A 106,716-nucleotide genomic window follows, 5' to 3' on the forward strand; every position below is an offset into this window, starting at 1 on the left:
ATTTCATTCAGCCTCCAGAGACTCTCTCCTTGCTCTGAAGGGGCTCAGAATGACTGACTGAGTCACTGATGAGGTCATAAATGCACTAGAGGTGTTCATATGCTGAGTTTACCATTTGAAGACCAACATTACGACACTTGCAGAGCTACATAGGTGGATGTTTTCCAAGCAGCAGACAAACAGAGAAAAATTGCCATTCACAAGAAATGCATTTATATCTGCTATCAAGCAATGGAATAGCTCTGGGAGGATCGAGTACATCCAAAACTACCCTCCCCCACCGGGGACAGATGGGTCTTGAGGCTGGTCTACCCGGGGGGGGCGGGGAGGAATCGATCGCAACTTCAGCTACGAGAATAGCGTAGCTGAAGTTGACGTAAATTAGATCGACTTACTTCCCGTCCTCACGGCGCAGGATTGATGGCCGCGGCTCCCCCGTTGACTCCGCTTCCGCCTCTTGCGCTGGTGGAGTTCCAGAGTTGACAGGGAACGCGTTCGGGGATTGATTTATCACGTCTAGACAAGACACGATAAATCGATCCCCGATAGATTGAGTGATACCCACCAATCCAGCGGGTAGTGAAGACGTACCCTTGGAGGATAGACTGATCACACCAATTATGCAGAAAATACCATGTGCTCCCAAATCAATCTTTCCGCTATTCAAAATATCATGTCCAAAGACCAGATGCACACCGTTTTGAAAATGTCTGGCTAGCCATCTGCCTTATACAGCGATGTGTGAGTGTGACAGATGAGGATCAATGTGACAACGTGTCTAGCAGTGGAGCCCTAGATGGAGATGACACACTGATGATGACTTTGATGAATAAATGTTTTCAGTCCTACATGTCAAAACTAAACTCCCTGGAATTACCAAAGGTCAATGTGTTTTTATGTAAACAATGCACTTCTGTATTCAAGAATAATTTAAAAAGGTGATATTTCATTATTTCCTCAAATACATATCCACATAATTTTTTGGGGTTGTCAGGCTTCGTACCACTGTGTTCATGGGAGAAAGGGCTTTTGAATAATACCTAGCTTGACCAATTTCTGACAAGTTATATCATCAGAATTTCACTAACAGGAGACCTGGAGATGGGATGACGGGGTGCCAATGAGACCCACCCTGCCACACTGCAGAGGGGGACACCATTGAAATTACGATTCTGTAGATTTTTACAAATCAAACAATGCCTCCCTTGCCTATCATTAACTTGCCTTTTCCCCAAAAATGAGATGTTATTACATTATGCTCCCAGACTGAAGTTACTGACATGAACCCTGACTGAGTTAAAGATAGATTTTGTGTGTGTCTATTTAAAATATATACAACAACAATTTTAAAAAACACTTTTGATAAATGAGTATAGTACACTAATAGCAATCTACAAAGGGATCAATATATTCATAGACTTCTTGTAAGCAATTCTATTTTCATAGATTCGGTAGTAAACCTGCACCATATTCTTCTGGACACACTTTACTATTATCCCAATAGCTGTTGCAACACTATATCCTCTTCTTTTCAAATGTTTCACTATTTAATTTTCCAGAGGATCCAAAAACAGCAGTGAAAAATGAAAAATTCCAGTCAACTGGACCAAAGAGCCGCTGAGTTGATCTGTAAATCCAGTATGGATTAAGTATTAATGTAAGTGTACTTAACCCCATGAAAAAGACGATAAAATGTGGAAGTCCCAGATTTTCTACTACATCATTCCAATTGGAAATACACACCCACCACATGTGATAAATAAGGACCATGCGGCAGTGTTGCATATGGATCAGTACCCATTGGTTTGCCTTCCATAAAAGGGTATTAGCATAGCCAGTCTGAAGAGAAAACAACAAAGAAAGAGAAATGAGATTGCACCTTCGAGATAAAGCAGTCAGCATTTTCTAGAAATAAGATCTATATTACATAGAAATTAGATATATATTAACTTGTCTGTTGTGTAAACTGCCATACAAACATTCTCTCAATCATATTCCTCGAGTGCTAAGAGATTGCACATTTATATAGAATTTTTGTCCAGCAGAATTCTAAACCACTTTGCAAACTATATGCATACAGCTTCACTTAGATGCAGCCACCTGTTGGATGGAGGAAGACAATCAAAACAAAGCACCTCTCACAAAAGTGGAGAGGGGGTAACAAGATCCGGGAAGTTTTGGCCAACACCACCCATGGCAAACCATGACTCTCTGACTGCTCTAGGATCTATATGCACAGACAGGACCTCCATGCTTAAGGGCTCATTAAAACCACTGCAGTGATCCTGCCAGGGCTTGTGGCTGTAATTCTAAAGAGTCCAGATATTTTATAATTTTATCTTAAACTACTAAACTTATTGCTGGGAACTGATTGCGGTTTCAGAAGCAGGGCTGATTTCTTTTCTCCCTACGAGCATGGCAGATCTCTTCAAGGCTGTTCTCCGTCTGTGCATCCACAGAATATACATACACACTCATATGTGAGCACACATGTGCACGCCTTTAGTCTTCAGGAGAAATGTAATGGTTTATATTAAGACTGGCTCATCAGCTCCAACATTCTCATGTTACTATTTTCACTCTGTTAAAAAAAAAAATCTTTAAAAAATAGAGTTTAGTCACTTAATCTTTAGTCCTGTGCACTAGATCCCAACTAGTGAGTCTGTAAAGTAATTTTTAAAATCTTCCCTTTTCGTTTCTTTGCCACAAAATGGGTAATTAATATATATATATATATATATATATATATATATATATATATATATATATATATATATATATATAATTGAACAAGTATTTTAGGGTGTTATAATTAAGGATTCCCAGGACTTCAAGTTTGGAAGAAAAATTCTTTCCTAATCCCAGAACTAATCTCCCAATTTGAAGGCCAATATTTCTTTGCAGATTTTTTTCTTTTTTTTTTTTTTTGAGGGGGAGGCAATGGGAGTTTTATAATGGAAACTTCTATCACCAAAAATTAATACAGCAAGTTCTTACCCTTAGAAGAAGCCAGTACATGCAGATTGAAGGAGTGCTCATCTCAAGCAGCAATCCCATCAAGGGTAGATAGTGTCCAGACTTTATGTTAATTATCAGACCAAGAAGCCCACCAAAGGCAAATAAATGATGAACTACCAAGAACACATCACATGTCCTGAAAACAATATTAGACACATGAACAACTACATTTTCAAACAAGATGAAGCCAGAGGCTATTAAGCAATGAAACCAACTCCACTTTTGTTGTGAATACACTTTGTCAGCTTGAAAAACTGGATCTATGAGCAAGGCCCACAACCCAGCTACACAACTCTGAATCCCAAGCAGGCCACGAGTGATAGCTATATTCGAGAAGACTTTGTCCTTTCCTGACAAAGTGCGATAACTGGCACTGATCCATGAGGCCAGCCAGTGAGCTAGAAGAAATACACCCAGGTAGATGAAAAATCCAGCTGTTACTAACTTCAAACGAACTTCCCACAGAACATAGTCCCAGTCAAATATGATACTCAAGGTTTCACCAGCATATGCAAGATTCATTTCTTCTTCTAGAATTCAAAATATTTGGAGAGAGTCTGAAGCGTATCACCCACACGTTGGTCTATATTAAGGCTACTGAGACTTTGCTGTTACGCGGAGCAGAAACCCACCTGCAATTAAAAAAAAAAAAAAAAGATAGAAGAGACTTGAAGAGAATGGCTATGTGCGTGTATTTTATACACACACACACACACACACACACACACCCCATTTATGAAAGCTCACTAGTTTCACTACAGTTTAGAGTTTGTTTCTCTTTCCACTGATATTTCCAAACAATTTAGAACTGACATAAAAAACCTACTCAAGGCTGATAATTAGCCTTCAAGATCTCTACTGGGTATATAAATGAGAAGATGAGAGAGGGAAACTCCTTATTTACTTGCTGGCAGAACGATTAGTGTCAATGGATGTTACAGTCACAAAACCTTTACTTTTTGTTCCCAAGTTATATAAAAATACAATACTTTTTCCTGGTCTTTTTCCTTACTGGTTTTTCTTTCCTTCCTGTTACTTCTACATACGTAGAATATATGCTATTCTTTATCTTCAAGTCTTCCTTTGCCTTTATAAAGCATTCCTCAAGTCCATCTGACTGAAGTGTTTTGCTAATGCTACTGACAACACATCTTTAAAACAATCTTTCACCAACTTATATGCCAATAGCATTCCTCCCACCTTTCCTCACAGAACACTTGAAAATTGTTAGAAGTAAAAATCATTGGTCATAAAACAAAGTTAACATTCCAGGTGTGAATAGAAACAACTCCTGTGGACATAAACGAAGGGGGCCAGTGCTAAAGGGAGAAAAAATACAACCACAACTGAGGCTTACAATTCTTTAGCAGCGTATTTAAGCATCACTGAACCTTCATTTTTCACCTGTAGAGCCCTCTAGATATGTCTACACAGTGAGTCTCGAGCCCCAATCTACACACTCGGTCTTGTGCCATTGTGCTACAGACTCAGTCTCGTGCTACAACACTAAAAACAGCTGTGTAGATGTTCAGGCTCGAGCTTGTATTCTGAAATCCAGGGAGGAGGTGAATTTGAGAGCCTGAGCCACGACGTCTACAGTGCTGTTTAGTACCATAGCGTGAGCCTGAGTATGTAGACTTGGACTCTGAGACTCGCTGCCATTGGTTTTAAAACACAGTAGACGTACCCTACGAATTTTTAGGAATCAAATGTACAAACCCAGTTTACAGGGTATAGATCAAAACTGCAACAAACCAGCCACTATGAGCCTGATTCTCATTTACGCTAAGGCCACTTTACACTGCCTGGAAGTATAAAGGAGCCCTGAATTGTTGGAACAGAATAACATGGCTGTGGTGTTATTGATGTGAACTGTGACCGTATAGATCATTGTTGCAACCAGGGTCCTATGGTTGCACCAGGTGCTGTACAGAGGAGGCAAAGTGGGGTGTCAATGGGAAGGTTGTAGTTTGCTGGTTATGATTACGCTCTCTGTATGTGTGTATCATTTTTGTATTCGAAGTTATGAATATTGGCTATGTACTTGTTTGAGTCTAAATAGCCTTAGTAAAGCATTTGGTCAGCTTCTTGAGAAAGAACTATTTTCAGTAAGTGCCCAATCAAGAAACACTTAACTGACAATGGACTTTGGGAGATGCCATTCCACATCTGAGCTTTCCTGCGAACGTTCAAACTAACATGTAAACAATGGTGTCAGCCTGCAAAAAGCTGAATCATTAACTAGGTGACTGCAAACTCCTTCTTGTTGAGAGGATTTTACACAGGAGAACAAAGGGGTTTCCACCCACAAGAGAAAGACAATATAAGGTCCTGGAAACCCCTCCATTTTGTCTTCAGCTGGCTCAAGAGATAGCCTCTCCACCCCAAGAGATGCCTGAAAGAAACTGGAATAAAGTAACTATGGGGGTGTGAGTGATTGCTGGACCCAGACTAGGAAGGAGTCTTGTCTGTGAAAGAAGCTTATTGGAACATCTCTGAGAGTGAGATTTACCTGCATTTAGTTTCCTACTGTATTAGGCTTAGCCTTGCATGTTTTTGTTTTATTTTGCTTGGTAATTTAATTTGTTCTGTCTGTTATTAGTTGGAACCACTTAAATCCTACTTTTTATATTTAATAAAATCACTTTTTGCTTATTAATTAACCCAGAGCAAGTAAGTAATTCCTGGGGAAGCAAAGAGCTGTGCATATCTCTCTATCAGTGTTATAGAGCATGAACAATTTAGGCGTTTACCCTGTATAAGCTTTATACAGAGTAAAACGGATTTATTTAGGGTTTGGATCCCATTGGGAACTGGGTATCTGGGTGCTAGAGACAGGAGCACTTCTTAAGCTGTTTTCAGTTAAGCTTGCAGCTTTTGGGGGACATGGTTCAGACCTGGGTCTGTGTTTGCAGCAGGCTAGCATGTCTGCCTCAACAAGACAGGGTACTGAAGTCCCAAACTGCCAGGGAAAATGGGCTCAAAGGTAGTCTGAGCACATCAGGTAGCAGTCCCAGGGAGGTCTCTGTGACCCAACCCACCATAGTGGCCTCAATGCAAATTGCGCCCTATATCTATAGTACGTATGTACACACTATTATTTTGTCTAGGAAAAAAAGAAAATCAATAATGTTATAAATATTCTTCTTTATTATATGTTTACATAAATGGACCTTTGATACACGCAAGCATGTACTATTGGCCTATTATAATTAGAACTTTAAAATCTTTTTCTATATGAAGTCATATTATGAAGAATAAATAAACTTTTCAGAGTTAAAAAAAGACAGCCCTCCTTTGAGTTCTCTCTTCTGTGAGGTGTTTTAATTATGCATGCAGCATCACAGATGTTCGTGTTTGTAGGTCTTGCATACACAAAGAAAAACAGAAGTAGGGAAACAGGTTAACAATGGACAAAGCATGAATTCCCAAGGGGTCGTGTAAGTAATATGTAGCTAGTATATAGAGAAATAGAAAAAGAGTAAAGCGTGATAGGCTTGCAGCTGCAGCTTTGCTTACGAGTAGTTTGTAGCACATGGATAGCTTGTGATTCATACAGGGCCTATTTCACAGAATTAGTAGTCAATCATAAAGCATGTTATACAATGTAGAATATAATGCAAGTGTTAGTCTGTTTTAGAATATGTATATAATCTGATTTATAACTATGTACTTTGGAGTTGTGATGCACCCTAACCTGCCCCACTACATCTGAGCCTGATCACCTCAGGCACAGATTTCTGAAATGCCAATAGAAAAACGTTAGTGATGAGCAGGGCTGGCTCTAGACACCAGCGCTCCAAGCATGTGCTTGGGGCAGCACTTTCCAAGGGGCGGCACTCCAGCCCCCCCCCCCCCTTTTTTTTCCCTTGAGCCACAAAAAGCCAGGAGACGGACCTGAACCAAGATGTTCCCTGTCAGCTGAGGCTTTCAGGCTGAGTTGGAACTGCCACTGCAGTTCTGGATGCAGTCACCAGATGGCGCTCATGGCAGCCTGAGTCACACAGGCTGGACTGCAGTTCAGGCTGCCCTGCTACTGGAGAGCCGGAGCATCATCCCCCGTAGCTGAGCCCGGGCTGCGGTGGCGAGAGGGGCTCAGCTCCAGGGGATGATGCTCTGGCTCTCCAGCGGCCGGGCAGCCTGAACTGCAGCCCAGCCTGGGTGTGAGGAGCCGGGGAGGGAGGGAGGGAAGTGGGGCCCAGGATGCAGGGAGGGAGGAGGGGTCCTGCTGCCGCTGCTGCTCTGAGTCACCCCAGGGCGGCACGGCGTTTCCCCGCCCGAGTGGGCTGTGCAGGGTGCTGCCGGTCTGGGCAGGGGGCTGGGCAGGGGGCACGGATCCCGGCTCACGCGCTGATAGGGCGAGTGGCTGGGCAGCCCGAACTGCCAGGGAGCTGCCGCCGCCCCCACCTGCCCCCGGACCCAGCCCGCCATGCACCTCCCCCGCCTCAGCCCCACGCTGCCTGCCCTGGGCGGGGAGAGGCAGAGCCCGGCTCCGAGCGGGGCAGCGGGGGATACTGCCCTGCCGGGGGACCCCTGCGGCTCAGGCACCTGGGGGTTAGTGTCTGTCCTCTCTGCTCTGCCTGGACGGGGCTGGGGAAGCAGCTGTCAGCGCTTGCCCCTCTCAGCCCTTGTATCCCCCATCCCGCTCGCAGCCCCTCCACTTGTACCTCCCCTATTGCTCCTTCGCTGCACCCCTTCCCCTTGTACTCTCCCTTCACCCACACCTCCCTTGTACCCTCCCCCAGCCCTCTCCTCCCACACACCTCCCCCCTCCCCTGCACCTCTTCTCCCACAACCCTCCTGATACCACCTCTCCTCCTCCGCAAGTACATCACACGCCGCCTCTCTGCCAGTGTAGAGCCCCCAAGCACCCCCACACCCGCTCCTCTGCCTGAACCCTCTTTATTAGCTCCCCATCCCTTTCTGGGTACAAGCTTTGAGGGTTAGTCCCTATGCCTTCCATGTGCATTTGGAGCACTAAAGATGGGGTTGCAGGGGCGAGATTCATAATAAATTGAAATAAAAATAGGAGAAACTGCAAGTGTATATGGGGATTGCTGTGGTGAACAAGAAGGTCATGTTGCGGGGGGAGCTCAGGGTGGGGCAGCAGGGGGTGCGGTGGGAGAGGGCACTGGTGTGGGCGGGGGAAGAGCCCAGGGCTGGGGTGGGGGGCAGCCAAATTTTTTTTTGCTTGGGGTGGCAAAAAACCTAGAACCGGCCCTGGTGATGAGTCCTGATTTGGACTGAGTTTTTAGATTCCAGAGAACTGGATAAAAAAGGGTTCTTGCAGAACTGAAGTGTTCTGGATAAGTTGAGTGGAAAAGGTCTTGGAGGGAATCCCAGCAATGTTTTGCTTGCAATTTGGAATATCAGACACCAAAAACAGAACATAATTCTATGAAATGATAGTCTAGTTCTAGTAAATGCATGAGTAAGGGCTTGTAGGATCATCTTGTGAACAAAATTGTATGGTCAACTTCTGAACAGAATTAGACCACATTCTGAAAAGGTCTTTTATTCCTGAAGCTAATTAAGGACATAGAGAAACAACCTTCTTATTGTCCACCCCAGCATCACAATTATTATTAATTGTATAGTCCCGAATTTTTAAGCTTGGAGGCATAAAGTTAATTAAAACTTCCTCCACATGGTATGGTTTAAACATTTTCTTATGTTTTTGTTTTAAAGTATCTATGAGCACAGGTCCATTTTGCTGACGCATTGGTCTAGATTGCCATGACCGCTGGACACAGCAGATCCTGACAATGTGGCCAGTGGGAGAACTGCCCAGAGAGTATCTAATTTAACACAGTTTGACTGGCAGCTCTGGTGGGAGGCAGAAGAGGAAGCCATATGAATTGTTAGCAGCATAAGTAAAAAGCTTACAAAAGAGATGCCTTCCCTTCCTGCTCCCCAATATAATAAATAATAGAAAAGGAGGATGGCAGCCTTCTAGCTAGAGAGCAAAGGAATATTGCTTATTTATATTCTCAGAGGGCCTGATTCTGCTCTCCTTTGTACCAGAGCAACTCCACTGGCCCTTCCTTCCCATTGCCTTGCATCCTGAAACAGTGAGAGAGTTAAGAATTCGAATTTGGTAGCATTTTACACTCACTCTCCACAGATATACAGTAGAATGCCAGAATTACGTTTGTAACTCTGAAATGTTCATAACTCAGAACAAAACAATGTTTTTTCTTTCAAAAGCTTACAACTGAACATTGACTTAATACAGCGTTGAAACTTTATGATGCAGAAGAAAAATGCTGCTTTTAACCACCTTAATTTAAATGAAAGCAGCAAAGAAACAGTTTCCTTATCTTGTCAAAAAATTTTTTTTTTAAATCTTCCCTTTTGTTCAGTAGTTCACATTTAACACAGGACTGTAGTGTATTTGGGGTTTTTTGGCTCTGCTGCTGCTGGATTACCTTCTTCCAGTTCCAAATGAGATGTGTGGTTGAAGGGTCAGTTCCTGACTCTGGTGACATTCTACTGTATATAACTAGGCAACATACAAGGAAGTGGAGAATCAGGCCATTAACGTCAGCATAGTTACAACGGTGTGAAGAGAAAGCCCCAGAAACTTTCCACTCTCAACTCTCCACAAAAAAAGACAAAGAAAAACACCATCCCCGCCACCACCACCAACATAGTTACATACAGCCCTCTAAATATGGTGGTTCACAGGCTGCGTGAAGTTCCCCTTACAATAGCCTCTCCTGGAAGTAGAAGTAGGATGTTTTCTCAGCATTTAAAGAAAACCAGCAGTTATTTAACGCTGTCTAATCCCCATTTCCTCCTCCTCCTCACAAGAAGGAACAGTAATGTTACTTACTGCCTGGTCTGCTTCAGTTACTCTGCAGTTTCTCCCCACAGCTTGTGCGCTTTCCTGTCTTGTGTTCAACAGCTGCACTCAGCCGAGAAGTCCGGGCTGCTTCTTCCACCCTTTGATGCAGAAGTAGCTGCCCCTGGAATGGAAATGCAACAGCTTGGAACCCTAGCTCGGCACAGCAGCAAGAAGAGACACTTGCACACGGAATAATGTTACTTATCACTTTTCCTGCCCCACCCTTTGTTTCCGCCTGACGTAAACCATCCCTCCCTCCCCGGAGGGGGGAATGGAGCGCCCCAAATAACCCTTACTTGCCAGCCAGACTCTGGGGTTGTTCACAGTTCTCCTTAGAACTTAATTTGCAGTGCGGGGAGGGGGGGGTCAGACCACACTCTGCCCTGGTGCTGCAGCCAAGTTTCGCGTTGCACCGATGGAAAGGGCGATCGCCCCCCAGTACGGAGTCCTGACAAAACACTGCATGGTGGTGTGTGTTGTCATTGGCAGCTGCTAGGATGCAAAACATGTCCGGTGCAAAGCCAGCCTGAGCCCAGCTAGAACCACTGAGCTGTGTAGAAACGTGGGAGCTGGAACCGAGGGTCAGACTCCACCAATACCCCGCTGTGGGCAGGACGTGTGTGTGTGTGTCCTGCACAGAAATAGTGTGTCACACACGTGTTGTCTCTATCGTGCCTGGATTGTGCTATATGAAGGGGCCCCAGGTCTTGTTATTTCATCACAGCTGCTAGGTTTTGCGCAGCTTGGTGTGGGGCAGTTCTCAGCTGTCACAGTCATGGATTTCCTTCTCTGGGTGCTCCCCTGCTGGGGCTGGGGTGCAGCAGGATGGGCCCTGCAAGAAGTAGGGCTGGGGAATTGAGTCGGGGGTGGGTGAGGGTTGGTGAGCCCAAAGGTAGGGTGACTGGGGAGAGTCAGGGGGAGCACCTGGAGTAAGATGCATGGGGGCAGGGCCGGCTCCAGGCACCAGCCGAGCAAGCTCATGCTTGGGGCGGCAGATTCCGAAGGGTGGCATTTCATCTAATCTTTTTTTTTTTTTTTTTTTTTTTGCGCTTTACTGCTTTGGCCGCCCCTGCAGGTTCTCTCTTTTTGGTTTGCTGCTCCCGCCGCCCTGTAGGGGGCGGAGGAGGGGAGCGCCCTGTAGCAAGCCCGGCAGGGCAGCCCGTGTCCTTCCCTGCCTGCCGAACGGAGCGGCGCAGCGGGAGGGGCCGTGTGGCAAGTGCCCCTCAAAAGGAAGCCCTGGCTGCCCTCCTTCTCTCTCTCTCTCCCCCCGCTAGCTGGGGTACACACTCCGGGAGTGCCCCTGCACCCATGCTCCTGCCGCCCCGCAGGCATTTTTGTTTTTGTTTTTTTGTTTTTTCTTTCCTTCGCTGCTCTGGCTGGCTGGCCAGTTTGTTCCCCTACCTCCTCGCCGCTCCGGCCGGCCGGTTTGTTCTCTTCCCCCCCCTTTCGCCGTTCCAGCCAGGGGCAGGTTTGTTTTCCTCCTCCCCTTCCCCCCTTGCTGCTCCAGCTGGCCGGGTGTTTTTTGCTTGGGGCGGCAAAAAAGCCAGAGCTGGCCCTGCTTGGGGGTTGTTTGGAGGGGGAGGGTGGAATAGAATAGGTTAACTGTGACGGTCGGGTGGGAGAAGTGGGTGAAAGAGCCTGGACCAGCTAGGCAGGGGTGGGTGAGAACCTCGGCATTATGGGGGGGGGGGGGGGGGGTTACAGCAACCTCCTACAGTTTGCATCGCTTCCAATTAGCTTCCCCCATTCTAGCTCTGTCCCCATTCTGCTCCTTTCCCTGTCTGCCCCTCCACCTTCCGCCCAGTCCCCAGCTTTGCTGCTCACTGAGTCTCCTCTCGCTGTAGGCTGGAGCTGCTTCCTACTGACACTGACTGGGAACCAGCGTGGGGAGCGGGGCAAGCCCCGGTTAGGCGCGTTTCAGTTTCAGTTTGCATTTCTCATACCCTAGAAAAACACGACCGTGTTTGTGTTCTTTCTTTTTAAAAATCTTAAGGTTTCCTATAAATATTAGGTTTTATTTATTTCTACTAAGGGAACCTAAATTTAGGGATTAAATTACCTGATATTGTCCCTTTAATTATTAGGAAATTAACTTTAGAAGCCAACATGTGTGACACGGAGATGGTCTGAATCAGTCGGTTACAAGAGCATATTTTCTGGGGACAGCTAGAGATTGAAATTCACCTGGTGCAGGGTTCAAATAAAACTCTAGCCACCAGTGATTAGTACTCAGGCTTTAAACAAGTAAAGTGAATTTCAGCCCTGCTGAACAAGCTTAAACCAGCTTTTCTATCTAGCATTTAGAATAAGGTCCATCTATTAACCAGGGGGAATGTAGATTATTCTGTACATAAGCAGTTTTTGTTTTACAAAAGATTGCTAGAGTTTTTAGTAGGTTGCTAAATTCTGCTGCCACTATTTTTTTATTCCTAGTGTTGTATTAAAACAATATTCATATATTCACGTTGAGAATAGGCCCACCTTGTCCTTTGGGATTAAAATAGCATGAATAAAACCCTTAACCTTTTAGGTGTAAGGGGACTTCCTCCACGGTTCCCACCTGCAGGAGGCCTTGTACCTCCTGAGCAAGCAGATGCTCGTGAGAAGGGTCCCTAAAGAGGGACAGGGAGGGAGTTTGAGAGGGAGGGATAGAAATAAACTGGAGGGTATATCCCCCTACTACCATGATGAGGGCCCACTGGTCTGATATTATAGAGGCCCAGGCAGGGAGGAAGGGGAACAAATGGTTGGAAAACAACAGGGGTGCTGGATACAGGCTGGAAGGTTGCCCTTGGGTGAACTCTCAAATTGCCTGCTTGCTACCCAGTTGACTGCAGATAGAGCTTGAGTGAGCCGCGGTGGCTGGCTGATGGCCTTGGAGGCCCTTGAAGCCCTTGCCCTTCTCGTGAAAGGTCTTCAGTTGGGATTGGCTCCCAAACCTGTGTGACTGTTGCTGCTTGAACTGCTTTCTTGCAGGCACCAGTGTGTAAAGGCCCAGCGAGCGCAATGTGGTCCTAGAGTCTTTCATGACATGTAATTTATTATCTGTCTGTTCCGAGAACAGAGACAGGCTATCAAACAGGAGGTCCTGGATGGATTGCTGAACCTCCACCAACAGGCCTGATGACTGTAGCCAGGATGCACGCCTCCTGGAAATGCCCGAAGCCATGGTTTGGGCCACACAGTCCACCACATCTGAGGCCACTTGGAAAGCTGCCCTGGCCACCACCCCACCCTCATCATGGATTGCCAGGAACTCCTTCCTGGGGTCTTCTGGCAGCTAGTCCCTGAATTTGGCCATGAACTGCCAAATGACAGCTGCAGTGGGATAGGAGCCAGCAAACAGAGCTGTAAACAGGGAGTTTGAGTGAGAGTTCTGTTGGATGAGAAGGATTTAGGTGGGAAGGCTATGACAGATACAGAGGCAGCAATGGTAGTGACCCAAGCAGTGAAAGACACAATGAAGATGACTGGATGTGGAAGCTGCAGTATGTACATGATCCTGGAGGGAGTACCTGAAAAGAGTTTCGTCTGCATGAAGTGCTGCCGGATAGAGCTGATGGAAGAAAAGATCCGAGGATTGGAGATCCAGGTGGAAACTCTGGTTGAGTTTAGAAGGGGGTTTGAGTAGATGATGGCGCAAAGACATGAGGAGGCTGAAGGGAAAAGCTCAGACTTGCAGATGGAAGCAGGATCAAAGAACTCTGAGCAGAGACTGCTGGGTGAGGAAAGTGAACAGTGGAAGCATGTGACTAAGAGAACCGGGCAGCGGAAAAGACAGGCTAGTGAAGGAGAAATAGAGCTCAGGAACAGGTTTGCGGAGTTGGAAAATGAAGAAGGGGCACAGCAGGTGGTCACTGAAGGTGAGAGGAAGAAGAGAAGAGCAGCTAGTCCTATAGGAAGAGGGGAAGAGTCAATGGAGATAACACTAAATATGAGCCCCAGAAGGATACAGGATGGGTTGCAGAGGATTGCAAGAGGAATAGGAATCAAGAGGACTTGCAGCCAGAGGGAACAGGGGATAGACTGGAGAACCGCACCATCACCAGGAAAAAGCAGGTCTACATGATTGGGGACTCCATACTGAGAAGAATAGACAGGCCCGTAACCAGAGCTGATCCAGAGAACAGAAAGGTGTCCTGTCTGCTGGGTGCTAAGATATGGGGTGTGGACCTGAGACTGAAGAGGATCCTAACGGGAGCCGGAAAGAATCCACTGATTGTCCTTCATGTGGGAATAAATGATGTGACTAGATTCTCGCTGGAATCAAGGGAGACTATGCCAGGCTGGGGAAGACGCTTAAGGAAATCGAGGCTCAGGTGATCTTCAGTGGGATTCTGCCTGTTCCTAGAGAAGGGCAACAAAGGTGTGACAAGATTATGATGATCAACAGATGGCTCAGGCAGTGGTGCTATAAGGAGGGCTTTGGGATGTATGGCCACTGGGAGGCATTCATGGACAGAGGACTGTTCTCTCAGGATGGACTTCACCTGAGTAGGGAGGGAAATAGACTTTTAGGATGGAGGCTGGCACAACTGATTAAGGGCTGGTCCACACTAACCCCCCAGTTCGAACTAAGATGCGCAACTTCAGCTACGTGAATAACGTAGCTGAAGTCAAAGTATCTTATTTCGAACTTAAAGGTACTTACCGCGGGTCCAGACGTGGCAGGCAGGCTCCCCCGTCGACTCCGCATACTCCTCTCGCAGAGCAGGAGTACCAGCGTCGACGGTGAGCACTTCCGGGATCGATCCCAGAAGATCGATTGCTTACTGCCGAACCAGCGGGTAAGTATAGACGTACCCTAAGAGAGCTTTAAACTAGGAATTTGGAGGAGATGGTTGGGAGATGTCCAGGTAATCTCCACGCCGGATTTTAACATTGAGAGAGAAGAAAACGAAGTAAGAAAGGATACAGCCATGGGTAGGAGAATGGACATAAGGAAGAAGGGTAGTGTAGATATCAGTCTATTAGGTGATACTGTGCCTAACTGGGTAAAGAATGTGAGCGAAGCCAAACAACAAAAATTAAGTTGTTTGTACACCAATGTGAGGAGCCTAGGTAACACAATGGAGGAACTAGAGTTACTGGTGCAGGAAGTGAAACCAGATATTATAGGGTTAACAGAAACATGGTGGAATAGTAGTCTGACTTGAGTACAGGTATTGAAGGGTATGTGCTGTTTAGGAAAGACAGAAATAAAGGCAAAGGTGGTAGAGTAGCATTGTATATCAATGATGAGATAGACTGTAAAGAAATAAGAAGTGATGGAATGGATAAGACCGAGTCTGTCTGGGCAAAAATGACATTGGGGAAGAAAGCTACTAGAGCCTCCCCTGAATAGTGTTTGGGGTGTGCTACAAACCACCGGGAACTGATCTGGATATGGATAGACCTCTTTAATGTTTTTAATGAAGTAAATACTAATGGGAATTGTGTGATTATGGGAGACTTTAACTTCCCAGATATAGACTGGAGGACAAGTGCCAGTAATAATAATAATAGGGCTCAGATTTTCCTGGATGCAATAGCTGATGGATTCCTTCACCAAGTAGTTGCTGAACCAACAAGAGGGGATGCCATTTTAGATTTGGTTTTGGTGAGTAGTGAGGAACCTGGTCTACACTATGAATTTAGTTCGAATTTAGCAGTGTTAAATCAAATTAACCCTGCACCCGTCCACACAACGAAGCTATTTACTTCGACATAAAGGGCTCTTAAAATCGATTTCTGTACTCTTCCCCGATGAGGGGAGTAGCGCCGAAATCGACATTGCCATTTCGAATTAGGGTTAGTGTGGCCATAATTCGACGGTATTGGCCTCTGGGAGCTATCCCACAGTGCACCATTGTGACCTCTCTGGACAGCAATCTAAACTCGGATGCACTGGCCAGGTAGACAGGAAAAGCCACGCAAACTTTTGAATTTCATTTCCTGTTTGCCCAGTGTGGAGCGCTGATCAGTACAGGTGACCATGCAGAGCTCATCAGCACAGCCAGAATCAAAAAAGAGCTCAAGCATGGACCATACGGGAGATACTGAATCTGATCTCTGTATGGGGAGATTAATCTGTTCTATCAGAACTCCGTTCCAAAAGACGAACTGCCAAAACATTTGAAAAAAATCTCCAAGGCCATGATGGACAGAGGCCACAACAGGGACTCAACACAGTGCTGTGTGAAACTTAAGGAGCTGAGACAAGCTTACCAGAAAGCCAAAGAATCAAATGGATGCTCACGGAGGGAAGGGTGACTGATGACTGTAGCTATCCCACAGTTCCCGCACTCTCCAAAAACCATTTGAATTCTGGGTTGAGCTCCCAATGCCTGAAGGATCAAAAACATTGTGGCGGGTGGTTCAGGGTATATGTCGTCAGCCTCCCTCTCCCTCCTCCCCCCGCTCTGTGAAAGCAAAGAGGAAAAAATCATTTCTCGCCTTTTTTCACTGTCACCATAGGTCTACTGGATGCTGCTGGCAGACGCGGTGCTGCAGCGCTACACAGCAGCATCCTCTTGCCTTGCCGACGGCAGATGGTGCAGTATGACTGGTAACCATCATCGTCATCCCGGGGGTGCTCCTGGATGGCCTCAGTGAGGTCAGTCGGGGGCGTCTGGGCAGACATGGGTGCTCCTGGCTGGCCTTGGTGAGGTCAGTCGGGGGCGCCTGGACAAAAATGGGAATGACTCCAGGCCATTATCTTCTTTAAGTTTTGTGTAATGGAGATTCAGTCCTGCCTGGAATATCATGGCAGCTGGAGGCTTCTGCCTCAGGCTGCTCTCCCAGTCAGCAGCAGCACGCTGTCGCACCTACCCCAGCTTACCCCTTGCTCTCAGGGCTCACAATCACTTAGACCTCTACATTTTGCTGCAAATAAAAAAATAAAGCTGCCGTTTAGAACTGTCCCCCAACATACATATCCTGGGACATTTTGTATTTTACCAGTGTCAACCAAAGCCCCGCACACAAATGGAGATTCAGTCCTGCCTGTGCTTCTATCCTAGTGCTTATCACAGATTCCCATTTTCAGCTATAGGCTGAGCAAGTGCAGAATGGTGGTTCACTCGACTTCACTGTAAGCCAACCGCCCTCCCCTCCCCCCTTTGCTCTCCGCTTGCAGAGGCAATAAAGTCAATGTTGTTTCAAATTCATGCATTCTTTATTACTTCATCACACAAAAGGGGGGATAACTGCCAAGGTAGCCCGTGAGGGGTGGGGCAGGAGGGAAGCAATGGGTGAAGTTGTTGTAGGGCACCCCCTAGAATGGCATGCAGCTCATCATTACTGCGGGATGGCTGGGGCTCTGACCCAGAGCGGACGTGTGCATCTCTGGTTCTTTAGTAGGCTTTCCTGATATTCTAGGCAGGACTGACTCTCCATTAGACAAAACTTAAAGAAGAGAATGACCTGGGGAGTCATTCCCATTTTTGTCCAGGCGCCCCCGACCAACCTCACCGCAGCCAGCCAGGAGCACACATGACAGCAGCAGACGGTACAGTATGGTTGGTAACCGTCTTTGCTAACTTGCAAAGGCAAGGGGATGCCGCTGTGTAGCGCTGCAGTACCGCGTCTGTCAACAGCATCCAGTAGACATATGGTGACAGTGAAAAAAGGCTGAATGGGCTCCATGGTTGCCGTGCTATGGCGTCTGCCCGGGCAATCCAGGGAAAAGGGCGCGAAATGATTGTCTGCCGTTGCTTTCACGGAGGGAGGATTGACTGATGGCATTTACCCATAACCACCCGTGACAAATTTTTGGCCCCATCAGGCATTGGGATCTCAACCAATAATTCCAATGGGTGGGGGAGACTGTGGGAACTATGGGATAGCTATCCACAGTGCAATGCTCCGGAAGTCGTCACTAGCCTCGGTACATGGACGCACACCGCCGAATTAATGTGCTTAGTGTGGCCGCATGCACTCGACTTTATACAATCGGTTGCCAAAAATCTAATTCTGTAAATTCGGAGTAATCCCGTAGTGTAGACATACCCGAAGAAATGGTTGTAGGGGGACAACCTTGATTCGAGCGATCATGGGCTAATTCAGGTCAAACTAAATGGAAGGATAAACTAAAATAGATCGGTGACAAGGATTTTTGATTTCAAAAGGGCTAACTTTAAAAAATTAAGGAAATTAGTTAGGGGCGTGGATTGGACTGAAGAACTTGTGAATCTAAAGGCAGAGGAAGCCTGGAATTATTTCAAGTCAAAGTTGCAGAAACTATCAGAAGCCTGCATCCCAAGAAAGGGGAAAGAATTCAGAGGCAGGAATTGTAGACCAAGCTGGATGATCAAGCATCTCAGAGAGGTGATTAAGAAAAAGCAGAAAGCCTACAAGGAGTGGAAGATGGGAGTGATGAGCAAGGAAAATTTACCTTATTGAGGTCAGAACATGTAGGGATAAAGTGAGAAAGGCCAAAAGCCATGTAGCGCTGTACCTTGCAAAGGGAATTGAAACCAATAGTAAAAGGTTCTATAGCCATATAAAAAAGAAGAAAACAAAGAAAGAAGAAGTGGGACCGCTAAACACTGAGGATGGAGTGGAGGTTAAGGATAATCTAGGCATGACCTAATATCTAAACAAATACTTTTCCTCAGACTTTAATGAGGCTAATGAGAAGTTTAGGGATAATGGTAGGATGACACATAGGAATGAGGATATGGAGGTAGATATTACCATATCTGAGGTAGAAGCCAAACTCGAACAGCTTAATGGGACTAAATTGGGGGGGGGGGGGCGGGGGCAGATAATCTTCATCCAAGAATAGTAAAGGAACTGGCACATGAAATTGCAAGGTCATTAGCAAGAATTTTTAATGAATCTGTAAACTCATGGGTTGTACCGTGTGACCAGAGAATTGCTAACATAGTTCCTGTTTTTAAGAAAGGGGGAAAAAGTGCTCTGGGTAACTACAGGCCTATTAGTTTGACATCTGTAGTATGCAAGGTCTTGGAAAAATTTTTGAAGGAGAAAGTAGTTAAGGACATTGAGGTCAATGGTAATTGGGACAAAATACAACATGGTTTTACAAAAGGTAGATCATGGCAAACCAACCTGATCGCCTTTTTTGAGGCGATAACAGATTTCACAGACCTTGGCTACACTTGCAGCTGTACAGCGCTGTGAGGTAAACCTGTCTTCGTACAGCTGAGTAGGGAAAAGCACTGCAGTCTGTCCATAATGACAGCTGCCAGCACAGTGGTGTGGCCACACTTGTAACATTTGCAGCTGTGTTGTGAGCCGTGCATTATGGGCAGCTATCCCAGCATTCATTTGGCTGCAACGTGCTTTTCAAAACGGGGGGGTGGGATAGATTGTGACAGGGAGTGTAGGGGGAGAGAGAGTGCTTTTTGGAGCATGTCAGCTCTCTATTTTGCAAGTTCCGAACTCCTGGCCCCCTGCTCATTCATTCACTCAAAGCAGGCTGCAATCTGTTTGCTTTTCTCTGTGGTACGAGCTTTGAAACAGGCACTTCCGCATTCCTGCAGCCGGTCACAACAATGGAGAGGACTGGCCACTTGACAAGGTGATTAGTACAGTGCTGCAAGCGTTTACACTCACACACGTGAGTCAGTCGTAGCCACTCCTCTGCAGCTGTTATTCCTCTCGGAGATGTGGAGTACCTGCAGCAGTGTACCCAGGGAGATACAGCGCTGTAAGTTTCCTGCCAGTGTGGACGGGGAGTGAGTTACAGCGCTGACAAAGGAAATGCAGTGGATCTAATTTACCTCGATTTCAGTAAGGCATTTAATACGGTTCCACGTGGGGAATTATTAGCTAAATTGGAAAAGATGGGGATCAATATGAACATTGAAAGATGGATAAGGAACTGGTTACAGTGGAGACTACAATGGCTCATACTGAAAGGTGAATTGTCAGGCTGGAGGGAGGTTACTAGTGGAGTTCCTCAGGGATTGGTTTTGGGACCAATCTTATTTAATCTTTTTATTACTGACCTTGGCACAAAAAGTGGGAATGTGCTAATAAAGTTTGCGGATGACACAAAGCTGGGAGATATTGCCAATACAGAGAAGTACCAGGATATCATACAGGAAGATCTGGATGATCTTGTAAACTGGAGTAATAGTAATAGGATAAAGCAACAGAGGGTCCTGTGGCACCTTTGAGACTAACAGAAGTACTGGGAGCATAAGCTTTCGTGGGTAAGAACCTCACTTCTTCAGATGCAAGTGATGCCTTCTGTTGCTTTTTACAGATTCAGACTAACACGGCTACCCCTCTGATACTTGAGTAATAAGATAAGATTTAATAGTGAAAAATGCAAGGTCATGCATTTAGGGATTAACAACAAGAATGTTTGTTATAAGCTGGGGACGCATCAGTCGAAAATAACAGAGGCAGAGAAGGACCTCAGAGTATTGGTTGATCACAGGATGACTGTGAGCTGCCAATGTGATATGGCCGTGAAAAAAGCTAATGCGGTCTTGGGATACATCAGGCAAGGTATTTCCAGTAGAGATAAGGAGGTGTTAGTACCTTTATATAAGGCACTGGTGAGACCTCATCTGTAATACTGTGTGCAGTTCTGTTCTCCCATGTTTAAGAAGGATGAATTCAAACTGAAACAGGTACAGAGAAGGGCTACTAGGATGATCCAAGGAATGGAAAACCTGTCTTATGAAAGGAGACTCAAAGAGCTTGGCTTGTTTAGCCTAACCAAAAGAAGGCTGAGGGGAGATAGGATTGCTCTCTATAAATATATCAGAGGGATAAATACCAGGGAGGGAGAGGAATTATTTAAGCTCAGTACCAATGTGGACACAAGAATAAATGGATATAAACTGGCCATCATGAAGTTTAGACTTGAAATTAGATGAAGGTTTCTAACCATCAGAGTAGTGAGGTTCTGGAACAGCCTTCTAAGGGGAGCAGTGGGGGCAAAAGACATATCTGGCTTCAAGACTAAGCTTGATAAGTTTATGGAGGGGATGGTATGATGGGATAGCCTAATTTTGGCAATTAATTGATCTTTGACTATTAGCGGTAAATATGGCCAATGGCCTGTGATGGGATGTTAGATGGGGTGGGATCTGAGTTACTACAGAGAATTCTTTCCTGGGTGTCTGGCTCGTAAGTCTTGCCCACATGCTCAGGGTTTAGCTGATCGCCATATTTGGGGTTGGGAAGGCAGAAGCCCTGAGGGTTTTTCGCCTTCCTCTGCAGCCTGGGGCACAGGTCACTTGCAGGATTCTCTTGAGGTCTTTAAACCACGATTTGAGGACTTCAATGGCTCAGACATAGGTTAGGGGTTTGATACAGGAGGGGGTGGGTGAGATCCTGTGGCCTGCATTGTGCAGGAGGTCAATCTAGATGATCATAATGGTCCCTTCTGACCTTCAAGTCTATGATTCTATGTTAAAATCATAACGGCCAAGCAGGGCCTGATGGTTGGCCACTCTCAGCTGGAGGCTAGCTGTAGAATACATTTTTCTGCCAAAGAGATCAAGTCTCTTTGCCTCCTTATTCTTAGGGTCGATCCCAGTTGGCCCTGTCCATTGTGCTCATTGGTTGCTGATACAACCACTTTGTTTGGAGCAGGGTGGGTATACAAATATTCAAACCCATTAGCTGGGATGCAGGGCCGGATTAACTTTTTGTGGGCCCGGCCCCAAACATATTTGTGGGCCCCCCCCAGGGAATGATTGTAAAAGACAGGAGATCAACACAGAAATTGTCTTTGACACAGCACATAGCTGCACAGGTTTTATTAAAAATAGAATGGTGTGAGAGGTGCAGGAGCTCCCATTTGGTGCTCAGGGTGGGGGTGGGGATGTGAGAGGGTGCAGGAGTCAGGGCAGGGGGCTGGGTGTGAGTGAGGGGGTGCAGGGGGCATGAGGGGGTGCAGGGGGGCATGGCAAACAGCTGGGTGTGTGGTGTGACAAAGTTCCTCCTCTATCTTGGTGGGTCCCACACTTATTGGCAGATTTTCTTGCCTCAGAGATTCACCATGTGAGTTGGGGAACAGTCCAGAGACCTTCCTCTCTGGAAGAACCCACAGTCCAGGTCAATTGGGAAGTTTGGGGGGAACCCAGGCCCACACACTACTCCAGGTTCCAGCCCAGGGTCCTGTGGACTGTAGCTGTCTATAGTGCCTCCTGTAACAGCTGCATGACAGCTACAACTCCCTAGGCTATTTCCCCATGGCCTCCACCAAACACTTTCCTTATTCTCACCACAGGACCTTCCTCCTGGTGTCTGATAACGCTTGTGCTCCTCAGTGCTCCTCCAGCAGCACTCCCACTCAGCTCCTTGCACCTCTTACTCCCAGCTTCTCACACTACAAACTGAAGTGAGCTTCTTTTAAAACCCAGGGGCCCTGATTAGCCTGCCTTAATTGATTCTAGCAGCTTCTCCTTAATTGGCTCCAGGTGTCCTAATTAGCCTGCCTGCCTTAACTGGTTCTAGCAGGTTCCTGATTACTCTAGTGCAGCCCCTTCTCTGGTCACTCAGGGAACAGAAAACTACTCATCCAGTGACCAGTATATTTGCCCTCTACCAGACTCCTGTACCCCACTGGTCTGGGTCTGTCACAGTGGGCTCAGGTTGTGGGGTACTCACGGCAGGGGGCTAGAGGCATAGGTGCTGACTTTTGGTTTTGACGGTGGGTGACCTCCCTAGGCCCCACCCCCACTCCGCTCCTCCCCCCCTGCTCAACGCTCGCTCCTCTCCGCCCCCTCCTTCGAGCACCTCTGCCAGTTTGGGAGGAGGCTATTTTCAGCATATTTATACACATTAGAGAAAAAAGGTGGGTGAGGTAATATATTTTATTGGACCAGCTTCTGTTGGTGAGAGAGAGAGAGACAAGCTTTTGAGCTTTCACAGAACTCTTCTTCAGGAAGAAGAACTCTGTGAAAGCTCCAAAGCTTGTCTCTCTCTCTCACCAAAAAAAGTTGCTCCAGGTATTACCTCACCCACCTAGTCGGTCTAATTTTCTGGGAACAACAGGGCTACAACAACACAGCATCCAAAAATGCAAGATTCACATGAACAGCACAGAGTGACCACCATCACACCAGGACACTATTTCAGGATTCATCTTAGCATAATGTCATCATCACACCAAGGAAGTAGCACTACCAGCACAATGAGATAAATGTAGCCACATGTGCATGCCAAAAATTCACAGTACAAGCACACTGGGATCCACACAGCAGGATAGTAGTGTCAGTTTAGCTCTCAGTTTAGTGGGGATACACTCAGGGACTGAGTCCAAAGTTTCAGCTAAACACAAGGGCACCTGCAAATAGCTGTACTAACAGCAGGATCTACACTGGCATAATAGGAGGAGTTGCATATCAGGGCACTAATTCTCAATCCCAGTGCAAGGCAATATGGGATTCAGGCACCAGGTCTTTAATACCAGAATTTGTACTCCCAGGAGAGTGGGATGGAATTATAGAAGTTACAGGGGGAAAAGCCCTCTGTAATCATCCTGGTTCAGTCCATCTCCCTGCCAATGCAGGGCTGATCCTTACTGCATGTTTTGTCCAGTCTCCTTTTAAAAGTCCCAAGCCTTGGATTTTCTAGCTGTGACACTCTATACCAGGGGTTCTCAGACTGGGGGTCAGGACCTCTCAGGGGGTCGCGAGGTTATTACTCGGGAGGTCACAAGCTGTCAACCTCCACCCCAAACCCTGCGTTGCTTCCAGCATTTATAATGGTGTTAAATATATAAGTATTTTTAATTTATAAGGGGGAGTCGCACTCAGAGGCTTGCTGTGTGAAAGGGGTCACCAGTACAAAAGTTTGAGAGCCATTGCTCTATACCTCGGAGGAGCGGCGTGCTGTGCACTGTAAGCCCCATATTCATCATTTGTATATATTTTTTATATTTCATATAAAGCATGCCATGTAAGGTATCATGGGAAAGGTTATGATTTGCTGAAACCCACTGTTCTGTCAAAATATGTATATCATTAAAGTGTATAAAGTTATGAGATTGTGCTGTATGGTGTTAATGAAATATGCTGCAAATTTAAGAGTAGCCGAGAAGGCAACTCCCCAGAAACAACAAGGCATTTGACCAAATGGCTGGGTGGATGTTAAACAACCATCACCAGCCATTGTGCAGCCAGTGAATGACAATTAGCAATTCAATGACCATCACCAGAGAATTACTCAACCCTGGGACTCAGCAATGCCCCCCTCCCCGCCCAACATGATCACTAGCCCTTCCCTTAGGAGACAATTCCATCCACACCCCAAGGCAGAGATTGCACTGCTAGGATGGTTTCCCTGATAGCCTCCCTCTCCTACCCCCCAACCCCATCCCTTCCCCACTGCCTCTTCCCTTCCACCCCTCAACCCCCTAAGAGGCAGTCACCCAGATGCCAGGGAGGGGGACCAAGTGCACTACATGGACATGGCCACTGTCTCTGAGAGGCAGGCATCTCTGCCTGGGCAGGGAGGGCAAGCAGGGGGGCACCGCACCCCACAGGAGACCAAGAGATACCCCCCTGCCCACCATGCCCATCTTGGTCCAGCTGCCCGGCAGGGGCTGGTACTCTCAGTCTCTCTGTGCTGCGAGGGTGCAGGGGATGTTTCTGGAGATGCCTCTGGCTGAGCCCCCTGCCAGATGCAGACAGCTGGGTGACAGCTGGTGCCGCCCACCATGCAGACGGCCACCCCGCCAGCAGCCAGGTGCCGGTTCTCAGCACAGCCACCTAGGAAGGGGTTTCATCCCCCCCCCCCCAGCCACCCTCACCCCAAGACCCCCTTTGAAATACACTTATCAGGTGCTGCTACTGGCTGCCTTTAGTTGGGTAAGAGGTTGAAGCGCAAGGTTGGGAGCTGCTCAGCTGCACAGCCAGAGAAAGCACCCCTGCTGCCTACAAGAAGCAGGTAGGAGAAGGATCATATCACTGCAGAATGCAATCAGGCAGCCAGTTTTATATGGTTTTCTCAGTGATGACATTGCCCAAAGGACTGTTGTCTATTAAACAAATAGTACCCTTTAGCATAAAGCATATAGAAAAGGACATCTCTGGGTTAGACATATGGCCATGGAAAGAGAACAATAGAACCTCAGAGTTACGAACACCAGAGTTACGAACTGACCAGTCAACCATGCACCTCATTTAGAACCAGAAGTATGCAAAGAGGCAGCGACAGAGACCAAAAAACCAACCAAACAAACAAATACAGTACAGTATTGTGTTAAATATAAACTATTAAAAAAATAAAGGGAAAGTTTAAAAAAAAGATTTGACAAGGTAAGAAAGCTGTATCTGTGCTTATTTCATTTCAATTAAGATGGTTAACAGCAGCATTTTTCTTCTGCATAGTAAAGTTTCAAGCTGTGTTAAGTCAATGTTCAATTGCAAACTTTTGAAAGAACAACCATAATGTTTGTTCAGAGTTACGAACTGTGACGTTGTGCAGTCTATATGGTTTTATAAAAACTTGATAATAAGTCAATATAATGTAACTGGGATAGTTTTAGAGAAAATACGATAATAAGTGAATGTAATGTAACTGGGATATGCTTCATGCAAAAGGTCTCTTGTAAGGTATCATTACAAAGCTTATAATCTACTGAGTATGATCATCTGATTTGTATAAATGTACCACTCTTGTATCTAAAACTAGAAATATAAAATGTAACTCTGAGGGCCTATTGTAATTATGTAAAGTGTGGGCCATTGATGATGGTTTGGAATCTTGATGACTCCCATTGTCTGCAGATGGCTGTATTTACCTGTGAGTCTTCCTGTATATGTGTGGGCTGGCAAGTGAGTAATGAAGTCTTGCAGTGACATGTGATCATGTCACCTGAACTGGAATCCATCTTTAACCTGGTGCTTTTCCAGTGAGGGGGGGTGGAAACCCAGAGAGACAAAGGGTTCCCGCCTTATGCAAAAGATATATAAAGGGGTGGAAGAGAACAAGGAGGGAGAGGAGCCATCATGAAGAATCCCCTAGCTATCACCTGAGCTGCAACAAGAGCTGTACCAGGGGAAAGAATTGTGCCCAGGCCTGGAAGGTGTCCAGTCTGAGAAAAAACTTACTGAAGCATCTCTGAGGGTGAGATTATCTGTATTCAGTTTGATTAAACATAGATTTGCGCATTTTATTTTATTTTGCTTGGTGACTTACTTTGTTCTGTCTGTTACTACTTTGAACCACTTAAATCCTACTGTCTTTATTTAATAAAATCACTTTTTATTTAGTAATTTACTCAGAGTATGTATTAATACCTGAGGGAGCAAACAACTGTGCATATCTCTCTATCAGTGTTATAGAGGGCAAACAATTTATGAGTTTGCCCTGCATAAGCTTTATACAGGGTAAAACGGATTTATCTGGGTTTAGACCCCATTGGGAGCTGGGCATCTGAGTGCTAAAGACAAGCACACTTCTGTGAGCTGCCTTCAGGTAAACCTGCAGCTTTGGGGCAAGTGATTCAGACCCTGGGTCTGTGTTAGTGCCAGACAGGAGTGGCTGGCTCAGCAAGACAGGGTGCTGGAGTCCTGAGCTGGCAGGGAAAACAGAAGCAGAGGTAGTCTTTTGCACATCGGGTGGCAGCTCCCAAGGAGGTTTCTGTGATCCAACCCGTCACACGAACATTTCAGAGTTACAAACAACCTCCATTCCTGAGGAGTTCATAACTCTGAGGTTCTACTGTATTGGTAGAACTAATTCCTGATGTCAGAAGTAGGAGGGGTTGTAACTGGAGTATGGTGTCTTCCAGGAATTTCAGTTGTTGTAATGGTTCCTAAGCAGCTGTTACAAGCTAGTGTATATTACAGCAGCCTCAAGGATGCTTTAATAAGTGCTAGGGATCAAAATTCACTCCCAGCTAAATACATGAGCACTCTGACCAGTCACTCATGAATTACAAACAGGGCAACACCTGCAAATTCTTAGCCCTGGTCTACACTACGAGTTTAGGTCAAATTTAGCAGTGTTAGATCGATTTAACCCTGCACCCGGCCACATGATGAAGCCAATTTTTTTCGACTTAAAGGGCTCTTAAAATCGATTTCTATACTCCTCCCCAATGAGAGGATTAGTGCTGAAATCGACATCCCCGGGTCGAATTTGGGGTAGTGTGGATGCAATTCAACGGTATTGGCCTCCGGAAGCTATCCCAGAGTGCTCCATTGTGACTGCTCTGGACAGCACTTTCAACTCAGATGCACTAGCCAGGTACACAGCAAAAGCCTCAGGAACTTTAGAATTTCATTTCCTGTTTGGCCAGCATGGCAAGCTCATCAGCACAGGTGACCATGCAGTCCCAGAATCACAAAAGAGCTCCAGCATGTACCAAATGGGAGGTACTGGATCTGATCGCTGTTTGGGGAGACGAATCCGTGCTATCAGAACTCTGTTCCAAAAGACAAAATCCCAAAATATTTGAAAAAATCTCCAAGGGCATGATGGACAGAGGCTACAACAGGGATCCACAGCAGTGCTGCATGAAAATTAAGGAGCTCAGGCAAACCTACAAAAAAACCAAAGAGGCAAATGGGATGCATTTGTGGCCAGTACAGCCCCTCCTTTTAAATGACCAACCCAATGGGTGCTTGGTATGGGAAAGGAGGGTGCTGCTGTTTGAAACCTTTTCCACATGTTATGAAGCATGTTAGCAAAGCTTTTGATACGGTCTCCCACAGTGTTCTGGCCAGCAAGTTAAAGAAGTATGGGCTGAATGAATGGACTATAAGGTGGATAGAAAGCTGGCTAGATTGTCGGGCTCAACGGGTAGTGATCAATGGTTCCATGTCTAGCTGGCAGCCGGTTTCAAGTGGAGTGCCCCAAGGGTCGGTCCTGGGGCCAGTTTTGTTCAATATCTTCATTAATGATCTGGAGGATGGCGTGGACTGCACTCTCAGCAAGTTTGCAGATGACACTAAACTGGGAGGAGTGGCAGATACACTGGAAGGTAGGGATAGGATACAGAGGGTCTTAGACAAATCAGAGGATTGGGCCAAAAGAAATCTGATGAGGTTCAACAGGGACAAGTGCAGAGTCCTGCACTTAGGACGAAAGATGGCTACTGGTACACCTCTTGCAAAAAAGCTTACGAAGAAGGAAAGCTTCCCAATGCTATAATTGGTAAAAGTGGAGGAGCTTGGTTTGTCAAACCGATCAGCAAAGCCAATGCTGACAAACTACATGAAAAGGTTGCAAAACACCAACAGTTGAAAAAGTGAAGAACTCTCTCATAGCATTCAAAATATTTGCATACATGGCTGATGAATGCACCGATGCAAATAGGCATCAAGTATTAAGTCATTGTGTACGTTATCTTAAATTGGTCCAACCTGGGAAAACCTGCTGGCTTTTTCATGAGTGATCTTTGGCTGTTGTCTTAAAATTACTGCAGCCATTATTACTGGCTTTGGAAAGTATCTACCAAGATGGGATGGATCTAAGTAGTGAGGCTGGTGGATTACTTTTGCTACTACGTTCAGAGAAGACTATTGCCATTCTCTCTCTCATAAGTCTACTGTTGAAACCACTTGGGTCATTAAACAATGCCATCCAGGCATCTGCTACAACTGTAGTAGATCTTTGTCCAGCAATAGAAGCTACATTTGGATCAATCAGAGAGCTATCCATTGTAGAAGTTCTGGAAGAAGCAAAGACTTCAGTCCAGAAGTTGACTAATGAAGGCATTTATATTGAATCCTTAAGTGAAGAAGACAAGAAGTGTTTGTTAAGACAACTGAAAAAGTACACAGACTTGATTCTTAAAAATCTACAACAGTGACTTCTAGATTCTACTCAACCTCTACGTAGCTTTTACAGATGCCTGTCCTATAAAACACCAACAGTTGAGTGGAGTGAGGCACTACCAGCAATGGGGCTGCCATGTGATCAGGACAGAATAGAGAATTTGAACACAGAGTGGAATATCATACGACGAATGAATGAAGATTTGACTTCAACTTCTTTTTTATCATCACTAGTGGCTCAACCCGATCTTTGTGTTCTGTTTCCTGGGATGAAAGAAGTAGGAATTCATCTCTTGCTACTCCCAGTCACAACAGCTACAGTTGAGTGTTCTTTTTCATCATTGAATAGAATTTTGTGTTGTGAAAGAAGTCGCCTTCTGCCTGATCATGTGAATGAACTAATGAGCATATCGATTGAAGGAATGGAAGTACCAGCACACGAGAAGCCGCCAAAGATGAATGCATTGCATTCAAGAAGTTCATTAACAGAGTTGTGCAAAATTATAACAAGAAACCAAGAAGGATGTAGATGTAGTGCTTCATAGAAGGCTTGCCCAGCCAACTTTAATTTGTGTGATGATTTTAAAACATGAGTTAAATTTAATAAAATGGTCATGAAACATTTTTCAGTTTTTACTATGGTGCCATACAGCCCACCTTCACCCTCACAGTCTCACCCCTCATCGGCCCTGACACACCCACCCCGTAAATTCGAATACCTGCCCCCCTAATTTCAATTCCTGGGGAAACCACTGGTCTCAGGAAATTATGTTTGGATCCAACAGAAGGGACAGAGGAGGTTCTGTTGACAGAGTCAGTAGGGTTGAGTACCAGTTTTGACATTGTCTTGCTGGTGCTGTAAGGATGAGATGAGCACAGTTCTTTTATGGACCAGGATGTGGGAGGTCTGGCCTGGTAGTCAGAGCAAGAGCCAGGTCTAGTGGGTGGAACAGGCATCCCAGGTGAGCAATGAAGATAACAGTTAGCACCAGAGTCAACTGCCAGTTACCAGAGCCGGTGGTCAAAGCAGAATCAGAACAAGGAATTGAATCTGAGAGTCAGAGCCGAGGTCAGATACCAAATGCCAGAGCCAAGTCAAAATGGAGACAGGTTCAGAAGTTGGAGGCCGGGATCAGAGACAGGACTGGTAACTAATGATTGGAGGCAAGGTGTAAGGCATAGGTGTGCGCACGGGGTGTGCCGGGTGGGCAGGCACACCCTAATGCCTGCAGGCCGGATCCAGCCCCTCAGGGCTTTGGATCTGGCCCGCAGGATTTGCCCCCCATGGTGCTGCAGGCCCTGCGCCACTTTCAGAAGAGGCCGGCACGGCACCATGTCCCTGGGACCCTGGAGGGGCGGGGGGCGGGGGCAGAGGGCTCCGTGTGTTGCTCCAGGCACTGCCCTCCACAGCTCCCATTGGCTGGGAACAGGGAACCGTGGCCAATGGGAGCTTCGGGGGAGGTACCTGGAGGCGTGGCAAGGGCAGCGCGCAGAGCCCTGTGGGACCTCCCCGCCCCCCAGGGACGTGGTGAGTGGCACGGCGTGGGGCCAGGGTAGGCAGGCAGGGAGCGTGCTGCTGCAGGTAAGCGGCACCGGGCCAGAGCCCAAACCCCTCCTGCCCCCCGCCCCCAAACTACCTGCCCTGAGCCCCCTACCTGCACCTCGCACCCCTCCTGCACCCCAACTCCTGCCCTGAGCCCCCTGCCTGCACCCTGCACCCCGACCTCCTGCCCTGAGCCCCCCCTGCACCCCGCCCCAACCTCCCCATCTTGAGCCCCCTGCCGCACCCCTCCTGCACCCCAACTCCCTGTCCTGAGCCCCCTGCCTGCACCCTGCACCCCTCCTGCACCCCAACTCCCTGACCTGAGACCCCTGTCTGCACCTCGCACACCAACCCCCTGCCCTGAGCCCCCCCTGCACCCCGCCCCCAACTTCCTGCCCTGATCCCCCTGCCGCACCCCTCCTGCACCACAACCCCCTGCCCTGAGCCACCTGCCTGCACCTCGCACCCTGCCTGCACTCCAACTCCCTGCCCTAAGCCCTCTGCCTGCACCTTGCACCCCAAGCCCCTGCCCTGAGCCCCCTGTCGCACCCCACACTCCTCCTGTACCCCAACCCCCTGCCCTAAGCCCTCTGCCTGCACCTGGCACCCCTCCTGCAGCCAAACCCCCTGCCCTGAGCCCCCTGCTGCACCCGGCAACCCCATGCACCCCAACTCCCTGCCCTGAGCCCCCTGCCGCACCCCTCCTGCACCCCAACCCCCTGCCCTGAGCCCCCTCCTGCGCTCCATACCCCAACCCCCTTCCCTGAGCCCCCTCATATACCCCACATCCCTCCTCTGCCCCAATCCCTTGCCCTGAGCTCCTTCCTGCACACCGCACCCCCTCCCACACCCCGTACTCCCTCCCGCACCCCAACCTTTATGATGTTTGCCTTAAAAAAAAAATTCCCTTGGTGCACACCCTAATGACATGTGCTGTGCACGCCTATGGTGTAAGGGCAGGAACTGGAGAAGAGGCAAGGCTCAAGCATGGAGCAGGAGCATTGTAGGAACAAGAGTGAAGGCAGGGCAGAGGCACTAGCCAGGAGCAGAGAAGGAATAAAGAACAGGATTGGGTGCAGGAAGCAGGCACAAGCAGAGTCTAATACAACCACAACAGGAAATCACTTTGTTACTCAAACAAACTTCCTGTGCCGCCTCCTGTCTGAAATAGTGTGGTTGGACCAATCAGTGTATCTGGCTGATCCTCCAATCAGGACTCCTGTGGGTGGTGCCTTGGCCGAGGCTTATTGTGCTATTAGCTTCTTGGCCCACCAGGTCACAGCAGACATTGGGAGGAGGCCAGGACATAGCAGCTGTCTGGGCATTCCCAGCTCTGGGTTCAAGATCTGAGACATCACAGGTCCTCTTTTATTTTGGATACGATGCTGGGAAGCAAAGGAATAAGAGGGAAGGTGTATAGAAGGGAATTCTCCCAGGACAGGAGAAAAGAATCTTTCAGGGAGCCTGGGCTGAAACCCCCTTGGGAGCAGAACTGATGCCATTTTTCTATTGGCCTCTGTTGTAAATCAATCCACTTGGGGAGTCTCCCAGAGCTGGAAGGTGGACCTGGACATGTCTGGACATAATGACCACTTGTGTTGATCGGTGAAGAATTTGCTCAGCTGATCTGTCAGTATGTTTTGATATCCCAGAAGGTTAGAAGCTTCGAGGTGAATTGAGTGGGTTATACAGAAGTCCCAGAGACAGACTGTTTCCTGGCAGAGTGGTTCGATCATGCCCTTCCTTGCCTGTTTCTATCAAACATGGTCACTGAGTTCTCTGTCAGAATCAATAGATTTTTCCCTGCTATGTGGGGAAAGAAAGCTAAGCAGGCTAGACATACCTCATGTACTCCCTGACATTTATATAAGTCTCTAGGTCGTGCGATGACCAAAGGCCTTGAGTCTGCAGGGACCCAATATGAGCCCCCAAAACTAGAGATGACGTGTCCATGAGTAGAGTGCATGTTGGTAGTGTTGGAAGAAAGGGAATTCCTGCACAAACATTTAGAGGGTCTATACGCTGATCCAGAGAAGACAGGACTAGCTCTGGCACTCGAACCACTTTGTCCAAGTGGCAATGATTCAGGGCATATACTGATGCATTTTTGCAGCTCCCTGAGGTGCAGTCTTGTGAGTTGCACTGCATAGGTACATGTTGCCATGTACTTAGCATGTGACCTAGAAACTTGAGGCACTTGCGTGATGTTGTAAGCGGGTAATCTTTCATTTGTAACACTAGGGGTATGTCTACACTATGAAATTAGGTCGATTTTATAGAAGTTGATTTTTAGAAACCAATTTTATACAGTCGATTGCGCATGTCCACACTAAGCGCATTAAGTTGGTAGAGTGCGTCCTCACTACCGTGGCTAGCATTGACTTACAGAGCAGTGCACTGTGGGTAGCTATCCCAAAGTTCCCACAGTCTCCACTGCCCATTGGAATTCTGGGTTAAACTCCCAATGCCTGATGGGGCAAAAACATTGTTGCGGATGGTTTTGGGTACACGTCATCAGTCATCCCTCCCTCCATGAAAGCAACAGCAGACAATCGTTTCACACCTTTTTTCCTGGGTTACCTGTGCAGACGCCATACCACAGCAAGCATGGAGCCCGCTCAGCTCACTGTCACCGCTGCTGTTGTGAGCATTGTAAACACCTCGCACATTATCTTGGAGTATATGCAGAACTGGGCTAAGAGACGCCAGCACGAGGAGAATTTTGATGAGGACATGTGATCCAAGTAGCCAATGCAATCATTGACGTTCTGTTATCAAGGGTAGTGACTCTGGGAAATGTGCAAGTCATACTGGATGGCTTTGCTGCAATGGGGTTCCCTAATTGTGGTGGGGCGATAGACGGAACGCATGTCCCCATCTTGGCACCAGACCACCTTGCCAACCAGTACATAATCAAAAGGGGTACTTCTCAATGGTGCTGCAGGCACTGGTGGATCACAAGAGACATTTCAGCAACATTAATGTGGGATGGCCGGGAAAGGTGAATGACGCTCACATATTTAGGAACTCTGGGCTGATCAAGCAGCTGCAAGAAGGGACTTATTATATTTACCGCTGGGGATGTTGAAATGCCAATAGTTATCCTTAGGGACCCAGCCTACCCCTTGCTCCTATGGCTCATGAAGCCATACACAGGCAGCCTGAACAGTAGTAAGGAGCAGTTCAGCTATAGGCTGAGCAAGTGCAGAATGGTGGTAGAATGTGCCTTTGGATGTTTAAAAGCTCGCTGGCGCTGTTTGCTGAGTAGGTTAGTGCAAACAACATTGTTATTACTGCTTGCTGTGTGCTCCATAATATCTGTGAGAGTAAGGGGGAGACGTTTATGACGGGGTGGGAGGTTGAGGCAAATCGCCTGGCGTCCGATTTTGAGCAGCCAGATACCAGGGCAATTAGAAGAGCACAGCAAGATGTGCTGCGCATCAGAGAGGCTTTGAAAACCAGTTTCATGACTGGCCAGGCTTCAGGGTGACAGTTGTGTGTGTTTCTCCTTGATGCAAACCTGCCCCCTTTGTTGATTTTAATTACCTGTAAGCCAACCACCCTCCCCCCTTTGAAATAAAGTAACTATTGTTTTGAAACCATGCATTCTTTCTTTATTAATTTTTTTTTTTAAAAAAGAGAGATAATGGACAAGGTAGCCCAGTTGGGGTAGGGGAAGAGGGAAGGACAAGGCCACATTTTGATTTTTAGTGTGGCTACAATAAACACTGTTTGAATGACAGCCTTCTGTTGCTTGGGTCATCCTCTGGAGTGGAGTGGCTGGGTGCCCGAAGCCTCCCTGCCCCCGTGTTCTTGGGCATCTGGGTGAGGCAGATATGGAACTTGGGGAGGAGGGCATGCAGTTTTGCAGTGGATGTAGCGGGAGTCTGTGCTCTTGTTGGCTTTCCTGCAGCTCCAACAGATGCTTCATCATGTCCGTTTGCTCCCCCATTAGCCTCAGCATCATGTCCTGCCTCTGCTCTCCAAGCTCACTTAATTCTCTCCTGGCCTCTGCCACTGAATGCCTCCATGCATTAAGCTGTGCCCTATCAGTGCGGGAGGACTGCATGAGCTTGGCAAACATGTCAACGCAAGTGTGTTTTTTTCCACTTTCTAATCTGCTATAACCTCAGGGACAGAGAGGATAGGAGGAGCATAGAAACATTTGCACCTGGGGGGAGATTAAAAAGGAGAGTAAAATTTAAGACGATACATTTCTGAGAACAAAAGAGAAACTCTTTCACAGTGAATCAAGCAATTCATAGCAGACAGCACATGAGCTTTAGGTACAAGGTCACATTTTGCCTTTTATATTGAGTGCCTGCTGGTATGGTGACACATCACACACACATGGCTGGGCAACAGAATTTGGTTTCCAGGCAGCCATGGTAAGCCAAAGGAAACGTGGGTTTGGCTTCTAACACCTTCATAACATGTGGGAATGTTTTCAAACTGCAGTGCCCTCCTTTCCCAGAGCAAGCAATGGGTTGGGTTTCACATTTAAAAGGAGGGGCTGCAGTTTTTGGGTGGATGTGCAGCAAATACCTGCCCCCACTCCTCCACGTGGCTATTCTCCGGGATGATCCCTTCTCCCCTCCCTTCGCTGCGTGGCTATTCTCCGGGATGATCCCTTCTCCCCTCCCCTCGCTGCGTGGCTGTTCTCTGGGATGATCCCTTTTAGCCAAGCACAAACAGCCCAGCATGAACGGGGTCCTTTTACTGTTCCCTTACAAAAATTCCCCTTTTTCAACCAGGTGACCATGAATGATATCACTCTGAGGCTAACAAAGAAATATATAGACCGAATGTTGCTTGAACGCGACCAAAACCCAGGACATTTGCTGCCATGTTTTGTGCTGCAATGTTTCCAGAATACTTGCTACTGGCTTGGCGTGGTAAAGTGTCCTACCATGGAGGATTAAATAAGGCAGCCCTCCCCAAAAACCTTCTGCAAAGGCTTTCAGAGTAGCTCCAGGAGAGCTTCATGGAGATGTCCCTGGAGGATTCCTGCTCCATCCCCAGACATGTGAACAGACTTTTCCAGTAGCTGTACTGGCCGCGAATGCATCCCAGTTCTTCAGGTCAAATCAAACATTAAACACTATTGCTTTTAAACCCTGTACTGTAGTTACAAATGTGCACTCACCAGAGGTGCCTTCTCTGGCTTCAGGGTCGGGGATCCCACCTTGAGAGGGTATTGGCTCCAAGGTGATGAAAAGGTCCTGGCTGCCGGGGAGAACGGATTCACTGCTTGCCTGCTGCACATTCTCCTCCTCCTCATCTGCAAAATCAAAAAAAAAGGTCAAGGACTATTAGAACTATTTGTGCAAAAACAATCTTATGTTCCAAAGAAAAATACAGCAAATCATCTGAAAAGGAAACACCACCTGGACTGATATAAAATTGTATAAGAATTGGAGGAAATGGCACGCCTTGAATCATGGCGGCCAGCCCAGGATTATCTCTTTGGAATTGTGTGGGTGGAAGGCCTAGTAAACAAAGGCAAAGAACTGATGATGCGACGGAATGGACTATAAATGGTTGACTATGATTTCTGCAAATCGGAGTCATTTATTGATCCAGAGTCCTGTGTGGATATAGGTGTGGTTTTCTCCGGCTCCCCACATCTTATGCATGGGATGAACTCATTGATGTTGAAGAGGAGGGCGGTGGAGGGTGCCTCCTATTATCCCTTCCCTTTTTTCTAGGTGGATCTTGGGAACAGGGAGCAAAGCTATGGTATCTAAAAGGTTGCTGTTGATTAAACTGTTTTCTTTTCATTGCCAGAGTGTTGATTCCCAGGCATTTGAGTGTCACCCTGCAATCTCTATGGCTATGAAGCCTGTCTTCAGTTCTCAGAGAATAGAGTGGGGCCTTAAAAATTGGACTTCTACACATGGTCCAGATGACTGCAACCATGAACACGGTCTCATAGCAAATCACTGATGGTGTGGTTCAAGACACCGAATCCACACTATCCAGACTGTCCTGGATGGCAGTCATGGCAACCAACTTACCCTCCTCCATCATTACTGATAACTCTTGCCTACAATCCTCTGGTAATCTGTCCTTGACTTTTGCAATGTTCTCTTACAGCGTGTAGTATATTGACTCAGGAACACCTGTTGGTTTGCAATCCTGTGCTACAGTTTCCTTGACAAATAAAGTTTGTGACCAAACAAATCAAATCATTTTGAGTCTTTGCCCTTAGACATGAGGCTTGTTGTCTCTGCCTTTGCTGCTCATTAGTGGCTGTTACCACCAGAGACCCCAGGGAGGGGTGAGAATAAAAATGTTTATACCCATTAGAGGGGATGAAGTATCTCCTCTCAACTTGTTTTGCTGTGGAAGCCAGGAAGGAGGGTGTCTGACAAAGAGTCTTGACTGGTTCCGTGATCCCTTCATTGATTGGCAGAACAAATCTAGCTGGAATGGCATATGCTAGGATGTCCACCAACTTGTGAGAACTCTCACATACCCCTTCTGCCTGGATGCCAAGCACCAAGGCCACTCTATTCAAGAGTTCCTGACTTTAGCAAACTCAGGAAGTTGGTTGGGGTTGTTTTGCATGCTGAGCAATTCATTTAGTCAAAACTTTAAAAACAAGCTAATGCTATTCTTTGAAAAGGTTGGGATAGTATCTCTTTAACCTTGTACTGTAACTTTTATTTCACTAGATCTCTTCCTCTTCAGTTAAGAGAAACTTGAAAATACTTATGCACATGTGTAAAGTTACTAACATGCATGTCCTCAGGATCAGGGCCGAACTCAGACACAGGACACACAGATACACAGACTAAAGGAACAATCTGAAAGTGGTACATTTTTAATCACCTGTATACAAGACAAACATTGTGAAGCTGCATGGATATTAACAATTCATAATACATTAAAAGTGGGCAGTTTTTTTACCTATTCTTTTATAAACAGTGTTAATAAGAGAAGTGTATACTGCAGTTATTCCTAGTTGCTGAACATGTAGTCATCCTTAACATATGCAATCAAACACTGTCAATATACAAAATTATATATATATATATATATATAACAAAGCTTATTTCATCACTACAAGGCCCCAGTGGAAAAGTGTTGAACAGCGAAGAAGCAGCCATTTCATCAGTAAACAAGAAAATTGAAGAGTCATAAATTATAATTTTTCAACAAAACACTGATTTATGCAAACAAGCCAAAGATGGTATATCATCCAAACATGCTTTGTTGTACAATGAGCCCAACTACATTCAATGTTTTCAAAGACAGTTTAAACTGACTTCTAAACGCTTATCAAGTGGGAGACTCCTTGAGATCAACGGTAGGGCATTCTAGAAAGAGAGGGCACAGTATACATACTCTCAATAACGGTACAAGAAGAAAAATTTACAAGACTTGGACACAGTTGGCAATCTAGAGGAGGGCTTGAGAGTATGGGCTGGAATCTATAGGACAAGGAAGTCTGTGTTGTTGGTGCTAGATCATGGTAGGTTTTGTAGATAAGAATAACAATTGATTTTACAAACCAACAAAACACAATCTCAATGTGAAGAACACAGCACATGAGTGCTGCAATCAGACAAATAGAACCACATACCTGGCTGGGGTGTTTTGGATCTGTTTGAAAGAATATGAAGCATTGACTGATAATAGGTACTACAATAAATAAGCCATTCTTGATGAGGGCAAAGATGAAGTCTGTAGTACTGAACTGGGGAAGGGAATACATACACCTGCTGAAATTTGGAGTTAGCCAAAAATTTTCCAAAAAAATCATCCCATATCTACTGTAAAAGCAGGTGCTATCAGTATAATTCCACTAATCATCTGAGGAATAAATGCCTTATGCTAGGAGGAAGCAGGCAACCAATAGCACGTTAGTTCTGCTGTCCTCAATACAGAACCCCCCCGACCCCGGCAATTAGAACCTATCATATTGGTTTTGTGAGATTAGCCTCTGCAGAACCAGATATTGAGCATGTTAAGGTTGTCCAAATAAATGGCAGGGAATGCTTGAGGCAAAGGGATACAGGGGCCCAGATCTCTCTGGTTAAACAGAGTGTGGCCCCAAAGGCCAGTATGTTACCTGGTCAAATGACAGAGATTGTGGGGGTGGGCAAAAGCAGATTCCTTGTACCACTAGTTAAAATCCATGTGCTGTGGGAATGTTTGGAAAGTGTTTTGATTGTGGAGGTAATGGAACACCTCCTAATTAACCTACTTCTTGGTAATGATTTTTTCGGTGTAGCTCAGAGTTAAAGTATTTTCCTGCAGCAGGAGGGAGTTTTATGCTGAGACCCGCAAGAAAAAGGGTAAGGTCTCAGGAACTGCTGAGAGAATGGGAGAGAGTCGCCTTGATTCTTCTGCAACAGGGGAAAGCCACATTCTCCCCGGTGGGAGGGTGATTGAGATCAGCGCCTGCACTGCAACTAGAGGCATCACCACATCAGGAAGGGATGGGAGGGAACTGTCCAGGTTGTTAGCTGCCAGCAAGTTGCAGCTGAACCAAAGACAGATCTGGCTCTAGGGAGCAAATGTGTCCCAGAGGAGAGACCAGAGAAGGGGCAGGGAATCTCAGAAACCACTGAGGTGGGTGAGGATTCCTGTGACTCTGTAATACAGGGAAACAGTGTGCTTCCAAGTATGGGAGGGGCTGAGACTAGCTCCTTTCCCGCAGAAGGCAACATGCCCTCAGGATCGGGGGGGGGGGGGAGAGGGGGCAGGAGAGGTGGTGTCAGTGATTAAGGAAACTGTCCCAGGTGTTAGCCAGCAGGGTTTTGCAGCTGAACAAGGGAGGAACCCCTTCTCAGGTTGCACAGAGAAATGTGTCTTAGGCTAGGTCTACACTACCCGCCTGAATCGGCGGGTAGAAATCGATCTCTCGGGGATCAAATTATCGCGTCTCGTCGGGACATGACTATCGATCCCCGAATCGACGCTCTTACTCCACCAGTGGAGGTGGGAGTAAGCGCCGTCGACGGGGAGCTGCAGAGGTCGATTTTGCCGCTGTCCTCACAGTGGGGTAAGTTGGCTCCGATAGGGCGAATTCAGCTACGCTATTTGCGTAGCTGAATTTGCGTATCTTAAATCGACCCCCCCTGTAGTGAATACCTGTCCTTAGAGGGGATCTCAGAGGAGGAAACTGGGGAAGGAATAGCGGGAGTACAGGAGTGTCTCCTCACTGGTCAGTTGGGATAGGATGCCCAGGACTAAATGGCTAAGTCAGCAACTGTGCACCCAGACACTCAGCCTGGGATCGACTTCCTGGAGGGGAGCAGTCACATAGCTGACTTCTCAGGGACAGAGAAAGGGATGGTGGAGGGTTCCCCAGTCCAGGTCCCAGTTTTTTAGGATGCCATTTATGATAAGTTTTTGGAAAGTAACTGTGTCTCTTTAAATCAAAATGCAGCTCCAATGCCTGTGATAACAGAGGAGTTGAGACAGGAAGTTGCCAGGTGATAGTTTGTGAGAATACAAATGTCCCAACTGACAGAGAAGGGGGTGTCTTTTCCCACGCTGTTGAGACACAGAAAGCAGTTATGGGAAAGCTGCTAGGAAAGGGTGCACCTGGTCAAAGGGTAAACACACTTAGCCCAGAGACCACAGATCACGGCCCTTTAGGGGACAGGGAAGGACTCATTGCTGGGAGGGGGAAACACAGGTGTGACAGGGTTAGGACTCACCCACGGCGCCTGCTACTGGTTGTCTTGGGAATTAGCTCTGTCCAGTGGAGCGCCCCCTCCTGGTAGTGTCCTGTCCATTGTCTCACGCTCGCTTGGCGTGTGGACGCGCGTCGCTCTCCGGTTTGCGGCGTCCTCTTCCGGACCACTGCCCTCCGGCAGTGCCCCTTAGTCCATCCACACCCCCTTCCAGGAGGGGGGTAAATAGGAGTCTTTGCACTGGCCTGCCACAACCCCCAAGTCTAGCCCCTCTTACATCAGGGGGCAGGTTGCAGCCTGACTCGGACACTGCTCCATGGCCCGGGGCAGCACAAGGGGGAAAAGGGGGGGACCCAGGCCCGCCCCTACTCTGGGTCCCGACCCAGGGACCCTCTAACGGCAGCCTCTCGGCCCTCCTTCTCTCCCCTTGCCTTCAGCCTTCCCTGGCTCACTTACCCTCTGATCCTATTGCACCCACTAGGCCCTTCTACTCAGGGCTGGTAGTCTGGCAGATATCAGGCTGAAGCTCCACTCTGCTTCCCTTAGCCTGCCCTGCTCCCTGCTCAGGAGACAGACCTTCCTCCTTGAAGGTCTGGGACAGACTCACTCTCTTCTCTCAGAGCAGCCTTTTTATAGGGTTGAGCCTGGCCCTGATTGGCTGTCTCCAATCCGGGCCCTGATTGGCTTCCAATAAGCCCTTCTCTATTGGCTGCCGGGCTGCACAGGCGCACTGGCCTGCTGCAGCCCGTTCTAGCATGGGGGGGTGGGGCAGACACCCCATCACAACAGGGTAATCCCAAAAAGGGAACTGGATTTTTGCATATGTACAGTCCTGAGGTTGGGACACAGCTCCCCAAAGGGCCAGCGAATGTGCAGGATCCCCCTGGACCTTTATCTTGCTGGACCCTGAGATATCAAAATTCCGGAAACATGATTAAATTAAGAGCCAACACAGAAGGGAACAGTAGAGGGAAAGAAAAGCCAGTGACTGATTACATGGGAGAGAGTCAAAGGACACTATAGGTAATGAACAAACTAATCTCAAACTAGAATATCTGAACAGAGGGCGTGATATCATAAAGATACTTGTAAATGGACATCTGTGATGAAAATTTTGGTATTAATGTTAAGTTTTAGGGATAAGAATTTTAACATGGATGTTAAACCTTATGATAATGCTACTTTTCAATTAATACCTGTAAACAGACTTAAAGCTTACCACAGTGGAGAAACCATAACAAACCTGGTTTGCTGGGTGAGGGGAAAACTGAGGCATGCTGCCTCATGGCCTTAATGGCTGGATGCCAAGAGAACTATAACACAAACTTCCTTCAAGATAGTTTACTGCAAGAGGGTTAATCACTGACTAAGGGAAGAGAAGACACACTGTACCTCGGAGGAACACCCTGCACCCCCATGTTCATCCTTATAATATGATTGTGTGGTATCCAATTAAAAGTTTGTCATGTCGGGTATCTTCAGAAGGCTCATGTTGCACTGAGCATTGTTGTTATAGTGATGTTATAATGATAGGTTTTTATAAAAATAGGAATTATAGGTTGTAATTTCATGTATATAATTATGAGGCTGAAAATGTGTCCTCATGGCTTAAAACAAGCCCAGGCAAAACTTTCCAGGAGCAGACGGGCAGTTCACACTTCATCAGGGCAGTTATGGGACAAACCCAGCCCAGCCTCACAGGAACAAAGGACACTGGCCTAGGCAACAACAAAGGATCTGTTGGACTCTCAAGTGAGTCACCCCCCTTCCCTTGGTCAGTTTGGGACTACGATGAGGTAATGCTCACCTGACTCTGAAGGGGGGGGCAAAGCCAAGAGGGGAAAAAAAAATATGATAAAAGGGAGAGACATTTGCCATGCTCTCTCTCTTCCACCTCTATCTACAGACACCACCACCAAGTGACTGAAGCGCTGACCAAAGTGGGAGAGGATGGCTGAAGGGCAACCAGCCAGCCTGTGGTAAGAAGCATCTACGTTTGTAAGGGCACTGAAAGTGTTAAGGTCAGCTTACAATGTGTTTTGCTTTTATTTCATTTGACCAAATCTGACTTCTTGTGCTTTGACTTATAATCACTTAAAATCTATCTTTTGTAGTTAATAAATATGTTTGTTTATTCTACCTGAAGCAGTGCATTTTGTTTGAAGCGTGTCAGAGACTCCCCTTGGGATAACAAGCCTGGTACATATCAATTTCTTTGTTAAATTGATGAACTCATATAAGCTTGCAGTGTCCAGCCAGCATAACTGGACATTGCAGACAGAGGTTCCTAGAGGTGGATTATAAATTCTAATTCTATAATATGAGACAATATATTCATGTAACGTTTAAGAAAAGTTTTGTAAATGAGTTCCAATAGTTCATGGATTAGGGACCCAATCTTATGGGGTTCCACAGGCTTCTGTATAGATTATTTAGGTTAATCTTTCTATCTACCCAATGGGACTCAATGCTTAGTCTAGAAGATACCATCAGAGATGCTTAGTTTTGCAGTTCTCAGACTGTGGATTTGTGTCTCCAGAGATAACATGCTTGTTAACAGCAAAAATGTTTTTAAATAAATAATATATAGAGGTGAGAAATAACAGACCTCAACCCTATTGCCCCTCTGCAAATTTGTGTCCACAGAGTCAATCTCTTACCTCTCTCTAAAAGTGCAAAGTTTCAAAAAATTCGATGAATAGAAGTTTGTTGGGGGCAGAATAGATCTGGACAAGGAGAATACGTCTGGAGATAAATGTCAGAAGCGAGGGACATATGCTTGTTTTGTTAAAATATTATATGTTTGCTGTTGAAGAAAAAAATCCAAAAAACGTAACGTTGCTGTTTTATTTAAATAAAACAATTTAAATGTCTGTCTGGTGGTGTTCTCCTCCTAATACAGCATGGCAAGAAAATCCTCCAAATATTAATGATTAACTCGTTGAATTGGAGATAGTTCACTTCCCAATTTACCTTTGGTAAATGAAATAACCAAACAATCATTCATTTTCTGATATAGCAGTAAAACTAATCTGCAAAGTTTTGAACATAAATCACTGTTTAAAAATGGATAGTGTGTACCTTCTAAAAATGAAACCTACATCTCTCTGACTTGTGAAGAATATGTATTAAGGTTATAACAACTAATAAGAATGCACTTTTGATAGAAAACCATGATTAAATCAAGTCTTCCTGACTAGTGATTTAAATCATGATTTAAATCCACCCTGCACAGTAATTATCTGCAATACACAGCAGTTTATTGAAAAGGAGTTACAGAAATGGTAAAGGGTTATATTAAGCACACACTTACTATGTGAGACATTAAGAGCTATACATTAAGAGCTATACATTCCTCTTAACGAGTTTCTCTTTCACAAATATACACAAACAGGCCATGCGCTAGCCTCATGCAGTTCCTGCTTGGCAAACAGAGAAGGTGGTTACCAATTTTATAGACGGCTTCTTCTCTCCAGGTCTGTTCTTCTCAACCCTCTGGTCTGTCTCGGATTCCCTCAAGGCAAGGCCTTGAGACCCCTCTGGTTCACAGTCCTACTCGAGCCCAAGGAGAAGAGTTTTGGCTACTCTGTCTAGCAGCGTTGCTTCTTCAAGCGTCAATTAAGGAATCCCAAACACAGTAATTTACTTTGCTTGATTCTTATACTCTTTTTCCTCAAAGGAGTCACATATCTTAAAAGCATGCCCAGTGGGCATGTGGTTACTAATTTTTACCTAATTAGTGTTTTAGAATGGGCTGAGGGTTGGTACCGAACGAAGATCACCCCACATTTACTCACTCATCAATCATCCACTCTGTGTGATGTCCTTGCTGTAAGGTCACTATAACCAGGTCGAGCTGTATTCCATGCTGGAACTTTATGCATGTGATATTTACTTTTGCATGGGCTCATATTTGCCAACCAATAGGTTCAATATCGTACGCCAGTCTGGCATTAGGCTCCCAGACTAAAATTACTGGCACCAATCCTGACTGAGTCAAAGAGTGTGTGTATATTTTAAAGATAGACAACAACAATTTTAAAACACTTTTGATAAATGAATATAGTACACTGATAGCAAACTGCAGACAGATCAATATATTCATAGACTTCTTGTAAGCAATTCTATTTTCATGGACTTGCTAGTAAACCTGCACCACTTTCTCCTGGCCATATTTTACTGCAACCCTAATAGCTGTTGCAGAACTATATCCTCTTCTTTTGGAATGTTTCACTATTTAAATTTTCACAGGATGCATTTTTCACTGCTGTATTTGGAAATTTCCTGTCAACTGGACCAAAGAGCCGCTGAGTCGATTTGAATATCCAGTATGGATTAAGTATTAATGTAAGTGTACTTAACCCCATGAAAAAAACAATAAAATATGGAAGTCCCAGATTTTCCACCACATCATTCCAATGGGTAATACACACCCACCACATATGATAAATAAGGACCATGCGGCAGTGAAGCATATGGATATTTACCCATTGGGTTGCCTTCCCAAAAAGGGTATTAGCACAGCCAATCTGGAAGAGACAACAACAAAGAAAGAGAAATGAGATTGCAGCTTCAAGATAAGGCAGTCAGTGTTTTCTAGAAATAAGAGACATATTTAGTTTTCCTGTTGTGTTTAGTGTAAACTGACATACAAACATTCTCTCAATCATTTTTCTCTAGAATGCTAAAAGATTGCACATTTCTATAGCACCTTTTGTCTAGCAGAATTTATCTAGCATCACTCAGATGCAGCCAGCTGATGGTGGATGAAAACAATCAAAATAAAACATATGTCACAAAAATGCACAAGGGTTAGCAGGATGTGGAAAGTTTTGGCCAACACCACTCAGGTAGACCAGGACTCTCAAACTTCTCTAGCATCTACATACAAAGGGCTGAGGTGATCGTGCCAGGACTTGTGGCTGTAGTTCTAAAAAGTCAGCATATTTTAGGATTTAAGTTTAAATCTCTAAGACATACTCTTTGGAACAGATTATGGTTTAGGAAGCAGGGCTGATTTCTTCTCTCCCTACAAGCATGGCAGATCTCTTCAAGGCTATTCTCCCTCTCTGCATCCATAGAATATACATAATGTACATAAATACTCGTTTGTGTGTGAGCACACATAGACATATTTTTAATCTCCAGATAGATATGTAATGGTCTATATTAAGCTTGTTGGAGCTGATCAGCCATTCTTATGTTACTATTTTCAGTCTTAAAAAAAAACCTTTTAAAAATAGAGTTTAATCACCTCATCTTTGCTCCTGTGCACTAGATCCCAACTAGTGAGTCTGTAAACTAATTTCTTAACATTTCTTTCTTTTTGTTTCTTTGTTACAAAATGGGTAAAAAAAGTTAAAAGAGTTTTTAGACAATAGTTAATTATTGTTAGGGAGTTATAATTAAGGATTCCAATGGCCACATCATTTTAAGTTTGGAAGAAAAATTTATTTCTTGACCCCAGAACTAATCTGCCATTTTAGAGGCCAATATTTCTTTGTTTGCTGATTTGTTTTGAGGAGGAGGCAATATGAGGATTATGATGGAAACTTCTCTCACCCATAATTAATACAGCATGTTCTTACCCTTGCAAGCATAAAGGATATGCAGTATGAAGGATTGTTCATCTCAAGTAGCAGTCCCATCAGGGGTAGATAGTGTCCAGATTTTATGTTAATTATCAGACCAAGAAGCCCACCAAAGGCAAATAAATGATGAACTACCTCGAACACATCAAATATCCTGAAAACAATGTTAGACACATGAATAACTACATTTTCAAGCAAGAAGTAGCCAGCGGCTATTAAGCAATGAAACCAGCTCCACTTTTGCTGTGCATACACTTGGTCAGCTTGAAAAACTGGATCTATAAGCAAGGCCCACAACCCAGCTCCACAACTCTGAACTGCAAACAGGCCACGTGTGATATTCATATTCCAGAAGATCTTCTGCTTTGCTGACAAAGTGCGATAACTGGCACTGATCCATGAGGCCAGCCAGTGAGCGAGAAGAAATACTCCCAGGTAGCTGAAAAAACCAGCTGCTAGTAATGTCAAACGAACTTTCCACACAACATAGTCCCAGTCATAAATGGTACTGAACTTTGCACTGTCATTTGCAAGATTCATTTCTTCTTCTATAATTCAAAATATCTGGAAGGAGTCTGAAGCTTCTTACTCACACTGAGCCTGGGCTGTTACACAGAGCAGAAACCCATCTGCAAATAAATAAAATAAAATAAATCCTTGCAGAGAACGGTTGTATGTGTGTGTGTATATGTGATCTCCCCATTTATGAAAGCTCGCTAGTTTCACTACAATTTAGCATTTTTTACTGTTTCCCAACAGTATTCCCAACTAGTATTTCCCAACAGTTTAGAACTGACATAAAAAAACCTGGTCAAGGCTGATAATTGACCTTCAGGGTCAACCAGGTACATAAAAGAGAAGATGAGCTATAGAGAAAGACTCCTTGTTTCCTTACTTCCAGAACTATTAATGGCAATGGATGTTACAGTCACAAAACATTCACCTTTTGTTCCCTAGTTATGTAAAAATATAATACCTTTTCCTTGTAATTTTCCTTACTGGTTTTTATGTAGACTATATATTATTCTTTATCTTCTTCAAGACTTCCATTGCCTTTATAAATCATTCCTCAAGAAGCCCGTCTGGCTGAAATGTTTTGCTAACACTACTGTCAACACATTTTTAAAACAATCCTTCACCAGTTTATATACCAAGATCATGTGTAGATGTTTGGACTCCAGTTGGATCTTGGGTTCTGAAATCCATGCAAGGGGTGAGTTTGAGAGCTTCCCGCAGCAGCCATTAGCCAGGAATGGCGAACCATGGTCACTGGGAGCTGTGCGCGGCTGTGCCTGCCGACGGTCAATGTAAATATTGTCTCGCGGCCCGCCAGCGGGTTACCCTGATGGGCCGCGTGCAGCCCCGCGGGCCGCAGGTTGCCCACCACTAGTTTAGTGCCATAGCATACGCTTTGGGCTCTGGGCCTCTCTGCCACTAGTTTTAAAAGGCAACATAGACATGAGTTTTTAGGAATCTAGGAATCTTTAGGAATCAAACATACATGCCCAGTTTACAGGGTACAGATTAAAACTGTGTAAGCAGAGTCAGGATGAGCTCTATCCTGACATCTGGTGGTGAATTATGGCGAGTGTGGAAAAGAACTCCAGGGGCTGATCTTGTTTGCATAGGCACACCCACCCGCCTGGCATGAAACAACAGCAAATGAAAGTGGTTACTTTGGCTGGTGTGGGATCCCCAGTTTCTCTGTTATTGGGGCAGGAAGAATAAAGTGTTGTTACCTTGATTCGGTGAATCAAGGCCAGTGAAACTGTTGTATGACAGAGAGACTCACCAGTAATTAAGTAGCACTTGCTAGACAAGGGGCATGGGTTACAAAACCTAGTGAATTGAGAGAGGATGGAGACAGGTATTTGTACCTGATGGTATGGGCCCCCTTTGAGGCTTGAAACACCAATTGTATCATTTCCTCTCTCCACTGTTGAATGTCAGAGCTAACTTTGATTCCATTAGGAGTCTAGTTACAGGCTGGTGAGCTGAATTCACTTTGGGCCAATGGTGCACCAGCACTGGGGCTCCCCTACTATGAGCTGAAATCACTAAAAGCTGAAATCACAAAAGAGCTAATGTTATTAAGAGCTGAGATCACTGAGTGTTGGAGCCTGAAGCTATATTGCTAAGCAGCTGGTGGAGCAATTTGCGGGGATGACTGGAGGAGCAGCAAGCGGTGCGGAGCTTTGCGGGAATGGTTGAAGCGGCTTAAGGAATGGCGAGCGGAGTTGTTTGCGGGGATGGCTGAAGCAGCTCACAGGTCAGGGAGCGGAGTGGAGCAGCTTGTAGAGCAGAGCAGTTCGTGGGACGGCAGGAAGTGGAGTGGCTCATGGTGAAGGCTGCAGCGGTACCCCATGGAGAGATGGCCGGCCGGCCTCGGATCACGTAAGGTGCCCCTTAACACCCTGCGTGCCCCCCTTTTTACTCTGGGGCTGCACTGACCAGGGACAGAGACTTTGGGTGGTTGCTGGACCCAAGAGACTTTGGGGTGTTGGACTTTGGGGACTCTGGGTGATTTTTGGGTTGCTGGATTCAGGAACCAAAGGGAAAGGACACAGCCAAATTTGCTGGGGTGGGCCTTTTGCTCATGGTTTGTGTTATGAATCCTCTTTGTGGTGTTTTTCCAATTTAATGCTGATGTTGTTTGCCTCATGTTATTAAATATTTTCTGCTACACTCAGACTCCATGCTTGCAAGAGGAGAAGAATTGCCTCCTAGAGGCGCCCGGGGGGGTGGTATGTAATTGTCCCACGTCACTGGGTGGGGGCTCGAGCCGGTTTTGCATTGCATTATTGAAACGGAACCCCTAGATACAGAACCCGGCCCTGGTTGCTGCCAACTTAGATGGGCAGAAGGGTTACAGCTGCAACAAACCAGCCACTACGGGCCTCATTCTCAGTTACACTAAGGCCACTTTACACTGCCTGGAAGTACAAAGGAGCCTGGAACTGTTGGAGCAGAATAATGTGGGCTAAATGTAAATGAGAATTGAGCCCTATCTCTATAGTACATGTACTCATACTTTATTATTTTGTCTAATAAAACGAAAATCAGTAATAGTGTAAATATTCTTCTTTATTATATGTTTATATTAACAGAACTTTTGATACATGCAAGTGCATACTTTTGGCTGTTATAATTAGAACTTTTTAATCTTTTTCTGTATTGTCATATTTTGAAAAAGAATTAAAACTTTTCAAAGTGTACAAAAAGACAGTCCTGCTTCTTACACTTCTCTCTTCTGTGAGGTGTTTTAACTATGTATGGAGCATCACAGGTGAGCCTATATGTAGGCCTTGCACTCACAGAGAAAAACAGAAATAAGGAAACAGGACAAATGGACAATGGACAAAGCATGAATTCACAAGTGCCCTGTAAATAATAAATAGCAAGTACTGTAGATGAAGAAATAGTCAGAAGATGAGTAAAGTATGATAAGCTTGCAGTTGCAGCTTTGCTTACTAGCACAGTTTGTAGTGCATGAATAGCTCATGATGAAGGATACGATTTGGCCATGGATTCCATGACTTTGACAGATCACCATGACTTTGGCAGGGCTCCATCTGTGCGTTCCCCTCCCCAGGCGGGGTTCAGGCTTTGGCTCTCACCCCTGTGCGGTATGGCTCAGACTTCAACTTCAGTCCCGCCGTGACCATAACCTGATTTTGTACATTTTTACCATGACTGTTCTGTGAATTTGGCTTAATTTTACCGTGACAAAATCGTATCCTCACTCATGCTCTATACAGGGCCTGGTTCACACAATTAGCAAGCCAATCATAAAGCCTGTGATACAGTGCAGAATGTAATACACATGTGTTAGTCTGTTTTAGAACTTGTATATAATCTGATTTATAACGATGTACTTTGGAGTTGTGATGGTCCCTAACCTACTCCACTACATGTGACCTGATCACCTGAGCTGCAGCTTTCTGAAATGCCAATAAAGAAACCTCAGTGACAAGCCTAGATTTGAAATGAGTTTTTGGATTCTAGAGAACTGGATAAAGTGTTTTCCCAGAACTGGACAAAGCGTTCTGGATGAGCCGAATGGAAAAGATCTCAGATGGAATCTCAACAATGTTGTTTTTCTAGCAAATTGGAATATCAGACACCAAAAAAAAAAAAAAAAAATAGGGCATAATACTACAAAATCTTAGTCTAGTAAACAGGACAACTTGCATGAGAAAGAGCTTGTAAAATCATCTTGTGAATAGAATTGCACGGTCAACTTCTGAACAAAATTAGACCACTTTCTAAAGGGTTTATTATTCCTGAAGCTAACTAAGAGGGTAGGACATACAGAAACAACCTCCCTATTACCTCTTCAGCATTACAGTTATTATTAATTGTATAGCCCATAATTTTCAAGCTTGAGGGCACAAAGTTAATTAAAACTTTCTCCACATGAGGTGGTTTAAAGAATATGAACGTTTTCTTTCTTTTTTATTTTAAAACATCCATGTCACAGGTCCGGAACACCCGGTCGAAAAGGGAGCCTGGTACCTCTGGACAGCACAGCTGACCAAGCTGCCAAAAATCTGGTTGGCCACAGTGGGGCAGGCAGGCTCTGTGTCCGGCTCTATGCAGCTCCTGGGAAGCAATGGCATGTCTCTCCGGCTCCTAAGTGGAGGGGCGGCCAGGGGGGCTCTGTGTGCTGCCGCTGCCTGCAAACGCCACCCCGAGTGTCAGCTCTGCAGCTCCCTCCGCATAGGAGCTGGAGGGACATGCTGGCCGCTTCCTGGACTTCCTCCATCCCCGGGAAATGCCGGGGGGCCGCCTGAGGTCAGCACTACCCAGACTCTGCACCCGCACCCCCTCCTGCACTCCAAACCCCTTGGCTACAGCCCTGGAGCCCCCTCCCGCACTCCAAACACCTCATTCCCGGCCCCATCCCAAAGCCCACACCCCCAGCCTTCAGCCCCCTCCCACACCGCAAACCCCTCAGCCCCATTCCCCAGCCCAGAGCCCCTTCCTGCACCCCAAACTCCTCATCTCCAGCCCCACCCCAGAGCCCACATCCCAAGCCGGAGCCCTCACCCCCTCCCACATGCCAACCCCCTTCTCCAGCCTGGAGCCCCCTCCCACAGCCCAAACTCCTCATTTCCATCCCCTCCAACCCACACCCCCAGCCAGAGCCCTCACCCTCTCCTGCACCCCAACCGCCTGCCTCAGCCCTCGCCTCATGAAAATGAGCGAGTGAGCAAGGGTTGGGGCAAGCAAGGGATCGATGGAAGGAGGGGGGTCGGGGCCTCGAAGAGGGGGCAGGACAGGTGTGTTTGGTTTTCTGCGATTAGAAAGTTGGCAACCCTACCCTGGAAGTAGGATGTTTTCTCAGCATTTAACCAAAACCAGCAGTTACTAATGCTGTCTAATCCCCACTTCCTCCTCCTCACAAGAGGAAACAGTACAGCACACAGAAAATACTTGCAAAAGAATCAGTACGGGAGGGAAAACAACAACAATGAAATAACCTTATGCAGGTTCTCCTAGGCCCACCCTAAACACTGAAGTGAGTGCTGTAGTTAATAAAGCCGTTCTCCACTCAGCACCTTTTGCTTCTTACTTACTGGCTGGGCAGCTTCAGTTGCTCTGCACTTTCTCCCCGCAGCCTCTGTGCTTTGCTCTGTGCTCCTAACTGCAGCGATCAGCAGACTGCGTTTAAAACAGTGATGTCCGGGCTGCTTCTTCCTTCTTTGCAGAAGCAGAAGCAGCTGCAACAGCCTTGAGCCCCAGCTTCTCACCACAGCAAGAAGAGATAATGTTACTTATCGCTTCTGCTGCCCCTTTGTTTCTCCCTGAAGTAAACCGTCGCTCCCTCCCCGGAGGTGGAAGTGGAGCGCACCAAATACCCCGCGCTGGCACTCAGTTCTCCTTGGAGCTAAATTCTGCAGGGCAGGAGGGGGGTCAGGCCACACTCTGCCCTGGTGTTGCAGCCAAGTTTCGCTTTGCACTGAGAGAAAGGGCAGCTGCAGCTGCTAGGATGCAAAAAAATGTGACGTGCAAAGCTAGAACCACTGAGCTGTGTAGAAACATGGGCGCTGGAACCGAGGGACAGACCCCTCCAACATCCTGCTATGGGCAGGACGTGTGTCATAAACAGAAATAGTGTATGTGTGTCACACACGTGTGTTGGCTGTATCGTGCCTGGACTGTGGTATATGAAGGGGACCTCGTCTTGTTAATTCAATTCAGAGCGGCTAGGTTTGGTGCAGCTTGGTGTGGGACATTTCTCAGCGGTGACATTCACGGACTTCCCTCTCTGGGTGTTTCCCGGCTGGGGCAGGGTGGAGATGCGGCAGGAGCCTATCCCATGTGCCCTGCAGAAGCGGGGGGTGGGGGAAAGGCTTGGAGAAGGCAGGGTGAGTGGAGAAATCGGTGGGGATTCGGGTTCTGGAGCGAGTCAGTGGGAAGCATGTGGAGTAAGATGTTTGAAGGCGGAGGGCGGAAGTGCACGGGTTAACTCTGGGGTAGGGCAGGAGAGCCTGGACCAGATGGGGAGGGATGGTAGTTGGGAAGCAAGCATTGGGACTTCAAGTATTATGGTGGGGGGTCGGGCGCCAGAGCAGCTTTTCCCAGCTTCCATCGCTTCCAATTAGCTTCCCCCACTCTTGCTCTGTCCCCAACTCTGCTCCTAGCCCTGCCTGCCCCTTCCGCCCAGCCCCCAGCTTTGCTGCTCACCGAGTCTCCTCTCGCTGTTGCTTGGAGCGCTGCCGTCTGCTGTTTCCTGCTGACACTGGCTGCGAACCAGCGTGGGGAGCAGGGCGAGTCCCGGTTAGTCTCGCTTCAGTTTCACTTTGCGTATCTTATGCCCTGGCAAAATGGTGCCGTGTTCGGGTTCTTGCTTTTTAAAAAATTCTTAAGATTTCTATTCATATTAGATTTTCTTTATTTATTTCTACTAACGGAACCTAAATTTGGGGCTTAAACAACCTGCGATTGTCCCTTTAATGATTACAGAATTTTAGATGCCAACAAGTGTGACACTGAGATGGCCCGGATCAGTAGTTCCCAAGAGCACACTTTCTGGTGACAGCTAGAGTGAAATTCACCTGGTGCAGGGCTTCAAATAAGGCTCCAGATAGCTACCAGTGATTAGGACTCAAGCTCTAAGCAGGTAAAGTGAATTTCAGCCCCATTGAACAAGTTTAAACTAGCTTTTATACATCGCATTTAGCATATGGTCCATCTATTAACCGGATAGCGTAAATGTAGCTTATTCTGTAATTTTTCTGCACATGAACAGAAAAATTATTCTGTAATTATTCTGTAATTTTTCTGCACTTTTTATTTTACAAAAGATTGCTAAGTTTTTAGTAGGTTGCTAAATTCTGCTGCATGTATTTTGTTATTCCTACTGTTGTATTGAAACAATATTCCGATTATTTTATTCACTATATAAAATGATTGCAGATCTTATGATATACTTGCAAGATCATCAAGTGTCATAGTAGCTGGAGGTTGCAAGAGATCTTTACTGGAACCCTATACCGATTTGTATGTTCCACAAGATATGTGTAGTACATTTGCAAACTACACATGGTAAGTAAACAAACATTCAGGAGTACTAGGGCAGTCTAGAATCCTGCATATTTACTTACGACCAAACCAGACCTATATCAATGCCCATGTGTCCATGTTACCACTACCAGATGCAAATAGGACAGGGAGCATTTCTGGTCAGAGACTGGACGTGTTATTTATGAAACCCTTCTTGGGTTCAATATCTAGGGGTTCCTTTTGACAATACAACACAGAGCTAGCTCGAGGCCCACACAGTAAAGTGCATCCGAAGAAGTGGGCTGTAGTCCACGAAAGCTTATGCTCTAATAAATTTGTTAGTCTCTAAGGTGCCACAAGTACTCCTGTTCTTCTTTTTACAGTAAAGTGGGAAAATTATACACCTCTCCTAGGCACTTCTAGGAGGCAATACTTCCCCTCTCACAAGCACTCAATCTGTGTATAGAAAGGAAAACTTTTAATAAAAAGAGGAAAGGAACCTGGCATTAATTTGGGAAAACACCACAAGCATGATTCCAAAACATGACCATGAGAAAAACCACCCACGGAGTATGTTGGGCAGTGATCTTTCCCTCAGCTTCTCACCTTGAAGTGTGAAAGTCCGAGAAACAAATGTTCCCTTAACACGCCATGCCCCTCTCCCTGCAATCAGGGGTGGGGAGTTGTATGGGCCCGCGGTGCCCGGGCTCCAGCAATATTCAGGGCCTGGGGCCCCTGCTCCACCAACGTTTGGGGCCGGGTCTCACCCCCGGCCCTGCTTGCCGCCCCAACGCGCCTCCCCCGAGTGTCCCTCAGCCCCCACTTGCTGCCCCCCTACCTTCCCCAGGCCTGGAGCCTGCAGCTTAAGCTGACTCTGCTCTGCTGGCTCCCGGCATCAACTGCTGCCGCAGGGTCCTAGTGCCCCCCAACCACTAATGGCAGGGCAGGCTGCCCTTACCCTGCCCTTCTGCCCTAGCCCTGAGCCTCTCCAACACCCCAAACCCTTCATCCTCAGCCCCATAGCCCTCACCCCTCCACCCCTCGTATACCCAAACTCCCTCCCAGAGCCTGCACCCCCTCCCTCTGCACCCCCTCACACCTCCAAACTCCCTCTCAGAGCCTGCACCCCTCACCCCTTCCTATACCCCCATCCCCAGCCCAGAGCCTGCACCCAAACTCCATCCCAGAGCCTGCACCCCTCACCCCTCCTGCACACCCACTTCCTGCCCCAGCCTGGAGCCTGCACCCAAACTCCCTCTCAGAGCCTGTACCCCAGCCCTCCACACTCCCTCCCAGACCCTGTACCCCAGATCCCCTCCCCCACCCAAACTCCGTCCAAGAGCCTTAAGCAGCTGGGGGGCAGAGTTTTGGGGGGGCAGGTTCTGGGCACCACCTAAATTTCTACAAATCCGCCACCCCTGCCTGCAATGAACCCCACTCACAGTACTCCTTGGTCGGTAAAGACCCAGAGTTCAGAGGTACGTTCACATGAGATCACCTCCCACCCTGGGGACGGGGTGTGTGTGGAGACATGGCGTTGAGCAATGCTTCAGCTGCTGCTGCCATGCTGTTCACTTCATGTCGCTGCCTGCTGCTGTGCCGTTGTTCACTCTGCACGGGGCGCTGTGCCATCGTCCATTCTGCCGCTGCGTCATCGCTCACTGTGTTGCTGCACTGTCAGCCACTCCATCATCACTCACCCCACCATCAGCCGCGGTGTTGTCATTCACTCTTCCGCTGTCCTCTCTTCTGCAACCTCAGTGATGTCTTGAGGTCCCACCCACCACTAGAGCCCTGAGCAGATACAAAATTTGTATCTGCATCTGATCCGTGATCCACAAAAAATGGTCTGCATATATAAAGAGGATATCCATAGATTTGCAGGACTCTACCCACCATTTAACACAGCTCTCAGAGGTTTCAGCTTGTTAATGGGGGAGCCTCTCTGCTAATGCAGCTGGGCAGCTGGACACACTATCCCACATCAGGCCTAGACTTAGCCCTGATCATCAGTGATTTCAACTCTAGTGATCCATAAGGAAATAAAAGATTCTCAATTGAATGTAATCATCTCTGTCTTTAAACAATAGCTGGGGGCGGGAGGATCAAATGGTGTCAAGGACTCTTAGGCAGAGCTGCAGGGGGTCCTGGGGACGCTTCAGGGGAGGTGCGCAGGGGCAGCAGGCGAGGCCAGGGGAGAGTTCTGGCCCTGAACATTGGTGGAGCCAGGCCCCTCAGGCCCTGAATTTGCTGGAGCCCAGGCACCACAGGCCTATAAAACTTGCCGCCCCTGTCGACAGCCCGTTTATGGAAAGTTACTGGGCCAAAATGGAGTTCAGGATCACATGAGCAAATCACATGTCCTTACATGGTTTGCTGACTCTCAGGGATTGGCCATTGGCACCTCGGTATTTCAGGAGTCCACAGGAAGACCTACTGGGCAGGATGAGTTTCCTCAGTGGCCCATTGTTAGAGTGACCTGTTCTTAATGGGTCAACACATAGCTGTCTAGCCTCGAGGTAAATGGATCTGAGAGGTGTCACTCAGGAACAAACACATTTGGGATAGCAACACATAGCCAAAATTCATAGCTTTAGATACAAAGATGATACATGGATTTAACCTGGATATTCATACTTGATCAACTGTAACTTTTCCATTGACACCTTATATGACATACTTCCTACAAGATTTGTTGCAATTGCATAACAGCGGTAGCAACACGGATACAAATGATTATCTTTCTTATACGCAGCATCACAGCATGTTAAATCAAAGATGTGGGTCTTTTCTTTGTTAGTTGGTTTTGCTTTATACTTTATAGTAAACATCAAAATGGCTAGTTGTTCTAGGAGCAGCAGCAATCTGTATGCTCTGTGTGACTATGCTATGTATAACCCATATGCTCAAAAGGTCTGTTATACTTCCCCCTCAGCTTTGTCTCCTCTCCCTCTCTGAATACCTGTGAAGTGGCTTTCTCCCTTCCCCTCCCCCTCCCTCCTGGAATGCTTGTGGGATGAATGGGCTGGTTGAACAGCTGGAAGATCACAGGAGCTCCCAGGTAGACAAGGTGTCTGGGACTCTAATTAGGCAGCACTCACACACCCAATGCATGGACACTGCATGTGCAATGGCCATGGTGGAGTGTGACGCACCAGATGCAGCCAAGTCATCTCTAGTCACAAGCCATGAGGAGCAGGTCCTTAAAAGGGGAAGGGGCCATGTGCTTGGCAGTGCACTAACAAGCTTGTACCCAGGGCCAGCTTTAGGCCAATTCAACCAATTCCCCTGAATCGGGCCCCGTGCCTAAGAGGGCCCCATGCCCAAGCCTCGGTACAGCGTACTGTCAAGAGCCGGTGTGCTGTACCCGGGTGGCCCGGCTTCCCCAGGGGGCAATTTAAAGGGCCTGGCCCTTTAAATTGCCACCAGAGCCCCACTGCTGGAGCCCTGAGGTAGGGCTGTGGGGCTCCCTTGGCTATTTAAAGGGCCTGGGCAGTAGAAGCAGGGGAGTCCTGGGCCCTTTAAATAGCCCCCAGAGCCCTGGGATAGTGGGGGGCTCAGGGACTATTTAAAGGGCTGGGGCTCCAGCTGCCTCTGCTGCACCCCCTGCCCGCACCAGCCCCGCATCCCAGGGCCTGCCCGCAGCCAGCCCGTCTCCAGCCAGCCCTGCACCCCCTGCCCGCAGCCAACCCCTGCCGCACCCTCTGCCCTGTCTCCAGCCAACCCCTTCCGCACCTCCCTGCGACCCTGCCCGAAGCCAGCCAGCCCCACACACCCCCTACCCACACCAGCCCTGCAGCCCCTGCCCTGCCTACAGCCAGCCCCGCACTCCCTGCCCTGTCTCCAGCCAACCCCTGCCGCACCCCCCTGCCTGAAGCCAGCCAGTCCCGCACTCCTCTGTCGCCAGCTCTGCCAACTCCTGCTGCACCCCCCTGCGGCCCTGCCTGAAGCCAGCCTGCCCACCCACCCCACACACCCCTGTCTCCAGCCAGCCCTGCGCCCCTTGCCGTGCCTGCAGCCAGACCCTACTTCCAGTCAGCCCCTGCCCTGCCTCCAGCCAGCCCCATGTCCACTGGTGCCCTGCAGTTCCCAGGGCAGTAACCCTGCACACCTGCTTCAATGAGGGGGGCAGGGAGCAGCTGGGACCCACACACGTGCACACACCCCCAGGGAGTGGCAGGGACCCACACATGTGAAACGGAGCTCATTAATAACCGATCAACAGCATATATAACGAAATGTACATAATATATAATTTTATTATTTATATAGTTATGGAAAGTAAATAATACATGGAAGAAATGAAAGGGTTTTTTTTACAGGTGTTTTTTTTTTTTTTTTTTTTTTTGTTAGTCATCCCTGCTGGGGCCCCACTGAAAATGTTCAAATTGGGCCCCGCACTTCCTAAAGCTGGCCCTGCTTGTACCTCCCATAAAGGCCCTTCACCCGGACCGCCTGGCCAGTGGTTCACTGCATTGCATTCCATCGTGCCTCAGGAAGACATACCTTCATCGCACTATCCATCGCTGCGCTGTGGAACACTTACCTTGAAGGATCCTGACATCTCCAGTGCCGTGCCTGTCCTGGGAGCGTGAGTATGCGAATGTGAGTGTGACACCTCCACTCCCCATTCTTCTGAGCGTAGCTATCAATATAATAAACGTGCTGCTTTCTGCCAAACTCTGGTGGGTCATTAGTCCTCCCTAAGCTTAATAGCTGGCCCAAGTTTGGGTAACATTAATGTTGGAGAATGCGGGCAGCTTAGTGGAGGATTTGACCCAAGAATAGAGGCCCCCTGGTGCCCCCCGGTAGTCTCTTGGGTGGGTCTGGCTCGAGCCAGCATGAAAAAGTGGTAGGCTAGCAACCCACTGCAGGGAGAAAAGGACACCACTGTTGAGTGCTGGTGTAGGGCAAAGGAGAGAATTAGGTGTAAATCCCCTGGTGCCCCCTCCCCGGTAGTCTCTTGGGTGGGTCCAGCTCGAGCCTGCGTGAAAAAGTGGTAGGCTAGCAACCCACTTCAGGTAGAAAAGGACGCCACTGTTGAGTGCCTGCGTAGGACAAGGGAGAGAATTAGGTGTAACCCCCCTGGTACCCCCTAATAGCTTCTTGAGTGGGTCCGGCTTGAGCCTGCATGAAAAGTGGTAGGCTAGCAACCCACTGCAGTAAGAAAAGGACGCCGCTGCTAAGTATGCCACAGTGGGGCAAGGGGAAGGAAAAGGCAAAGCAGCCTGAGTGAGAAGACACGCCCCCTGCCATGGGGAGCGGCGCCGCTGCCTGAGGTGTTGTTAGAATGGTTCCAAAAGAAAGGGGCAGACCCCTGGATGCAGATCCCTGGGAGTACAATTCATGAGTTGGAGAAGGAACGGGATATGTGGAAGGCGCAGGTTCTGACTGTGGAAGTAGAGAATGCCGCTCTGTGCCAGGCAGTTACCTGCCTGAAGGATCTGGTCCTGGTGTAGGGATATTACAGAAAGTACTAACAGTGATTCCCCCAAGTGACAGTGAACCCCCCATAATTTGTCCCCCACACTTTAAAATCCAATAGTTTCACCAAGTACAAAAATCTCTTGGGTCTTCTGTTAAAACTTGTAAGCTACTGCCTGTAGAAACCATTGATTGTATCGGTCCTATGAAAGATAATTTATTACTATGTAAAACTTACAAACAAGTTCATTGACTTTGTTCTTGAAGTAATTGATACAATGTAAACAAATGCTATAAGCCGTTAAGTGACTTTCACTTCATTGTAACAGCAACGGCTCCTAGGAACAGACCCCGACCCTCTGTGATTAAAGGGCCGGGAGTCTCAAATGAATTAGCACACACCCCAAAAGTGGTGGAGACAGTAAATTAAAATACGGTTAAGATATGGAATGTATGTTGATGAATGCTTGATGTACATGAATGGTTAGGGAGGTGCCAGGCTAGAAAGGGAGTATCCAGCGGCCAAAGAATGGACAAAGAATGTGTCAAGTAGGACCAACCCCCTGAGGGTAAACTGGGTTGCACCCCATCACCTGGAAGGATGAGAAACACAAACTTTGGACAGTGTGGAGCCACCAGGAATGTGCCACTTTGGACAGGAATGTGCCATCTGCTGATTGAATCAGCAACAGCAGGCTGAAACAGTTCCCATAGACTAACATAGGAATTAATTCCTATAAGAATGGACTCTAAAGACTGATGACTTTGAGACTATGGTTCTGCTGCCAACCTACAGGAACATCAGGTGCACCTGACACGGACGTGGCTCCATCCTCATGACCAAGATACCTGGCCAGTAACTTGGCATGAGCAACTTCTAGGCTGGTAACTATAACACCTATACAGAACTTGAATGAATGATTGTGTGAATGAACATATATATATATGTGTGTGTGTGTGTGTATAAGGTATAAGTAGTGAAAGGAATAAGTAGTTAAACAACGTTGTTTACTTTTATCTTTTGCTTTATCATTATATTTACAATAAATGTGGCATCTTTGCCTTATCCCTCTTAATAAGATCCTGCTGGTTTTTATTCTATTGGTATAACACTGGATGGGTCCGCCAGGGAGAACACAGTCCAGGGGGCTTATTCGACCCGGGTCACTGCCATTGGGGTGAAAGCCCAGGGGGGTGCGGAACCATATCATGATTGGGACGGGGATATCTGGTATGATCCGGATCCCCTGGATCCGGATCCCGGATGGCCAGACCCAGACACCGTGTTGTGGAGGTCCGGAGGGTGGTCTCAAAGTATGGGTCTGCTCCCGCAGGGGGCAGGGCAGCCCCAAGTATCAAACACACTGTGGCAGAGACCAAGTTAACTCTCGTGCAAGCAATAAAGTTAGCAAAAACCCTGGGTGGCATAGATAAAACCCTGGAGGGAAAATGGGTACATCATGGACAACTCAAACAAACAGGGTCTGCCGCGATGGGAGCACTGTGCTAATTTGTTTCTAAGCTTCCATCTTTCAGCTTCCGAACCGGAATATCAGGAGAGCTGGTACCAGCTGAAGAGTTACAGAAATACCATGGTTATAGTGTTGCAACAAAGTCTGTGTTCAGTGTTCTGTGTTGCACATTCTGTGTTCTATGTTTTGTGTCTGTCTCTGGTGGGTGTCCTGTGCTAGCACTGGGTCCAGAGAGAGAGGGGATACTACACTAGACAGACAGGGTAAATGCCTTTTCCTCTCTCTACTTCCCTCATCTCCAACCAAATTATCAGTCACATCCACATCTGTCCAAAAGACTTTGGTCCCCAATGCATCAGGTTTATTTTTTGTTAGGTTCTCTAATAATCATTTTATTGTCGATTTTTGTTATTGATACATTTGTATTGTTAATTACATTCTCTTGTATTGTTAATTCCACACTTTCCTCTATGCACCCTGGTTTTACTTCCCCAAGCCCTGAAGGGTAGTTCATGGGCTCCCATAACCTGTAAGGCCTTGGCCCGTGATTGTAGGGCCCCATCTTTCAGGTCTTGGATTTGTTCACTCCCCTCCCCCGAAAGGCCTCTTGAGAACAACTGTTAGTAATAGGGGATTCTGCAACATTTTAGCAACTAAATGTTAGTTTAACTCCAAATCAGTTTAACCTTGCATGACAACTGTCGTACTCCTGCAAATCTTGTTTGTTGTGTGTACTTAAGGAGGTCCTGACAGCAGTGACTTTTATTGTTTGATGGTGTCATAACTATAAAGGGAAGGGTAACAGCTGTCCTGTGTACAGTACTATAAAATCCCTCCTGGCCAGAGACTCCAAAATCCTTTTCCCTGTAAAGGGTTAAGAAGCTCAGGTAACCTGGCTGGCATCTGACCTAAAGGACCAATAAGGGGACAAGATACTTTCAAATCTTGCGGGGGGGGGGAACCTGGCTGGCATCTGACCTAAAGGACCAATAAGGGGACAAGATACTTTCAAATCTTGCGGGGGGGGGGGGGGGGGAAGGCTTTTGTTTGTGTTCTTTGTTTGGGAGTGCGTTTGCTCTCCGGACTGAGAGGGACCAGACATCAATCCAGGTTCTCCACATCTTTCTAAACAAGTCTCTCCTATTTCAAACTTGTAAGTAAATAGCCAGGCAAGGCGTGTTAGTTTTCCTTTGTTTTCTCAACTTGTAAATGTACCTTTTACTAGAGTGTTTATCTTTGCTTGCTGTACTTTGAACCTAAGACTAGAGGGGAGTCCTCTGAGCTCTTTGATTACCCTGTAAGGTTAATTTCCATACTGATTTTACAGAGATGATTTTTACCCTTTTCTTTAATTAAAAGCCTTCTTTTTAAGAACCTGATTGATTTTTCCTTGTTTTAGATCCAAGGGGGTTGGATCTGTATTCACCAGGAGTTGGTGGGAGAAAGAAGGGAGGATGGTTAATTTCTCCTTGTTTTAAGATCCAAGGGGTTTGGATCTGTATTCACCAGGGAATTGGTGAAGGTCTCTCAAGGCTACCCAGGGAAGGGAATTAGCCTCGGGATGGTGGCAGCGGACCAGACCTAAGCTGGTAGTTAAGCTTAGAAGTCTTCATGCAGGCCCCCACATTTTGTACCCTAAAGTTCAAAGTGGGGATACAGCCTTGACAGATGGCTATTGCAGCATCAAACTTGGGCCTCATTTTGTTTGTCAATGTACCCAATTATTGTAATGGTGATGGTTTTACTGTATTCCCAATTATTATTATTGTGATTGTTTACATTTGTGTTATGTTATATCTGGTGTTAGTCAATTGTAATGGTTTTAGTTATATTCACCTGGTTATGATTGTTTGGTTTGTTTGCAACAGATCACCTGTGTCCTACAATGACAACAACTACTGTAATGATCATAGATCAAGGGGCAGAGTGTTGTAGGAGCAGCAGTGATCTGTATGCTCTGTATGACTATGATATGTATAACCTGTATGCTCAAAGGTCTGTTATACTTCCCCGTCCCCTTTTGTCTCCTCTCCCTCTCTGGATACCTGTGAAGTGGCTTTCCCCCTCCACCGCCCTCCTGGAATGCTTGTGGGATGAATGGGCTGGTTGAACAGCTGGAAGATCAAGATAGACAAAGTGTCTGGGACTCTAATTAAGCAGCACTCACACACCCAATGCATGGACACTGGCCAAGGTGGAGTGTGACCAACCAGACGTGGCCAAGTCATCTCTAGTCACAAGCCATGAAGAGCAGGTCCTTAAAAGGGGAAGGGGCCATGTGCTCGGCAGTGCACTCACAGGCTTGTACCTCCCATAAAGGCCCTTCGCCCGGACCGCCTGGCCAGTGATTCACTGCGTTGCATTCCATCGTGCCTCGGGAAGGCTTACCTTCACACACCATCCATCGCTGCGCTGTGGGACATCTCCAGTGCCGTTGCCTGTCCTGGGAGCGTGAGTATGCGAGTGTGAGTGTGATCCCCCCCCCGCATTTTTTTGAGCTTAGCTATCAATATAATAAACGTGCTGCTTTCTGCCAAACTCTGGTGGGTCATCAGTCCTCCCATTCACCCAAAGTTTTTCCCTTATTTTTTCTCTTTTTACTCTTTTTCTCTTTTTCTCTTTTTACAGAGCCTATTACTCTATTTTAACTTCCAACTCTTCTCAGCAGAAGTAAGAAATATTAGTGATGTGAATCAACAAAATCATGGGATCAGAAACCACATACTGTAATTGCTAAACTCTTCTAACCCTTAGTGTTTTTGTGCAAAAGCCCAAAACAAGTTACTAACAGAAATAATCTCTGATTTTATAGCTAAAATTAGTTGATTGTAATTCATTGCTTTATCTCAGTTTAATGTTTTGAGTGTTGACTCCTAATGAGCAACAAGACTGAACTACCACTCCAGTTTTAATCATACAGTAGGGAAGGATGTTAGTGCAGTAGATGGTCTGAGGCTTGCAACATGGAGATCAAGGGCCTGATTCACCACTGCTATGCACCTGAGGTACTTATTTACACGTCATTATTTATTATTATTTCTATTACGGTAGTGCCTAAGGACCAATGGAGAATAGTGCCCTAGAGCACTACGTGCTGTACAAACAGAGTTACAGACAGTTCTTTGTAGGCCTTACTTTATGTGAGTAAGTTGACATAAGTAAGATCTTATTTCTGAATGGGCCTGGAAGGTGAACAGAAGACTGAGTAAGTAAGAGCTTAACAAATATTTGGCTGGAGTCAGTCTAGTTAAGATATGCAGGAACACTCTGGACAAAATTGACCAAATAAACTTGGAACATAGAGATCATGCATGAATAGCACATAGACAGAGCGTACTGTACAGGGATTAGTTCCTAAAAAGTAGCCAAACCAATCATGAAATGAGTAATGCAATGTATAGCCAGGGATGCTGGTGTCAGTAAAGATGTATATAAGGAAAAGCCTTGCTGTGTAACTGTGGATTTGCAATGAACCCTGCATCCATCCCCATGTTTAAGCCTGGCTAGGGTGGGCATAGTGTTGCTATATGTACAATAAAGGTACCTGAGTGACAAATTCTGGGCTCAAACAGACTTTTTGGGATCTGAATGAAAAAGGGTCTTGGGGGATCCCAACATCCTTGCTCTGAAGAACTTAGAATTTAAAAAGACAAAAGAGAGACAGGATGGGAGAAAGAGATATAGGAACGTAACTCGCCTTTGCTTCCTGGGTTACTCAGGAGCAGGGAATACTCACATGTGATGTGTGCCACAAAGCCTGTTGTTGTCAACAATAAAGGAGATCCTGAGTATCCCAGTGATGCTGCTGCATACGTCGGCATCTCTATCCACCCCTCTGCAGCAACCCTTCTATTTATAAGGAAATTAGTCTTGGTGGCATCTCCACACACACACATGTACCTTGGGAAACTCCAGCAATAGATCTGAGCTAATCTACAAAATGTATTTAGCCCAGATGTACCAGTTAGTAACACTACACAAGCCATATACTCTTATATTACAGTTAACAAACCTTTACTTAACAATACTGAAAAACATCATTTAACAGGTTGAGATTAATTAAACTCTCACAACCCCTTTGAATCAGTAGGCGCACTGCACTATATCAATTAATAAATGCAGTTTACAGTAGTGAATAAAACTTCATGAACTTACATTTATACCGGCACCTGTCATCCCACCCCTTAGTGTGCACTCCTCTTACTCTCAGAGTTCTAGACGCTTGTGTGGATGCGCTTGAAGACCCTGAACCTGTAGACTGCGCTCTGTTGGTCAGGTAAAGTAGTCCAGACAAGTCAACAAGGAGCAGAGTGATTCTAACTTGGCATCAATCCAAGCTGCGTGACCCTGGTGAAGAAGGGAGTTGTTATAACCAGGGGTCAATAACTCTGGATCCTGGTTGGCCAATAAGACCACTTCTCTTCTCAGACTCAGAGAAGACAACCCCCTTCCCCTGAAAGCAGTCCCCTCCCCCCCGCAAAAAAACGTCGTAGTTACTCACACAGCCTTCACTGCCTGCCAGCCTCTGTTAGTTCCAGTCAAAGCAATGGGCTTTTGTCCTGGCTCCAATGAAGCCCAGCAATAGCCCCCTTGGCTCCCCACTTACTGAAGTCCCAGCAGTTCCTCAGAAGCAGCTGCCGGCTTCCTAGCTGTACCTTAACAGTAGCTTGTGGCTTGGACAGAGCTCCACAAAGCAATCTAAGTCCTATCCCATGATCAGGCCACTGGGACCACAGTCTCAGATCCCAAGTCAGAATAGGAGACTGAAGCAGTAGGCTGGTGTCAGGGCCAGCTCCAGGGTTTTGGCCGCCCCAAGCAGCCAAAACAAAAAAGAGCCCTGGCACAGGGAGGGGCAGAGGGGGGTAACAGTTACCCCAATGGGATGAGCTACCTGCTGTGTTTGCAAAAATAAGGAGGGGGGGCAAACGGGCTTTTTTATTTCCCTTCTCACAGGGCAGTATGCCTCAGCACAGGCCTCCCAGGCTAAGTTCTTAAAGGCACAGTACATCCCAATGCCGAGACACTACAGGTCTTCTCTATCTGATATAGAGGTGCTACAGGAGAATTGATTTAGTGAAATATTTTACATATAACCCCTCAAAAACTAGGTGTTACACATTTTGAAAATAAAAAGAAACCATTATCAGTTTATATGTCTATATGAAGTCTCATAACAGTTCACAAATTTGTCTTATTTGCTGCTGTGATTCCCTGAATTGTGCTCCCTGGCCTGATGTCCTGGCCTGTTGTCAAAACTTCATTTGCATTTGATCCACCAAAGGGGATGGCCTTTTGCAACTGTTATTTTGCCTCTCAATCCAGCCCCTCGTGCTTTTTCACATGTCATTGTTTGTGTGTAGAACTTGGTCTCAAATATTCAATAAGGGCAGTACACTATCTCATATTCCATCCATCTCAAGGGCAAAAATCTTCTGTAATTTTTGCTGAACATAAGAACGGCCACAGAGGATCAGACCAATGGTCCATCAAGCCCAGTATCCGGTCTTCCAACAATGGCCAGTGCCAAACCTTCAGAGGGAATGAACAGGCAATCATTTAGTGACCATCCCCTGAAGTCCACTCTCAGCATCTGGCAGTCAGAGGTTTAGGAACATCCAGCCTCAGAGCATGGGATTGCATCCCTCATCATCTTGGCTAATAGCCAGAGATGGACCTATTGTGAGGAACTTATCTAATTCTTTTCTGAACCCAGTTAAGAGTTTTGGCTTTCACAACACAATGAAAACACATCTACAACCCCAAGATAGCATGACAACCACAAGAATTCCAAAATCATGAGTTTAATGTCCTCAAGTCAGGATATTAAAAAACAAGAAATTAATGATATTGGGTCTTTTTATGTGCCTCTTTGTTCTTGAGCCTTTAGGATGCAGTAGGCCTGGTTCCACAAAGAAGGAGCCTAAACACCTGAATGAATCTTAACCTTGCCTCATACTTTTCCTGTTACCTCTCCCAAACATTTCATAGACCTAAGGCCATACCTACACTACACATTTATATTAACTCAAGTTACGTCATCATAGACTCTCCACATGTTAGTATGTCCCATGTGCGTATGCCTATTTGACTCCTTGTGTCAGCATTGAGCAGACTCACCAGAAATCCTTGTATCGATTAAAAGTGTGGTGCATCATGGATAGGTATCCCACTGTGCAACTCGCTACCGTGGACTGCACTGTATTTTTGAAAGTTTTGGCAATGCATGCTGGGGCCAAAATGGGTCGCACATGGATCAACTTCACTTGGTGCAGTGTTCACCATCCCATAATTTTATACATATCCCATATGTAAAATTACATATAATTTTTGCACCTTTTTTCCTAAATCCCACAAACCCACGTGGCCCTCCTCACCATCTGCCATCTCTGATGCATGGAGTCTGCACAGCTCTGCACATGACACAGCAAATTGATTGATATATAGCATAAGACTGATACAATAATATGAAACCAAGTGCATATATATGAGCACTAAGTTGTTGCAACCATTCATTAAATACAGAAAGGCTCATGAAACATGTACGGAAACTGTAAGAAAAAGCGAAACCCACTTACACAGTCGACAAGTGTAAAATTTCACATCCTTCATCTACCAAGAAACTGGAAAATCCACAATTGGAACAAAAGAGACAAACTGATGGGCAGAACTGCGGACCATTCATCCTAAAGGTATTCAATACCAAATTTTCATTATTATTTGTTAATGATGTGTAATTATGTGTTTTCTAAATAGAAGTGTTATTAGTTTGTAGAAACGTATTTACAGCATAAAGATATCAGTTCTGTAGAAACCGCACAAGAAGCTCTGACTATGTTTAAAAATAGCAATTCTTTTAATGAAGGTGTCAGATAATAACTTTGTTACATATATCTAGTGAGCCCATAGTATATCGGAAGATAACAGGAAGAGTGGAATTATGTTACATAAAGGTGTGACGAAGTGGGAATGTTCTTGATGTGTTATTTGAATGCTGAGTGGGGAGTATTGACCTGGGAAGGTTGCAGGGGAGTTTTGCTGGGGCTGGCTGCATTGGGGAAGGGCGCATACCTGAGCATGTAACCTGAGAACCCAGGAGGGGGGTTGGAGGCCAGGTGACACCTCTGTCCAGGAAACTGGACAAAGGACCCAAAGGCTGGGGGAGGGGCTGGGAAAAGGCCAGAAAGGAGGGGGCTGAAGGGTGTGTTCAGGTTTGGAGCTGGATGGAAGATGGAGAGTGGTGACCCGATGGTGCTTGGGCTTCCCAACGGGACTGTGGCCTCCCTGGGGCCCCGAGCTGGACCTAAGTAAAGGGGGAGGGGGCTGTTGTCAGTACTGGCAAGACCTGTTTTGGACTGTGTTCCTGTCATCTAAATAAACCTTCTGTTCAACTGGCTGGCTGAGAGTCATGGTGAATCACAGGAAGTCGGGGGTGCAGGGCCTGGTCTCCCCCACACTCTGTGACAAAAGGTTATCTTAATACACCTACAGTGGGGTATGTCATAGGGTATGTCAGAGTCTAATAGTGACTCTGTATGAATATTTTCTTTAAGTACTGAAAAATGTGAGGCAGGTGAATGCTTGTCATTGATAGAGCAGTGAAATGTAATTGGATTTCATTATATCCACCAGCGGTAAAGTAAAAATTTGAGAAACAAACAGACTGGTGACTGGTTTACCAAATATAATTTAAAATATACCTCCCTCAAATACTTGCAAACCCAGTTAATTAATTGAAATAATTGACATAAATGAAGAAATCAAGATTTCTATTTAGAGTTTTGGTCACAACGTAATCATCACTTGAGTACGGTACATTGTATTGATTTTTCAGAGTGCGTAGAGTACTGCATATACTGCAACTTTGTCACTTGCAGACAAGAAAATGAAGCTTGCATGATGGTAAGAAAATCAGCATTGTATGAGAGACACACACTGTATGTTGGAACAGATAAGTCCAATCCCACAAATCCATGTGGCCCTCCTCACCATCTGCCAACTCTGACGCACGGAGCATGGAGCCTGGCACAGCAAATTGAGTGATATATAGCATAAGACTGATACAATAATATGAAAGCAAGTGTATATATATAAGCACTAAGTTGTTGCAACCATTCATTACATGGAGAAAGGATCATGAAACATGTACAGAATCTGTAAGAAAAAGCGATATATATATATGAAGTATATATATAAGCACTTACACAGACAGCAAGTGTAAAATTTCACATCCTTCATCTACCAAGAAACTGGAAAATCCACAATTGGAACAAAAGAGACAAACTGATGGCAGAACTGCGGACCACTCATCCTAAAGGTATTCAATACCAAATTTTCATTATTATTTGTTAATGACGTGTAATTATGTGTTTTCTAAATAGAAGTGTTATTAGTTTGTAGAAACGTATTTACAGCATAAAGATATCAGTTCTGTAGAAACCGCACAAGAGGCTCTGACTACATTTAAAAGAAAAATAACAATTCTTTTAATGAAGCAGTCAGGTAATAACTTGGTTACATATACCTAGTGAGCTCATAGTATATCGGAAGATAACAGGAAGAGTGGAATTATGTCACATAAAGGTTATCTTAATACACCTACAGTGGTGTATGTCATAGGGTATGTCAGAGTCTAATAGTGACTCTGTATGAATATTTTCTTTAAGTACTGAAAAATGTGAGGCAGGTGAATGCTTGTCATTGATAGAGCAGTGAAATGTAATTGGATTTCATTATATCCACCAGCGGTAAAGTAAAAATTTGAGAAACAAACAGACTGGTGACTGGTTTACCAAATATAATTTAAAATATACCTCCCTCAAATACTTGCAAACCCAGTTAATTAATTGAAATAATTGGCATAAATGAATAAATTAAGATTTCTATTTAGAGTTTTGGTCACAACATAATCATCATTTGAGTACATTGTATTGATTTTTCAGAATGCATAGAGTACTGCATATACTGCAACTTTGTCACTTGCAAAAAAAGAAAGATTGCATGATGGTAAGAAACTCAACATTGTATGAGAAACACACACCGTATGTTGGAACAGATAAGTAAGCAGAATATGATGGTTTGTAGTACAAGAACAAAGGCCATGGCTCAATATCTAGCCAATTGCATAGGGACCCAATGTAATAACTAGCCTAAGGATCAAGGTTCTTGTAATAATTCCAGTAACAAACATTTTCACCACTGCTGATAATCATATCTTGAGTAATGATTATATGTTGAAGGAATATCATTTTATAAATGTTATGAATAAACAGAAATTATGTTTAGTATTATTAGTTCTGTAATTTCATTTTCTCATCTAGTACTTATCAAAGGTCCAGTGTGACTCTTGTAAGAGGAGGGGACATATGCCTTGCCTTCCAGAGGGAACTAATGAAGAAAACCTAACTGATGAGAAGAAAGAGTATAAGTGCAACAAGTATGCATAGTTCAGATGTTAACCTAATATGTATATTATATAATTGTTTTGTTAAGAGAAATATTTTGGTTTTCTTGGAATAATGCAGCTGGAATATAAACGAGTAATAGAGAAGTTTAATTGTACTGTTCATTTCAGTATAGAAAAAAGGTGTTAATAACTATCTATACGTATATTTTGATGCTTGTTTTTGAAAAAAATTTGGAACGGAAAGTAAACAGTTCTTGTTTATATACCTTGTTACAATAATAAAGTTTTTAAATTTTGAAAAATACCTCTCTTTATTTGTGTCCATGTTTACAATAGCGATTTCAAAATGGTAGCAAATTGTAACAGGACATCAATATGCACCATAGCTTGCTACCTCTCACCTTTGTCCAGGGATAGCTAATTGCGATGGATGGTGATGCTCTGTCGCAATTTGCTCCCCAGTAACCAGAGGATGTGAAAGGTACCCTGAATCAGATGATGTGAAAGGTGAGAGGTAGCAAATTGCAACAAATTAGCTATCCTGACCAGATCAGAGGTAGCAAATTATGGCAAAGGGACCCCCAATTCCTTATAATTCACTATCACTGGCCAAAATCGAGGGGTTAAGTAGCAAATTCTGACAGGACAGCTTGTGTGTCAGAAGCTTTTACTAGTAGCAGAATGTGTTGGTAGCGGCTTTTGATGCCTCACTGGCCAGCCATATATGCTAGAGCCAGGGATCGCTCAGTTCAGTTAACATTCCTTATGCAGCTGAAATACATGAACAAATACATCTTCAGAACTGAATAAAAATGACATGGGCATTTACAGGCCTGTTCAACAGCCTCACTGCCAGATTTTCACAACTTTTCTGAATGTGACAGTACTGGAAGAATGGCTGGAAAGACCAGATTATCTTATAGGAAGACATTTCATTCAGCCTCCAGAGACTCTCTCCTTGCGCTCAAGGTGCTCAGAATGGCTGAGACAGTCACTGATGAGGTCATAAATGCACACTAAAGGAATTCATATGCCTAGTTTACCATTTGAAGATCAACATTATGATACTTGCAGAGCTATGTTGGTGGATGTTTTCCAAGCAGCAGACAGAGAATAATTGTCATTGACAAGGGGATGCATTTATATCTGCTTCCAAGACGGCAAAGGATCAGGCAATAGAATGGCTCTGGGACGATTGACCACATTCAAAACTGTCTTCCCGTATCGAGCACTGATGGGTCTTGGAGGATGGAACGATCACACCAATTATGCATAAAATACATGTGCTCCTTCAGCTAATCAAAAGCTCATGTAAAAAGACACCACCCTGCAAATGTCTGGCTAGCCATCTGCCTTAATAGAGATGTGTGAGTGTGATGTGGATGACGATCAATATGATAACATGTCTAGCAGTGAACCCCTAAATGGAGATCACACAGATAATGACTTTGATGAATAAATGTTTTCAGTTCTACATGTCAAGACTAAGCTCCCTAGGATTGCCAAAGATCAATGTCATTTTCATCTAAGCAATGCATCCCTCTGTTAAAGTTTAATTTTAAAAAGTTGATATTTCAATATTTTCTCAAATAGCTATATACATAATTGTTTTAGGATTGTCACCATTATGTTCGTGGAAGAAGGATATTATTCAAAAGCCCTAACTTGACCCATTTCTGACAAAGTTGTATTATCAAAATTTCCACCAGCTGGAGGACTTGGAGATGGCAGCTGAAGGGTGCGAGGGGGAGGGTAGGCAGTTAGTCCCTCTTGCCACTTAAATTATGATTCTGTAGATTTTACATACCTTGCCTTTCTATCACTAACTTGCCACTTCTCCCAGAATGAGATTTTACTACATGATGCTCAGACTAAAATTACTGGCATGAATCCTGACTGAGTCAAAGATTGTGTGTGTGTGTGTGTGTGTACTTTAAATATAGACAGAAACAATTTTAAAACACTTTTTATAAATGAGTAAAGTACACTGATAGCAAACTGTGAAGGGATCAATATATTCATAGACTTCTTGTAAGCAATTCTATTTTCATGGATTTGGTAGTAAACCTGCACCACATTCTTCCGGACATATTTTCCAGTTACCCCAACAGCTGTTGCAGCACTATATCCTCTTCTTCTGATCTGTTTCAGAAGATTCATTTTTCACTGCTGTATTTGAAGAGTTCCCATCAACTTGACAGAAGAACTTCTTAGTTGTTTCGTATGTCCAGTGTGGATTAATTATGAATGTAAATATACTTAACCCCATGAAAAAGATGATAAAATACGGAAGTCCCATATTTTCCACCACATCATTCCAATTGGAAATACACACCCACAGCATGTGATAAGAAAGGACCATGCGGCAGTGACACATGCGGATCAGTACCCATTGGTTTGCCTTCCAAAAACGGGTATTTTCATAGCCAATCTGGAAGAGACAACAACAAAGAAAGAGAAATGAGATTGCAGTTTCAAGACAAGGCAGTCAGTGTTTTCTATAAATAAGAGACATATTTAGCTTTCCTGTTCTGTTTAGTGTAAACTGCCATACAAAAATTCTCTCAATCATTTTTCTCTGGAGTGCTAAAAGATTGCACATTTATAAAGCACCTTTTGTCCAGCAGAATTCTAAATCACTTCGCCATCTATGTGCATACAACATCACTTAGATGCAGCCATCTGTTGAAGGGAGGAAGACAATCAAAACAAAGCACTCTCACAAAAGTGCATGGGGGCTACCAGGGTCTGGAAAATTATGGCAAACACCTCCCAAGCAAACCTTGACTCTAGCTGCTCTAGCATCTACAGACAGGGCCTTCAAGTGTAAGTTCTCATTAAAAGCATCACAGGAGGGCTGAGGTGAACCTGTCAGGGCTTGTGGCTATAGTTTTAAAGAGTCCAGATATTTTAGAATTTATGCTTAAACCACTCAGACATACCGCTTGGAACAGATTGCGGTTTCAGAAGCAGGGCTGATTTCTTCTCTCCCTACAAGCATGGCAGATCTCTTCAAAGCTGTTCTCCCTCTCTAAATCCATAGAGTATATATATACACACACAGATGTGAGGGCACACATGCACACACCTTTAGTCTCCAGCAGAAATTCAATGGTCTATATTAAGCTTGTTGGAGCTGATGAGCTATTCTTATGTTACTATTTTCAGTCTTAAACAAATATTTTAAAAATAGAGTTTAGTCACCTAATCTTTAGTCCTGTGCACTAGATCCCAACTAGTGAGTCTGTAAAGTAATTTTTAAAAATCTATCCATTTTCTTTCTTTGCTACAAAATGGGCAAAAATGTTTAATATCTAAATATTTTAGCATGTTATAATTAAGGATTACCATGGCCATTTCACTTCAAGTTTGGAAGGAAAAATTCTTCCTTGATCCCAGAACTAATCTCTTAATTTGGAGGCCAATATTTCTTTGCAGATATTTTGTGAGCAGGAGGCAATGTGAGCTTTATAATGGAAACTTCTATCACCAATAATAAATACACCAAGTTATTACCTTTGAAAGCACATGGGAGAGGCAGGTTGAAGGAGAACTCATCTCAAGTAGCAGTCCAGTCAGTATTAGATAGTGTCCAGACTTTATGTTTGTTATCACAAAAAGAATCGCACCAAAGGCAAATAAATGATGAACCACTGAGTACTTCTCAAACATCCCGAAAAGAATATTAGAAACATGAAGAAGTACATTGTCAAGTAAAAAGTAGCCAGCGGCTATTAAGCAATGAAAATAGCTCCACTTTTGCTGTGCATACACTTGGTCAGCTTGAAAAACTGGATCTATGAACCAGGCCCACAAGCCAGCTCCACAACTCTGAACTGCAAACACACCACGTGTCATATGCATATTCCAGAAGGCCTTCTCCTTTCCTGGCAAAGCGCGATAACTGGCACTGATCCACGAGGACAGCCAGTGAGCTAGAAGAAATACTCCCAGGTAGATAAAAAAACCAGCTGCTAGTAATGTCAAACGAACTTCCCACAGAACATAGTCCCAGTCATATATGTCTCTGGATGTTCCACTCTTGTTTGCAAGATTCATTTCTTCTTCCCTAATTCGAAATATTTGGAGGGAGTCTGAAGTGTTGGTCCACGTGTTGGTCTATGTTAAAGCTACTGAGCCTGTGCTGTTACACAGAGCAGAAACCCATCTGCAATTAAAAAAAAAAAAAGAAGAGACGTGTAGAGAATGGCCCAGTGTATGTATATATATGATCTTCCCATTTATGAAAGCTTCGACTAATATTTCCACTAATATTTCCCAACAGTTCAGAACTGACAAAAAGACCCTCAAAATAAAATAACCTACAAAAAGATGGCCCAGTCGGCTAAACACTTATATGGCCACCTTACTTTTTTCAATATCCTAAAAAAACCTCAACAACTGAGGCTTACAATTCTCCAGTGGCATATTTAAGCATTTCTGAACCTTCATTTTTTTCATCTGTAGAGCCCTCTGGATATGTCTACACTGTATTTGAAAACCTGCAGCAGTGAGTCTCTGAGCCCTGATCTACAGACTTAGGCTTGTGCAATGGCGCAACAGACTCAGACTTGTGCTATGGCACTAAAATCACCCATGTAGATGTTCAGGCTTGACCTGGAGCTTGAGTTCTGGAATTCACAGAAGGGGTGAGTTTGAGCGCCCAAAACGCAATGTTTACAGTGCTGTTTTTGATGTAGCATGAACTTTGGACTCTGAAACTCGCTGCCACTGGTTTTAAAATGCAGCATAGTCATACCCTGTGACAGGATCCATCAGCCCCCAGTCACCCTGCATTGCATGGGGAAGGGTTAACACCACATTATGCACTGAGGAAGCAATACCCTCCTCAACCCTACTTGGCATGCTCCAAGTGTAGCTGCAGACCAGCTCAGTCGGGGCTGACAACTCAGGAGGAAGGATGCTCACTGTGGGCTCCAGCCCGGGAAGTACCAGAGACTCTGACAGTGGGAACCAGAGACACTGAAGCCCAGGCGGAGACCCAGAGAATGGCGGCAGTCTGCGAGTAGTATACACATCAATAGCATTCATCACCATGTATTTTTGACAGGTTTCCATGCCCCATTTAGGGCTTATGTCCCGCCCTCCATCCCCGTTTCCATTGGTGTCAAGGTTTGATGTCATCGGCCATTTTGAAAAAAAAAATGATTATTTTTTATGTTTGACTAGGGGGAAAGTTGCGTACTTTGTGCTTTGATACATTTGGATGATTGTTTAGAGAAAATGGTTGAAAGAATAAAGTGAGAGAGCTTAAAGATTCAAAAAAAGCTTTGGTAAGGTTTAGAGGAAAAAAGGAAAGAAAGTTTGTTTGGTTAGGTTTAGTAAGGAGAGATGATTTTAAAGGCCAATTTGACATGTTATTAAAGAATAGAAAAAGAACTTAAAGAAAAATAAAGATTTTTGTTTTTAAAGGGTTAGTTTGAAAGAATAGAGGTAAGTTATTAAAGAAAAGAGATTTTTGGTGAGGTTGAGTAAGTAGAGATGATTTTAAAGGCCTAGTTTGGCATGTTATTAAAGAATAAAAAATTTAAAATAAATGTAAAAGGTATTAAATATAAGGGTAGGTTAAGAAAAGAGCATTTAAAACATTAAATAATATTGAAAACTATAAAAATCGGTTAAAAAGAACACACGTGGCAAAAAAAAAGGGGAATTTTCTAAGGCAGGGTCTGTTTAGTAAGCCCATGGTAAAAAATATAAAGGGTGGTTAATAAAGAAACATTTAAACTATTTAATACAAGGGTAGGTTAAGAAAAGAGCATTTAAAAAGAGTTAAATAAAAGAGAAATATATAAAGATAGGTTAAAAGAGAGAACAGGGCAAGAAAAGGGAAAAGGAAGCCCCTTTGCAAATATAGACAGCACGTGGTTGAGTCAGATAGAGAGATCTTATTCTTCCAAGTGTTTCTGCAGAAGGAGGCAGCTGCCCAGGTTCACAGCCCCTTGGGCTTGTTATCACTGCTTTTGGATTGGACCAATCAGATGTTGTTCTACAGCAGCATCATAGAATTTATTTTCCTGAACCAATCCTATAGTGTCAATTTTTTTAAACAAGAGCCATCTCACTCCTCTCCCCTCCCTCCCCTTTAACTGCCTTATTCTTATCTAAGAAAACAGACTCTAAGCATTTTTCCCGCCACATGGGGCTTTAATTAAAGTTAAAACCATAAGTCCTTAGTAACAAACAATTGTTAAAAGTTTTCCCCTATGTTTTAGACTAACATTGGTTATTTTTTAGTAAGGATAATTTGAAGCTGCAGCAAAGCCTCTGTTAGCAAAAACAGTGTCTATGAGTCAGTGGCTCAGAGATAAGAAGGTTGCTTCTTCCCCAAACCTTTTGACAAATGCAAATAAAAGTTACATTACATTTTGTAAAGGAATAAAGCTCTGCTTTATAATTACTTGAAAATACAAGCCTATATGAAGACATATCCCTCTATTTACAGGTGTGTTTCAATAAAAAAAGAGCATGCAGAAACACCCCAGGCCTAAACCCACAAATCCTCAGTAACAAAAAGTTTTTAAAAGCTTTTCCCTATGTTTTTAGTGAGGACAATTTGAAGCAGCCTTTTTAAGTTAGTGGATTAGAAAAGAAGACCACTTTGAAAAACAACTCTATCTGAAGACACATCCCTTCATTTAGCCCTTTTGGATATGCTGTCTCTTTAACTTGTCTTTATTCTTTCAAACTAACCCTTTAAAAACAAAAATCTTTATTTTTCTTTAAGTTCTCTTTCTATTCTTTAATAACATGCCAAATTGGCCTTTAAAACCATCTCTCCTTACTAAACCTAACCAAACAACTTTTCTTTCTTTTTTTCCTTCTAAACCTTACAAAAGCTTTCTTTTTTTAATCTTTAAGTTCTCTCACGCTATTCTTTCAACCTTTTTCTCTAAACAATCAACCAAATGTATCAAAGCACAAGCACACAACATTCCCCCTATTCAAAAATAAAAAATAATCAATTTTTTTTTCAAAATGGCCAACGGAACTAAACCTTGACACCAAGAAATGGAGAAGGAGGGTGGGACATAAGCCGGTGGCACCCCAAATACCGGCACATGAGCACAGGGCTCCAGGGGACGCCAGAGCTGGTGTATGGATACCACTAAGAGAAAAAGTTCCAGCAGCCATACACACACCTAGTATTGAATCGACATGAGCAAGCACTCGAAGAACTTTTTAATCTTTTTGTGCATTAAGTCATGTTATGAAAAATGTAGGTCTGTCAAGCGATTAAAACAATTAATGGCATAGAAGTGGAGAATCAGGCCATTAATGTCAGGATTATTACACTGGTGTGAAGAGAAAGCCCAAGAAACCTTCCTCTCTCAACTCCACACAAAAAAGGCAAAGAAAACAAAACACCACTTGCCTGCCCCCCAGCACAGCTTCATACAATCCTCTAAATGCAGTGGTTCACAGGTTGTGTGAAATTCCCCTGACTTCATGCAATAGCCTTCTCCTGGAAGTAGGATGTTTTCTTAGCATTTAACCAAAACCAGCAGTTAGTTAACGCTGTCTAATCCCCATTTCCTCCTCCTCACAAGAAGGAACAGTACAACATACAGAAAATATTTGCACAAAAATCAGTACAGGAGTTACTATATGGGAATACCAATATGCAGGTTCTCCTAGGCCCGGCCTTTCTATTCAGTAAAATGAATGCTGTAGTTAATAAAACCGTTCTCCATGCAGCACCGTTTGCTTGCTACTTACCGGCTAGTCTGCTTCACTTGCTCTGCACTTTCTCCCCGCAGCCTCTGTGCTTTCCTGTCATGTGCTCAACAGCAGCAATCAGCCGACCGCAAAACAGAGAAATCCAGGCTGCTTTTTCCACCATTGCAGAAGCAGCTGCAATAGCCTTGAGTCTCAGCTCCTCACCGCAGCAAGGAGAGACAGAGCAAGGGGACTGATTCTGTGCTCCTTTACATCAGAGCAATTCCACTGGCAATTACTTCCCACTGCCTTGCATCTTGGACCAGTGGGAGAGTTAAGAATTCTAATTTGGTAGCATTTTACACTTACTCTGAACAGATGTGTACAACTGTACAGTGTACAAGGAAGTGGAGAATCAGGCCACTAATGTCAGCATAGTTACACTGGTGTGAAGAGAAAGCCTCAGAAACTCCCCACAAAAAAGGCAAAGAAAACAAAACACCACTTGCCTGCTCCCCATCACAGCTTCGTACAACCCTCTAAATGCAGTGGTTCACAGGTTGTGTGAAATTCCCCTGACTTCATGCAATAGCCTCTCTCCTAGAAGTAGGATTTTTTTTTCAGCATTTAACCAAAACCAGCAATTATTTAATGCTGTCTAATCCCCATTTCCTCCTCCTCACAAAAAGGAACAGTACAACACACAGAAAATATTTGCAAAAGAATCAGTACAGGAGGGGAAAACAACAACAACGAAATACCAATATGCAGGTTTTCCTAGGGCAGTGGTTCTTAACCTTTATTGCAGCCTGCACCCCTTTGGTTCTCAAAATATGTTCTCGCACCCCTTATCAAAAAATCAAAATATGTTCTCACACCCCTTAAACCTCAAAAATATGTTCTTGCACCCCTTAAACCTAGATATATTTTTGTTTGTACATTACAGTAATTGTTAAAAAATGTATAATGGTAATAAATACGTAGGTTTGATGAAACAAAGTAGTTGTACTTACGTGCCTGTGCTAAATTTGTGTATTCGATGATTTACCTTCTAAAAAAATCTAGCATCTCTCGCACCCTCAGAAAGGGCATCTCGCACCCCCAGGGGGGTGTATGCACCCTAGGTTAAGAACCATTGTCCTAGGCCCACCCTTAACATTCAGTAAAATTAGTGCTGTAGTAGGGTTACCATATTTCAACACTGAAAAAAGAGGACACTCTATGGGGGCTCTGGCCCCACCCCAACTCCGCCTCTTCCCCATCCCTGCCTCCGCCCCCTCCCCACTCTCATTCCAACCCCTTCCCCGAAGTCCCCACCCCAACTCTGACCCCTCCTCTGAGCACCCCGCATTCCCCCTTCTCCCTCCCGCTCTGTTCTTGGTTGGGGGTTGCTAAATGCTTCATAAACTGTAAAATGTTTGTAAAACCTACAAAGTGAGGGTGAAACAGAGAAAAGTCTGTGAGCAAAACAAGCTGCTAGTGAGGGAGACATGGTTATCTACATGAGATGTTTTTATTTAAGAATCCATGGTAATACAAATAGTAATGATGATGATGGTGGTAATGCTACAAATAAGCAGTTAAGATTGGGACCTTATTCTAAACAAGAAAATAAATCTAAACCATGGAGAATGCAGTGAAAATTAATATTGATTATTAGGAATAATGGTGAGGTAGGAATAGCATCATGATGGTCAAGGAGAAGGGATTCTGCTAGGACCAGGTAGTAACCATGGTTCTATTTAGTATTTGTGTCAAAGCACATTCACCGCTTAAATACAGTTCTCTGGTTTAGTTATTTGGTACAGTAACTTGCAAACTGTGAAGCCGGTAGCGCTCCGCCAAAAGACGCTCGGGGGACCCCGAGTGCGAGTGGCTGCAGCAAAACTAACAACTCGCACCGAGATGATGTCACAGCGGGCGACCCCCCCCCCCCACAAATTCGGAGAGCCTTAATATAGTTGAAATACACTGAATTGCAGATTTTTGGATGGACAGAATGGAAAAAATAGTAGCTATTTTGCTAAAAATTAAGGACTGCTGTTAGTGTACAGGACTTCTGGCACTGCATTTCTGACTATACCACTGCCTCATTCGGTGACCCTGGGCAAGTCACTAAGGCCTGCTCTACACACAGATTTTGTGCCAGGGTAACTATTTTGGTTAGGGGTATAGTTTTTTTTAAACCAATTTAGTTATCCCAGTACAACCCCAAGTGTGGAAGTAATTCTATACTGGTACAAGCACTTTGATACCAAGTCCATGCCAGGAAGTTGTCCCACTTTCATTATACTGGTACTGTTAAAATGAGAGAATTATCCTGCGCCACTAAGCCCTTACACTCGATCTGTTTCCACCTATTTATGATTTTCCACTTGCCGCTTTGTAGGGTGACCAGACAGCAAGTGTGAAAAATCGGGACAGGGTGTGGGGGGTAATAGGAGCCTATATAAGAAAAAGACCCAGAAATTGGGACTATCCCTTTAAAATCAGGACATCTGGTCACCCTACCGTTTTGTGATGCTCACACTGCAGGAGCTCTACAAGCATAAAGTATTTTTATGGCTGTGTATCACGAGTGGGGTGCGTGGCTAGGAGCCTGACCTTTGCCTCACCTCACAAGATATGAAGGTGCAAGACCTGGGTAACGTTTCTCCTGGGTCACGGTTTACTGACAGGGCATGCAGCAGCCCGACTGATTTTCACCAGTTCCATTCAGGAAAGTAAATGGAGAAACAGGAAGGGGAGGAAGGGCGGAATCCTGCCTCGCAGACACACCCCAACAAAATCCTCCAGACAGCTCAACCCGTCTAGCGGCTCCTCTCATGCCCCAGGCTCTCCAGCCGCCCCGGACTCTCCAGCTTGCCCCGTGACTGGTGCCCGGGGCCGGGGACGCAGCTCCAGCCCCAGGGAGACGCAAATCCGGACAGTGCCGGCTCCCCGCAACGCGCTGACGTCCACAACCCCCCCGGGGGTGCCCCCCAGCCCTGCAATGGCTGCCGAGTGGTGCCCAGAGACACCCCCCACCCAAAGGACAGGGGCCCACGCCCCCTCTCCCCCGACGGCTTACTGCCTCACAGGGGCAGGTTGGTCACATCGCAGGGGCCGTTGGGAGTTGTAGTTCTCGGCCGCTCCCCTCTCCCGGCTCTCCCTGGAGCGTGAGGCCCGGCCGGACTACAGCCCCCAGCATGTCCTGGGCAGGAGCTGAGTGTCGCACCGAGATGATGTCACAGCGGGCGACCCACACACACAGATTCGGAGATCCTAGCCTCCCTATTTCCACGGACATGTTTGGCTTTTTGGCAATTCCCCCCAGACGGGGATTTGGGGACCAAAAAGCCGGACATGTCTGGGGAAATCCGGATGTATGGTAACCCTAGGCGCCCCCAACCACTTGGAGCTCTAGGTGACCGCCTAGTTCGCCTAGTGGTTGCACTGGCCCTGGGTGGCAGGGCTCAGGTTACAGGCCCCCTGCCTAGGGCTGAAGCCCTTGTGTTAGAGCAAAGGTCAACTATTTGCCTATTTTCCCAGCTGCTCCCCACAAGTGCCGCGAAGCTGCCTTCCGCCTATACGTATACAAAACAATCAATCAAGGAAGTCCAACAGATGTATCCTGTTTACCCCTAGAAAGGAATTTAAAAATTCCATAGGTTAGCAGAATGTATGCACGCTCAGTTGTTTGTTACTGTGTATAAAAAAGGCTTGCTCTGCGCTTGTAAAGTGTGTTCCTCCCTCTGGCAATAGTCGAGGGGGACACCCACTCAGCTGACTGATCAATAAAGAACTTGAAGCCGTCTTCTAGACTCCCTTGCCTCCTTGGGGTAATTGGGCAGCTCCAGGGGGAAACGAGCCCATTTGGCTAACAATGGCGACTCCGCCGGGACTTCTTTCCCTGTAGAGGGCACTGACCGACGGCCAAGGGCGATTCCGAGGAGTGGCCACCTCGAGCTGTTGGTTTGCTCGGGCCTCGGATCGTCACAATCGGCCGGGGCGGCTGCGTCCTCTCTGAAGAGAACTCTGAAGGACACGGAAGCAAGACGGCTTCAGAAGAAGGGGAAGTCTGACTGCCGGACGTGGCCACTTCAGGCGGTAAGTGCGTTTACCTCCTGGGTTTGAGGAATAACCCCCGAGGTGTGGGTTGGACGATGGAAATTCTCTAGGCAGTCTGTATACGGGAAGATATGTTAACATCATTGTAACTTTGTAAATGTCTTGTTGTTGTGTTTTTGGTTAAAGGGTAAGCAAATAACGGCCAATGAGTAACGTAACTAACTCCACAAGTCCATGGGCCGTTCTTAACAATTACTGGGACTTGGAGCAACCTCAGGGATTACTCTTGTTTATAGGAGGGGTAATCTTGTTTCTCCTCTTAATGGTGTGTTGGAAACTGAGATTGTAACTGATTAAGGGATCTGTGTGAAAAATGAATGAATGCCGCTGACAGGTCTGAGGCTTAACCTGACTTCAGCCACCCCAAGACTCCTGCAAGGGGAAACCCGGTGACCAGGATATCTTGATTGCAAGGGGGGTCAGCCGAACCTCGTGACCCAGCAGATATCTGATCCCTTCCCCTTCCCCCTCTTGATACCTCTGTCTCAAAAAACTCTGGGTAAAGTATAATGGGGTTCGGACAAAGCACCTTCTCCGGGACACCCCTGGGATGTATGCTGGATAACTGGAAGGCGTTTAGATGCCAGGCTGATTATGGAATTGTATTATGTAAAGACAATCTTGTAAAATTCTGTACTCTTGAATGGACGACATTCGGGGTGGAATGGCCCGAGGGAGGGATGCTCAAACCAGGGATTGTACAAGCTGTACATAGCATTGTGACCCGGGATGGGCATTGGGACCAATATCCCTATATAGATATTTGGCAGGACCTTGTGGCCAATCCTCCCCCATGGTTGCAAAAATGTAGATCACAAACTATTAAAACCTTAATGGCCCGTGCCAGTTAGGAAATCCTGTCCCCCTGTTAAGAAATCTTGTCCGCAGGCTGTGATTCCCTCTGCCCCTGATCCTATGCCCCCTCCCCCTTTGTATCCTGGCCTCCCGGCTCCGGTACCCTCAATAGAAATCCCCACCCCCTCTTCAGAGGATAATGTCTCCACTAAAAAGGGTGGGCCGAGCCACCAGGGCTCTTCCAAACAGGAGTCGCCTCCAACCTCTCTGAGCTCCTCAGTGGCTGATCGCACCAGAAGCAAGACTGGCCCCGTGACATGTCAGAGCTCCGAGGAGCAGTGGAACGTGTCATCTGAATATCACCCTGGGGATACTAAGCTTACCCTTATTCGCTCAATGAGCAAGGGTGGCCCGGTACTCCAAGGGCCCCTGCAACAGAATTATTTGTGTCCACTGCGGGAAACTGTAGCCCCTGAGGGCAATCTCACTATGGTATATGTTCCCTTTACCACTAGTGATCTATATAATTGGAAGCAACAGAATCCCCCGTTCTCGGAAGATCCTGCCCCGCTAACAGCAGTGTTTGAAATCTTAATTACGGCCCATAACCCTACCTGGGGCGACATGAGGGTCGCTCTTAACACTCTACTAACCGCGGAACTGAGGTGTTTAGTCCTCTCAAGGGCCCGCGAGTGGGTAGCTGAAACAGAGAAAGACCCAAACGTGGTGGCTGAGCAGCTGCCTGAAAGCCCTCCCAACTGGTCACATGACACGGCAGGCCGAACCCGCCGCGGCTATAGTACAGGGGATGAAACGCTGCATTAGAAAAACCCCAAATTGGGCCAAATTATATAATATAAGACAGGAAAAGAATGAAAACCCCGCTGCTTTTTATGAGCGGCTTTGTAATACCTGTAAAAGATACACAGACCTCGACCCTGAGGACACCAAAGGGAAACGGGTACTAATCCCCCTTTTTATTGGACAGTCCTATGAGGACATTAGGAAAAAGTTGCAGAAGTTGGAGGGGGCGTCAGGCAAGAATATAGAGGAACTTTTAGAAATTGCCATGAAGGTTTATGATCGGAGGGACGTTGAGGAGCAGAAGAAAGGGGCCCGCATTTTAGCCATGGCCCTAAGGGAAGGATATGAAGAAAGGGGGGACAAAGTTAAGGGACAGCCAGGGCCACTGGGGAAGGGGCGGGGCCCCCGCCTGGGTCGAAATCAGTGCGCTATCTGTAGGAAAGAGGGGCACTGGAAGAAAGAATGCCCCTGGCGACAGGCCATGGGAAAGGAACGTAAAGATAAGACCCCGTCCCTTCCCATCCTCTACAACAGTACAGGACGTTCAGGGGAGGAGTCTTCCCCATAGGGGGGCCGGGGGACCTAGCAGCCCCTCCTGACAGCACAAGCTGCCAGCCTGGATCCCACGGTAAAAATTAAAGTGGAGGGCTGCCCAATTGAAGCCCTTATTGATACTGGGGCCACTCTTCGTTTGCTCCCCCTTAATAAGGCTCCCCGAGTTAGAGCTCGGGGACGTGCCATAGTCCAGGGGATTGAAGGACAAACTACAGCCTTGGAAAAAACTCTGCCTCTCCTAGTAAAAATAGGGGACCATCAAATTTTCCACCAGTTTGTTTGCAGCCCCTCTTGCCCCATCACGCTGCTTGGACGAGATATCCTTACTAAACTGCAGGCGGAGATCTCATTTGACAATGGGACTATGGAAGTTAGACTTCCTAAACAGCAAACCTCCAACTACCAGATGGCCCTGATAAGCGCTAGAAATCACTCCCCGGAGTGCCAGGGGAGGAATGAAGGGAGCCAGCTGTCAGGGGTTAACCTTGAGGTTTGGGCGGAGGAGGGAGGCGTCGCTCGGGCCCGGAATGCTTCACCAGTGCATATTTCCCTTAAGGAAGGAAGCAGCCCAGTCCGAATTCGACAATACCCTCTTAAGCTGACCACTAGAATCGGGTTAAAACCTCTGATTCAAAAGTTTCTGCAGTGTGGGTGGCTCAGGGAAGGCACGTCCCCATACAATACTCCGATAATGGGGGTGCCTAAGCCTAATGGGCAGTATCGGTGGGTCCAGGACCTAAGACAAATTAACAAGTTAATAGAAGCCCCCTATCCAGTTGTCCCGAATCCTCATACTATTCTGGGCCAAGTTCCCAAAAATCACAGTTGGTTCTCTGTCATAGATTTAAAAGATGCCTTCTTTTCCATCCCCCTTGATCTGGAGTCTCAGAGACTGTTTGCCTTTGAGTGGGAGGACCCAGATACCCACTACAAAGCTCAATACCTTTGGACCGTTGTCCCACAAGGACTTACCTGTGCACCCGAGATTTTTGGCAGCCAGTTAAGAAGGGACCTTGCCCCATTCCTGGCTAAACACCCTTCATGTAACATAGTCCAGTATTGCGATGATTTGCTCTTAAGTACTGAAACAGAGGCAGCCTGTAAAAAGCAAACTATAGAGCTCCTTAATTACCTTGGGGCACAGGGGTATAAGGTCTCAAAGGAAAAAGCACAACTGGTTAAGCAGCAGGTCACTTTTCTCGGGTATCATTTGTGCCAGGGAAGTCGTAGTCTGGGTAAAGAAAGAATCCAGGTTATACTTAATAGCCCTCAACCGCGGAACCCCCGAGAATTAAGGGCTTTTCTGGGATTGACTGGCTTTTGTCGGCTCTGGATCCCTGACTACGGGGGAAGAGCCAAACCATTATATGAATCCTTAACTAAAGAAGGTCTGTTCCATTGGACGTGGACCAGAGAGATGGAAAAAGCATTTCGAGAGTTAAAAGAAGCCTTGGTTCAGCCTCCCGCTCTAGCCCTCCCAGACCCTCAGAGGCCATTCACCCTATACGTTCATGAGAGGGGAGGGGTGGCTGCTGGAGTTCTGTGCCAAAGGTCAGGACCAACCTGGCGACCCATTGGATACTACTCAAAGGTGCTGGACCCTGTCGCCAAGGGGTGGCCTGCCTGTTTACGGGCCGTTGCAGCAACCGCTCTCCTTGTACAGGAGGCTGAAAAGTTGACCCGGGGGGGGACACTGAGGTTGTGGTCCCCCACGGGGTGCCTCAAATACTGGGGACAGGCGCTGGGGAAAAGCATCTAAATCCCAGTCGACATACCAGATATGAAGTAGGGCTCTTGCTAGCCCTAACTTATCCTTTAGGACAGTTAACTCCCTCAACCCAGCTACCCTATTGCCCGACCCTCGGGTTTCCTATGAGACCAGCCCCACTCATGACTGTATTGAAGTCTTGCAACAGGAAACCAAACCCCGCCCTGATCTCTCGGACTTGCCTTGCCGACCCTGAAGTTGAAGGGTACGTTGACGGGTCCAGCTATGTGATAGATGGCAAGCAGTATACCGGAGCAGCAGTAGTAATTAAGGACAAAGAAGTACACAAGTTTAAACTTAGCCCTAATTTGTCTGCCCAAGCGGCAGAGCTAGTGGCGCTTATTGAGGCTCTCCGGTTGTGGACTGGGAAAACTATTAACCTGTATACTGATAGTCGCTATGCCTACATGGTGGTACATGCTCATGGGACCCTGTGGAGAGAAAGGGGATTTATCACAGCTTCAGGCCAGAGAAACTATCTATAACCTAAATCAAATAATTAGGTTACAGGCTGTCTTGGAGATCTTAACTAACCAAACAGCCGCAGCTCTTGGCCTTTTGGCCGATCAATCAACCCAAATGAGGAATGCAATCTAGCAGCACTATATAGTCCTTGATTATTTACTGGCGGAGGAAGGAGGGGTTTGTGCAAAATTAAATGAGTCTAATTGCTGTTTACAAATCGACGATAATGGAAAAGCGGTAAAACAGCTAACGAAGGAAATGAGAAAGTTAGCCCATGTCCCAGTTCAAACCTGGGGAGGGTGGAATATGGACTGGTTTACATCCTGGTTACCGCAACTAGGATGGCTTCGAAAAGGTTTCCTCCTCTTTGTACTCTTTATTATAACCCTATTAATCCTAGCTTGCTTTGTTCCCTGTATAGTTGCATTGATCCGACGAATGACTAATCAAATTGTATACCAACAAATGATGGCACTGTACCAGCCGGTGAAAGCTGAGGATTGGGGGCCATGGAGCTCTCAAAATGCTTTTTAAGGGAGGAGAATCTTGTTAGAGCAAAGGTCTATTTGCCTATTTTCCCAGCCGCTCCCCACAAGCGCCGTGAAGCTGCCTTCCGCCTATACGTATACAAAACAATCAATCAAGGAAGTCCAACAGATGTATCCTGTTTACCCCTAGAAAGGAATTTAAAAATTCCATAGGTTGGCAGAATATATGCACGCTAAGTTCTTTGTTACTGTGTATAAAAAAGGCTTGCTCTGCGCTTGTAAGGTGTGTTCCTCCCTCTGGCAATAGTCGAGGGGGACACCCACTCAGCTGACTGATCAATAAAGAACTTGAAGCCGTCCTCTAGGCTCCCATGCCTCCTTGGGGTAATTGGGCAGCTCCAGGGGGAAACGAGCCCATTTGGCTAACACTTGGGCTTTGGCCCCCTCCTAGGATGGCAGAGCTAGGGTGGGCTCAGGCTTTGGTCCCCCCTCCTGGGGTTGTATAGTAATTTTTGTTGTCAGAAGGGGGTCGTGGTATAATGAAGTTTGAGAACCCTTGTTCTACAAAGATGCCTTCCTTCCCAACTCCCCAATAGACTAAACAACAAAAAAGGAGGATAGCATCTTAATAGATACAGAGCAAAGGCCTGATTCTGTGCTTCTTTACACCAGAACAACTTTACTGGCAATTATGTCCCACTGCCTTGCATCTTGGACCAGTGGGAGAGTTAAGAATTCTAATTTGGTAGCATTTTACATTTACTCTGAACAGATGTGTACAACAGTACAGTGTACAAGGAAGTGGAGAATCAGGCCATTAATGTGAGCATTGTTACACTGGTGTGAAGAGAAAGCCTCAGAAACTCCACACAAAAAAGGCAAAGAAAATAAAACATCACTTGCCTGCCCCCCAGCACAGCTACATACAGCCCTCTAAATAAGGTGGTTCACAGGTTGTGTGAAATTTCCCTGACTTCCGGCTGGGGCAGGGTGGGGATGCGGCAGGAGCCTATCCTATGTGCCCTGCAGAAGCGGGGGTGAGGATGGGGGAAAGGCTTGGAGAAAGCAAGGTGACTGGAGAAATCGGTGGGGATTCGGTTTCTGGAGCGAGTCAGTGGGAAGCATGTGGAGTAAGATGTTTGAAGGCGGAGGGCGGAAGTGCACGGGTTAACTCTGGGGTAGGGCAGGAGAGCCTGGACCAGATGGGGAGGGATGGTAGTTGGGAAGCAAGCATTGGGACTTCAAGTATTGGGGGAGGGGGGCGTGCCAGAGCAGCTTTCCCCAGCTTCCATTGCTTCCAATTAGCTTCCCCCACTCTTGCTCTGTCCCCAAATCTGCTCCTATCCCTGCCTGCCCCTCCACCTTCCTCCCAGCCCCCAGCTTTGCTGCTCAACGAGTCTCCTCTCGCTGTTGCCTGGAGCGCTGCCATCTGCTGCTTCCTGCTGACATTGGCTACGAACCAGTGTGGGGAGCAGGGCGAGTCCTGGTTAGTCTTGTTTCAGTTTCACTTTGCGTATCTTATGCCCTGGCAAAATGGTGACGTGTTCGGGTTCTTGCTTTTTAAAAAATTCTTAAGATTTCTATTCATATTAGATTTTCTTTATTTATTTCTACTAACGGAACCTAAATTTGGGGCTTAAACAACCTGCGATTGTCCCTTTAATGATTACAGAATTTTAGATGCCAACAAGGGTGACACTGAGATGGCCCTGATCAGTAGTTCCCAAGAGCACACTCTCTGGTGACAGCTAGAGTGAAATTCACCTGGTGCAGGGCTTCAAATAAGGATCCAGATAGCTACCAGTGATTCGGACTCAAGCTCTAAGCAGGTAAAGTGAATTTCAGCCCCGTTGAACAAGTTTAAACTAGCTTTTATACATCGTATTTAGAATATGGTCGATCTATTAACCAGATAGCGTAAATGTAGCTTATTCTGTAATTTTTCTGCACATGAACAGTTTTTATTTTACAAAAGATTGCTAAGTTGCTAAATTCTGCTGCGTGTATTTTGTTATTCCTACTGTTGTATTGAAACAATATTCAGATTATTTTATTCACTCTATAAAATGATTGCAGATCTTATGATATACTTGCAAGGTCATCAAGTGTCATAGTAGCTGGAGGTTGCAAGAGATCTTTAATGGAACCCTATACTAATTTGTATGCTCCACAAGATATGTGTAATACATTTGCAAACTACACATTGTAAGTAAACAAACATTCAGGAGTACTAGGGCTCCTGAATGTTTGTTTACTTACCATGTGTAGTTTGCATATTTACTTATTTACATATTTACTGCATATTTACTTACGACCAAACCAGACCTATATCAATGCCCATGTGTCCATGTTACCACTACCAGATGAGAATAGGACAGGGAGCATTTCTGGTCAGAGACTGGGTTCAATATCTAGGGGTTCTTTTTGACAATACAACACAGAGCTAGCTCGAGGCCCATGCAGTAAAGTGGGAAAATTATACACCACTCCTGGGCACTTCTAGGAGGCAATACTTCCCCTCTCACAAGCACTGAATCTGTGTATAGAAAGGAAAACTTTTAATAAAAAGAGGAAAGGGACCTAGCATTAATTTGGGAAAACACCACAAGAATGATTCGAAAACATGACCATGAGAAAAACCACCCACTGAGTATGTTGGGCAGTGATCTTTCCCTCAGCTTCTCGCCTTGAAGTGTGAAAGTCCGAGAAACAAATGTTCCCTTAACACACCATGCCCCTCTCCCTGCAGTCAGGGGTGGGGAGTTGTATGGGCCCGGGGGGCCCGGGCTCCAGCAATATTCAGGGCCTGGGGCCCCTGCTCCACCAACGTTTGGGGCCGGGTCTCACCCCCGGCCCTGCTTGCCGCCCCAACGCGCCTCCCCCGAGTGTCCCTCAGCCCCCACTTGCTGCCCCCCTACCTTCCCCAGGCCTGGAGCCTGCAGCTTAAGCTGACTCTGCTCTGCTGGCTCCCGGAATCAACTGCTGCCGCAGGGTCCTAGTGCCCCCCAGCCACTAATGGCAGGCTGCCCTTACCCTGCCCTTCTGCCCTAGCCCTGAGCCTCTCCAACACCCCAAACCCCTCATCCTCAGCCCCACAGCCCTCACCCCTCCACCCCTCCTATCCCCAAACTCCCTCCCAGAGCCTGCACCCCATTCCCACACACCACCTCCTGCCCCCAAACTCCCTCCCAGAGCCTGCACCCCCTCCCTCTACACCCCCCTCACACCCCCAAACTCCCTCCCAGAACCTGCACCCCTCACCCCCTTCTATACCCTCATCCCCAGCCCAGAGCCTGCACCCAAACTCCCTCCCAGAGCCTGCACCCCCTCCCTCTACACCCCCTCACACCCCCAAACTCCCTCCCAGAGCCTGCACACCTCACCCCTCCTGCACCCCCACCCCCTACCACAGCCCGGAGCCTGCACCCCAGATCCCCTCCCCCACCCAAACTCCCTCCAAGAGCCTTAAGCAGGTGGGGGGCGGAGTTTGTGGAGGGCAGGTTCTGGGCACCACCAAAATTTCTACAAATCCGCCACCCCTGCCTGCAATGAACCCCACTCACAGTACTCCTTGGTCGGTGAAGACCCAGAGTTCAGAGGTACGTTCGCATGAGATCACCTCCCACCCTGGGGACGGGGTGTGTGTGGAGACATGGCGTTGAGCAATGCTTCAGCTGCTGCTGCCATGCTGTTCACTTCATGTCGCTGCCTGCTGCTGTGCCGTTGTTCACTCTGCCACGGGGCGCTGTGCCATCGTCCATTCTGCCGCTGCGTCATCGCTCACTGTGTTGCTGCACTGTCAGCCACTCCATCGTCACTCACCTCACCATCAGCCGCGGTGTTGTCATTCACTCTTCCGCTGTCCTCTCTGCTGCAACCTCTGTGATGTCTTGAGGTCCCACCCACCACTAGAGCCCTGAGCAGATACAAAATTTGTATCTGCATCTGATCCGTGATCCACAAAAAATGGTCTGCATATATAAAGAGAATATCCGTGGATCTGCAGGACTCTGCCCACCACTTAACACAGCTCTCAGAGGTTTCAGCTTGTTAATGGGGGAGCCTCTCTGCTAATGCAGCTGGGAAGCTGGACACACTATCCCACATCAGGCCTAGGACTTAGCCCTGATCATCAGTGATTTCAACTCTAGTGATCCATAAGGAAATAAAAGATTCTCAACTGAATGTAATCATCTCTGTCTTTAAACAATAGCTGGGGGGGAGGATCAAATGGTGTCAAGGACTCTTAGGCAGAGCTGCAGAGAGTCCGGATGACGCTTCACGGGAGGCGCGCAGGGGCAGCAGGCGAGGCCGGGGGAGAGATCTGGCCCCGAACATTGGTGGAGCCGGGCCCCTCAGGCCCTGAATTTGCTGGAGCCCAGGCACCACAGGCCTATAAAACTTGCCGCCCCTGTCGACAGCCCGTTTATGAAAAGTTACTGGGCCAAAATGGAGTTCAGGATCACATGAGCAAATCACATGTCCTTACATGGTTTGCTGACTCTCAGGGATTGGCCATTGGCACCTCGGTATTTCAGGAGTCCACAGGAAGACCTACTGGGCAGGATGAGTTTCCTCAGTGGCCCATTGTTAGAGTGATGAGTTCTTAATGGGTCAACACATAGCTGTCTAGCCTCGAGGTAAATGGATCTGAGAGGTGTCACTCAGGAACAAACACATTTGGGATAGCAACACATAGCCAAAATTCATAACTTTAGATACAAAAATGATACATGGATTTAACCTGGATATTCATACTTGATCGACTGTAACTTTTCCATTGACACCTTATATGACATACTTCCTACAAGATTTATTGCAATTGCATAACAGTGGTAGCAACACAGATACAAATGGTTATCTTTCTTATACGCAGCATCACAGCATGTTAAATCAAAGATGTGAGTCTTTTTCTTTCTTAGTTGGTTTTGCTTTATACTTTATAGTAAACATCAAAATGGCTAGTTGTTCTAGGAGCAGCAGCAATCTGTATGCTCTGTGTGACTATGCTATGTATAACCCGTATGCTCAAAAGGTCTGTTATACTGCCCCCTCAGCTTTGTCTCCTTTCCCTTTATGAATACCTGTGAAGTGGCTTTCTCCCTTCCCCTCCCCCTCCCTCCTGGAATGCTTGTGGGATGAATGGGCTGGTTGAAGAGCTGGAAGATCAGAAGAGCTCCCAGGTAGACAAGGTGTCTGGGACTCTAATTAGGCAGTGCTCACACACCCAATGCATGGACACTGCATGTGCAATGGCCATGGTGGAGTGTGACGCACCAGATGCAGCCAAGTCATCTCTAGTCACAAGCCATGAGGAGCAGGTCCTTAAAAGGGGAAGGGGCCATGTGCTCAGGAGTGCACTCACAAGCTTGTACCTCCCATAAAGGCCCTTCACCCGGACCACCTGGCCAGTGCTTCACCGCGTTGCATTCCATCGTGCTTCGGGAAGACATACCTTCATCGCACTATCCATCGCTGCGCTGTGGAACACTTACCTTGAAGGATCCTGACATCTCCAGTGCTGTGCTTTTCCTGGGAATATGAGTATGCGAGTGTGAGAGTGACACCTCCACCCCCCATTCTTTTGAGCGTAGCTATCAATATGATAAACGTGCTGCTTTCTGCCAAACTCTGGTGGGTCATTAGTTCTCCCTAAGCTTAATAGCTGGCCCAAGTTTGGGTAACATTAATGGTGGAGAATGAGGGCAGCTTAGTGGCGGATTTGACCCAAGAATAGAGCCCCCCTCGTGCCCCCCAGGAGTCTCTTGGGTGGGTCTGGCTCAAGCCTGCGTGAAAAAGTGGTAGGCTAGGAACCCACTGCAGGGAGAAAAGGACACCACCGTTGAGTGCTGGTGTAGGGCAATGGAGAGAATTAGGTGTAACCCCCCTGGTACTCCCTAATAGCTTCTTGAGTGGGTCTGGCTTGAGCCTGCATGAAAAGTGGTAGGCTAGCAACCCACTGCAGGAAGAAAAGGACACCGCTGCTAAGTATGCCACTGTGGGGCAAGGGGAAGGAAAAGGCAAAGCAGCCTGAGTGAGAAGACACGCCCCCCCATGGGGAGCGGTGCTGCTGCCTGAGGTGTTGTTAGAATGGTTCCAAAAGAAAGGGGCAGACCCCTGGATGCAGACCCCTGGGAGTACAATTCATGAGTTGGAGAAGGAACGGGATATGTGGAAGGCGCAGGTTCTGACTGTGGAAGTAGAGAATGCCGCTCTGTGCCAGGCAGTTACCTGCCTGAAGGATCTGGTCCTGGATAGGGCCGCCTGGGAGAACAGGGTCCAGAGGGCTTATTCGACCCGGGTTGCTGCCATTGCGGTGAAAGCCCAGGGGGTGTGCGGGACCATATGATGATTGGGACGGGGATATCTGGTGTAACCCTTCTGCCCATCTAAGTTGGCAGCAACAAGGGCCGGGTTCTATATCTAGGGGTTCCGTTTCAATAATGCAATGCAAAACCGGCTCGAGCTCCCACCCAATGACCTGGGACAATTACATACCAACCCCCTGGGTGCCTCTAAGAGGCAATACTTCCCCTCTCACAAGCATGGAGTCTGAGTGTAACAGAAAATGTTTAATAACATGAGGTAAACGACATCAGCATTAAATTGGAAAAACACCCACAAACAGGATTCATAACACAAACCATGAGCAAAAAACCCACCCCAGCAAATTGGGCTGTGTCCTTTCCCGTTGGTTCTTGAAACCAGCAACCCAAGGATCACCAAAGTCCCAAAAGTCCAACAACCCCAAAGTCTCTGTCCCTGGTCAGTGCAGCCCCAGAGTTCAAAAGGGGGGGAGGCGCACAGGGTGTTAAGGGGCACCTTACGTGATCCGAGGCCGACCGGCTGCCTCTCCGTGGGGTTCCGCCGCAGCCTTCACCACGAGCCACTCCTGCCATCCCACGAACTGCTCTGGCAGCTGCTCCGCTCTGCTCCACTCCGCTCCAACCATTCCCGCGAGGCTCCGCTCTGCTAGCTGCTCCGCCAGCCGCTTAGCAATATAGCTTCAGGCTCCCCCACTAGTTAACACAACCTCAGTGATCTTAGCTCTTGGTAACTTTAGCTCTTTTGTGATTTCAGCTAGTAGAAGGGGGAGCCCCACTGCTAGTGCACCATTGGCCCAAAGTGAACTCAGCTCAGCAGCCTGTAACTAGACTCCTAATGGAATCAAAGTCAGCTCTGACATTCAACAGTGGAGAGAGAAGGTAGTGCAGTTGGTTTCAAGCCCTCAGAGAAGGCCCATACCATCAGATACAAGTACCTGTCCCGCATCTTCTCTCCATTCACTGGGTTTTGTAACCCATGCCCCTTGTCCAGCAAGTGCTACTTAGGTAATGGTGAAGGACTCACTCAGTCCTTCTGTCATACAACAGTCCCACTGGCCTTGATTCACAGAATCAGGGTAACAAAACTTTATTCTACCTGCCCCAATAACAGAGAAAACTGGGGATCCCACACCAGCCAAAGTAATCACTTTGAGTTGCTGTTGTTTCATGCCAGGCGAGGGTATGCCTATGCAAACAAGATCAGCCTCTGGAGTTCTTTTCCATACTCGCCATAATTCACCACCAGATGTCAGGATAGAGCTCATCTTGACTCTGCTTACACTGGTATGATCCGGATCCCCTGGATCCGGACCCCGGATGGCCAGACCCCAGACACCGTGTTGTGGCGGTCCGGAGGGTGGTCTCAAAGTATGGGTCTGCTCCCGCAGAGGGCAGGGCAGCCCCAAGTACCAAACACACTGTGGCAGAGACCAAGTTAACTCTCGCGCAAGCAATAAAGTTAGCAAAAACCCTGGGTGGCATAGATAAAACCCTGGAGGGAAAATGGGTACATCGCGGACAACTCAAACAAACAGGGTCTGCCGTAGTGGGAGCACTGTGTTAATTTGTTTCTAAGCTTCCATCTTTCAGCCTCCGAACCAGAACATCAGGAGAGCTGGTACCAGCTGAAGAGTTACAGAAATACCATGGTTATAGTGTTGCAATAAAGTCTGTGTTCAGTGTTCTGTGTTGCATGTTCTGTGTTCCATGTTTTGTGTCTGTCTCTGGTGGGTGTCCTCTGCTAGCATTGGGTCCAGAGAGAGAGGGGATACTACACTAGACAGACAGGGTAAATGCCTTTTCCTCTCTCTACTTCCCTCATCTCCAACCAAATTATCAATCACATCCACGTCTGTCCAAAAGACTTTGGTCCCCAATGCATCAGGTTTATTTTTTGCTAGGTTCTCTAATAATCATTTTATTGTCGATTTTTGTTATTGATACATTTGTATTGTTAATTACATTCTCTTGTATTGTTAATTCCACACTTTCCTCTATGAACCCTGGTTCTACTTCCCCAAGCCCTGAAGGGTAGTTCATGGGCCCCCATAACTTGTAAGACCTTGGCCCATGATTGTAGGGCCCCGTCTTTCAGGTCTTGGATTTGTTCACTCCCCTCTCCCCAAAGACCTCTTGAGAACAACTGTTAGTAATAGGGGATTCTGCAACATTTTAGCAACTAAATGTTAGTTTAAGTCCAAATCAGTTTAACCTTGCATGACAACTGTCATACTCCTACAAATCTTGTTTGTTGTGTGTACTTAAGGAGGTCCTGACCGCAGTGACTTTTATTGTTTGATGGCTATTGCAGCATCAAACTTGGACCTCATTTTGTTTGTCAATATACCCAATTATTGTAATAGTGATGATTTTACTGTATTCCCAATTATTATTATTGTGATTGTTTGCATTTGTGTTATGTTATATCTGGTGTTAGTCTATTGTAATGATTTTAGTTATATTCACCTGGTTATGATTGTTTGGTTTGTTTGCAACAGATCACCTGTGTCCTACAATGACAACAACTACTGTAATGATCATAGATCAAGGGGCGGAGTGTTTTAGGAGCAGCAGTGATCTGTATGCTCTGTATGACTATGATACATATAACCTGTATGCTCAAAAGGTCTGTTATACTTCCCCGTCCCCTTTTGTCTCCTCTCCCTCTCTGGATACCTGTGAAGTGGCTTTCCCCCTCCCCTGCCCTCCTGGAATGCTTGTGGGATGAATGGGCTGGTTGAACAGCTGGAAGATCAAGGTAGACAAAGTGTCTGGGTCTCTAATTAGGCAGCACTCACACACCCAATCATGAACACTGGCCAAGGTGGAGTGTGACCAGACGTGGCCAAGTCATCCCTAGTCGCAAGCCATGAGGAGCAGGTCCTTAAAAAGGGAAGGGGCCATGTGCTTGGCAGTGCACTCACAAGCTTGTACCTTCCATAAAGGCCCTTCGCCCGGACCACCTGGCCAGTGGTTTGCCGTGTTCCATTCCATCGTGCCTCGGGAAGACTTACCTTCACGCACCATCCATCGCTGCACTGTGGGACATCTCCAGTTCCGTGCCTGTCCTGGGAGCGTGAGTATGCGAGTGTGAGTGTGACCCTCCCCACCCCTCCCCCATTCTTTTGAGCTTAGCTATCAATATAATAAACGTGCTGCTTTCTGCCAAACTCTGGTGGGTCATTAGTCCTCCCTAAGCTTACTAACTGGCCCAATTTTGGGTAACACTAGTAACATATTAAAGTACAGTATTCTAAAGAAGTTCAATTACCATTAGACATCTAAATTCTACAATATCAGCATAATGTATTTATGAAGTTAGTCAAAACATGTAACTTACCATTCACCCAAAGTTTTTCCCTTATTTTTTCTCTTTTTACAGAGCCTATTACTCTATTTTAACTTCCAACTCTTCTCAGCAGAAGTAAGAATTATTAGTGATGTGAATCCACCAAATCATGGGATCAGAAACCACATACTGTAATTGCTAAACTCTTCTAAACCTTAGTGTTTTTGTGCAAAAGCCCAAAACAAGTTACTAACAGAAATAATCTCTGATCTTATAGCTAAAATTAGTTGATTGTAATTCATTGCTTTATCTCAGTTTCATGTTTTGAGTGTTGACTCCTAATGAGCAACAAGACTGAACTACCACTCCAGTTTTAATCATACAGTAGGGAAGGATGTTAGTGCAGTAGATGGTCAGAGGCTTGCAACATGGAGATCAAGGGCCTGATTCACCACTGCTATGCACCTGAGGTACTCATTTACATGTCATTATTTATTATTATTTCTATTACGGTAGTGCCTAAGGACCAATGGAGAATAGTGCCCTAGAGCACTAGGTGCTGTTCAAACAGAGTTACAGACAGTTCTTTGTAGGCCTAACTTTACATGAGTAAGTTGACATAAGTAAGACCTTATTTCTGAATGGGCCTGGAAGGTGAACAGAAGACTGAGTAAGTAAGGGCTTAACAAATATTTGGCTGGAGTCAGTCTAGTTAAGATATGCAGGAACACTCTAGACAAAATGGACCAAATAAACTTGGAACATAGAGATCATGCATGAATAGCACATAGACAGAGCGTACTGTACAGGGATTAGTTCCTAAAAAGTAGCCAAACCAATCATGAAATGAGTAATGCAATGTATAGCCAGGGATGCTGGTGTCAGTAAAGATGTATATAAGGAAAAGCCTTGCTGTGTAACTGTGGATTTGCAATGAACCCTGCATCCATCCCCATGTTTAAGCCTGGCTAGGGTGGGCATAGTGTTGCTATATGTACAATAAAGGTACCTGAGTGACAAATTCTGGACTCAAACGGACTTTTTGGGATCTGAATGAAAAAGGGTCTTGGGGGATCCCAACATCCTTGCTCTGAAGAACTTAGAATTTAAAAAGACAAAAGAGAGACAGGATGGGAGAAAGAGATATAGGAACGTAACTCGCCTTTGCTTCCTGGGTTACTCAGGAGCAGGGAATACTCACATGTGATGTGTGCCACAAAGCCTGTTGTTGTCAACAATAAAGGAGATCCTGAGTATCCCAGTGATGCTGCTGCATACGTCGGCATCTCTATCCACCCCTCTGCAGCAGCCCTTCTATTTATAAGGAAATTAGTCTTGGTGGCATCTCCACACACACACATGTACCTTGGGAAACTCCAGCAATAGACCTGAGTTAATCTACAAAATGTATTTAGCCCAGATGTACAAGTTAGTAACACTACACAAGCCATATACTCTAATATTAGAGTTAACAAACCTTTACTTAACAATACTGAAAAACATCATTTAACAGGTTGAGATTAATTAAACTCTCACAACCCCTTTGAATCAGTAGGCGCACTGCACTATATCAATTAATAAATGCAGTTTACAGTAGTGAATAAAACTTCATGAACTTACATTTATACCGGCACCTGTCATCCCACCCCTCAGAGTGCACTCCTCTTACTCTCAGAGTTCTAGACGCTTGTGTGGATGCGCTTGAAGACCCTGAACCTGTAGACTGCGCTCTGTTGGACAGGTAAAGTAGTCCAGACAAGTCAACAAGGAGCAGAGTGATTCTAACTTGGCATCAATCCAAGCTGCGTGACCCTGGTGAAGAAGGGAGTTGTTAAAACCAGGGGTCAATAACTCTGGATCCTGGTTAGCCAATAAGACCACTTTTCTTCTCAGACTCAGAGAAAGCACTTAAAGTCTCTTCACTATCCCCCTTCCCCTAAAAGCAGTTCTCCCGCTCCCCCCCCCCCGCCAAAAACCACATTGTAGTTACTCACACAGCCTTCACTGCCTGCCAGCCTCTGTTAATCCCAGTCAAAGCAATGGGCTTTTGTCCTGGCTCCAATGAAGCCCAGCAATAGCCTCCTTGGCTCCCCACTTACTGAAGTCCCAGCAGTTCCTCAGAAGCAGCTGCCGGCTTCCTAGCTGCACCTTAACAGTAGCTCATGGCTTGGACAGAGCTCCACAAAGCAATCTAAGTCCTATCCCATGATCAGGCCACTGGGACCACAGTCTCAGATCCCAAGTCATAATAGGAGACTGCAGCAGTAGGCTGGTGTCCTGTTTAGCCAGAACTCAGACAACACTCTTTTTAAAAAGTCCCTACAAAATGGAGCCCACTGCATTCCCCTTGCTCCTGGGAGCAGAAGTCTCTCTATTTCCAAAGCATCATAAGAGTTGCTATATGGAAGGCTGGATTGCAGCACTCAGGATCTTCTGACACAGGGAGATCAGGGGTGCTTGGCCTTCCTATACTATCTCTTTGAGGGCAGTGAAAGCTGTGGGTTCCACTTCCCTCATGGTCTGCTAGCCTTCGGAACAGCTCTGCAGTAGGCAGTCTATGAATCTGATTTTTATTCTCATGTTGTAATAGCAGATCCCACTGCAAGCAAGCCATTTCCTGCCAGCAATGTGCAAGGTCAGTCACAGTCTGCTGGATCTCTGACTCCATAATCGCAGCTACTACATGAGGTGCCAGACTCCTTGTCAGAATTTGCTACTTACATTGTACTGAGAATGCTCACATGAACTGAATATGCTCAGTAACATCTGCTGAAGCTGCTGCCCTCACTTTGCCCTTACTTGGAATCAGATTCTGCTCCATGCTCTTTCGAGGGGTAAGAAGGGGGCAAATTGGAGGGGGGGGTGGGCAGGGTCTGAGCAGGGGGCAGAAATATACTGGATGGTGGAGTCAAGCAACTGGAGGCAGGGGCAGGAGAGGGTCTGAAGAGGAAAATCAGGGATGGAGGCCTAGGCGCCAGGGTTCAGCTCACGGGGGAGGCCCAGCATGACCATGGCAGAGGGCAAAGCCCTGGCACAGGGAGGGGCAGAGGGGGGTAACAGTTACCTCAATGGGATGAGCTACCTGCTGTGTTTTCAAAAATAAGGAGGGGGGCAAATGGGCTTTTTTATTTCCCTTCTCACAGGGCAGTATGCCTCAGCACGGGCCTCCCAGGCTAAGTTCTTAAAGGCACAGTATATCCCAATGCTGAGACACTACAGCTCTTCTCTATCTGATATAGCGTTCTGAGGTGCTACAGGAGACTTGATTCAGTGAAATATTTTACATATAACCCCTCAAAAACTAGGTGTCACACATTTTGAAAATAAAAAGAAACCATTATCAGTTTATATGTCTATATGAAGTCTCATAACAATTCACAAATTTGTCTTGTCTGCTGCTGTGATTCCCTGAATTGTGCTCCCTTCCTTTTAACCTATTTTGAATATAGCTTTGCTCCTTTTACAATGTCATTTGTAATGTCTTATTACTCTTACCACTTCATCACTTACCTTTTTATCATTGTGCAGATGCATGTCATTGTGCTATTTAGTTTTTATTTTAATAGCAAATAGTCATCAAAATATTTATAAGTAAATAGTTGCTAGTAGTTTTAGCAATGACATCTGTATTTCTAGTATAGCACTAGCTATGTTTTTTACTGTGATTTTTAATTTGGAATTTTAAATTCTATCTTTTTCTTCTTATATTTATAGTACAAGTTTATTCTGTTGGATCACGTGACTTCCAGTCTGACTGATGTCCTGGCCTGTTGTCAAAACTTCATTTGCATTTGATCCACCAAAGGGGATGGCCTTTTGCAACTGTTATTTTGCCTCTCAATCCAGCCCCTCGTGCTTTTTCACATGTCATTGTTTGTGTGTAGAACTTGGTCTCAAATATTCAATAAGGGCAGTACACTATCTCATATTCCATCCATCTCAAGGGCAAAAATCTTCTGTAATTTTTGCTGAACATAAGAACGGCCACAGAGGGTCAGACCAATGGTCCATCTAGCCCAGTATCCTGTCTTCCAACAATGGCCAGTGCCAAACCTTCAGAGGGAATGAACAGGCAATCATTCAGTGACCATCCCCTGAAGCCCTCTCTCAGCATCTGTCAGTCAGAGGTTTAGGAACATCCAGACTCAGAGCATGGGATTGCATCCCTCATCATCTTGGCTAATAGCCAGAGATGGACCTATTGTGAGGAACTTATCTAATTCTTTTCTGAACCCAGTTAAGAGTTTTGGCTTTCACAACACAGTGAAAACACATCTACAACCCCAAGATACCATGACAACCACAAGAATTCCAAAATCATGAGTTTAATATCCTCAAGTCAGGACATTAAAAAACAAGAAATTAATGATATTGGTTCTTTTTATGTGCCTCTTTGTTCTTGAACCTTTAGGATGCAGTAGGCCTGGTTCCACAAAGCAGGAGCCTATGTAGGGATATTAAAGAAGATACTAACAGTGATTCCCCCAAGTGACAGTGACCCCCTCATAATTTGTCCCCCACACTTTAAAATCCAACAGTTTCACCAAGTACAAAAATCTCTTGGATCTTCTGTTAAAACTTGTAAGCTACTGTCTGTAGAAACCATTGATTATATCTATCCTGTGAAAGATACTTTATTACTATGTAAAACTTACAAACAAGTTAATTGACTTTGTTCTTGAAGTAATTGATACAATGTAAACAAACACTATGCGCCGTTAAGTGACTTTCACTTCATTCAACAGCTCCTAGGACAGACACCCACCCTCTGTGATTAAAGGGCCAGGAGTCTCAAATGAATTAGCACACACCCCAAAAGTGGTGGTGACAGTAAATTAAAATATGGTTAATATATGGAATGTATGCTGATGAGTGCTTGATGTACATGAATGGTTAGGGAGGTGCCAGCCTAGAAAGGGAGTATTCATCGGCTGAAGAATGTGTCAAGTGGACCACCAGAACCCATGGAGGGTAAACTGGGATCCACCCCATCACCTGGAAGGATGAGAAACACAAACTTTGGACAGTTTGGAGCCACCAGGAATGTGCCCAGGAATGTGCCATCTGCTGATTGAGTCAGCAACAGCAGAATGAAACAGCTCCCATAGACTAACATAGGAATTAAATTCTATAAGAATGGATTCTCAAGACTGATGACTTTGAGTCTCCGGTTCTGCTGCCAATCTCCAGGAGCATTAGGTGCACCTGACACAGACTCGGCTCCATCCTCATGAGCAAGATACCTGGCCAGTAACTTGGTCTGAGCAACTTCTAGGCTGGTAACTATAACACCTATACAGAACCTGAATGAACGATTGTGTGAATGAAAATACACACACATTATATATATATATGTGTGTGTGTATTAGGAATAAGTAGTCAAAACAACGTTGTTTACTTTTATCTTTTGCTTTATCATATTTACAATAAATGTGGCATCTTTGCCTTATCCCTCTTTATAAGATCCTACTGGTTTTTATTCTACTGGTATAACACCTAGACACCTGAATGAATCTTAGCCTTGCCTCATCCTTTTCTGTTACCTCTCCGAAACATTTCATATACCTAAGGTCATACCTACACTACACATTTATATTAACTCACGTTACGTCACCATAGACTCTCCACATGTTAGTATGTCACGCGTGCGTATGCCTATTTGACTCCTTGTGTCGGCACTGAGCAGACTCACCAGAAATCCTTGTATCGATTAAAAGTGTGGTGCATCATGGATAGGTATCCCACTGTGGAACTCGCTACCGTCGACTGTACCGTATTTTTGAAAGTTTTGGCAATGCATGCTGGGGCCAAAATGGGTCGCACATGGATCAACTTCACTTAGTGCAGTGTTCAACATCCCATAATTTTATACATATCCCATATGTAAAATTACATATAATTTTTGCACCTTTTTTCCTAAATCCCACAAACCCACGTGTCCCTCCTCACCATCTGCCATCTCTGACGCATGGAGCCTGCACAGCTCTGCACGTGACACAGCAAATTGAGTGATATATAGCATAAGACCGATACAATAACATGAAACCAAGTGCATATGTATGAGCACTAAGTTATTGCAACCATTCATTAAATACAGAAAGGCTCATGAAACATGTACGGAAACTGTAAGAAAAAGCGAAACCCACTTACACAGTCGACAAGTGTAAAATTTCACATCCTTCATCTACCAAGTAACTGGAAAATCCACAATTGGAACAAAAGAGACAAACTGATGGGTAGAACTGCGGACCATTCATCCTAAAGGTATTCAATACCAAATTTTCATTATTATTTGTTAATGATGTGTAATTATGTGTTTTCTAAATAGAAGTGTTATTAGTTTGTAGAAACGTATTTACAGCATAAAGATATAAATTCTGTAGAAACCGCACAAGAAGCTCTGACTATGTTTAAAAGAAAAATAGCAATTCTTTTAATGAAGGTGTCAGGTAATAATTTTGTTACATGTATCTAGTGAGCCCATAGTATATCGGAAGATAACAGGAAGAGTGGAATTATGTTACATAAAGGTGTGACGAAGTGGGAATGTTCTTGATGTGTTATTTGAATGCTGAGTGGGGAGTATTGACCTGGGAAAGTTGCAGGGGAGTTTTGCTGGAGCTGGCTGCATTGGGGAAGGGCGCATACCTGAGCATGTAACCTGAGAACCCAGAAGGGGGGTTGGAGGCCAGGTGACACCTCTGCCCGGGAAACTGGACAAAGGACACAAAGGCTGGGGGAGAAGCTGGGGAAAGGCCAGAAAGGAGGGGGCTGAAGGGTGTGTTCAGGTTTGGAGCTGGATGGAAGATGGAGAGTGGTGACCCGATGGGGCTTGGGCTTCCCAATGGGACTGTGGCCTCCCTGGGGCCCCCAGATGGACCTAACTAAAGGGGGAGGGGGCTGTTGTCAGTACCGGCAAGACCTGTTTTGGACTGTGTTCCTGTCATCTAAATAAATCTTCTGTTCAACTGGCTGGCTGAGAGTCATGGTGAATCACAGGAAGTCGGGGGTGCAGGGCCTGGTCTCCCCCACACTCTGTGACAAAAGGTTATCTTAATACACCTACAGTGGGGTATGTCATAGGGTATGTCAGAGTCTAATAGTGACTCTGTATGAAATTTTCTTTAAGCACTGAAAAACGTGGAGCAGGTGAATAGTTGTCATTGATAGAGCAGTGAAATGTAATTGGATTTCATTATATCCACCAGCGGTAAAGTAAAAATTTGAGAAACAAACAGACTGGTGACTGGTTTACCAAATATAATTTAAAATATACCTCCCTCAAACACTTGCAAACCCAGTTAATTAATTGAAATAATTGACATAAATGAAGAAATCAAGATTTCTATTTAGAGTTTTGGTCACAATGTAATCATCATTTGAGTACGGTACATTGTATTGATTTTTCAGAGTGCATAGAGTTGCATATACGGCAACTTTGTCACTTGCAGAAAAGAAAATGAAGATTGCACAATGGTAAGAAACACAACGTTGTATGAGAAACACACACTGTATGTTTGAACAGATAAGTCCAATCCCACAAACCCATGTGGCCATCCTCACCATCTGCCAACTCTGACGCACGGAGCATGGAGCCTGGCACAGCAAATTGAGTGATATATAGCATAAGACTGATACAATAATATGAAAGCAAGTGTATATATATGAGCACTAAGTTGTTGCAACCATTCATTACATGGAGAAAGGATCATGAAACATGTACAGAATCTGTAAGAAAAAGCGAAACCCACTTACACAGTCGGCAAGTGTAAAATTTCACATCCTTCATCTACCAAGTAACTGGAAAATCCACAATTGGAACAAAAGAGACAAACTGATGGCAGAATTGCGGACCACTCATCCTAAAGGTATTCAATACCAAATTTTCATTATTATTTGTTAATGACATGTAATTATGTGTTTTCTAAATAGAAGTGTTATTAGTTTGTAGAAACGTATTTACAGCATAAAGATATCAGTTCTGTAGAAACCGCACGAAAGGCTCTGACTACGTTTAAAAGAAAAATAACAATTCTTTTAATGAAGGAGTCAGGTAATAACTTGGTTACATATACCTAGTGAGCCCATAGTATATCGGAAGATAACAGGAAGAGTGGAATTATGTCACATAAAGGTTATCTTAATACACCTACAGTGGGGTATGTCATAGGGTATGTCAGAGTCTAATAGTGACTCTGTATGAATATTTTCTTTAAGTACTGAAAAATGTGGAGCAGGTGAATGGTTGACATTGATAGAGCAGTGAAATGTAATTGGATTTCATTATATCCACCAGCAGTAAAGTAAAAATTTGAGAAACATAGACTGGTTTCCCAAATATAATTTAAATTATACCCCCCTGAAATACTTGCAAACCCAGTTAATTAATTGAAATAATTGGCATAAATGAATAGATTAAGATTTCTATTTAGAGTTTTGGTCACAACGTAATCATCATTTGAGTACATTGTATTGATTTTTCAGAGTGCATAGAGTACTGCATATACTGCAACTTTGTCACTTGCAGAAAATGAAAGATTGCATGATGGTAAGAAACCCAACATTGTATGAGAAACACACACCGTATGTTGGAACAGATAAGTAAGCAGAATATGATGGTTTGTAGTACAAGAACAAAGGCCATGGCCCAACATCTAGCCAAGTGCACAGGGACCCAATGTAATAACCAGCCTAAGGATCAAGGTTCTTGTAATAATTCCAGTAACAAACATTTTATGTTGAAGGAATATCATTTTATAAATGTTATGAGTAAACAGAAATTATGTTTAGTATTATTAGTTCTGTAATTTCATTTTCTCATCTAGTACTTATCAAAGGTCCAGTGTGACTCTTGTAAGAGGAGGGGACATATGCCTTGCCTTCCAGAGGCAACTAATGAAGAAAACCTAACTGATGAGAAGAAAGAGTATAAGTGCAACAAGTATGCATAGTTCAGATGTTAACCTAATATGTATATTATATAATTGTTTTGTTAAGAGAAATATTTTGGTTTTCTTGGAATAATGCAGCTGGAATATAAACGAGTAATAAAGAAGTTTAATTGTACTGTTCATTTCAGTATAGAAAAAAGGTGTTAATAACTATCTATACGTATATTTTGAGGCTTGTTTTTGAAAAAAATTTGGAACTGAAAGTAAACAGTTCTTGTTTATATACCTGGTTATAATAATAAAGTTTTTAAATTTTGAAAAATACCTCTCTTTATTTGTGTCCATGTTTACAATAGCGATTTCAAAATGGTAGCAAATTGTAACAGGACATCAATATGCACCATAGCTTGCTACCTCTCACCTTTGTCCAGGGGTAGCTAATTGCGATGGATGGTGATGCCCTGTCGCAATTTGCTACCCACGGACCAGAGGATGTGAAAGATACCCCGAATCAGACGATGTTAAAGGTGAGAGCTAGCAAATTGCAACAAATGACCACATCACAATTAGCTATCCTGAAAGATAGACATGAAAGATCAGAGATAGCAAATTATGACAAAGGGACCGCCAGTTCTTCAGAATTCACCACTGGCCAAAATTGAGGGAAAGTATCAAATTATGACAGGGCAGCTTGTGTGTCAGAAGCTGTTACAGGTAGCAAAATGTGTCTGTGGCAGCTTTTGATGCCTCACTTACCAGCCATACCTGCTAGACCCAAGGATTGCTCAGTTCAGTTAACATTCCTTATGCAGCTGAAATACATGAACAAATACATCTTCAGAACTGAATAAAAATGACATGGGTGTTTACAGGCCTGTTCAACAGCCTCACTGCCAGGTTTTCACACCTTTTCAGAATGTGACAGTACTGGAAGGATGGCTGGAAAGACCAAATTATAGTAACTCCTCACTTACAGTCATCCTGGTTAATGTTGTTTCATTGTTACGTTGCTGATCAATTAGGGAACATGCTCGTTTAAAGTTGTTCAATGCTCCCTTCTAAGGTCCTTTGGCAGCTGCCTGCTTTCTCCGCTGTTTGCAGGAAGAGCAGCCCATTGCAGCTAACTGGTGGGGGCTTGGAACCAGGGTGGACCGGCAGCCCCCCTATCAGCTCCCCTTATCAGTTCCCCGCTCCCCAAAGTTCCCTGTGCAGCAGCTGCCCAGCAGGCTAGCAATCGCAGCTGTCCCTCCCCCCCACTTCCATATGCAGCTCCTGCCCTCTGCCTTGGAGCTGCTCCCTGAGACTCCTGCTTGGGAGGAAGAGGGGGGCTAATGTCAGGGTGTCCCCCTCCCCCCGCATACCCCATCTTCCATAGAGCAGGGGACACACACAACAGGACTCAGGATAGAGGAAGCTTGCTGGCAGGAGCTGTCATCTCTGCAAGCTGATCTAATTAACAAGGCAGCGTACTTAAAGGGGAAATGCACATCTCTCTCTCTCTCTCACACATAGTGTGTGTCTCTGTCTGCGATGCTGTCTCCCCTCCCTCCATTCCTGCTGCCTTGTAGAGTGTGAGAGTTAACCCTTGAGGGCTCAGCCAATTGCTAGTTCATCATTTAGCAGTAAGGCATTCCCTGGGAAATATCCCACCCTCTGACTCCTTCACCTCAACCAAGCTTCACAATCATCATCACTATGTACCAGTATTAAATTGTTTGTTTAAAACTTATACTCTGTGTGTGTATATATATATAATATAGTCTTGTCTGGTGAAAAAAAATTCCCTGGAACCTAACCCATTCATTTACATTAATTCTTATGTGGAAATTGAATTAGCTTAACATCGTTTCGCTTAAAGTCGCATTTTTCAGGAACATAACTACAACGTTAAAGTGAGGAGTTACTGTATCTTACAGGAAGGCATTTCATTCAGCCTCCGGAGACTCTCCTTGCTCTCAAGGTGCTCAGAATGGCTGAGACAGTCACTGATGAGGTCATAAATGCGTTCATATGCCTAGTTTACCATTTGAAGACCAACATTATGACACTTGCAGAGCTATGTTGGTGGATGTTTTCCAAGCAGCAAGCAAACGGAAAAAAATTGTCATTGACAAGGGGAGCATTTATATTTGCTATCAAGAGGGCAAAGTATCAGGCAATGGAATGGCTCTGGGATGATTGACCACATCCAAAATTGTCTTCCCCTATCTGGCATTGATGGATCTTGGAGGATGGAATAATCACACTAATTATGCATAAAATACCATGCGCTCCTTCAGCTAATCAAAAGCTCATGTACAAAGACCAGATGCCCACCACCCTGCAAATGTCTGGCTAGCTGTCTACCTTAACAGAGATGTGTGAGTGTGATGTGGATGACGATCAAT

The 106,716-nt window shown here is 45.6% G+C and overlaps 3 protein-coding genes and 1 long non-coding RNA gene across 7 annotated transcripts; 1 reads left to right on the forward strand and 3 right to left on the reverse strand.

Moving 5' to 3' along the window:
* Positions 1 to 1,486: 1,486 nt before the first annotated feature.
* On the reverse strand, positions 1,487 to 10,026 carry LOC128834688 (protein CLN8-like). Its single transcript, XM_054023690.1, has 3 exons — positions 9,854 to 10,026; positions 2,998 to 3,650; positions 1,487 to 1,839 (listed from the first exon to the last, which is right to left on the reverse strand). The coding sequence occupies exons 2-3, from the start codon at positions 3,538 to 3,540 to the stop codon at positions 1,516 to 1,518; spliced, it is 867 nt and encodes a 288-aa protein (XP_053879665.1). The 5' UTR covers positions 3,541 to 3,650; positions 9,854 to 10,026; the 3' UTR covers positions 1,487 to 1,515.
* A 23,680-nt stretch (positions 10,027 to 33,706) lies between these two features.
* Positions 33,707 to 52,080, reverse strand: LOC128834980 (protein CLN8-like). 3 transcript variants are annotated; one of them, XR_008444545.1, is made up of 5 exons: positions 52,041 to 52,080; positions 45,348 to 45,979; positions 43,207 to 44,288; positions 35,256 to 35,390; positions 33,707 to 34,280 (listed from the first exon to the last, which is right to left on the reverse strand). XR_008444545.1 is itself a non-coding variant. In XM_054024233.1 (3 exons), exons 2-3 carry the CDS (start codon positions 45,888 to 45,890, stop codon positions 43,965 to 43,967), a joined length of 867 nt encoding a protein of 288 aa, XP_053880208.1. In that variant the 5' UTR covers positions 45,891 to 45,979; positions 50,930 to 51,708; the 3' UTR covers positions 42,998 to 43,964. The 3 variants fall into 3 exon arrangements, 1 of the variants encoding a protein (XP_053880208.1); XR_008444544.1 differs by lacking the exon at positions 52,041 to 52,080 and adding an exon at positions 50,930 to 51,708; XM_054024233.1 differs by lacking the exons at positions 33,707 to 34,280; positions 35,256 to 35,390; positions 52,041 to 52,080 and adding an exon at positions 50,930 to 51,708 and having other exon boundaries at positions 42,998 to 44,288.
* Positions 41,345 to 58,835, forward strand: LOC128834981 (uncharacterized). 2 transcript variants are annotated; one of them, XR_008444547.1, is made up of 4 exons: positions 41,345 to 41,780; positions 52,320 to 52,476; positions 52,773 to 52,901; positions 57,213 to 58,835. It is a non-coding gene; the product is annotated as an uncharacterized LOC128834981 (long non-coding RNA). The 2 variants fall into 2 exon arrangements; XR_008444546.1 differs by having other exon boundaries at positions 41,350 to 41,738.
* Positions 58,836 to 71,108: 12,273 nt separating this feature from the next.
* Positions 71,109 to 77,064, reverse strand: LOC128834635 (protein CLN8-like). Its single transcript, XM_054023579.1, has 3 exons — positions 76,899 to 77,064; positions 72,675 to 73,326; positions 71,109 to 71,589 (listed from the first exon to the last, which is right to left on the reverse strand). The coding sequence occupies exons 2-3, from the start codon at positions 73,215 to 73,217 to the stop codon at positions 71,281 to 71,283; spliced, it is 852 nt and encodes a 283-aa protein (XP_053879554.1). The 5' UTR covers positions 73,218 to 73,326; positions 76,899 to 77,064; the 3' UTR covers positions 71,109 to 71,280.
* Positions 77,065 to 106,716: the final 29,652 nt, after the last annotated feature.

This window comes from Malaclemys terrapin, chromosome 3, assembly GCF_027887155.1.
Source record: "Malaclemys terrapin pileata isolate rMalTer1 chromosome 3, rMalTer1.hap1, whole genome shotgun sequence".
Lineage (NCBI taxonomy): Eukaryota > Metazoa > Chordata > Testudines > Emydidae > Malaclemys > Malaclemys terrapin.

Coding starts and splice junctions, on each gene's coding strand:
- LOC128834688 (XM_054023690.1), bottom strand. CDS start 3,540: ATGAATCTTGCATATGCTGGTGAAACCTTGAGTATCATATTTGACTGG. Junction 1,840..2,997: donor TGTACTGGCTTCTTCTAAGG/GTAAGAACTTGC, acceptor TTTTCTCTTCAG/ACTGGCTATGCTAATACCCT.
- LOC128834980 (XM_054024233.1), bottom strand. CDS start 45,890: ATGAATCTTGCAAATGACAGTGCAAAGTTCAGTACCATTTATGACTGG. Junction 44,289..45,347: donor TATCCTTTATGCTTGCAAGG/GTAAGAACATGC, acceptor TGTCTCTTCCAG/ATTGGCTGTGCTAATACCCT.
- LOC128834635 (XM_054023579.1), bottom strand. CDS start 73,217: ATGAATCTTGCAAACAAGAGTGGAACATCCAGAGACATATATGACTGG. Junction 71,590..72,674: donor TCTCCCATGTGCTTTCAAAG/GTAATAACTTGG, acceptor TGTCTCTTCCAG/ATTGGCTATGAAAATACCCG.